General features: G+C 37.8%; 7 protein-coding genes across 12 annotated transcripts in view; 6 read left to right on the top strand and 1 right to left on the bottom strand.

Annotated features, from left to right (window-relative positions):
• Positions 1 to 3,383: 3,383 nt before the first annotated feature.
• On the top strand, positions 3,384 to 10,370 carry txnl4a (thioredoxin-like 4A). 3 transcript variants are annotated; one of them, XM_053489640.1, is made up of 4 exons: positions 3,384 to 3,495; positions 5,942 to 6,117; positions 7,118 to 7,221; positions 9,336 to 10,370. In XM_053489640.1, the coding sequence occupies exons 2-4, from the start codon at positions 5,965 to 5,967 to the stop codon at positions 9,505 to 9,507; spliced, it is 429 nt and encodes a 142-aa protein (XP_053345615.1). In that variant the 5' UTR covers positions 3,384 to 3,495; positions 5,942 to 5,964; the 3' UTR covers positions 9,508 to 10,370. The 3 variants fall into 3 exon arrangements, with proteins under 3 accessions (XP_053345615.1, XP_053345616.1, XP_053345614.1); XM_053489641.1 differs by lacking the exon at positions 3,384 to 3,495 and adding an exon at positions 4,511 to 4,576; XM_053489639.1 differs by lacking the exon at positions 3,384 to 3,495 and adding an exon at positions 4,637 to 4,724.
• Positions 10,371 to 13,205: 2,835 nt separating this feature from the next.
• atp6v1c1b (ATPase H+ transporting V1 subunit C1b) lies at positions 13,206 to 26,744 on the top strand. The gene is made up of 13 exons (XM_053490392.1): positions 13,206 to 13,338; positions 14,856 to 15,044; positions 15,141 to 15,208; positions 15,299 to 15,384; positions 16,787 to 16,881; positions 19,304 to 19,395; positions 20,434 to 20,532; positions 22,755 to 22,823; positions 24,476 to 24,568; positions 24,782 to 24,875; positions 25,934 to 26,031; positions 26,121 to 26,244; positions 26,331 to 26,744. The coding sequence occupies exons 2-13, from the start codon at positions 14,913 to 14,915 to the stop codon at positions 26,424 to 26,426; spliced, it is 1,146 nt and encodes a 381-aa protein (XP_053346367.1). The 5' UTR covers positions 13,206 to 13,338; positions 14,856 to 14,912; the 3' UTR covers positions 26,427 to 26,744.
• Positions 26,745 to 28,706: 1,962 nt separating this feature from the next.
• Positions 28,707 to 37,302, top strand: si:ch211-215i13.3 (brain and acute leukemia cytoplasmic protein). The gene is made up of 3 exons (XM_053490373.1): positions 28,707 to 29,051; positions 32,191 to 32,308; positions 37,216 to 37,302. The coding sequence occupies exons 1-3, from the start codon at positions 28,814 to 28,816 to the stop codon at positions 37,265 to 37,267; spliced, it is 408 nt and encodes a 135-aa protein (XP_053346348.1). The 5' UTR covers positions 28,707 to 28,813; the 3' UTR covers positions 37,268 to 37,302.
• A 4,529-nt stretch (positions 37,303 to 41,831) lies between these two features.
• Positions 41,832 to 82,163, top strand: spire1a (spire-type actin nucleation factor 1a). Of its 3 annotated transcripts, XM_053490491.1 has the most exons (18): positions 41,832 to 42,372; positions 46,624 to 46,655; positions 58,376 to 58,615; positions 60,614 to 60,739; positions 65,172 to 65,246; positions 65,426 to 65,590; positions 67,781 to 67,867; positions 68,866 to 68,995; positions 73,115 to 73,162; positions 73,579 to 73,742; positions 73,901 to 73,994; positions 74,320 to 74,456; positions 75,649 to 75,666; positions 76,193 to 76,330; positions 76,477 to 76,547; positions 78,336 to 78,363; positions 78,484 to 78,629; positions 80,268 to 82,163. In XM_053490491.1, exons 1-18 carry the CDS (start codon positions 42,048 to 42,050, stop codon positions 80,518 to 80,520), a joined length of 2,277 nt encoding a protein of 758 aa, XP_053346466.1. In that variant the 5' UTR covers positions 41,832 to 42,047; the 3' UTR covers positions 80,521 to 82,163. The 3 variants fall into 3 exon arrangements, with proteins under 3 accessions (XP_053346466.1, XP_053346468.1, XP_053346467.1); XM_053490493.1 differs by lacking the exon at positions 73,115 to 73,162; XM_053490492.1 differs by lacking the exon at positions 75,649 to 75,666.
• Positions 82,164 to 91,579: 9,416 nt separating this feature from the next.
• klhl38a (kelch-like family member 38a) lies at positions 91,580 to 95,829 on the bottom strand. The gene is made up of 4 exons (XM_053490203.1): positions 95,616 to 95,829; positions 93,109 to 94,465; positions 92,911 to 93,016; positions 91,580 to 92,836 (listed from the first exon to the last, which is right to left on the bottom strand). The coding sequence occupies exons 2-4, from the start codon at positions 94,462 to 94,464 to the stop codon at positions 92,547 to 92,549; spliced, it is 1,752 nt and encodes a 583-aa protein (XP_053346178.1). The 5' UTR covers position 94,465; positions 95,616 to 95,829; the 3' UTR covers positions 91,580 to 92,546.
• A 5,387-nt stretch (positions 95,830 to 101,216) lies between these two features.
• fam91a1 (family with sequence similarity 91 member A1) lies at positions 101,217 to 133,952 on the top strand. 2 transcript variants are annotated; one of them, XR_008356743.1, is made up of 25 exons: positions 101,217 to 101,463; positions 103,286 to 103,370; positions 103,490 to 103,641; positions 113,560 to 113,617; positions 114,910 to 114,977; positions 115,218 to 115,331; positions 117,676 to 117,766; positions 118,091 to 118,153; positions 118,681 to 118,787; positions 119,863 to 119,901; positions 120,938 to 121,050; positions 121,154 to 121,263; positions 123,761 to 123,870; positions 124,705 to 124,791; positions 125,117 to 125,246; positions 125,437 to 125,585; positions 126,830 to 126,964; positions 127,611 to 127,724; positions 127,866 to 127,938; positions 128,035 to 128,178; positions 128,442 to 128,549; positions 128,649 to 128,772; positions 130,793 to 130,862; positions 131,036 to 132,105; positions 132,171 to 133,952. XR_008356743.1 is itself a non-coding variant. In XM_053490379.1 (24 exons), the coding sequence occupies exons 1-24, from the start codon at positions 101,392 to 101,394 to the stop codon at positions 131,219 to 131,221; spliced, it is 2,502 nt and encodes an 833-aa protein (XP_053346354.1). In that variant the 5' UTR covers positions 101,217 to 101,391; the 3' UTR covers positions 131,222 to 133,952. The 2 variants fall into 2 exon arrangements, 1 of the variants encoding a protein (XP_053346354.1); XM_053490379.1 differs by having other exon boundaries at positions 131,036 to 133,952.
• Positions 133,953 to 138,702: 4,750 nt separating this feature from the next.
• The window catches only part of lratd2a (LRAT domain containing 2a), a 2,256-nt gene continuing 1,763 nt past the window's right edge, over positions 138,703 to 139,195 (top strand). Inside the window, exon 1 of the mRNA XM_053490122.1 lies at positions 138,703 to 139,195. This exon is cut by the window's right edge and continues 1,763 nt beyond it. Within this exon, the coding sequence (XP_053346097.1) occupies positions 139,087 to 139,195 (109 nt within the window). The 5' untranslated portion in view covers positions 138,703 to 139,086.

Here is a 139,195-nt window from a genome sequence, read left to right as displayed (position 1 = left end):
AAATTCTGGACTGATGTAGCAAAATAAGTATTAAATGCAAAAGCTATTTCACTAGGATCATTAATTAAAATTCCATTCATTTTCAGCTCATGTCCATTTCCATGATTTTGCTTATTGTCTTTCTTTGTTAGTTTATTTCTGTTGCTCCATATCAATTTCCTATTTCCTTTTCCCTCTTTAATAATGTCCATAAAAAACTTTGCTTTTGCTTTCCTTAGTTCATTGACTACTTTATTACGAAGGTTTGTAAAAATTTGTCTGTCAGTAATTAATTTAGACTTCAGTGCTACTTTCAAGGCAAATGCACGTTTTTTCATCAAGTCCAATAAGTGGTCATTAAACCATAGTAGGTTGCTCTTACGCCGTCGATTTTTAAAGGATTTTGTATATTTTTCTTTAATTCTGTTTATTGTGCCAATGAAGGACTCACAGGAGGCATCTATATCATCTGTGAGTAGAACATCTCTCCAATCTTGACTTAATTCTTCCTTGAATGCATTCATGTCATATTTCCTTATTCCATAGGAGTTTTTAATTATCTCTTGTTTATAAATAATCCTTTTTTTTGTTAATTTCTCTGCAATAAGAATCATATGATCTGACAAACCAGTGAGAAGATTAAAAGATTTTATAATTCTCTCAGGTTTGTTAATAAAAATGAGATCAGTTTGTGTTTTTGAGACGTTTGTTATTCGTGTGTGTCCATCTACAGTATTGAGTCAGTTCAAACTTGTCTGTAAGTGGTTTTAGCTTTTTTCTAGTTGCTTTTTCCGCAATTTAAATTAAAATCACTCAGAACTATACATTCTTTCTTTGTGTCCAATAATTTAAGCAGGTTCTTAAAATGTTCATAAAACGTGACATCATATGACGGTGGTCTATACACGCCAATCACATTAAATGACATCTGCTGAGAGAGGGTAATAGTGATGCCAACACATTCAAGTCTTGTTACCACTGTACAGGCTGGTGGTGGTGGTGTAATGGTGTGGGGAATGTTTTCTTGGCACACTTTAGGCCCCTTAGTGCCAATTGGGCATCGTTTAAATGCCACGGGCTACCTGAGCATTGTTTCTGACCATGTCCATCCGTTTATGACCACCACGTACCCATCCTCTGATGGCTACTTCCAGCAGAATAATGCACCAAGCTCGAATCATTTCAAATTGGTTTCTTAAACATGACAATGAGTTCACTGTACTAAAATGGCCCCACAGTCACCAGATTTCAACCCAATAGAGCCATTTTTGGGATGTGGTGGAACGGGAGCTTCGTGCCCTGGATGTGCATCCCACAAATCTCCATCAACTGCAAGATGCTTTCCTATCAATATGGGTCAACATTTCTAAAGAATGCTGTTAGCACCTTGTTGAATCAATGCCATGAATTAAGGCAGTTCTGAAGGTAAAAGGGGGTCAAACACCGTATTAGTATGGTGTTCCTAATAATCCTTTAGGTGAGTGTATATCTGTATTTATAACATTTGTTTCATGTGCTTTTTTTTTTTTGGTTAATATTCTGTCTCAGTCCTTTACCATAAACCTCTGATAAAAATTATAGACCCTTCATTTCTTTGTAAGTGGGCAAACTTAGAAAATCTGTAGGGAATCAAATACTTATTTCCCCCACTATATATATATATATATATATATATATATATATATATATATATATATATATATATATATATAGCCCAAAACTATACAGCCAAAAAATGTATTCACACTTCAGGAAAAGGAAAATTTGTAAAAGTATATTTATACTAAATATATTGCTATACACTTTATTCTGATATACACTATCGCTGCAAATGCACTTGACAATACTGTTCCTGCAAGAACTATTCCAGAAAGTCTGACCTCCATGTTGTTGTTACATAATTACCCAATTTCATACCAATTATTTAATTAGTTTTTAAATTACCAGTATTGTTGGAGAATGTAGGAAATAAATCCCTAAACAAAAACAAAGAAATTTGCAAGTGATCCCAAACGTTTAAACAGTAGTGTATTTGATATGATAATTTTGGAGGTATGGTGACTTGGTGGTTAGCACTGTCGCCTTGCACCTCCAGGTCCTGTGTTCGATTTCCAAGTCCAGTCTGTGTTCATGGAGTTTGCATGATTCTATTTGTCTTTTTCTGAAGTGTGTATACAATTTTTTGCTGACTCTGTATATAAGCTCATATATATATATATATATATATACACACACACACACAAACATACACACAATTCTGGTTTACCTGCAGTGCATGCAGATCCTGATACCTGCTTACTACTATTAACTGCAAATTGGGTGTGTGGTCAACTTGCTGCTATTCCTAACTATGGCTTTACATTTGTTGTGGGAGCGCCTTTGACATGTTCACAGTATGACATAATAGATAACGATGACACTGCCTGCTGTTACATATGGCGAGGAATCCATGTGACATGCCTAACACACTTACATTAGGACATAATCGTGTGTGTGTGAGTATGTATGTGTATATATATTTATATATATATCCCTTTGTAATTTAATTAGGGACTGTGGAGGCCAGTGGTGATGGCCATTGTATTTATTCACATTTACATTGCTAGGACCTCTGGTCATCATTCAGACATTACAGGCAATCTGGGAATGGCAATTAGCATAATCTGCATGTCTCTGGACTGTAGGAGGAAACCGGAGTACCTGAAGGGAACCCACCAAGCACGGGGAGAACTTGCAAACTCCACACACACAGACCTGAGGTGGGAATCAAACCAGATCCTGGAGGTGCGAGATGACAGTACTAACCACTAAGCTGCTCACATGGCAATTTGAGAACGACAATAAGCCTAGTCTGCATGTTTTTGGACAGTGGGAGGAAACTGGAGTACCCGGAGAAAACCCACCTGGCACAGGGAAAACTTGCAAACTCCACACACAGACCTGAGGTGGGAATCGAACCCTTTACCATAGATTCTGTAGCGTAGCTATGCAGATAAGTGATTGTTCCACTAGAGAACTAATGCGATAAGGCACCAATAGACAAGAAGGTTGTCCCGAAATTGTTCACTGGGTTAAGTTTAGGGTTCTGGGCGTGACTGCAGACTTGGCAAGCCATGCCTTGCCGTAAGCTTGGTGTGCATATACCTGTAGGGGAATTATGGTGCTGGGGCAGTTTTGGGCCTCTTTTTTAGGGAAAGAGAAACTGCAATGCATCAGCAAGTAAAAACAATCTAAACAAATGTGTGCTCCCAACGATTTGTGGGAGAAACAAATAATATATATTATAATAATAGTCTTGCTAACTATGCAAAGTCCCCCAGCTGCGCTTTCTCTCCTGCCTTTCCACCCCATACAGAAAGGCGGCGTCGTGCGCATGCGCCACGCTTTATTTAGGTTGCAGTGACGTCACTTTCTGGAAGCGCATCCGCAGGCTGAAGCGACTGAATGTGGTTGTGTTCGGCGGTACACAAAAGAAAGTGAAGTAAATAAACTGCTTTTATTTCGATTAAAGTAAAGGTAAGCTTCACTTACGTTTACTTATAAAATTAATTAGCGGGTCGTTTGTGTTTATTTATTGTAAAACGACCTCTTACCGTTATGTGGTACATTTTCCAGAAATTTCTAGAAGGTTGCTTACTAGGTTGAACAGGTCTTGGTGTGCGCGTGTAGACAAGGTTTTACGGTATCAATCTCACAGCAGTTTACACTAGAATCATGTATTTTACATATGTTTTTAGGAACAAAACCTACGTTTTGCTTGTTTGTAACAATAATCACTTTAATGTAAGTATAATGTGTAACCCAATAAACATTTATTTACAGTATTTGTGTAACAGCATGGGAACTAAGACTAGTTTACTCAATAAAACAAATAAAAAAATCTGTGACCTTTCTTGAATTTTAAGGTTGATTAAAAAGCATTTTTAGTAAGTAACTTGCATCCTTGCATACATTTAAAAAAAAATGTGGTTATAATAATTAAAGAATAATAATGTTTTTTAAAATAACTGCAATTTTGCAATAAACATAAAATTAGTCATAATTTTCAAGAGACTAGTTAAAATATATTACCATTTCTTGTCATGATAAAAAAAGACAAAGAAAAAAATAAATATGAGAATAAATTTTTAATTTTAGAACCAAAGTTGTAATTGTTTGGTGGGGGGTCTAAATATGAGAATAAACATTTAATTTTAACACAAGGGGTCATGTAATGATAATGATAATTTCAGATAATATACGAATCTAGTCATAGGACTAATATTTAGAGCAAAAATTAAGAAACAATATTTGTAAAGAAAATTTCGAGCAAAGAAGCACGATTGTGAGGTCCTTTTATTGAAAAACTAAATTTTAAAAATTTATCTGGTGCAAATGTAACAGTTAGATGTAACAGTAATATACAGGTAGTGAAAATCTAACCAAAACGCTCTCACTTTTGTTTTATGAAGATTTTTCTTTTTATAAATGCTTTAATATGCGATGGTTGTGTTCCCCTGCCTGTGTATTCATGTGTGTGCGCGCGACATGAGCGGTGACGTAATTACGTAGGCGTACGTGCGCGCTCCTTTCAAAGCCCTTTTCTACATAATCGCAGGTGAGGTACTTCTCAGAAAAGTTTGTGATAAAAACGCTAACAAAATAGGTTGGAAGTGCGGTTTAGCTGTGGAAAGAGCTATCTTTTCGCTCAGTGTGTAGTCTTTTAGAGCTTACATGGGATTTGTAGCGAGATCGTTTCGGTAATCGTGAGTATTTCTCATGTGTAGCTTTAAGCAAACTAGCATAACAGCCTATTAGCACGCTAGCGGTATAAAAAGAAAATTAGATTCTTAGATTCATAATCTAAGAATTATTATATCCGTTTTTTTTTACAGGTATGGAGAGGTTTTCCGTTTAAATACTGTTAAATTATTATAAATGAGATTTGTATTAATGTGACACTACTAAGTATTGTTTATATTAGGGATGCTCATATTGACCGTTTAACCGTCAACCGAAAGAATAAATTTTGACCGATGATTACTATCAGGTAAACGGTTTAAAATGTTTATATATATATATATATATATATATATATATATATATATATATAAAATATATATATATATTTTTTTTCTTAAGTGTGCCTAGGCGCACTTATTATTCTTTCCCCACAAATCCATTTATTATTCTGCCACCTAAATCTTTGCAGCGTTTCTCGTATGTTATATATATTTTTGATACAGTAACATACAGTGCCGGTCCCAAGCCTGGAAAAAATAGGAGGGTTGTGTCAGGAAGGGCACCCGGCGTAAAACATGTGCCAAGTTGTTGTGCGGACTGGATATTCTGCTGTGGCGACCCCTTGCCGGGAGCAGCCGAAAGACCACCACCACCAACAACATATATTTCATATGCATTTTATGTTTGCTTATATGAATCCATATGTGGATTTAGTTTGATATCAATTATATAATTTTAGTCATGTTAATTGAAAATTAATTTCTTTGTTTTAGTTAGTCACTTGACCAGATTGTGTTTTTACGTAAACTGAAAAACCTAAAAGCCTTTTTCTACGTGACCGGAGGGGTGCAGGCGCGTGAAAGACTCGACACGTACTACTCATAATTATATATGTTTGTTACCGCAATAAAGTGTCAGAGAATCAGTCCCATGTTCAACCTGTTCAATCTGTCACACAACACAACGCAGAGAGAGAACAGAACGGTATAACACACACGGGAGAGGAGTAGGTTAGAGACGGGCTACACAAATCCTGTGCATCAGTTCTCATCAGAAGCATTTCTCAAACTATGAGGAATTCATCTTTCATTTTAATATAGAGAGGTTTTTTTAGTGTTGAAACTTTATTTTATGTAAAATTACGACTTGCTATAATATCAGTTGTCCACCTCAAAATATTACTTTATTCCTGAATTGAACTTTAAACACTGTCTTTTTTTTTTTTTTTCTTCGTCTTTAGGTAAGCCACCCTCTTGAGTCAGGATGTCGTACATGCTCCCTCACCTCCATAATGGCTGGCAGGTGGACCAGGCCATTTTGTCCGAAGAGGACCGCGTGCTCGTTATCCGTTTCGGCCACGATTGGGACCCTACGTGCATGAAAATGGATGAAGTTTTGTACAGCATTGCTGAAAAGGTATTTGAATGCAATTTCTAATATGTGACTTCTCTGATTTTTAACCTGAGCGGTGTCAAATGTCAGTTTTCACCCGGGACGTCAGAAGCTCTGGTGTATTCAGGGAAAGAGCCGTATCTGAAATGCAGTATATTCGTGATGTAGTGAGTCTGTTGCTAATTTGTTGGTTGGTGCTAAATTTTTATTTATTTTTATTTATACCATCCAGGTTGGTCCAGGTCACACCAAAAATTATTTAGTTATTCACATAACCCAAGTAAGTTAAGTGAACTCCATATACCAACATGCAGCGCAGTTTGGGTTGATCAACACGATGGCGCTGATGTCTTTTTATTTGCATTCATTTTAATGTTTTGAAAGCTGATCTGATCTGAGCAGAGTGTACAGAGAGGGAGTGAGAGAAAAGGATGCACACAAGAGCTAAAGTGCTGCTGCCTCATTCTCATTACATACAGATGGATACATCAAGGGTTAAATTCACCTGGACCGCTATCAGCAGGTAGCCCAGAGGCATTGTGGGTAACATAAGAGGCCTTTACAAATTTTCACTGGAGCCAGGTGGTAAATACTAAGTTTAGTTCCTAATTTCTTTGCAGAAAATTTTTCTGATAAAAAAAAAAAAAAAAACACACACACATGAATTTTGTCCTTAAGGGAATAAGGTAAAATTTTACATATTATCCTGCCAAACAGGAAACTCCACTCTAATCAGATATCGGTGCTTTTGGAGCAGTAGTAATGTTGTTCTTAATGAATTAATCAAAAAGAAAATACATGCTAATGGAAATTTAGTGGATGATTCTGTTTTGTTTAACATGCAACAAGGCCAAAGAAATTCCCATTGTTGTGTTCTCGGTTAAATTATAGAATTTTACAAAAATATCAATGTTTGACACACATGTTGTCTTAATATGTAAATATTAAAAATGTATTTATTTGATTTAGCTATTTTCACTTTCATTTTAAGCTCATTTTGTTTTTGCCTTCTTTTAACCCACAGGTGAAGAATTTTGCTGTGATTTACTTGGTGGATATCACGGAAGTGCCAGATTTTAACAAGATGTACGAGTTGTACGACCCGTGCACGGTCATGTTCTTCTTCAGGTATGCTTAAGAGAATGACTCCATCACTCCTCCATCTGAGGTCACATTCTAATGGGATTTAACCTAAAAGCTTGTGTTAATAATAAAGAAGGAAAAAAAGGGGATACCTAAACCTGCACAGTTTATTTCTCAGTTTGACTTGAGAAAGTTTTCGTGACTAAGGACTTTGTGTTTTCGGAAAACATAAGTTTTTGGTTTATTAGGTCTAAGTAAAAGAGAGCAGAAATTAGCAAAAGACTGTTACAGGAGGTAACTTGTCTTTCATATTAAATTAAATAATGTATATTAGGGCTGTAGCTATCAAATATTTTAGTAATCGAGTATTCTACCAAAAATTTAATAGACTACTCAGATAAAATGTACTTTTGCATTGGAAAATGTACAAGAAAAACAAAGATTTATTGCTTTTCTTTTTCCAAAAATCAACTTTTATTTTTTAAATGCATATAGCATATAAAAAATAAACATTGTCATTATTCACAATACAAGAAATAGCTTAAAGTTGTTTGAGATGAATTAAGTGTATTACAGTGCCATACATTCTTATTTTTAAGCCTTTTCTCAGATGCAAAAACTAAAAAAAGGTATTTCTAAGGTAATGACTAAGTATCAAAAAAACTAAGGCATATTAAAATAAATAATTATACAAAAACACTAGGTTGTGAAACTTAACTTTTAGAACTTAATGTTTTAAAATTTACAGCTTAGGCATAACATAAGCTTTTACTGACAATTTCTGTCGTTTTCTCTTGCTGATTTCTTCTCTTGGCTCGCTGATATTTTTATCACTCCTTTCCATTTTGTAGACTGCAACAGAACGCTCCCTCAAATCAATACGCAGCTATCTGTTTGCGTCTCTTTCCGCTTTGTGGGTGATGTAAGCGCTTCTTCTTCGTCTGTGTTTACTGGCGTCGGGAAGCGTGCTGTGTCACGCCGAACAAATAATTGCACATAAACATAATCTTTTAAAATTAATTAAAAGAAGCTTCAAGGCAGAAGATTTTGCCTCAACCATTTTTTGTAATCGAATTACTTAAGTTACTCAAGGAATCGTTTCAGCCCTAATGTAGATTAAATGAAAGAAATGTTTTGCTGCGACAGGCTGCCATTAAAGATACCATTTAAAAGTCCTTTGTTTCTGTAACAACCTCAGCAGTGACCTCATTTCCCCTCTCGTCTGTTTCAACAATGATGCACTCAGCATTCAGCATCACCAGTATATTAATTACCAGTCTCATCATCTGTCATCATCTGCACCTGTTTCTCACAGCTTTATGCCTTAAATTACATGTTTATGCTTGAATGATTCACAGGACACTGTGTGGCTTAGCCAACAAAAAACATTCCTTTGGAGCTGCTCAGGGACTAAAGTGAAAATGAGAGACAAGAAAGTCATTAATGAATCCTGGAGAACTATTCCATAAGACTAGATTAAAAAATACAAGAACCAAAATATAAAGAAAATGAGGGCCGGGGCAAGACATTCGCATGGAACGGAATGGTCAAAAGTATGTGGACACCTCACCATATGTGACCTGTTTTTTAAAAGATGACAAAGTTACAAGTGCATGTCCTTGCTTGCTTTTTGCATTTCACATTTCCCCTTAACTGGGACTAACAGACCCACACCTGCTTCAGTATCACGGTGCACAAAGAAAGGTCTATGAGGACATGATTTATGATGGCCGTGATGTAGGAAAGCGCCAGTGTCCTGCACTCCAGACCTCGTCACTCAACACTATACCAGACTTTATTAATACTTATGTAGCTGAATGAACACAAATCCTCAGAGCTACACTCGGAAATCTCGCAGAATGCCTCCCTAAAGGAGTGGAGGATATTATAAGAGTAAAGGAGGGATGAATATGGAATAGGATGTAAAACAAACACGTGGACAGGTGAAGGTCTGTTTAGTACTGTTTGGCTGTATGCACTGAAGAGTAGAACAATTGTAGTATTTCACTCTGAGCCTGATATTGAATCATTATTAGAGTATTGGCATTCGCCCAGGTGGTAGATCTCTCCGAATAATGTGTTATGAACTTCATGACTAGCTACTAGAACTCTCGATGTTGTGATATGTTAAGTCTGATCATTCCTGTTGTTCTCTACAGGAACAAGCACATCATGATCGACTTGGGCACAGGTAACAACAACAAGATCAACTGGACAATGGAGGACAAACAGGAGATGATAGACATTATCGAGACCGTCTACAGGGGCGCACGGAAAGGACGGGGTCTCGTAGTGTCCCCCAAAGACTACTCGACCAAATACAGATACTAACTTTATCTACGCGTTCATACTGTCAACATATTGTGCAGTTTATACAGCGATCATCACCCTGCATGGACATCTCACTGGGACAGTTTTGTATTCATATGGACGCAGCAGAGACCTGCCCTTGTGTTAATACCTTTTGTGTTTTTTTTTTTGTTTTTTTTTTTTTTGTATTTAAAGACATTTTTCATCTATGATCTGGGAAATGTGACCTGTAGCTTTTTGTTTGTTTTTTTGTCAATAATGAAAATAAATCTTTTATAAAAACAGTTTGAGGTCATTTTCAGAAGCTTCTCTGTATGCATTGTGGGGGGAAAAAAAAGAAACTTGACTGTGCCTCATATTCATCCAGCATGTTTAGTGATTAAAATGTTTTGTTTTTTTATGTGACATTAAGTCAATTATATCTTGTTATATTTGAGTTAAATCTGACAACTGAACTGTCCATCACTTTAAGTGATTTTAAATATGTGAGTATTTTACACTGGAAGCCATTAATGCAATCAAATATAATTTATGCATGCTTATGACAGCAATTACAAATAATAATATAACATAATCTGCAGATTTTCGTACAGATCTATTAAGTTTTTCAGCAGTGTTTTCTCTGCTTTCCCCAGTTCATATTTGCATGTGGGTAAGCTTACTGTAAAAGAACTTGAATGTCCTATTAATACAGTAGCTTAAGAAATCTTATAGATGACATGAAGTTTTGTATATTGAGACATTTGTCATTTTTGGATCAAGTCTTATGATAATTTGGTCTAGCAACATATAAACACAGTCTTATGCAAACGTTTAGACACCCCTTGATAACCAGATTTTGGTGATTTAAAAAAAAAATTCCTTGAAAAGATGTTAATACCGTCTCTCTTGGAATTTGAAAAAAAAAAAAGGCACAATATTTTCATCAAACACTGATGCATAGTTACTTTTATGTCATGAATTGAAAAAAGATAAATAACATTATTGTTGTACTGTGCAAAAGTTTAGGCACCCTAAATAATCAGTACTTCGTAACATCATCTGGCAGATATCACAGCTTGCAAACGCTTTTTATAGCCAGATAAAGTCTTTCAATTCTTGTACTTGGGATTTTCTCTCATTCTTCCTTGCAAAAGCCTTCTAGTTCTGTAATATTCTTTGGTCGTCTTGCATGCACAGCTTCACCCACAAATTTCTATTGATGTGTAAATCAGGGGTCTCTGATGGTTATTCCAAAACCTTCAGCTTGCGTCTCTCGATGTATTCCATAGTGTATTTCGAGGTACGTTTGGTTGTAGAAGCCATCCTCTTTTCAAGCTTCAGCTTTTTTACAGATGTTGTGATGTTTGCTTCCAGAATTTGCTAGTATTTAGTAGAATCCATTCTTCCCTCCACCTGTGCAATGTTTCCTGTGTCACTGGCTCCAACAAAACCCCAAAGCATGGCAGATCCACCCCGGTGCTTAACAGTTGGCAAGGTGTTCTTTTCATAAAATGCTGCTTCTTTTTTTCCCTAAACGTGCCTTTGATGATTGTGGCCAAAGAGTTCTATTTTAACTTCATTAGTTAAAATAGCACTTGTTTCCAAAAGGCATCATGCTTCTGTAGATGTTCTGTTGCATACTTTTATGATTTTATGATGGGGATGCAGGTAAGGTTTTCTTTTGCCGACTTTTCTATGAAGATCTTGTGGAACGGTGCACCACCACTCCTGAGTCTGCTAAATCCTTCTGCAGATTTTTTGCAGGCAAATTGGGGTTTTGATTCGTCTTTCTGACCAGCATACGAGCAGTTTTCTCTGAGAGTGTTCTTGGTCTTCCAGATCTCATCTTGACCTCCACAGTTCCCCTGAACTGCCGTCTCTTAATTACACTTCTCACTGTGGAAACTGCAAGCTGACAATGCTTTGCTATCTTCTTGTAGCCTTCTCCTGTATTGTGGGCATCAATAACTTTCATTTTCAGAGTCAAATACTACAATTTTATCTTAATGGTTCTTATGCCTGCCGAAATAAAAATACAAATTTCAGTCACTACTGTATTGTCATTCCTGCTTCATGTCGAACTTCACTTCACCATTTTTTTTGTTATTATGAGCTATATTAAGCTATATTTTATGTATCATCTTATACTTTTTACCTATTCTTTTAATCCTCCTGTCTTAACAGCTAAAGGAAAGTCTGCATTATTTTAGTCTGTATTTTCTATTTGCTATACTGTATATATACACAGTATGTGTACACAGTATATATGTTTGTGGTATATATGCTTTATACTGTATATGTTTAAGGCATTAGACTGCAATATTTACTGTAAAGGAACCCATGGTTGTTGAGTGTCCACAAGTGTGTGCACAAGGTTTGAAAAGTCAAAGTATTAGTAAAGCTTTATATATATATATATAAAAAACTAGAAGATTATGTTAATTGGCATTCCCAAATTGACCGTTGTGTCTGAGTGTGTACCCTGTGATGGGTTGGCACCATGTCCAGGATGTACACAGGCTCGTACCCACATGACCCTGTACACAGGATAAACGGTATAGGAGATTAAAAAAAAATTATAATCTGTGTTAAAAAATGTCCCTCCATGACTGGAGTTAAAGATCCCTGCTTAAGAGGAAAGCATGTAAATTGTCACGGTGCAATGGTTCTTAATCCTGGTTCTGGAGAATCACCCACCATTATAGTGTTTTCCATGCTCTATCACACTAACAACTATTAATTAGTTTATTGGTTAAATCCAAGTGTTCTCAGTGCTGAGAAAACATGAAAATGTGGTTAGGGTTAAAAACCACTGGTTTGTGTGTGTGTGTGTGTGTGGTGTATCAGATATACAGTGTTTATTCATGCACAGCTAAAAACTTTTTTAGACCTTGATAATAATATTAAGATAATAATTAGACCTTAGAATAATAAAATAGTTTGTTTATCCAGTCTGTTTATTGATCTATAAAAAGAGCCATTTTCTCCAGACCGATAGGTGGCGCCATAGTTCAATCTGACCTAACGCTTAAATGTAACCAGAAAATTATTTCCCAAGCTTAAATACAAAGTGTTTATTAGGGCACAACACTAATAAACACTTTGTTTTATGTAAAATGTGTAAAGTATAATTTTATACTAAAGGTAATGCAGTTTAATTTACAATAAATTCAAAAGGACTTAGTCATGAATAGAATAGGTGTGTTCACTTTGATATATAGTTGCGCATGTTTGATATATATCCAAATATAAACGGATAATGGGTAAAAATAGTTTTTTACGACTCAGGGTAAATCTTAAACAGGTCATTAAAAAGTATTGCACTGTACGTTGTCTATCTTGCAAACAAACAAACAAACAAATAGAAATTATTCTGGTACACAATTTTAAAAATGATTGAATGGAGAAGGGTCCCTAAGAAAATATTTTTAAAAAGTAGGTAAAATTTGGGAACAGTCCAGATGGAATAATTAAAATAGAATAAACAGCTTAAACAATAATAAAAAAAAAAATCCCGAAAATTGAATGAGCTTTATCATCATCAACAACAACAACATAAAAAACAGCAACAACAATATAAAAAAAAAAAAAAATGGGAACAACAACTATATAAAAAAGAGCAACAACAAAACCATCAACCACAACCACCTTCACTATTATTATTATTATTATAATAGAGCTTAGTATTTCTGCGCAGCACACTGCGTGAGTGAACACGCCTCCAGAGATCAGCTGACTCTGAGTGTTGCTTTGAAGACAGAAGCTCTTCAGCCTTTTGAAGCGCCGGCGCTCTTTATTTAAATTATCAGACGTTATTGTAACAATGTATACATTTAGTTAACGTAACGCAGTATGGTTTATTAAGTGTCGGTAAGTACATTTAAACCACCTTTCTTCATCCGGATCTGTGCAGGTAAAGGCTGTTTAAAGGGTTTAAAGGTTTTGGTTTAGTATTACTGTTGGTCTGAGCTCCACATGAGTGTGTATTAGGTGTAACTGAATACACTGATGCACTGAATAGCTCCTGTTTGGGAATTGGGTTGAATTTCATTGTAAATGTGAACGAGGCTCCAGTGAGCACACATGCAGTCCTGGTGATAAGGAAACTCGTGACTGCTATTTAAGGAATGAAATGGGGAAATGTGAAATGCATGAAGTTTGTTAGAAGTCTTTTAAAATGTTACACAGCCTCTAATAAACCTGCAAATCCCCCAAATGGGAATAAAGTCATTACTGTTATTATTAAAGAAGAAGAAAAAGAAGATTTATTGATGCACTCTGTTTCCACCATAAATGGTGGGAACTTATGGGGTTGGACTGTAATGTCTCTAATATGTAAAAAAACAGACGGATGGTTTAGTGGTTAGCACTGTCGCCTCGCACCTCCAGGATCTGGGTTCGATTCCCACCTTGGGTCTGTGTGCATAGGTGCATGTTCTCCCCATGCTTGGTGCAGATTAGGTTAATTGTCATTTCCACATTGGCCATAGTGTGTGAATGAGCATGTGATTGTGTGTGTGTGTGTGTGTGCGCCCTGTGTTGGATTGGCAGCTTGCCCAGGATGTACTCTGCCTCGTGCCCCAAGTCTCCTGTGATAGGCTCCAGGCCCTCTGTGACCCTGTATACAGAATAAAGTGTTATAGACGACGAGTGAGTGTAATAAAACTGAATGTAAGAAAACAAAATGTGAAAAAAAAAATTAACTAAATAAGTGGTGTAAAGTTGATTATTTTCCAATAACGGCATGTTTTTTTTCCTTCTTACGATTCCAATTTTTCAGTAGTTCATTTTCCTTTCTAGTTACATTTATTGTAAATCTTTAAATTAGCCAAACTTACTGAACCGAGGAGAGGAAGAATCCATCTTCTTTCTATTTTATGTCAAGTAACATCACCTCTTTCTTAGGTTTCCTTGGGGAGTAGGTGACTGAGGGAGGGGGGAGGGGGGTTAAAACTTAGAAATTATGGTAATTTGAAGAATTGTGTAATATTGTATCATAATTGGCAACGTAGATAAATATGCAAATTAATAGTAAATAATAAATCAGGAAGGAGTGAATACTTCTTGTGTCAACTTTTGCAATTTAGATATTGGGCAACATTAAAGAAAGCTTTGACGTGTGTGTGAAGCTGTTGCAAACCATCCTCACAACTACTTACTAATGAATCCCTTTATAATTTATAAATACCTCACCAAATCATCTACCTGATAAAATACAGCATGTTTTAAATCCGTTTATTATTAGTTTTAGATGTTTCAGTCCCAGTAAATTAAATTTTAATAAATATAAAAACAATCCTGACTAATCAGATGCCTAATGTCAGCAGTGCTGTGATGTAATGTAGAACCAGATTCATTCTTGCATTCTGCTTTGTATTTATTTCCAGATATTTTTATGTGCATTTGACTGTGCCGTGGCTTGGAGTACTGTCTGAAGTGGAGTCATGGTGGAGTTCTGGTTGATATCCGCTCCTGGTGAGAAGACGTGTCAGCAGACATGGGAAAGGCTGAATGTAGCCACCAGTCACGCCAACCATCTGTCCACCAACAACAAGTTCGGTATTCCAGACCTCAAGGTGAAAGTTTGTTGAGTTTAAAATAGGTTAATGAATAGAGAGTGCGCATACTGATTTGTCAAGATAAAAAAAAAAAAATTGTGTTTTTCTGAGCAGGTGGGAACCCTGGATGTGCTTGTGGGTCTGTCAGATGATCTCGCCAAACTGGACTCGTTCGTGGAAAGGTTTGAGTTTTATTCCCAGCTACAGAGAAAAAGAATATGAATTGACAAAATCACTTTAATACAGTAGGATTGTCATTTTTATTGTGTTAGTGCGGTGAAGAAAGTAGCCCAGTACATGGCTGATGTGTTAGAGGGCAGCAAAGATAAAGTCTTGGAAAATCTTTTAGCCAACGGAGGTAAGTGCATGCATTCTCTTTAGGCCGCATCTTCATTTTTGTAAACCTTTTGAAAGGCCATAAATAATGGCGCTTTTTTAATGTAACATTATCTATTAAGCCATTAAACACCCCCCCCCCTTCAATTTGGGGGCTCAAAAATAATGGAACAAATTCATAACACGCAGTTACATTATATGGCCAATTGTGGCCATGTTCTCTCATAACCCCGTGAATATGGATCCGAGTGTTACATTTGCATTTGGATATTTTTAGGATGAAAAGAAAAAAGCAAAAGCAATGTGAGGGATAGCAAAAAAATTGGAGTGGCCAATACAACAGTTTGGAACATTGTTAAAAAGAAGGAAGTTTAGCAGGAGCAAAAGCCCTTGAAGATCACAGCAGACAATTCAAGTAGATGACCGATGTCCATGGTGAAGAAGCACCCTGTCACAACATCTAGCCAAGTCAGAATACTCTTAATGAGGTAGGCGTGTCCTTGTCAAATTCGGAAGGTCCCTGGTTCACACCCCAGCACCGAGTTGCCACTGTTGGGCCCTTGAGCAAGGCCTTTGAATAAGATAAAAATGTAAGTTGCTTTGGATCAGGGCGTCTGCCAAATCGCGGAATGTAAATACTATACAGGTTTATAGTCAAGAGACGGTAAAGTAAAAACACGTACTTCACAAAGTGCAAACCACTGGTAATGCTCAATAACAAGAAGGCCAGATTGGACTTTGGCAGAAATCTTTACTAGATTCTTTGGACTGATGAAACCAAAATTACCTTAAATCAAATTAGCAGAATGAATTCCTAAGTGTGTAAAGCTATACTCTGAATAATGACCCAAAACATGCAGTTAAAGCTACCCAAGGCAAAGAAATGGAATATTCTTCACTAGATAAGTCAGTCACCTACTTTTAAGACAAGAGAGCATGCTTTTAACCTACTGATGAAAAGACTGAAGGCAAAAAGACCCACAAACAGGCAGCTGCAGTAGGTAAGGTCTGGCAAAGAATCTCACGGCAGGAAACTCAGCATTGGTCATACCCATGAGTTACAGACTGGATTGCAATGAATTTTCATTCAAGTATTAATGGAAGTCCTCATGTTGGTAATTGTGTTAGTTCCTTCCATTATTTATGAGCACCCTAAAATAGTCGTGTACGTATGACAATGGCTGTAATTGCTGAATGGTTGGTGCCACACTTTTGTCAAACCCCTAGTTCCAAAATTTATGGACTTGACTGTGCATATAAATGTTTAAGGATGCCAGGTTTTTTTTGCGTAGACTATGAAAACACTACCAGACAACTTTTTATTCTTATATATATATATATATATATTAGCTAGTAGTACAACCCTTTATATATGCCATTTACACACTCTGTGTCAAAACTCACTAATTTCTATATGTATGTAGTTGATCTGGTAACGTACCTCACAAGGTTCCAGTGGGATATGGCCAAGTATCCAATCAAACAGTCCCTGAAGAATATCTCGGAAATCATCTCCAAGGTAAAGTCATAGGCCTACTTTTAAATATGGGATAATGGTATTTCATAATTGTGTGTAATGTATAACTGTGTGTATGCGTGTGTATGGGTTGGCACTACACACAGGGTTTTCTCTACATTGTGCCCTAAGCACTCTGCCTCCATAGTGACTCTTCATAGGATCAGTGGTATAAATGATAGATGGCTGTATGGATGGATTACTGGATAGTCCTACCTGTTTCTCCAGCCAGGCGAAAAAAATATTTATTAAAGTGTATTTTTGTCACTATTTACATATGCACTCCAGTAGTACACACACATTATCAAGCTGGGAATGAACATTTTTATTCATAAACTATTTTTTTTTTATACATAAGAAACGTTTATTTTAGCAGTGAAAATATGAACTAATCCCAGTAAAAATATTCAGTTTAACTTTTCTAATTATTATCTATTGGTGCAGGTGTTTGTTTACATTGAGCCAGTGGCTTATTAAAAACTTATTTTAAGGTAGAATATTAAATCCGACACATAACCGTTTATAACATGGCTTTTAGTCCACATTTGGATTATTTTTTCCATGTGCATGGTACAGGTTAAACTTCACGCAGACATCCAAGTACTGCAAAAGTTTCATTAAATTATGTCCAGCGGTCGGTTTGAGACACGCCCACAGTTTGATGCATACGTATTACGCTGCTAAAACTTGCGGTTCGTAATCTGGCATATAACTGCTCATGACTTCACTTCTACTAAACATTTGGTGCAGGTTTAACTTCAGACAAATACTGAAATCCTGACAAAGTTTCATTCAATTCCATCCAGTCAGTTTTAACATACAAGCATACAGACAGCCTGGTTTTGGGTCCTCCAATGTATGAAACCTAAAGATATCATTAAAAGAGCAAGTTTTGACAAATATACAAACAAAACCTTTCTTTTACTTGAATAAAGGAAAATAAAAAAACAAAACGAATAAACAAACATAAATTCATAAAGTAAGATGAATAAGGCTGGTCTTTTAATCAGATGGTGTAATAAGTCGGTTCTGTTAAACTTAATTTAATTTATTATAGTTAAGATATTTATTATATATATTTATTTATATTTATTTAATATATTTATTATAATAATTACAATAATAATAATAATAATAATAATAATTATTATTATTATTATTATTATTATTATTATTGTGATTATTATTATTGTGATTATGATTATTATTATTATTATTTTTATTATTATTATTATTTATGTTTTAATGCAATTAGTAAGTAACAGCTTTATTAGAGCCAGTACTCAGTAAGTGACCAATCTGGTATGTCTCAATGTGCCATCGTCAATCTTCCTATCAGACTTGCACAACTTCCTGCTTTTTTAAAGCACACACACTTATCTATGCCAGTGTATATACTGCGTATACATGTGACTCAAAATAATGTTCATTTCCAACTCTGAGAGGTTTTTTTTTTTTTTTTTTTTGCTGTTGTTTTTTCAATTCATCTTTGTGAGCTTTGTGTTTTATACAGTTTTGAAGATGTCACCATGAGTGATAATTAGCTGTGCTCTGCACAAGCCTGGTAATTTACAGGTGATTGTGATCCACCAACATGTTATTACAGTCAAAACTGAAATGTCTATTTAAGATGTATTGTGCTCAGCAGCGTCATCAGACTGTGCCTCGTACTGTGTAGTCGGATGAATGACGCTCATGCTAAGAAATGCACATGTGGTCGTGCTCCTGTTTTTTCCTTTTCTACCTTTTAGCTCATTGGACTGTTCGGGTTACATGTGACCTCTGTTTATTTTCGCGTAACCATACAGTATCCATACAACCGGGCTTGGTAAGGTTGATGTATAGTAGCCTAATAAGTGATGGTTATTAAAGAATACCTCCAACACCGGTCTTGTGGTGAGGTTTCTGCCCTTTTCCGGCACTGCTTTAACCAGGGACACGGACACAACAGTTAAAGTGCCATTCACGAACAATTCTACACGACTAAAAAAGGAAAGATGAATAAATCAACTCCAGTGTGTGTGTTAGATCTGGAAGAGATGGGCTTTTGGTTTATTATTATTAATATTATTATTATTATTATTACTATTTTATTTATTTATTATTATTATTATTATTATTTTTATTTATTTATTTATTATTTTTTTTTTTTTAAATTATTATTATTATTATTTTTTTTTTATGAATTTCTTTTATTTTTGTGAAGCTGCTTTGAGACAATGACCATTGTTAAAAGTGCTATATAAATAAAATTGAATTGAATTAAATTTATCTCCCCAACAGTCAATCAAGGTAGCAGAAACTCAATCAGCAAACGTTTTTTTATGTTAAAACCTACTGTAGTTTTTTTTATTTATTTATTTTCAAAATTATTATAAGATGGCAATTTTAACATCTTTCTTTATACTAATTTGTCCTTTTACAGCAAGTAACTCAAATCGATAATGATCTGAAAGCCAGAGCTTCAGCTTACAACAATATAAAAGGCAACCTACAAAACCTGGAGAGAAAGAATGCGTAAGTTATTTATTCATTTTTTTTTTTTTTTTTTTTTTACAATTTTAACACTGTTCTATTAGCCGAAATGTTGATTGCATGACATATATTGTATCTGAAAGCTTTTGGATGGTGCTACATTTTTATATATAATATAATATATAATAATATCGTGTCACTGGCAAGGACTACCGAACCATTCTGGAGGACCATGTCCACCCAGAGGTTCAAACATTGTATCCTAAAGCCAGTGACGTGGTTTGATAAACATAAGAGTGAAGTTGAACATCTCCCATGGCCTGCACAGTCACCAGAACTAAATATTTTTGTAACCCCTGTGTATGTAAAAAAAAATTGTGCAAATATTTTTATACTGAATGTATTGCTGTACATTGAGTTTAATGTATTCGGTTCATTCAGGATAACCTAGACCTGATCAATAGGAGCAACCTCTGATCATACCACTACCCCCCACAGTCTTATGTAGGAGACACTAGGCATGTTGGAGACTGGGTAGATCTGGACTTGTCAGTACCAATTACATTTTTTGTTTTGTTTTTAATACTTCACATTTTCTTAAGACTGCACAGCTATTTGTTCCCACTTCCTTGAATTTTCTTTGTATTGTAGTTAATCATGGTTTGAGCATTCAGTCATAAACATGACTATACCAGTGTTGGAGAAGTGGTGGCTCAAAGGGTTCATTAAGGCAGTGGGTTACTGATCGAAAGGTCAGGGGTTCAAGCCCCAGCTACTCCAAGTTGCTATAGTTGAGCCCTTGAGCAAGACCCTTAACCCTGTCTGCTCGGGGGTGCTGTATTCTCACTGACCCTGCACTCTGACCCCAGCTTATTTATTCAGATATGCAGAAAAATCATTTTACTGTGCTGTAAGGTACATGTGACAAATGATTGAATTTAATTTAAACTTTAATTTTAAAAAGTGATGAAGCATTGAAAGTGAAATGCAGCTATTGTTACCATAGAAACGTGATTAATTTGTTTTTGTTTTTTTTACAGTTTTAATGCTTTGAAATGATGAACATTTTGTATTCACTAGAGGGAGTCTTCTGACTAGGAGTTTGGCTGACCTTGTGAAGAAAGAGGATTTCGTGCTGGACTCAGAATATCTCACTACTCTGCTTGTAGTCGTTCCAAAGTAAGTTTTTCACGGCTTGTATTGATTATTCAGATTTTTGTTGATCAGTGGTTGACATCGTCACTGTGCAAAATGTTAGTGTTTAAAGGACGTTTAGCAGATATAGAGAAGATAGCATTCGGAACAGAGTACATAGATACAGTATCTAGTCAGCAGGAAAGCAAACATTATAAATAGTGAGTAATAATGCTGAGCTGAACCGAACAGATGGTGCAGGGAGATTCAAGACGCTTCCAGCAATTATGTTGCTGATGAATGTTGTGTACCCGATAACATTTGATGCTAATCTGACACATTAGTCAATATTTATTGATTAGCAGCCAATTCTTTAAGTTTAACATTTGTATGTTCAAAGTGCATCATAGGAATTTTACAATGTTTTTTAGCCACCAAAATGAAAGTTATTATAATTTTTGTTAATATTTATAATTTTTATAATTTATATGTATTTATTTTTTATTATAATTTATATTTTCTTATAATTTATTTATATTTATTTATATATTTTTAATTATAATTTATATTTATTTATATTATTATTTTTTATTTGAATTATTATTATTATTATTATTATGTTTTCTAGCCACCTAAATTAATAATAAATTTTTTATATTTATATTTTCTTATTTATATGTATTTATTTTCATTATAATTTATATTTGTGTATTTTTTATTTATATATATATATATATATTTTTCTCTTTCTTATAATTTATATGAATTTATTTTTTATATTTATAGTTTCTTATGATTTATATGAATTACATTTTTATTATAATTTTTTATTTATTTTGTATTTATTTATATGTATATAATTTTTTATTCAAATTATTATTATTATTATTATTATTATTATTAATGATAATAAGTTGATTTTCGCAAATGCATACTAGTTTCTTAAAATGACTGGATCAAAAGTGTTGAACGCTAAATTATGAAATACATTCATTTTTTCTTAACGAATATAAAATTAAAAGCTCATTTTTAATTGTGAGGACTTGTTGAGCCAAACAAAGTGTATTAAATATTCATGGGTACAAATGTGAATCTACTGCTGCAGTACATTTTTATACAACAATTAGTTTAGACTGCGCAATCTGACTGTAACAGCTCTGTTTTAATACCATCAATTACACTAACTGTTGGACTTTAGCATGGGTGTAAGTACTGTACTGTAGGTGTGCACAGTCCACAGTACTGAGGAGAGAGATGCTAACTGCCAAAACCCACATTTAAAACCAGTAATGGAAGCACTTTTAGCAAGAAAACTCAACAACAAACTGTTGTTTTAGCAACAACAAATAAACAAAAACACTTTGACTTTTTAATAATCGCTTGTAAGTCGTTCTGAAACGTAACGTCTCTGAACCATCCTTGTCCTTTTATTAACAGCTACAAAGCTAAGTTGCTTCTAATACAAGGATAAATTCCAAATCGCTCTCCAACCCCTAATCCTGGGCCATACTTGATGTGGAAGACACTCGACTGGACACCCTACATAGTGCACTAGCTTTTCATTTATTGCTATTTGGGATGTAACCCCAGGAGCCAGAAGTTAGCAGAGCTGATATTCTTAGCAGGATTTACACGACTGTTGCTGCACTCTCATGCATATGACCGCATCACAACCGTGCTGATATTCATCTCAACAGCACTCCCTCTCATATAATAATGTTAACCTAAAGGTACGAGCTGGCTGCTTTATGGACTGTTGCATGGGCTGTGAAGCCTGTAACTTTCCATAAAAGGTGGAATGAAAATCAGATAATTATAAGCAAAATTAAATTAGAGGTTGTTAAAATATGGTTAAATTGCAGCACCTGGCAAATCCTGTTGATTTTCGTCAGGCAGGAAATCGTCTTCCTTTACCGTCACATGCTTGCTACTTTTAATGCAAAATCATAAAGTAAGCAAGCTGTAAATTAAGCTGTGAAATAAGCAATAACATCGATTTAGGAATTTGGTGATGCACATCCAAGATTTTGAAGATCAATTATTGATTTTATAAATAAATATGTCTTTTATGAAATAGCACGGAAGGATATTAAATAATGCGCTTTTATTCTTGTTGCTTTTCAGTTGGAAAATAGTGTTTTTTTTCTGTTATGCATTAAGTCATTGTAGGTTGAGACAGTGTTTGTTTATTCCTAGCATACCTAGGTAAATGTGAGAAGGCCTGTGCAGTGGTTATGCCTGTTATAAAGTTGTAAATGTTCACACAGGACCGGTTATGCCGACTGGGAGAAATCGTATGAAACCCTGTCTGAAATGGTGGTTCCACGATCTTCGAAGTAAGTCACGTCCAGGGATGAATCTTCAGATTTATCCGTTAATACATGGATAAGGAGGTCTGTATGTTAAACTGATAAATGGAAGGTTTTAAAGCCTTTGATATTATATGTTAAAATATATGACACATGTTAATTGATCTTCACCAACTAATAATGTCACGCAATTTCCATAATTATTCAGCTTAATAATTAATTAGACAAGCACATCGCTTAGTTTAGTCTAAGGGATTATCACAAGCTCAAACAGGATAAGACGTTCAAAATTTTCTCTTTTCCTGCACTTTACTGTTTGTCACCTCAAAAGAAAAACCATTTGATTCCCATCACCATTCCCTCTGTAATATATTTCTAAAAAGCGTCTGTCCAGATTTTCTCATGTTTATCTATACGTAGTCCAATATTTTTTTCTGAAGTTCACCTTGACTTATCAGCACAACTCTCAGACTTCTCTCGAACTCATGCTCTTCCTATGGCCTGGGAAACTGTGCTCGAAATTAAAGGAGCTATCGGCCCCCGGATCCGTGTGTACTTTCCACATCCATCACCCCGTCTCTTAGAAACAGATAGGTTGACCTGGGCGTCTTTGGAAACCAATTAAACTCCTCCCTCTGTGTGGTCATGGTGACAAACACAGGAACAAGGACCTTAGCCCTACACATGAACACACACACACACACACGTTATCCATGTAGGGGTTTGGAAAAGCTGAAAAGAAAATGTCCGTCTTCAGAAACTACATTAGATATCTTATCTTATACTGTATTTGGTGCTAACTTCTTGTTGTTTGTCCTCATTGCACATGGTATTTTTTATAACTCACCACTATTATCTTGCCAAGAATTTTTTTACGCGAGATTTATTCCTTTTATAAATTTTCCGCCACCATTAGTGACTCTTGACCCTCATTTGCTGGACAATGGAGATGGAGGAAAAAAATGTATTCGGGGACATATCAAGATTCTTTTCATGTATCACCACACAGGCTCTAACACAGTTTTTTTTTTTAAATGATTATTATGAAATGTGAAAAATTATACAGTGACCTGAATTGGCTGCTTTTCTGCTCGGTCAGCCACGATCGATCAGCCTTCGATATAACCTGATCTGTGTCAGGGCACAAACTTTTGAGAGGTGCAACAGAAACGCATTTTTTCGCATTACGTTATCAAAAGTCACATGTTAAATAGCCTCCGGTCTGACTAACTTTTTGAGTTGAGTTTTGAGTCCTTGGAGGTGGTAATAGTTGCTGTTCCTTTATAACCGCATTGGTGGTACGCTCTAATCTATTTACACCCTGGCATCCTGTCTGGTAGAAGTGAATTTTTCCAGTGAATAAGTTTGTTTGAAAAAAATTATTATGGTGGATGACAATTATTTTGTTGAATTTAATTTTAGGTTAAGTGTTAAACTCTTGTATTTAAAGGTGTTTTGTATTGTTTAAAATGCTGCCTTTGGCTTTTAAATGAGAACTAAAGTTCAAATTGTAACGAAATCAAAATCAAAATATTTATGATATTAATTTTTTTTTTTTTATATATCAAATCGAGATATTTATAAAACCATGTTACTTACAGAATCTTAATCGTACAGTATGTGATTATCGTATTATCCGGTGGTGATTCCCAAGTTTTAACCCGTTCCGTCTATCACAGACTGCTTTTTGAAGACCAGGACAGCGGGCTCTTCAGCGTCACCCTCTTTCAAAAAGCAATAGATGACTTCAGACACAAGGCCAGGGAAAATAAGTGAGTATCTCATGAGCTATCTTACTTCTGAGTGTCGGTTACAATACGATGATTTATACAGATGATCAAGCCTGGGTTCCATCATGTTCAGTTTGTGTATAAAACCTAAAAGTTTGTAATACATTTAGACCGGCTCCAGTGGAATTATTGTCATGATCTAAAAGCCAGACATGTAAAGGATAAAAGATGATCTGCCGTTCGTTTCTATGTCAGGTTCATTGTGCGTGACTTCCAGTACAACGAAGACGAGCTGAAGGCCGACAAAGAGGAGATGACTCGGCTCTCTACAGACAAGAAGAAACAGTTTGTATGCATGATGCTCTACTAATCCTACTTACCCAACGTGTCTGTATGATGATGTCTTTAATAAGCTGCATGTTTCTGGATCTATTCTGGACATTCTTCCAAAATATTTTTTTGATCATGATACGCGCTGCGTAAATCGTAATCGCATGGGTGTTTGTTTAGGTTTGGATCTGTTAACTGAAGACCGTAGCATGTGACTTGGTTCATTTTCATCTTTATTTAAACTATTTAGTTTGTATTGATTTGCTGTGACACTTTTTTTTTAATGATTGATTATATAAAAGTTTTTTCAATCAGCTTAGCTCTCTGTTTCTGGATTGTTCTATATCCTTATTCTGGACTTTGGAAAACCCAGTATTTAGATGCACTGGTTTGACTTTTAATCACGTGTTCATAAAAATCATTAGTTTCTAATATGTTCTTTAATTTCTTTCTTTTTTTTTTTTAATTTGTAACATACACCACCATACACATGATGATGTGCAGTGAAATGCTTATACGACTGTCTATGACCTCAAATGGAAACACGAGATTTCACTACAATAAAAGCTAAATTGTACTAAAAGAATACAATTAAACTAAACATAGGATTTCCAATAAAAAGTCCAATTAGAATAAAAATGTTAAATTTGGTTTGGGAAAAATACAAAACTACAAATTTACAGATTTACAAAAGTTACAATTAAATATAATTAAAATAGAAATATCAATTACACAGAATGTGCAAACTGTAATTAAATACTAAAGTATATACTGTATAAAAATAACTTTAATAGGTTAATTATATGGTGTGTGGGTATGACGGGAGCAGTATGAGTAAAACATGTATGGAATGAAATGATGTGTGTGTAAGCAGTAGTGTTATTGCACATACTCTAAAGTGCAAGTTAATCAGTAAAAAAAAAAAAAAACTAGAAATGTGTAGCATATGAGCCATGTGCAAATGTCCAATGTGGTATTGAGTATTATGCTCCATCAACCAGGTGTGAAGGAAACTAAAGTGATTTATTTTATTTCCCACCCCCATAAGTATATAAACCTGCCCTTGTATTTCCACAGGGCCCACTGGTGCGCTGGCTGAAGGTGAATTTTAGTGAAGCATTCATCGCCTGGATCCACATCAAGGCTCTCCGGGTTTTCACCGAATCGGTTTTGAGGTATAACGATGACACTTAATTGTCTCGATTAATAATGCAGAATGTTTTGGTGTATATAACATTCAATATTAGTTCCTCTTGTCTTATAGATATGGATTGCCCGTCAACTTCCAGACCATGCTACTGCAGCCCAATAAGAAAAACATGAAAAAGCTGCGTGAGGTCCTCCATGAGCTTTATAAACATCTGGACAGCAGTGCAGCAATTATTGATGTGAGTCAACATGAACTGAACTTTGCACTCTGTTGATGAAATTTTTTCTTTTTTTCTTTTTTTGGACTAACATTTCTCTCCCTTAGGCCTCCATGGACATCCCGGGTCTGAACCTGAGCCAGCAGGAGTATTACCCCTATGTTTATTACAAGATTGACTGCAATCTTCTTGATTTTAAATAAATCCCACACTATCATTGTTTAAGTCACAAAACTGGGAATTTCATGCTCAATGGAATGATTAGAAGTTTTTGAGCTGAGTGTGATTTTGGTACACATTTCTACACTGGAATCAAATTTCAGCATTAAAATAAAGTATAATTTGTCTATACAGAATTTCAAAGTTCTATATAAAGGTGCTGTTTTGGTCAGGCTATGACCATTTGTGATTCCTGCTTTATTTACACACAAATACATGTTTATAAATGAGTATTTGTAGCTGTGTTTTAGCTTGTTGTTGAGTTTTTTTTCTGAATAAAAAAAAATTGATTATGAAAATGGGCTTTCATGAAATACCAATAAATGTGTAAAAACATTTTTTATTATTATTATTATTTTTTTTACAGAAGATATGTTAAAAAAAATCATGTCATGGAACTTGACAACATTTTTTCATTAGCCAGAATATGCTTTTTACAAACTCACAGTTATGAATGACATTGTCATATGAGACCTACACCTCATTTAATTATTAATTATAAAATACAGGCATAAAGAAACCTCTGATACAAAATAGGTACTACCTGTCATTGTGAGTATCAGTGGAAATTATTACACTTAATTACACTTTGTGTTTATAAGGAATTTGGCTGCATAGTTTTGCTGACATCATGCATTACCAGCCACAATCCTTTTTTTAATTTTTTAATTTTTTTTTTTTAATAATATGCTGCTTTCTTTTTTGGCCTACAGATACTTTTCTGGAAAAACAAAGTTTGCACAAAAAAACAAAAACAAATTCACAGTGTTCCTAAAACGTTTGCACAGTACTGTATATTTGTACATAAAGACTAGATCTTTAAATCTGCATGGTGTTCAAGTCAAACCGGGACTTTTAACTAAACATTTGTGCCGAATAACAGAACACATTTTTGAGAGTGTAAACTCTTTTTATTCCTCTATATAATCCCCTGCTACACTAATGCACTTATCCCAGTGTTCACTAGTGCTTGGGTACCATCAAGGTCAAATGTTTTCTCAGTATGATTGGACTGCCTGCTTCACGTCATTACTGCTGCGACACTGACCTCCCAGGAACTCCTTTAATGGCCCAAACATATGGGAATGGCTTGGAGCGAGGTCAGGACTGTACAAGGATGTGGCGATAACTCCCAGTCAAGTTCCTGTAACTTGCAAGTGGTGCAGTGGGCGGTATGAGCTTGTGTATTGTCCTGCAACAACAGAACCCATTTTGTGATCTAAGAAGGCTATTTTTTACCTTAAAGGAAAATGTCTAAATTCAATTCAATTAATTTGTATAGCACTTTTAACAATTGTCATTGTCACAAAGCAGCTTTACACAATCAAAAGAATTATTTAAGTTTGTATGAACAAGGAAAAACTCCCTGAGATGGTAATAGAAGGAACCTTAAGAGGAACCAGACTCAACAGGGAACCCATCCTCATCTGGGTGAAACAGAGAGCAGGAATTGATCTGCATAATACAGTGTGTTAGGTGGCAGCCAGTTTAGCTATAACAGTTGATGTTAATATGGAGTCCAGATGTGAGAAAACGTTCTACCTTAATGGTATCCTAGCATTAATGAAACACAGGGGTAAGTGCATTAGTGTAGCAGGGGATTATATAGAGAAATAAAGAAAATTTTTATTTTTTTTTAAACATGCATAACTTAATTAATGTATTTTAAAAAGTACTATATTAATTATTTTCATTTATTTTTATTTATTTATTTTTTTTTTACATTTTTGATTATTTATTTTGTAAATATATATAGATTTAATCAGTGTTAAAGCACTGGGGTTTGGGTTTAAAATGATTATAGGTTTATTGGGATTGTTTGAGGTGAACATCCTCAGTTAGTCCATCCATCATTTGATTCATACACATTCACATTCCATACATACTAAAATAATTATTTTGATTGTGTAAAGCTGCTTTGCGACAATGACAATTGTTAAAAGCGCTATACAAATAAAATTGAATAGAATTGAATAGTATGTCTGAAAGATAGATAGATAGATAGAGAGAGAGAGAGAGAGAGAGAGAGAGATCCTTGCATCAGTCTATGTTCCTATCCTCAGACATAAGCATTCTATTTGTTTCAGCTTTCTCGCGTTCCTGTATGTGAGGGGAAACCCAGCAGCAGGGGAGATGATCGTGCTGGTGGTGATGATGATGATGATGCGCATCTTTCCCGCCCTCCATGACGTCACCTAAGGTACATAAACTCAAGTTTGATCAAGCCCAGCTCTGCACGGAGCCTGTGTCCGAGAGGTTTCTCTTCTAGGATGGATTCAACGTGCTCGGGTCCTTCGCGAGATTGAACGCACGCGACACGCCAGCTCTGACAGCGTGACAGGCTTTAGAACAGACCTGATGCTCTGATCTGATGCGCGCGCAGGGACACAGCGCAGCATCAGCACCAGCGTCAGCAGCTCGTGCGCACGACTGGACCCGCTCACTTTCTTTTATCTGTTTTTATTTAATTATCCTTATTGTCTCTTCCATGGGTTGTGGTGGAAGCAGGAGCGATGCAATCGAGCCCAGACGCCATGAGAGCTGGACCAGAGAGACCGAGTCGACATGGCTCACCAGCACCGACGCCGACTGTCCTAACAACAGCATCAGTAAGCATCGCATCATTTACTTCATCCATAGGCGACGTGATGACGTCAGAACACCTTGCGTTCCATGCAGCATGATAGGGAACATCTGTGCACACCTGCACTGCACGTTCATGCAATCAGCCAATCACGCTGCAGCAGCACAAATGCATTATATCATACAGATGCAGGTCAGTTCATGTTCAGCTTCATAATTAGTCAGAAAGTGTTGGTTATAATCTTACTGGACACATTTCCTCTTGAGAGTTTACACAGAATGCATGCTCATTCACTTATCATCCATACCGCTTTATCCTGTAGACAGGGTCACGGGATGGGCTGGAGCCTATTCTAGGGAACTTATGGCATGAGGCGGGGTACACCCTGGACACACACTCATTCACACACTTTTGGAGCACCAGTTAGTCTAAGCTGTTTGAGGAAACCAGGAAAAAAACCCACCAAGCACAGGGAGGACATACATGCAGACAAAGCCCGAGGCGGGATTCGAACCCGGACCCTGGAGGTGCAAGGTGACGGTCTTAATCACTAAGCCAATGTGACATCTCATTAATTAATGCTCATACCAAAACAAGAGCTTCATAATTTCAGCTAGTCAGAAACTGTTGCTAATGATCTCACTGGATTTTCACACATATTCCTTTGTCAGGTTTACACAACATGGTTCGGAACAACAAAAACAACAACAACAACATAAAAATGTTAATATGGAGATGATTCTGTGCCAGTGTTCTGCCAATCCATGCTACCTATCTTTTTTCTCCCATACTTAAGGGCTCTGTGCATGCAAAGACCAACAAGCTTGGTAACTGTTTCATTAATTTTCATTGATTATGTACTGGGAGCATTATTTAATGGGTATAATTGATGTATCAATTTTTCCAATAAATATATGCTGTAATAAAGTACCAAAAACATTTAGAGACAACATAATGCACCATCATTTGGCAGAATGCGGGATTAAAATGCAGTCAAACAAGAGGAGGAAAAACTGCCGCTCTTCATTAGTGACTTGTACAAATTGTACCACAGTGAAAAGCATGTTGTTTTACCCACCCTTTTACTTTTTCATTTTCCTATCATTCTTGCAAGAACAGTATTGTCAAGTGCTTTTGCAAAAACCCATCAAGCACTATGATAAAACTGGCTCTCATGAAGACCGCATCTACAGGAAGGCAAGACCAAAATGTACCTTTGCTGCAGGAAAGAAGTTTATTAAGAGTTACCAGTCTCAGAAATCACCAATTAACAAACAGCACCACAGATTAAGGCGTTATGAAGGATAGGATTTACAAATGATAAGTAGCAGATACATCTCAATATCAACTGTTCAAAGGTTTTTTTTAGATTATTAGATTATTGCATATTTTGGATTTTACAATGTAGAAAGAAAAAAATCAGAAAGAACTATGGAATTAGAAGGTGTGTCTAAACTTTTGACTGGTACTATATTTTTGATCATAAAACTATGGGGGTTTGTTTAATCACAGCCATAAGCCATACCAGAGTTCGTGGTTGTAATCAAAGAAAATAATGGCCTAAATACATAATAATAACTTATTAATAGGACTCAAAACCCTTCCAGATCACCAGATAAAAATTTATTGGGTCAAGAGGGAAAAATGTAGAAGGGAGCTCTCCAAGCAGCAATCATCACATTATCGCCTATGTACTGTATTAGATAGGTTTGTCAGGCCTTGGGGGCCCCCTACTGGTGGGGGCTTTAAGCTGTTAGTTGCCTTGCCTGTTGAAAAGTTATTCTCTGTGATGATGTACAGTACCAGTCAAAAGTCTGGAAACACCTTCTAACTCCATAGTCGTTCCTGATTTTTATTCCTTTCTAGATGGTAAAACAAAGCTGAAGGCGTCCAACATATGCAATAATCTCCTTTAAACAGTTGATGTTGAGATGTATCTGCTACGTATTCTCTGTAAAGCCTTTATAACGCCTATATAAGTTCTGGTCTTGCTTTTTTGGTAGGGTCTTCATGAGATCCAGTTTCATCATGGTGCTCGATGGGTTTTGCAAATGCACTGGACACAATACTGTTCCTGCAAGAACTATTCCAAAAACTGCTGACCTTCATGTCTTAAAATAACAACTGTTAATGTTGTTACTTAATAACCTAATGGTATGTGTGTTATTTCATAGTTTTGAAAAATCCTGCATTGATTTAAAATATAGAAAATTTATTTAAAATAAAAAACATTCAATTAGAAGGTGTTTTCAAACTTTTGACTGGTACTGTATCTTCAGGCAGCAAAATACGAGGTATTCATTTATGTTATTAAAGTATATGCTATAATAATAATAATAATAATAATAATAATAATAATAATAAAAATGAAACTCTTTCACATAATACCTGCCGAGTAATATTTCCACCTGCTGGATACCTCAGGTAAGTGCTCTATATCAATCACATTCAAGATACAGTATTACTTGACCCTTTCTATTCCTTCTTGACATGTACATCAATCCCGCAAATCCGCATTGCACAGTGTGATCAGCTGTAAGAGAAAGCAATTGGAGAAACTCATTACCAGAACTTCTAGGTCATGCTGTGAGCTGAAAGTAAAGCCTTCACTTAACACACAATCTTAGCTTATAATTGCATCAAATATAATTAAAACACTGTAAACAATCTCTAGGGCAAAGTGGTTTCATTCGAAATGAACCATTTAGGAAATCTTTTAATTTGGATTGTTTTTTAGGTTAGCATGGTCTTTAAAAAATAAAAAAATAAAATACAAAGCCTTAATCAATTTTACTGCGACGACATCAGTATTTCCATAATATTAAAGGGTTTGATTTTAACAAAGTTCTTAACGTGCCTTTCATGCCTTTCATGACCATCAGCTTTTAAAAATATTTTTAATGGGGACCTAAAATGGACTATCTAATCTATGAAAAGATTTTTTTTTCATATAACTTTAGCTTCTCCAAACACTTACAGTGTTTTATAATTTTCTGTATACAATATGTCCAATACTATACAGTATTAATACTAATTTCTAATGCTTTGCTTTGTTAATCTCTAATATTAAAACTTGCTGTGTAAATGCATCTTTATTTCTATGCTCATTTATCATTGCAGAAAGTCACAATAGTTAATTTCTGCATGTTTTCTTGCTTTCCTAGGTAAAGGTGTGGAAGTACGATCTTCTGTCTCGTCTAAGGACAAAAGAATGGTTAACACAGGCATACAGTGTGGAAAAGCACCCTTAACCTCTAGCACATGTACAAATCAACAGAGAAGGTCTGGTCTTTTCTTTTATAAAGTCATTGTTTCTTTGTTTTGCTTATATATATATATATATATATATATATATATATATATATATATATATATATATATATATATATATAAAATAAATATGAAAGGCATTGAAGTCAAACCGGTTAGTGTAGCAGAGGATTATATAGAAAATTAAAAGGAGGTTTTACTCTCATAGCTGTGTTTTGCCCAATCAGAAGTCCTGGTTTGACTTGAACGCCCCTTATATATACAATGACAGAATGACTTTGAAGTTGTACAAATGGGTCAATATATAATTGTGGGAGATTTTGAGTTTGAATAATTCTGGGAAAAAAAATATTTATTTACAAAATATTATTGTCTTCCATGATAAATCATCCCTGAAATATTTTGTTTTTAGTCATTGCCAAGCTCAGGCAAAATTGATTTCAGATATTTAGTTTTAAAAACAAGAAGTTTACTCATTATTTGGTCAACTATGTTACGGACAAAACCTATAAGTTTTAACTTTAAGTAAATGTCAGACATTTTAAAAAATCATTACTCTTGGAACAATATGTGTCTATTTACCTACCTTTTCAATTAAAATACCCAATTAATTAAGAAAATACACATTTTGTTCAATTGAAACCCCAAATTTCAAGTACTGAAGTAACCGGTCTGTATATTTTGTTTCCAAACTGCTTGATTCATGATAATTTTCTTGATGAAATTATGCTGAGGTATATATTTGACAGCTACTCAGTTTCTAAATATTTACTTGGAGATTAGGGAACCATTGAAATACATATATATTTTTTAAAAAACATAATGGTAACTTAATTGACAGCCCAGTATCATAGTTGACAAAAGTAACATAGTTGACTGGACATGACAAAGTAGGGTGATGTATTTAACAAAAACAATCCTAAACTATATCAATTATTATATGTTAGCTAATCTTTTACTGCATTTAATCAAGACCTGTTGAATATTTCATGAGATAAAGGAGAAATACAGACACACATCAGTTTACAAGGATCAATCACAACTTTATTAACAAGCACATATATCATAAGCAAGAGATCCTAACATAGAAAACAACAACAACAAAAGTATCAAAAACAGCACTTACACAAAAATTCCACCATGTAAACATTTTGAAAATCTTGTTTGTGGAATGAAATACAGTAGTGCATTGTATTGAACAAAAAATTATAGTGCACTGCAATAAGTAACAATAACCAATAAGTGTTTTATTCTGTTGGTTAACAGAATAAGTGTGCTGCATTGGATCAAAATTTTAATTGTGCAAACTGTTGTATCTCAAAAACATTCATATGTTAGAACCCAAGTAAAACATTGGCATACCCTCCAACTTCCAGGCACCCATGAAACCGGTGGAGACAGAACACACTCGCCATTTTCTGTTCTATTAGTGCTGTCAAAATTAGTGCGTTAACGCATGCGAATAATTTGAAATATTTAACGCATTAAAAAAAATTAACGCAATTAACGCGGTTGCAGTTTTTTTTATTTTCTGTTGTGGCCGACGTGTGTTCAACGTGCAAAGTAGTATGGATAAGACCAAGGAAGGACTTTTAGACGGAAAGTTTCAGTATAAAACTCTGCCGGATGGTCCTGTGGATAAAACAAAAGTAATCTGTACATTTTGCAAAGCCAAATTTAAATACCAGAGAAGCAATTCGTCTTTGACATATCACTTAAAAGCAAAACACCCCACCGAAACAATCTCTACAGGGCCTCACCAATGTAAATTGCATTGATTGTTTTGAAATTCAAATGACACAAATGGCACATACCTGTGTTTTTATTTCTGTAATAAATATGGCTTTCAAGCCAACAGTTAATTTGGAGAATATTGATGGTTTATTGCAGGTATGTTGTTTACATGAGAAAATCTGTGTTACAAGTTAAACAAAAATTCCAATAAACAATCATATTTGAATTTAAATAGTTTCATTGTCTTGAGTTTACATTATTTATTTACATATCCAAAAAGTTTCAGTCTTTTAATTGTGATTAATTGCAAAAAATTGTGCGATTAATTAGTTAATTTTTTTTAATCGATTGACAGCACTAATATATATATATATATTATAGTACTGTTTGAGGTTCTTTCTACATAACCTTCTAACCTTCCTGGTTGTGGAACTGGTTGTTCCTCACTGTCAGGACTCAGTGGTGGGGTAACAATAGCAGAAGCCTGTTTCTTTCTGCGTCTGCTCTGTTCCTGGGCTCTTCTCCAGGCCTTTCTCTTTGCACGTTTTTCCCTCTCACTCTGTTCAGATATGGGCTTATAGTATGCACCTTGCTTCCTCTTTTCTCTCCATTTCTGCCGGCCTTTTGCCAAGTATGCCTCCCTTTTTGCAGGATCAGCATCTCGCCGTGCACGGTAACGGCGCTGCTTTTCTGCAGCAGATAATCGCGGCATTTGCCTGAAAACAAGTTTACTTTTATAATATTTATTGCAAAGTATTTTATAGTTACTGTACAATTGGTATATTAAATGAACTCCTGAAAACTATAAGAACATGTCATGAATGTCAACTATGTTACTCTTAGTCAACTAAGTTACCTTTGCAGAGTAACATAGGTGACTGGTAACCTAGTTGACATTTTTGCTGTTTTTAGGGATAAAATCAAAATGGTTGCCTAGCACCAGACACCATATGGCATTTTACAGAGAGGTTCTTCTAAATATTATATGTACAACTGAGTAAAATTGAAATTCAAAGTTATTTATGAATTCATTGTAGTAACATTGTTGACATATGATAAGTACACATTTGCCCCAAGCACTACTTTAGGTGAAATAACTGAAAATGTGGAGGGAGAACATACCTTGGAGTCTTGCTAGTTTTCTCTTCAGGAGGAAATGATATCATGTGGAGCAGGTCATGTGATTTGGAAAACACACTCTTCCTTTAGGGGTGTATTTGCTATGGGTAACTTAGATGACAGCGACTTCTCGGACATATATTCAATTTGTCAATTTCTATTGAAAATGTGACATATTGCCCAAAAAGACACATTGTTCAAAATTACCTCAACTTAATGTAAATAATATAATTAAAACTGTTTTTGAATAAGTTTTTAAAATGTTTTTTTAGGTAATGAGATTGTGGTTGCAATTCATTTCGGACGGTTATTTAGTTGACATTTTAGGGATATCTAGTAAATTTTTATAAATAAATGATTATTTCCATAATAATTAACTATGGAATTTGTAAAGACAAGATCATGAAGAACACTGAAGACTTTTAAAATTTTATTTTAATAAGCATGTTTGCGAGATAAATCTCATGGACATGAAATCTCCCTCAATTATATATTGACCCAAATGATTGTGGTGTGGTCGTCTCAGACAATAAACGGTTGTTGCTGTGGTTAAAGTGATGAATGGTTAAAAATTATTTAAAAAAAATCTGTCTATAGCATAGTCCTTTAATTTTAAGGATCAACAAATACATTATATTTCACCAAAGTTTACATTTAATGTTAATTGATTAAACATCTTTAGTCAGTAGTTTTCAATAGTAGAAAATGCCACTTTTTTTCCAGTATCAAATGTCAAAGTCTTTCCAGTATCAACCAACACTGATATATTCACTTCCTCGCTTAAGAAAAAGTCGCACACTCTAATACTTTGTGTTTATAATGATAATCGGATTGCCTTTAGCTTTGATTATGGCACATGTTTACATTGCTTCGACAACCCTATTCAACACTACAACGTTTTTTTTTATCCAGAGTTCTTGTATTGGTGACAGAAGAGTTAAACCACTCTGTAAGGTCTTCTCCAGAACGTCCCAATGACTTTCAGTGGTTAATGTTGGGAGTCTGTGGTGGCCGTTTCTTATGGATTCTAAAGCTTTCTCATGCTCCTGAAACCACTCTTTCATCAAGGAAGAAAAAAAATCATAGATGTGATAACCTGGTAATTCAGTAGATTTAAGTCATCAGCTGACTTTATTTTATTGCCGGATAACGAAACTGAGTCTAGACCTGACCAGCTGAAGCAACCTCAGATCATAACAGTGCCTCCAGAGCCTTCTACACAGGACATTATGCATGATGGGTGCATCGCTTAACACACTTCTTTTCTTACTTTGACACGCCCATCACTCTGGAACTCATCAGACCACATGCCCTTTTTCCATCGATCCAAAATCCAAACTTTATGCTTTCTTGCAAATTTAAGATTTTTACTGATTAGTCTCACTAACAAATGGTTTTCTTATGGACACACAGCTGTTTAGTCCCAGTTCTCTAAGTTCTCAATACAGTTCAATATTATTCTTCTAGGTTTTTAATTAATGCGTTGAACAGTTTTTAACACAATTCCAATAATGTTTTATTTGCTTGATGCAGGTAAAATTATTTGACCCTTCCGAAACACTGTAACATCTTTTTTCGACAGGCGTAGGATAAGTCCTCTGACTTGGCTGTTTAAGAAATGAGACACTACTCATGGAATCAGTTTAACAACTTAAACAACTGTTTCCAGGTGAAACGTATTAACTGCGGCAGTATTTATTCAATCGAAGGCTCTTACGTATGATTATTTCAACACAAATGATAACTTTTTGTTTTTGCCATGCAGTGTGTAATACAATTGTCTCTCACTGTGTGATATATGTAACAATACACCGAGCGACGATAACATTAAAGAGCCCACAGGCGTAAACGAGCCTTGGGTGCCCATGAACCTGTCACTAATTTACTGATATATAATTGATAAATCAGTGCTATTCAATTCACCCAGCAGTGATGTTAGCGTTATGGCTGATCGATGTACTGTATGTAACATGTCATGAATGTGTTATGTGAACACACACAAGCAGCTTTAATTAATAGAAGCAGATGTGTGCAGTGGTTTTAATGACGTTTTGTTTTTCTTACAGCCAGCAGATGAAACTGGAGAGCGTCCAAGAAAGCGACCGTTCCCTCAAATGATGCCTGGTGAAGTGGTGACGCAGCCTGAAACCCAGTAAAGCAGAAGGGGGGTGGGGTGGTGGTGGTGGTGGTGGTGGGGTGATGAAAAAGGAAGAGAATGCGACACCGATGCGAGAGAAAGGACACAGATTAATATCCCCCAGCATGCACTCTGACACAAATGGCTTTGTTGTACCTTAATGGCACCGTCATAAGGTTAAGAAAGGCATGGAAGGAAACGATAGAACGGATTGTAAAAAGCTGGTGGCTTATAACATTTAGCAAAAAAAGTGTAGCTGTTTAATGAATTTCTTCACATTTTGGGCTGACCTTTTTGCACATACTGTATAAGGACTCAGACTGAATGCACTGTGAGTTTCTCAGTGAAGGGCTTTTGCAGTTTGCGCTGTGTGTTTGTGTGTGTGTTTTTGTCTCGTGTGAAAGAAACAACATGGTTATTTAATGTTAATTTTTGAACAATCGTAAATCACAATGATAATATTGAATGAAATATCGTGATTATTGTGTTATTATCAAATTATTTCCAGGCACATTTGAATTTTCAGCAGATTCGTGGTATCAGGTTCATAGAGAAAACGTATAACAACAACAACAACATAAGCAATTATTATGATTAGTATTTTTTGCGAATGAACAAAATATAGTGCAAAATTATCAGTATACAGTAAGTATTTCAGACTAATAGTGTACCCCAAATATAATTGTAAATGAATTAAGTATCCTAAATATTTCCTAATTATCTCATAATTTTTATTCATCGATTCTTTTTTTTTTTTTTTCATTTTTATTATAGGCCTTGTGTATTTTAAATTTGCAGACTATACATTACTGAATCATAAATCTGTGACATTTCTCATTTGCCACCACATGAAATTTTTTTCTAAGTTCAAAAATAAGTCAAAATATAACATTGCTTGATTGGTAAAAACTAAGCACTGACTGGTCCTGCTTATAATGAATATATTCATATTAATATAAATATATAATTTCAAATGACACATGCTTTGCGCTTTTGTGTGACGTGTGAATTATGGTGTTTAAAAATAAAGGGCAAGATTGTGAGGTTGTGAAGTTTGGTGTGATTTCGTGACTCGTATGCCACGTCCACTAGGCGGTGCTGACAGAATGTGACAAAACATCCATTTCAAACTGCACTTACATTTACATTTAGTCATTTGGCAGACGCTCTTATCCAGAGCGACTTACATTTTTATCTCATTACACATCTGAGCAGTTGAGGGTTAAGGACCTTGCTCAAGGGCCCAACAGTGGCAACTTGGTGGTTGTGGGGTTTGAACCTGGGATCTTCTGAACCATAGTCCCCCGGCACTTAATCTAGAAGTTTCTTAAAGTGATCAGCCTCGATGTTAACCTACCTCTAATACTAATATATTATCATATTGCCAATTGAGAAATGGTCAGAGACAGCACTGAAGAATTTAATTTAATTTGTTCTCCCTGTGCTTGGTGAGTTTCCTCCGGGTACTCCGGTTTCCTCCCACGGTCCAAAGACATGCACATGGTGTTCCCAAGTTGCCCATAGCGTGTAAATGGGCATGTGAGTGTGGCACCCTGTCCTTGCTGTATTCCGGGGATAGGCCTCAGACCCATGTCCATGTATGGACCATGTATCCAGAATAAAGTGGTATAGATGATGAGTCAGTGAGTGTTTAAGTTTTAGACAGTTGGAGTCCAAAGTTGCGTTACCCTTAACTGTAGGTCTCATTCTCACTCCTCTTCCTCATTGGCCTGTTTAAGCCAATTTTCCAGTCCAGCCTTCCCTTTAAAAAAAGTTAATTGCTTCTTTCCCTGATCTTGTCCTATCTTTTATCCGGCACTTCCACACACTTTATCTCCTCTATATATGTGTTCTCTTTTAGTACCGCTTAGCAGCTTTGGTTAGAATCCTGTTTAAGTTTTAAACTTAAGTTTAAGTTTTAGATTTCACTCTCCTTAAAGAAAAAAAAAGTCCATTAGTTGAACTTAGGGCTTACTGTGACTCGGCATAAAAGTAATCACCAGTTCATCGTCGATTACAATCAAATAAGTGTTACAGTCAATTTTTTTTCATGGAATAGTTTTTAACCCACGTATAAGGACATTATATAATCCTACAGTATGCCTGAACATTCCTCCATTTCTTATTATAACAGTGCTTGCAGGTTATAACAGTGCTTGCAGAATTTAGTTTAAAAACTTCAATAAAAAAAATCTTACAGTGGATGCTTTTAAACTCTTCATAGCAATGAAAACAGTAAATCTTTTTTATGTAATTTTGCTCAGAGAGGTAGTTGGTGGCTAGCTTGTATCTTCGTTTCAGAAACTGCCTAATTTACTGAACTGTAGTTGCTGGAATTACAAACCTCCTGTGAAAACGCACAATGTTCCTTTCACATTGACTATGTGCAAAGTATACCAACCCTCTCCCTTCTGACCAGTTAAACCAACCTTACAGAAAAATCATGCGCATATTTTACAGGCCTTAATGTACACCTAAAAATGTCCCTCGTCATCCATTTTACAAGATGACCCAAATGCTAGAATGGATGGAGTATCTTCTATCAACTGGGCCCTTGTGTGCTTCAATCAACAACAGGGTGTTCTAGTCCAGCCATCCATGAAGATGCATTATTGTCATCCTAAATGTGATTATTTTCCAATAACAGCAGAGGCACAAGCATCGTTTGTTTTATACACAACGTTTTGACAATACCAGCCATTTACTAAAGTGATGAAAATGATCCATCATACATTTTATCTATTTATTTGTTAAGTTTAGTTTTGTGGAACATCCTCATATTCTTTATTAGTTCCTCTTATCACTTATATTATAAAGGATATAAACAGTCCTACCATATTAATACCTACATGTTTATGTAGAGTTGCTATAAACAAATTATGCATTAATATAAACCTGTAATTTGCCTTGCAGCCAGCAATCCAGTCCAAAGCTCTGATTAAGAAAATGAATCAAAATCTAACCAGAACAGATCTTAAAAAAATGACATCTTTCTCTTTAGTGTGTGGGTAACTTAAAAGCATGCATGCACTTTTGTTAAGAAATTTGAGTGGATTTGCGGGGAACAAAATAGTTTAATGCATGGCCATGAGATACTATGTCGTGGCCATGACCTAAGAACGTATAGTAATGAGATCATTCATGTCCCAGATGTGACAGGATTATTGTTGATTTGGAGTTATGAGTTATTTCAATAAGTAAATTCAAATAATCATCCATCCATACTAAAAAGAAGTTATGAAATAAATCAAATCATTGATTACAAGAGCCTAAATGCTGTGAGGTTATTAAGTTTTGGCCATGCATTATACTATTCCTTACCTCACAACACTGTATCTCATTTCCACACCTAGCAAGTTTTGGCCACAATGTTCAATATTGGTTGATGTGCCATGGCCCCCATGGTCTCCTTATGTTATCATGTGATTTCTTCCTATGGGGATACCTGAAGATCCGTGTACACTCACAAATTGAGTAATTTCAATAAATTTAAGGGTGCCATCAGACAAGGAGTGCTCACGATTGATCATTATCTGTTGGCCCAAGTGATGGACAATTTCAAGCAAAGGATTGAAAGCTGGATTTAAGAGCATGGTGACAACATTTAAATTGCATAGTTTTTTATAACTGAATAAGTAACTCAAATGGCAAGTAAGTCATGGCCACAAATAGTATCTCATTCCCACTCCTTAGTAAGTCGCAGACACAAGATAGTATCTTGTTCCGAGTAAGTCGCAGCCACAACATAGTATCTTGTTCCCATGCTTTACTAAGTCATGGACACATCACAGTTTCTCGTTCCCACTACTTAGTAAGTCACGACCACAACATAGGATCCTGTTTCGACTACTTAGTAAGTCGCGGACACAACATAGGATCTCGTTCCCGCCACTTAGTAAGTCGCGGACACAACATAGGATCTCGTTCCCACTTCTTGGTAGATCACGGACACAACATAGTATCTTGTTCCCATGCCTTACTAAGTCATGGCCAGAACATAGTATCTTGTACCGACTCCTTAGTAAGTCGCGGACACATCACAGTTTCTCGTTCCCACTACTTAATAAGTCACGACCACAACTTAGGATCCTGTTCCGACTACTTAGTAAGTCATGGCCACAACATAGTATCTCATTCTCACACCTTAGTAAGTCATGGCCACAACACAGTATCATGTCACACGCCCAGTAAGTCGTGGCCACAACATCCCCTTGCCTCGTTCCCACGCCTTAGTAAGGCGTTGCCACAGAACATTTTTCCCCAATGTCACCAGAGGGGCTTTGTAAAAAATGGCTTTTCCATGATCTTTTTGTTTTTTTTTAAGGCTAAGAAGCCTTATATGTGTTTCATTTAATGAAAGAACTGTAATATATTTAGATCTAATTTAGACTTCAATCTCTTTGTCATTCCATCAGGAGCTACAAACCTGTTAAGGACAAAAACGCGTCTCCGTGACGTCATAATGCCCCACCTTGGCGCGTGAAAGTGACTGTTTTTAGGACCGCGCGGAAAACACAAGTCATATGACGTGTTGGAAATGAACGCACGGGCACAGCGCGAGGCAGGAGAGGATCGCGCGGGCGCGAACACATACACACACATACACACACACTAACTGCCTGGGAGCTGAATGGACAGTGTGTGTGAGTGTGTGAGCAGTGTGGATATATGGAGTGGAGGATGCGTGCTTCTCTAAATTAAAAATATATTATAACACTAGCAATAATAATAATCATTAATTAGTTAATTAGTTAATTAATAATGGCCAAACAGCATGGGAATGAAGACGGATCGGTAGTGGTAATCTCGTCCGCGGATCTCAGTGAAGGAGACACCGATGTGGACTCTGGGGAAGGAGAGGACCTGAGTCTGGAGGAGATTTTATCCTTATACGCTCAGCCCATTAATGAGGAGCAAGCCTGGGCTGTGTGTTATCAGTGCTGTCGGTTCCTCAACCAGTTCAAACCCAAGAGACGGAATTCCCTTAACCAGTCCGGTGCGGATGAAGCCAGGAGGATCGAAGGACCAGGAGATGTGCGGATCTGTAAAGACGGGACTGTTAAAGTCACCAAAAGGAAGAGCTCAGGTAATCACGTAATAATAAAAACAATAATAATAACAATAATATGAAAATAATATAAACGACTCTCAATTACGCATGCGCAGTACGTCGTGCGGCTTTGTTACCTAGTTTGTTTGTGTTTCCCAGACACTTTGTATCGATAATCTCTTCCACTTTCACCAACATGAATCAAAAATCTAAATATCAGGGTTTGATCTCAAATGAGATATCGGAGTGCGCTTCCTAGGGGTGGAAGATATTGTTCTGTACCCCATCTAGTGCACTTATCTAGGGGTAAAGAAGTGGGTTTGGGATTAAACCAAGGTGTCGGCTATATACAGTATATAAATAAATAGGGATCATGACTGCAAATGCAGGCTGTGTATTTTGTACATGCAGTATATATATTTTATTTTTGTATTATTATTTTGTTGTATATTCTCCATTCAAGGATTAAAAAGAAAAGGGATTAAAAAATGTGTTTTCCATATTGAGTGTAAACAATAGGATTGTGCATTCAGTGCTGAGTGACAGAATGGAAGCAAAATTCTCATTCTCCTGCTTACGCTTTATAATAGGTAAAAAAAAAAAAAAAAAAAAAGAGAAAAATGACAGGATGTGTTTTTGCAAAAGAAGTGCATTAGTGGCTCAGTGGTAGGTTTCTCGCCTGATATGCTGAAGGTCAAGGTTTGATTCCCACCCAATGTCCAAACCCCAGCCATTGGATGCAGTGCCGGTCCCAAGCCCGGATAAAATGGGAGGGTTGCATCAGGAAGGGCATCTGGTGTAAAACCTGTGCCACGTTGATGTGCGGATCGGATTGTCCGCTGTGGCGATGGGGGCAGCCGAAAGACTAACAACGACGCCGTTGCTAGAGGAATGCACAAATATTTCCACTAAGACTTCATATGTTAACTTCAGTTTTATTTACTATATAGCGCCTTTAACAATGGTCATTGTCGTAAAGCAGCTTTACAGAATAAATTAAATGTTTACGGTAATATTTATGAAACATATTTATAAAATTGTACCTGATGAGCATGCCGAGGGCGAAAACTCTCTTTTATGTATTATGTAGTTCACTTTCATTATTGGAGGCTCAGGTACAAAGGTCTTGAACTATTAAACAAATGCAGTCAGAGGCCATTAGAGAACAGCTGTCTGCATCAGCCGTGTCCAAGACCGTCTCATATATATATTGATTTTCATAACAGTGTGAACACCGTAAATCACATTTTGGATTTGAGCCAATTCCATAGTACAGCATGTGCTTTCAGTCTCAGCACCTCTGATTAAATTTTTTCATTCAATTTGATCCCAGTCAAAATGGTAAAATTTCAATTAGTCCGACTTTTTCTTTATAATTTAAACCTCTAATAAATATGAATGAATGTGAAGGGGATTTTGGTGATGGTGGTGTAGTGGATCGAGGTTTCGATTTGTGCCTCTGTCTGAGTTTTTGTGGGTGGATTTCATCCCAATTGACGTTTCTGTAGTGCGTGAGTGTGTGTGCCCTGAGACGGATTGGCACACTGTCCAGGGTGTACACTGCCTAGTGCCACGGGTTCCCTGAGATATGCTGCAGGCCTCACGCCACCCTGTACCTGATAACGTTTATAGGTAATGAGTACATTTTGAGGACCTCATAATCATTTTGATTTCTGTAGAAGGGAGATTAGGAGGCTTGTATAGCTTTGCAACATTTGTGTTTCAAAAAAGAAATGGCTGAACAAAGCATTAGGCGAATCTGAAGTACTGAAGTAAAGCTAAAGGTTTAAAAGCAAAATGTAAAGACATGGACTAAATGAGAGGCTGAAAAGCTGAAAAGCTTGCAAAAAAAACCTTTTTTTGCGCGTGATTGTTGAGTTTAGGAGAATGTTTCAGACTAACAGCTGATATAGATCATATTGATCCACATATTTTCCCATAATAGTGAAATAATATTAGTATTAGTAAGATAGTATAATGTTTTTGAAAAAATATTTAATGTATTACATTTTTTAGACAAGTACTCCTTTTGGCAAGAAAATGCTCTCATTCATGTATACACCGTGTATAGAAAGCCAGGTTTCACTCTCTATTTAGAAGTGAATGCTGTCTCAAGTTTCCCCAAGTCGCCCCAGGGTTCTGGTTTCACTCTAGTGTTTATAATTGTGTCTTTCTGCTGTTTCGGTCATTTTTTTCTCCTTCCTACGAATCAATAAGCACTGGTGAGCTCGATCGTTTTCTCTTTTAAAAAGCATCTCCTAATAATATTCTTTAAAAAAAAAAAAATTCTTTTCTAATGTAACCATTCCATCCTTAACTCAAAATTTTCATATTATCCTATACATCCTGTCTGTCTTTATTAAAGTATAGTTTTTAATTTGAACTAAAATTTGACTGTGATAAATTTTCTGTAGTCATTTGTTTATGTAAGAACTATATCATGGGGATACAGTAGGCGTAGAAAAACAATCGGATCAGAATTCCTGTTCCTCCCCTCAATTAGTTTTTCAATACCGGCATATCCTGAAGCGTTTCATTCTGTTTGTGTCATTTTATAAAAATAAAGAAAGCTAAAATATTTTAGTAGTTGAATTTTTCCTCCCTTGCCATACTGTATATCTGTTAAATAAGACTCCTAACGAAAATGCATTATGAATTTGATAATCATATAAGATTGCTCAAGCCAATTGAACATTCATGCGACTTTCAGGATGAAGCAACTGACCTGAGCTCTTTTCATGATGATTTACTCTAGTTGTAAGTGATCCAGCCATTAAAGAGATTCCCAGTGTGGAAATCTATTGAGTGAGAGTTAAGGAAATGAGTCTCTTGCTGCCTTGTCTCAAGGACCCCTTTATTTATGAATTTCATATATACAAGGAGTGTTCAATTTAAAGCAGGACTTGTGATGAAACTTCCTGTAAGTGGAGGTGTAAAACTGATTGATGTTTACAGTAGACTTTAAGCACAGTACAGTGATGAGCGTCAGCAAAACATTTTAATCATTTTAAAGAAGATTGTACCTCCAGGTGGCTTGGAGCTGACTGCAGTCGTTCTCGTGAACTTTCAGCTTGAGTTGAACACCTGATTCTTGAAAATCGATGGATAACTTGCAAAGTGGTGCAGCGGTGTGTGTAAACTGTACACACAATCATTCACCAGCACCACTTGCACATTACAGGAACTCGGGTGGGAGTTATTGCCATATCCCTCGTTCAGTCCTGACCTCAGTCCAAGCCATTTCCACATGTTTGGGATATTAAAGGAGTTCCTGGGAGGCCAGCGTTTCAAAAGTGAATCAGATCATGGCTCTGGCGTCCTCGGAAAACTTTCTATCTTGATGGGATCCAAGCACTAGTGAAACACTGGGATAAGTGCATTAATGTAGCAGGGGATTATATAGAAAAAATAAAGGCAGTTTTTACTCTTATAACTGTTTTTTGTTATTCTGCACAATCAAAAGTCTTGAACGCCTGTTGTAGTGTAGTGTTTACTCAGATATATACTGGTCCTCCTGGAGTACAGCTTTAAACTTACTTGTGATTTAGGTTTAATTGAGTGACTCATGATGTATTGTGTATTTTCCCCGACACAAACACAGGAGCTGCATTGTTCCTCGCTCCGGCAGTGTCCTCGGAATAGCTCGCATCATCATAAATAATCAAGCTTCTCATTATGTCTTCAAATCTTAAATGTGTCTTGTAGTTGATGGTTCTTAATTTATCTCTAAACACTCTTTAATTAAGTGATCGTTTTCATGCTCGTTCTCTGAGACGATGAGCGTTGTTCAGAGCGATGGGGAATTGGAGCGGCTTGTTAAATGCTGGGGATATTGTCTGAAAAGTAACATTACCAGTTTTCAGGCTGATTACTGGATACTGGTGGTTTTGTGCTAAGAATTTTGCCGCTGTACCCTTTTCTCGTTTGAGTCTCAGAGGGGGGCAGGTGACCGTTGGAGTGACACTAGGTTTATTCATTAGAGGCAGAAAGAAACTCAGGCAGTCGGCCAGACGTACCCAAACATTATGTCACAAGTGCTATTAAATGGAGGACTGAAATGTGAGTGTGTGTGTATGTGTACCCGTTAGACCAGACTGTACTTTGTAGTTTTTAGAATTTACACAATTACACCACTTCACTTTTATCCCCACTTTCCCATGCATTTCTTTATTATGTGAAAGGAATCTCTTATGCAAGAGTCTATACAATGTAAACTCCTTTATTTCAATCTGTAACAGTTAAAAATACACACTTTTCTCAAAACTCTTGTTTTTTTTCCTTTTGCAGATAAATACACGCAGCACAATTCCTCCACAGAGGTGAGTCATTTATTTCCAAAAGCTTTTTTTTATTTATTTTTTTTTAAGTGAAACTTTTGAGTCATGCTGGAAATTTTTTCCTTGAAACAGGCTTCTTGAATGGAATTTTCAGCTATCCTTTAGAGAGAGGATGTTTAGTGTGTAACACTAGAGGCAAAGAATACGCTATATCACGTTTGTTCAGCGTCTATGGCGACCTAATTGCTTTACTTTACCTTTCACTGGCCGCCTTTAGTAACCAGTTGTTCCAGGTTGGCATGACAGCTAGAACGCAATGCACCCCGGCGTGTGTGGATTTCTGCTCTTAAAGAATTTCTGCTTCTTTGTTAACACTTCGGTTTAGTAAGAAAACTCCTTTTGAATTACGAAACTATAGCTCAAAACGGGACACTTCAAGTGTCTGGGTAGTAAATAGAACAAAGATGGAAAGGAGTGGTTAAAAGGAAACTTTATACAGGGGGATTACATGCGCAAAATGCTGCTCTTTTGTCAGCAGATCAAACATGATGTTTTTTACCTAATTACTACGTTGTATATTAGTCCCTAAAGATGGGGGCAAAAAATTGATTCAGTTACCGCAGCATGATTCGTTTGTGTGGTAATCCATGTATCTACATTAGCATGGTGCTGTAATGGTTAGCACTGTCGCCTTGTACCTCCAGGGTCCAGGGGTGCATGTTCTTGTGGTTGGTGGGTTTCCTCCCACAGTCCAAAGACTGCAAATTAGGTTAATTGGCACTCTCCCTAGACACGCACACCACAAGGCAATTAGGGAACGCCAATTAACCTAGTTTGCATGTCTTTGGACTGTGGGAAAATTCATGTGCCTGATCTGCTGGCTGATTTTTTTTTTTTATATACTTTTTTAAAATATACAGTAAGTCCCCTACGTACGAACATTTGAGTTACGAACTTTCGAAGATATGAACATGCATTCGCAATCACAGATGGTACATCACGTATCTGGAGTACATTGTCACGTGCGTGCGGCATGCATTAGCATGATCAAAATCAGCGACGTTGAAGCTGGTACTCCTTTTGGTTCTTTTAAGAAGCACCAAACAAAAGAGACAAAAGTGAAAATAATTGAGAAAAAAAGAGCGAGGTAAAAAGTTGACAGACACTGCTTGATTAATTTTTTTTTTTAACATAAATCGTTAAACCGTTAGCATGATTCTAATGAACACTGCACTGTAATATATTGTATATAGCCAATTGTGTTAGTATCCTAATACCTAAACAGTGTTTGCAAAGTAATTTGACTTACGAACTCGTTCGTATGTAGGGGACTTGCTGTATATATTTGCATTTGTGGTGGTAAATGTTGCCGTTCCTCTATAATCCTGTAGTTGGTGTGCTCTAAACTATTTCCTTTCCACATTGGCAGGCAGCAGAGCATCCTATGTGGTACGAATCAGGACATTTATATAATTGTGATACTACAGTTTTGACCTGTTTGGTTTAGCTGGCACATGAATTTCTGATTTTCCCCTTCTGATTTTGCATCTGATTTTAGCCTGAAAAATGTATGGCCCATTCAGCAATTGTAAGCCCAGTTGGCTAAATCGAATATGTGCGATTTGGGAAGCATCCAGAATGAACAGATGGGACAAAGCAGCACTCGTACACAAAATCACCCACACACAAGCGCATATGGTCTTTATTACAGCAAATCTAACAGCATGATAAAAAAAAAGTAAAAGTATGTTTTATGAATGTCTTTAGTGTGTTATCACCTATCGACTTGGCATGCAGGAAGATGAAGAAATGTTTCATCACGTGATACTGTTTGCCAATTGCTCTGATGTTAAACAAACACTCAGTCATGATCTGTCTCTTTGCTGCAGTTATACAGTGCTCAATCAAGCATTCTGCCATATCAGCATGCATTGACATGTGAGAACTGGCAGTCAGTAAATGTTTGTCTAAAACAGTCATGCATACAAATAGGTGGCAGTGAAATATTTGCTCTGAATGATGTCTGTGAAAAACCCAGTCATCCATCTTCTCACCCAGGCCTGTGTGTATGTATAGGGTACAGTAATGCTGTCCAGTCTTGCTCCTTGAGACACTCTGTCTTCTTTCTCTCTTTCTTGGCTTATGCTTTAAGGACGTAAATTCTTTTCATTCGGACTGGGATAGATGTCACGTGGTCATATGCTCACTCTTCATTCACCTGCTGGATTATAGAAGAGGCTTATTTCAGGTTGATGAGTTCCCAGATTAATTTAAAAATGCAGAGATCATGAAAGGCACACATTTTTCATTTTGTAAAAGTGTTTGTTTTCTAAGGGTGGGTCACTGGTATGTGTGATGTATAAGAATAATTTTGTCACAAACAGTTTAATGTCTTTTAATTCATTATGAGGTGGCATCTTAACAGAAAATCACATAGATGCGTATCTGGTCTTCAAGAATCAATCGACTACTGAGATTAGTGGAAACAATAGGGCGGTTGGTTAATGTTGGAAAATAAACACTAACATGGTATCCCTGGATCGTCCAGGAATCCCATGGCCTGGCTCACCTATCCCAGATGACGCCATCCAAATAGGGCTTTTAATCACGTTTGTCACCTTCATATGAGGGTTAATTGTGTTTATTTTAGTATTGGGTGGTGTCCTGAGTTACCCAATACTATCCAACATACCTTGCTTACTTCACTAAGCTACAAAGTGGCTAATATCTATTCTGGAACAAGGGGCAACCTTGGGTTCTGGCGACAGAACAAGTTTCAAAGTGTGCAGTTCCTTGAATGACCACTAGGGCTCCAAAATAGAGTCAATCCCCATAGAGCACCATCCTAAAATATCCAACTTTACCACAGAAACAAACAGATTTTCTTCTCCAAAGCTAGATTTTCCATTTATGATAACTGTTATGTTATGTTAGTCATCAGTTAAAATTATATTAAGCTATAAAATAATCCATAAATGGGGGTTTAGCTAGTTAGAAAGCTAGCTTTATTGCAGGTGTCAAACCGTTAGCTGTCTGCTATTGTTACTTTAGCTAAGTTTAATTGATTCAGCTAAGTGGCATTGTTGTGGTGACAAAAAATGTGGAAATTGGCACAAAATGATGTGTAGGGTGGGTATCATGGAGTTCATTCAAATCCAAAGTAACATTTTAATATAAATTAACAGTAATCACCTTAGCATTTTAGCTAAGTTAAAGCTAAGCTAGCAATCTTGTGGTGACTGAGGTAGGTATGTGTGTTCTAACCAACAGCTAGGCTCTGATCGTTTTGCCCATTTGCTCATTTATGGATTAACCGGGATTTCGACAAAGTCAGCTCCTGCCAAGATGGTGATAAACAGAACTCCCACAGTTGAGGTCTTGTACTGTCTTCAGTTTGCAGACTAATGTTAGGTTACAAAGCTAATGTGTAAATCACTTCCTGCAAAGGGCAAGTGTTCTCCCTCCTCGTCTTGTGCTGCAAATAGCCACCTGTGTGATACAGATTCTTGCATATCATTTACAAGAAGGAAATATAATTGGAATACATGGCTGGTGTGATTCATCCTTTCCTCGTACCATCTTGTCTTTTTTTTTTTTTTTGTAAGACTGTCTTCATCATGCAAGGAGTTGACCTACTTTTGCCATTAACTTAGCTGAAACCCAAGCGTCTCACAAACAGATGAATGGCCAGTCACACTGGGTTGTTGGCCTCATCTCAATAGCTTTCAATCTGAACAGACTCAAAAGCCAAAATGTGTGAGTGCTCTGGAGTCTTTCTTCTTTTAGACGGCACTTACGCAACAGGCAGCCTCCTGCTGATCGCAGACTCTGCTTGTCCCATGATAACACCAGCCGTTACTCTCTAGAGAGAAAAGACTCTGATCAGAAATCAGTGTCCATCTGGCGGGAGCGAGTCGATTAAGCAATAAGAGACCATTACTATGGTGCTTAGACAAAGAGGATCAAGTTTCTTGTTTGTAGAGTTGAGGATTATCAGACGTGTTGTTATAACCGGAATAAATTAAAGGGTTTAATGCATACTGTTGGTTAGAGTTTTTTTTCTTATAATTATACAATCCTTCATTGCCGTACGAAGGTACTACAGTCTGGAATACGTGCTGGAACAAACATCCTATACAGTTTGGTGTGTTTCCAAATTTTTCTGAAGTTTGGTGCTGAACCTTAAATGGGTGTGATGATCAGGTGTTCTTATACTTTTGGCCATGGGTATATGAGTAAATCTTTTTAAACTATGATCTGTAATGGTTGTGCACCACAGGATGTCTGGTTCTCTCCTGTATTCAGGTTACTGTCCAGAGTCTTGATGTTCTCACATGCAAAAGTTCTCCAGGTCTCTCCTTCCTTCCCAAAAACATGCTGGTAGTTCAGCTGGGTATTTTAAATTGCCTTAACATGTGAATATGTTTGCCATTTTATGACTGCTGTCCCATCCACAGTGTATTCCCACCTAGTACTTAGTTTTCCCAGGATAGACTCCAGATTCTTCTCCACCCTTATTATGGAAAAGCCTTTTAAACAGATCCTCAAGTAAAACGCGGAATTCAATTATACAGTACGAGAGGTTGCTTCGTCATTGGCTCCTCTAAAATTGCACAAAGCCTAGTCCTTTCACTTCAGATTTTAATGCCTTCTCATCTGACCGTGTGTATGACTTTGTGAGTAAGTATGATGCAGGGTCATGCACACTGCTGTGATGCACGTTGTCTGAATTGAAAGTAACCACAGAGAGTACATTGTGTGCTTATGACCCCAAGAAAGCAATATGGTCCAAAATAATATCAAAGAAATAATGCAGTAGTCTTTTTGTGGATGATGGCAGACAGTCGGGCTTTGAGGTGAGAGACGGCAGAGTGGCTGTGATGTGAGGCAGTGGTGTGTGAAGGCCAAGCCTGAACCCTTCATTTTTCACCGAGCCTGATTTTTAGATTTTTTTTTTCCGCAGTAATGAGCACATACAGTATAACACAAAGCCCTGACTTCATAACTTTCATCTCATAAACAGTTGTTTGATTCAGGGGACACAGGTCAGCTAATGCTATTGCTATGCATAATAGCACAGGTAGTAACTAGTATTAGAATTAGATTTTTTTTCCTAAAATAACCTATAAGCTATAAGGATTGTTTGATATGATGATTACCAAAATCATACACTGCTACTATATCCAAAGACATTTTATTTGATTACATAATATGATATTGTATAGTATTATATATTATATTACTAGACCTGTTTTTTTTATGCAATTTAACATCAGAATATGAGTTTTTACAAAAGGGGCAGTCCATTTTCTCATCAATAAAATGGAAAATGAGCCTAATTGACACAAATCTGGGATCATTTTGCATAGGCCTTCTGAATTCTCTGATAAATATGTGACGGCACCAGAAAGCCCCACCCCTTTTTCCTTTGTCAAATGCTATCGACTGGGGTGTCCTTACTGTCTGACAAGCTAAATAGAGAATATTTTGTATTCATTAATATAAAATAGGGTGGCATGCTGGCATAGTGGTTAGCACTACGGCCTCACATAGCATCTTTGCATGTTTTCCCGCCCCAATGGACTGGTACACTGTCTGTAGTCTCTTGGGAGACCCAAAGTCTCTTGGGATAGGCTCCAGGCCCATGACCCTATACAGGATAAGAGGTATAGAAAATGAATGAATGATTGATATGAAATAAAATCTGTCAATGAACATTAGGTTTGAGTTACATAACAGCTTACATTAGACAAGCATTTACTGTATACCTAACATCTGGTGATTATATTTATTAGAAATGTACCTGAAAAAAATATTTTGTTGCAGAAAGCAAAAATGAAAACAGAAAGAAAAAAATGAAAAAGATTTTGATCTAGGAGATAACATAAGAGCCTGACAAATGACAAACTCTTTATAAAAACTTTTTACAAGTACAGTAATATTAATGGTCACTATTAATAATTAGATAGTAATTTACTATGCTCTTTTTCCCTCTTTAAATCATTTAGTACTCAAACGTGCTTGAATGCTTTCAGTAGTCGTATGAACATAAAAAAAAAATTTTGTACAACTAATATATAAAAAATGTACTGTTACATGGTTTTTTTTTTTTGGTCCTGTTCATTTTTCTTGCACATTACTTATAGTATTATGGGCACTGCCAGCAATAAGTTCCTGATTGCCCAGCTTGAACTGCTCAAGCTGGTACACTCTTTTCCCAAGTGGGTGAAGGCTGATCGATGGAAACCCTTTATGAATTAACATCACCAGGTTGTTCTTCAGAAAATAAAAGTAATGTGGTTAAAATCTTCAGACCGCGCATAAGGAAGCTTTAAAATACCTAACAGCTTATCAGCTGCCTAAGATGGTCCACCAGCTGGACCTGTTTTCATTTTTTTGTAGCTGAGCTGACCTGTTCTCCTTTTTTTTAACCAGGGTAGTCATTCATTGTTGAGTATAGTAGGAATGCATCTAAGCTTCATGCACCAATGTTTTTTTCCTGCTTAAATAATTTCTATCAAAATAGATGTTCCAGGGGTGGTCATCACATCGCCTTATTATGGAACTAAGGTGCATTTCAATTGAGTGGATTGTGGAGATTTGTGAAGGTTTGGCCAGGAGTCAATCTTATAAAGCCATCACATTCTTTCCCATGGGACTTCCAGAGCCAGCGCCAGTGGAGTGAGACGAATAGGTTTAGGTTGCAGATGCCAAACCTCACCTCCCCCTCTGAGAGGATGTAGCATGTTTTTAATCGAGCGCTTCATTCTTCCCCTTGGTTTTAGGAATGATTTAAAGTTGCAGATCCACATTTAATCTTTATGCCATTATGAAATTATATCTAGAGCTTGAGCAGGGAGAGATGAACAGATTTTGACTGATGTTTTGGCTGGAGAGGTGCAAAGAAATATTTGTTGCAACAAAGAGTAAATGTGTAACATAGAGATTGTGTTAGGAATGAAATCCCTTGTGGCGTTCAGGTTGAGAAAAATCCTGGTTTAAAATTTGTCGGTATTATTTCTAATATACTTGGCACAGTGAGTCATCCTTGAGGGGATCAAACATCCACTTTACGGTTACATAATGCCATCCAAGGAGCTCATTTGCGTGTGGGTCTGTGCCACGCTTTCAAAATCTCTCCTCTTGGCTTAGTTTGATTTTTGGCTCATTATAACTGCTGTAGATTTGCTCCCTTTAGGGCCTTTGAGACATATTTCTAATGCGGTATGTGTCTTTTAGCATTTGCTTAAATGGTGGACGGTTTTTTCCTTTGGTACTATAAATATTTTTTGCACGTTAATAGTGTTATAACTTGAATTTTAAGAAGGTGATTAGGCCTGTGTGGCTAATACAAAATTTGTTTGCTCTCTTCGCGAGCACATAGAATGCTACTTTTGCTGCATGTTTAAAGTTTGAGTAGCACTTTGTAGTTTTCTACTACTGTAATATCAACAATATTTTTGTATATACTGTACTGTATAGGCAAGTTTGGATTCAAAATGCGGTAAAACAACAACAGTGGACAACTGGGTGTGGCTTAGCAAGAAGCTACTGTAGCTTGAGCACAATATCAACTAGCTTAGCGATAGGCTAGCTGGCTCACATTAGCGATGATTATATTCTGAAAACAGTTAGTACTGAGCATGTGTGTATTAACTGATCCCAATCAAAGATAGTGTGCGTATTTAATCCATTCCGGAGGCGAGTTCTTAAGGTAAGAATTCGTATTGCGAAACTCATTTTCCCATAAGAAATACTGTAAATGCAAATAATCCGTTCCAGCTAGCCAAACATATTACCAATATTACTAATTTGCATATAAAAACATTTAGAAACGACTAATTTAATGTAAATTAAGTAAAAGGTGAAATAAATAGACATTAAACCTCACTTAACCTTTATGATTCCTCTTGGCTTTAAAAACGAAACTGAAAGCGGCTCTCTTTTCTTCTTGCTACCGTCCTTGCTAACATTCTTGGGACCCATGATGTTTTATGTCTTCACTAAATCTTGCACAAAATGCAAAAACAATAACACACAATAAAATATGTAAACTCGCTTCGCTTGGCTTTCCACTTGCGCAAGTTTCAAGTTTTAAGTTTAGAGCCATGAATATAGCATAACCCTTATTATTGAGCCACTGAGGGTTCTGGGTACGGAGCTTTGTGTGCATGGTGGGAATGGAGGTGGGTCAAATTCTATTCAGTTCTACATCTTTAACTGTGTTAGTACTGATAGAGTTTTGTTAACATCTTTTTATATTCCCCCTAGATGGTGTTAAACCTCCCAGTCTTCGCTTATTGGTTCCTCCTTTTTCTACTTATCTCTAATATGGTATTACTTCCTGTGGTTATACAACTTTATCTCTTTGTTTCTCCAGATTTCACTAGAAGGTGTTAAACGGCTTTTTGTCTTTGATATAATGAATGTTCATGATACAGGGTGTTTGGCGCAGTAGTTAAAAACCTCCTCCTATCTGAAACTGGAGAATATTTGATACTCCCATCATGTGTGTGTGTGTGTGTGTGTGTGTGTGTGTGCCTTACAGTCAGACTTTGACAAATCTTGCCTAAGTGCTACAAGATCCCAGCTTTCTTAGCTGACTCGGTGTAAAGGCTCAAGTATACTAACTTAATAGTAGATGTGTTGTTGTGTGTATGCGTGTGTGTGTATGATTTGGGGTTATATTTTACTTTCCTGATAGAGATTAGAGCAACTCTGGTACAGTGACTGTATGAAGCAGTGCACTCTGTGAAGCCTTAGTGCTGAGATGTAAAGTGGTCGCTTATTCCCATGACTGGGAAAATGCGAAAGATTAACTGGAAACAGTGTCAGGTGATTATGTTGAAAAGCACATTGTTCGAGCCGAGCGGCCGGATGATGCGGGGAGGCGGTGGAAGAACCCGAGTTTGACTCTGAGCAATGATGTCATGTGAACATATCTCAGCCAGGCCTCTTGTGTGTGTCTTTGAATACAGGAAAACTGCAGCTTCGTGATTAGTTTACGAATTATGAAAATTGCACCGACCGCCATACAAGCGTGAAAGAAAAAGCCGCAATACTCTTACAAAACCTGAGTATTTGCAGAAGATGGAAGTGTTTTGTATTTGTAGACATTTGCAAGTTTACCTAAATTTAGTTATGAATTAAAATTTCATAATCAATTAAATCTGACAGCTCTACTACAGCTCTACAAGGGGCGTTCAAGTCAAACTGGGACTTGTAATGCAATTCCTTCAAAGTTTCATTTTAACTTTATTCTGTATAAGATTTTTTTTTTTTCGAACTGGAAATAACTACTTGTTGCGAATATTTCTGGCATTTGTTTATGACTGAGTATGGACCGCATTACTAATAATCGACTGTCCTAATTCACTTGACTATAAACATTATGAAACATCAGAATAAAGAGAGCTTGCTACACAATGTAAAAAACATACAAGGCATTCTTTCTAAAGATAACACAGGGCACTACTTGGTATTTTTGTGCTTGGCTTGACTCTTGGACTTCTCGTTAGTACGTAATTGTCGGACAGCATTCATCTCATCTCGTCACGGTCTTCCCTTAATCGACGTCGCTCATCTTTTGTTGTTCTTTCTTTTTTTATTTTCTGTTCAGTAAGTCCCAAGGCCCTGAAGGTTCAGCTGGTTTCTGTCTCGACCAGACCAGACCTGGGCACATGAATTAACTTGTGGCAAAATGTATTCCCCCCCACCTATGACACTGAGCTAAAAATACTGCACATCTGGAGAGAGTGAAGAAGTCCTTTGCCATTAAAAAAAAAAAAAAGAATAAAAATCCACCAGCCAGACATGAATAATACAGATGACTTACCACTCTAGGACCGAACACTTAATCTCATATCTGAAACATTAGCTATTAGTCGATAGCACAGACATGAGAACACCGTCCCAAACCTTGTTACAAAAGGATAAGGTTCATATTTCATTCCCTAAGTCTGTATTAATGCACTTGTGGCTGGCGAGATAACTCTGTGACCATATGTTCGTCCTTCCTACATTACATTGTGCCTGGTCTGTTTGATTCATCCATCCCTGATTCATCCCAGATCCAACTTCTTATCAAGCCTCGAGCTCCCGGCGCAGAATCTGTGTACTTGGTTTTATTTCACTTGCTGATTACATCTGGAGTCTTTGACTTGCAAAGTGAAATAAGGAAGTTTAATATTTGCTTAGTCACATCTGTTGGGAGATTGATTCTGGTTAATTATTGGTACAGTTCTCTAATAAAAGTGATACTGTATAATGAAGTTGCTGGAAATAGTGGAGACGAAACGGATCAGGCGCTTCGTTTCGTTCATGAGAAAGTGTTATTGGTGTAGTCGTGGTCTCAATACCATTTATTTACAGTGAGATTTTTGCCTGAGTCTAAGATTTTTTTAGTAATAAAATTGTAATAAAGTTACATGCCATGTTAGTGCCTTTGATTAAAATTTTCCTAGGCAACCCACAAGGCCGAATGTTTCGCCCATTTTGCTTTTTCTAAACAGTGCGATCCAGCATTCACCTGATCCATGGGCCCAAAAAGTTCCAATCACCCTCATCATCAAGTACTGGTGCATTGTATTCTGGATCTTTGATTCCAGCATTTGCTGTCTTAGTAGCTTGGATGTTGGAACTCTTGGCTGTATGAGCTGTGACATGACCGTTTTACTTATTACATCATCTATTTCTTTATGTGTTTTACTGGTGGAGCTTTAATTTAATAGCTAGGATTAGGTACATAAGAGCTGTCTGTGAATTGTGCAAACACCACACAGGCATTTCTGCTTCTCTAACCAGGAGTGAGAGCTTGAGAGCTGTGCCGGTCTTCATCAGATCCACATACAATGATAAAAAAAAAAAAATATCAATTTAAAAGCCGAGAACATGAACACAGACGGATGTTATGGCTGGCAGTTCAGCTGTTACTTTAGCCGGATTAGATTACGCAACGGCATGGTAGTTATTTTGGTTCGGCGGGAGATTAATGTGTGTGTGTGTGTGTGTGTGTAAGGCATTGCTTCAAATGATTCCTAGGAAACTTAACGTACCATGTGCCGCACATTTGTTTTTGTTCGGAGTGTGTTTCTCACAGTAGGCATACACCCTGTTCGGCGACTCCCTTTAAAAACAAAACCAAAAAAAAAAAAAAAACACACACAACCTGCCAGGCTTTTGTTTATGAGCAGTGATAACACGCTATGGCCTGGGCTGGAACGTGATCTTAGTGCAATCGGTATTTCAGCACCTTTGTGTACCAGGATTACATTAGCAGGTCGGCTTTGGAAACTTTGGAAACCCTTACATTCTGTAATAAACGCGCACCTGGTTCGGATGTCGCAGATGAGATTTTCAAGAAAAGCACTCGGCCGAGCAAAACCCGGCCTGCTTCACTCCTTCGCCTTCGAGTTGGATGTGATCACCCTCGCTTCACCTTACATGCCCTCTTCTCACAGCACAATTTCATTACCCAGAGCTGATTGCTGTTTGTTAGGGAATGCCACACCACTTTTCTTCCCTTCTTCTGTGTGCGCCAACTTGGGTTTTATGTTTACCAAAAATAGGCTCACCCAAGCTGATATAATTGATTGTGAGCATGCAAGTCATGCTAGATGATAACAAAGGACATCTTTGTGTCCGATGATGTGTGATGAAGTGGGCATCCTGCTTCCATCACCATAAAAAAAAAAAAAAAAATCAGATTATTTAACTAACTACCAAATTTAACTGGTCTCATATTCTGCTTGTTTGTTTTGCAGGTGATCGAGTCTCTGGGCATTATGATTTACAAAGCTCTGGACTACGGGCTCAAAGAGAACGAAGAGCGGGAGCTCAGTCCTCCGCTCGAGAAGCTGATCGACCTCATGACCAACATGGCCAACACCACGGAGGTAGACGCCTGCCCGGACGAGGGCTACGAAGCCACCGAGGAGGAAGACGAAGGAGAGGAGGAGCAGACGGAGGTCTCGAGCATACGCGGCTACCGAGACATCATCACGGTAAAGGATGAATCGCTGAACTGAGAGGAAATGAGACAACACGGTTAGGATGTAGCCCTTTTTTAAAAAAATAAACGTATAAAGGGATCAGGATTGATTCCTAAAAAAAAAAAAAAAAGGGCGAAAAAATAGCACAAATCATGTGATCAGGTGTAGGTACGAAGCCACAGTCTCAAACTGTTCATTCTGCTCACTCAAGCTCGATTAAAGTCTCGGTAAATTAATATTTTTTTTAACCTGTTTACTAACCAACTCGTACAGCGATGTGGGACAAAGTGTGTTTTATGTACACACGGTTGTGTATACTGTTCTTTTTCAGCTCTGCATACACATCTGAGTTCCAAGAAATGATTACCTTATTTTGATTTACAATAAAAATAATAGTGAACCCTATAGTGCGAAATTATACACATTTAATTATACAGGGAGATTTGTGCAGGGTGTGACTGGAATTTATTTTCACCAACGTGTATGTATGATGTTAAAAAAAAAAAAAAAGGTGGAGCACTGAGTCACCTGTGAACTATAAAGATCTGTGGGATTCTGTGTGAATAAAGGAAGAAGAATTTATCTGTAGTTAAAGTCATTTCATAATTTTCTCATCTTGTCCAAATGTTGCCAACATGTTTTAAAGCGATATAAAATAGGGTTTAAAGATCGCTTTCGAATCGCTTTAACCTCACTGTTTTTTTTAGAAGTATGGATCCCTGATACTCGAGCTTTTGTGGAAAGAGATGTCGCACATTCCAGGACGAGGTGGAGCTTGGGGTTAGGTGTGCACAAAAATGTAATTTGGCCAGTTAGAGGTATTTATGGTGAAGTGTTGTTTTTTTTTTTTTTTTTTTTGGGCTTTGTGTTGGTTTTCATGAGAATCGGTTAAGAAAAATAACAATCTGTAGGAATAGACAATAGTTATAAAACACTTGTATATATAGTGCATAGACAGTAGCTTTCAGTTGACAATGATTTTTCACAGGAAGATAATTCTTTGTTTTATTTCACTTTGTCCTAAGCAGACTGTTTTTTTTTGTCTTTAAAAAAATAGTCGATAGAACCAAAAAAAAAAAAAAAGCACTTTCTGGCCACTTCATTAGGTATAACTGCTTGTGCCAATGCCAATCACATGGCAGCAACTCAATGCATTTACAGTAGGCATGTAGAAGTTCAAGATTTAAGTGACTTTGAGTGTGGCGTGGTTGCTGGGCGGAGTATTCCCAAAACGGTTAATCTACTGAGATTTTTATGCTCGACCATCTCTAGGGTGTAAAAAAAAAAAAAAAAATTCAGTGAATAACAGTTATCTAGGCAAAAGAGCCTTGTTGATGCCAGAGGTAACTGGAGGATGCCCAGACTGGTTTGAGCTGATTGAAAGACAACAGTAACTTAAATTCAAATTTAATTTTATTTGTATAGCGCTTTTAACAATTGTCATTGTCAAAACGTAAAAACAAAATTATAGAGGTTCGATCCGATCGTCAGAATGATCAGATCGTCCCTGATGAGGGAGCCATGGGCGACGAGGAAAAACTCTCTGAGATGGCGATAGGAAGAAACCTTGAGAGGAACCAGACTCAACTGGGAACTCTTCTCACTTGGGTGTGTTAGGAGGCTGGAAGTTCAATATAACAGTTGATGTCTTTACGTTAATATGGAGTCTAGTTTGTTATTGGCGGCTCAGGTAGACTGTAGGAAATTCCAGTCCTGAACTATGCTGAGGAGCATCTCTGAAAGCTCAACACACATCGAGCTACATTAACAGTAGACCAAACTGGGTGTTGCTCCTCTCAGCTAAGAACAGGAGGTGCATGTGATCATCACAATTGGACAATGTTGGGAATATGTTACCTGGTCTGATGAGTCTCGATTTCTGAACATTTGGATGGGTCATGATCAATGAGAGCATGGATCCATCCTGCCTTGTATCAACCGTTCAGACTCCTGCTGGTGGTAATAATATTAAAGGAATTTATGTCCTAATAGAACATTTTCCTTCTTCAGCTCTGCACGTCCCACCTCCCGCGTTCATCAGACGCTCCCAACCACTACCAGGCCGTGTGCCGAGCGCTGTACGCCGAGACTAAGGAGCTCCGGACCTTCCTGGAAAAGATCAAGAATGCCAAAGAGGTGAGACTTCGTTACTGTCCTGTTAGCACACTGCCACATTTCCTGATGTATACCCTTGGAAATTACTCTCATCTGGCGTTTGGACTTTACCCATTACATGTTAGAAAGTTTTTGTGTCTAAAAATGACACATTTATAGGTCACATTTTGATACAAGTTAAAATCATATGAAATATTCTAGACTTCTGTATTCCACCACTATAAAAAAATCTTTAAGATCTGTTTGATTTCTTCTTTGTTGTCCCCCTAAATAAATATCATACATTTTCTTTCTTGAGAAAGTGTCCTGGAAATAGGAAAGTAATCCAGGATAACGCGTTACACCTACAATCCTAATATGCATTCTCATCCTAAAATAGCATCTTCTGGATTGTTTTATTCTTTTTAGATTGCATTTTTTTTTTTTAATAAAGATTAATCTGTGGAATGTCCAAAAGACAAGATTGTTCCTGATGGTACTTACTATAAATAGATTAGTGTTTTACTATAAATAGTCATCAGCCTCTTTTTCCTCGTTCTTGAATATAATGGGATAAAAAAAAAACACTTATATTAATAAAAAATGCCATCCGTTGACACTAGACCATAAAAATAAACCTCTAATTGAAGATAGCTTTGCAGTATCTATTATTATTATTATTATTATTATTTGATTACCAGTCTCATCCGGGCTTCAGTGGCGGAGTGATTTTGTATAGGCACAGAGGTCTCACCCCAAGGCACAACAATAGCAGCCTGTCCGTGGTGATGTTGGGACTCGAACCCGTGACCCTCCCATCAGCAACCCATAGACTCAACCCTCTGACTCTCCAATGACTTCAACTTGTGTTATGAAGTCTACAGTAGATGGCTGCAATAAAGCTGTACGAGTTGTTACTATAGAAACGATGATGCATTAAATTGAGCACAATGATATAATGTTAAATTCCAGCTTTTATAGAAAAAGTAGGCCACTTCCTTCGATTTTGATCGTCATTAGTCCCACTCCTTTGAAACTCTGTAGTTAAGAAGTGAAGCAGCATGTTTCACATTTGAGTCAGACTAACGTAACGTTTGCCTCTCTGATCAACCTGCGGTTAAAATTCTTCACCCTGATATAGCATGGGGGTTTTATGTTTCTCGCCAGCACCACTCCATCAGCTGTTTGCTGAGGGTTTGGCTCGTTATGCGTTTTCGTGACTACTCCTAAGTACAGGCACCAAGGAGGCTCTGGTTCACGCTCACGTCATGGGTGTGTCCCCTCTGGCTATTTTAAAGCTATCCAGCAGCTCTGCCTGTTGCCTATCAGAGTTCTCCTGACTTCAGTGAGTAACCGAGAAATGACTCAGTAATGCACAGAACATCATGTACAGGGATTGGGCAAACGCAAGAAAGTTCTCAGGCTACATTTAAATAAAAACAAACCAAAAAAAACAAGCAAAAACACATGATGATGATCACGAGTTAGTAGCACATAACTCTTAATAACGTCCATCGTAGTGCCTTTATTATTATTATTATTATTATTATTATTAATAATAATATTCTTTAAATAATTTTCCGATATTTAATGAATAGAATTATAAATAAGAATAAGCATTTAACGATTCCAAAAAGTATTCGCTCTTAAAAAAAAAAAAAAAAAAAAACACCCAGCACTTTTTAAATATTAACTACCAACTACGAGATATTAACAATGCTTGCAATGGATTCTTATTTATTTATTTATTTATTTAAATATTTTTTTAATAATGAATCATTTACTTTCAATTTATAATTCGACCTTATCACTCAGTATCGCATCGTCTCTAAAAGACAAAAAGACGGACAGAACGCTTCTTTCCATTTTCAAGGAGGATTCATTCATGAAATTTAACTGATGCAATGTCCTGTTGAACATGCGACCCGAGGAATATTCATGCATATTTAATACAGGTGAAACGTGAGTAAATGAAACTGTGAAAAACAACTTCTGTAATGGTTTACACATAAAAAGTCATCGCTCAAGCCTGAGATGGAAAAAATATCAGACAAAAAAATATGATCCAAGACATGATGATAGGTGATGTGCATCATGATATACAGTATAGGCTTCCTTAGAATGTTTAATATTTCTAAAATAACAAAACAAAGAAACCCATATTATAGTCAATTTGTAATTATAAAAAAGAAAATGAACATCAAGATTACAGTATTCATAATATTGTAATAACACCCAGCTTTAATCGCCTTAACATTGATGCAATGATGATGATAAAGATATTTTAATGATGTCATATTAGTGTAAATTGTAGTTTAGGTGATCTGGGCCAAATAAACATGTTGTATTGTAGCCAAGGATATATACTGTACATATATATATATATATATATTTAAATGTAATTATACCACATTGACTTTTCTTACATAACATCAGCCATAAAATGAAAACATAAGAGGTTTTATAATCAGCGTGTAAAGAGATGAGTGCATGACTACACTGTGTTTATTTAGTGCTCACAGTACAGAATGTGCCCATTTATTCCTTGCACCCACCATGTGACTCAAACCCTGACGTTCAACCGAATATCACGCCTGCATTAGCTGAACCCGAAAACCTGATCTCGGTTACAAAAGCTTCAGAGGAAGACGAAAAGACACGCTGCAGAGATGCTAAATATGGATGGAAGAGCTGTGAAGCCGGTGAATTGGCAGTCTCGGTCTCTCAGGATTTCCTTGTGAGCGGAGGCGGAGTATAAGAATAAGTCATGATTCACAGAGAAATCCCAGAATTCCCTTCTGTGGGAGTGATATGCATCATTCTGATTATGAATGGTGAAAGTTTGTGTATCCTATATTGTAATGATTTATTGTGTGTGTCAGGGGTAGCTCAGTGGTTAAGACATTGGACTACGGGTCGGAAGATCCCAGGTTCAAATCCCACAACCACTAAGTTGTCCCTGTTGGGCCCTTGAGCAAGGCCCTTAACCCTCAACTGCTCAGATGTATAATGAGATTAAAATGTAAGTTGCTCTGGATAAGAGCGTCTGCCAAATGCAAAATGTAAATGTGTGCTTGAGCGCTTTTAGGTAAGATTAAGATGTTTAAAGTCTTTTTGATCTTCTTTAAAAAGTAGCTCTCTTTTCTAGGTGTGTTAGAAGTTTATCTTCAGGATTTCAGGTGGTCTGTATAATGTCTATAAAATGACTGATCCCAAACAAGCATTTCTAACAATCCCAAGCATTCCAGACTGGAAGTGTGTAAGGGACTTACATTTTATGTCATTATACATTTGAGCAGTTGAGGGTTAAGGGCCTTGCTCAAGGGCCCCAACAGGGACAACTTGGTGGTCGTGGGATTTGAACCTGAAACCCTCCGAATCGTAGTCAAATGCATTAACCACTGAGATACCCCTGACTCCCTAGAATCTTTTGCTAAGGCCATGCCTTAACACATGTTTACATCTTTCATAGGTTATTTCTGCAAGCATTAATGAAACAATAAAACCATCTAGGCCTAAATGCAAACCGTCTTGTGCCTCCAGGGTGCCTTTGGCCCTTTGGTACTTGACTATACAGGGTGTACTGTGGTGTTTGGCCTCCTTGAATCAGACTTGTTTGATTCCATAGTTGGGATCTTTGGAGTTTGGGGCCCGGGTGGTGGTCTTGGGCTCATTGATGTGGAAGGCAGGCTGTAGTGCACTAATTGTTCTGGTGCCTTTCTATCAAGGCCAACATTGAGTTTTTTTCAGCAATTTGTGCTGCATTGGCTTTTATGTGGGATCGGACTGGACAGACTGGCCTTGGCTCCCCACAGGCATAAATGATCATTGGGTGCCCATGAGCCTGTAACCAGTGTACTGGTATATAATTGATAATCAATGTTATTCAATTCACCTGATGTTATGACTGATCGGTGTTCATGAAGATAAACGAATAGCAAAACTTCTCTTATTTCAATTCATAACCAGTGAGTGAATTGTTTTGCCATGATGCTCTCCATCACCATATTGATGCCTCAAACTAGATCAGGTGTTTTGAGAATAAACACACTTCTCACTTTTGTTTTGGTTCAGTCCAGTCCAGTCTGACGTCTTTTCAGATACATGGGTTAAATAAATGCCTCAAGCAGAGATCTTCTACAGACGTTTTAAAAACATGAACTCACTGAACTACTGTGTTCAGCTTTGCACTAAACTCTGCATTCGATGATCATGATCGAGAAGAAAGTCCATCTATATTTTAGCACTCATGACTACATAGTAGACTGATGTGGTGAATATTTGAAGTTGATTGACAGTTGCACTTGTCTTTTTTTCGAACAAACACTCGTATCTCTCTCCGGTTACAAAAAGCTTTTTACAGTGGTCTATTCGTCTATTCTCCCACGATAATACTTAGTTTTTAGAAATCCCACAATGCATTCTAAATGAACGCTGACCTCATTCTGCCTTTTCATTCCTTATTTCCACTCAGAATTTGCGGCGCATGGAGGGAGAGACTCCCGATGAACCTGTCCGAGATCTGAACGAGCTGCAGAACGACGACTGGGTAAAAACCTTATATGTAACTTACAGTAAATATAGAATTTAGTCATGGATTCATTGACGCCGACAGTATGAGTGTTTTGTGTTTTTTTTAGGATTAGAATAATATTGAGTCATAGCTCTTGTAGCGTACGTCTTGTGCATGCACGTCAAACTCGAGGTGTGCATTCTTGTGCCGTGCAGGCTCGATGCTGGGTGCAAGTGATGAGGGACCTGAGGACCGGTGTGAAGCTGAAGAAGGTGCAAGAGCGGCAGTACAACCCGCTACCCATCGAGTACCAGCTCACTCCGTACGAGATGCTCATGGATGACATCCGTTCAAAGCGCTACAAGCTCCGTAAAGTCATGGTGCGTGTGTACCGTATGTGCGTCTGTTGTTCCGATGAGATTTAAGGTCAAAGTCATGCTACAGTAAGAACTCGATCGTGAGACAAAAGATTTGACATACAGCATATAATGATATTAATGAGGAATTCCTCGGGTTTTTTCATTCACACGGGCGGGTCTTATTTTCATCGCTACGCAACAACAACTTTAGAAATGACTATGCATTTCGGTCATCTCGTTCCGCACACACCTCGCATTCCGACAGAGGCAATTAAACGCGTACTGTAAATGACATGCATATAAAACAGTGTCCAGTGAATGTGTTTTGTATTTTTCTAATGAGTCATTTATTGCAATATAAAACACAAGTTTACATTTATGTAATGAAGAAAATGGTAACAACAACATACAACTTTTTTTTTTGCATACAATAAAAAAAAAAATGTATGGACATTCATGTTCAAAAGTTTGTGCACCCTCTTTTAATTGTGTAAAAACAGTATAAATATCATCTGACCGTAGCGAGTCTCAGCATAACCTCAGATGAACAAAACAACTTTTTTTTTTTAACCGTGCCATTATTTGACAAAAATAAAGCAAAAAGGAAAAAAAAAAAAAATCATGTGGGCAAAACTAAGTACCCATTTATGATTCAATAGCTTGTAGATCCACCCTTATCCTACCCTCTTAAATCCTGTGGAAGCAGTAATATTTATTTTAAACTTATTCTTATTGCCCAGGTTTTTTCTTTATGACCTTATTTTTGTTAAATAAAAAAAAATGAGGTTATGTTTGCCTAATCCTATGTTTGCTATGATCAAATGGTTTTTATGATGTTTTTACACAATTTAAAAGAGGGGGCACTAACTTTTGAACATGAATGTCTATACATTTAAAAAATTCCAAGTTTTGTTCTTTTACTTGAACAAAAATATTGTTTCCCCTCATCCTAGGCCTTTTCCCACGTCGAAAAATTAAATTCCAAACTTCCGACACTGGAGACTCCTTCCAAAAAATGTGAAATATGTATGTATTATGAGCACGAGTATTAAAATCTCTTAATATAATGTAGCACTATTAAAACAATTGCATTAATATAAACCATAAACTTTCCAATCCATGCTCTTGTATGAAAACCACAATCAAATCCGTTGCATTGTCATTACATTTGGTTCTTAATAGCGTGGTAGAACCCGAGGAGCTCTTGAACGACGCGCATTCTGTCCCAAGTACGCACCTGTGTATCCTCTCATCTGAAGCGACATCTGCGCCGCCGCCGCTCTGTGAGCATCATTTACAGTATTATGCGCCTTATGCATAATAAATCTGTTTCGAGAAATGTCTTCTGTCTTGTGCTGAGAAGATGAATTTTAATCAGCACACTCCTCACTCCCACATTTTGCCCAAACCATTTCTGCGGGGTCCAGTTGTACATTTCTGTGTGCCCTCATGTCTATGACGTATGGAAGCAAATAAAGAATTGGCATCCAATATGCATATTTTCAATTCGATAATATTCGGCTTGCAAATGTGTTAGTATTGTCACGTTAACGTTCTAAGAATATAACGCCATACGGACGGATTTTCAGGTTAAACAAGGTAAGCCACTTGTTCTGTTTGTTTGTTTTTTTCCTTCCCTGCATGACTAGCTGAGGTGGAGTCCCTTATACAGTACAGTACATTCACTTTTATTTCAGTGCACGTGTACAGTCCATCCAGAATAGGCTATCCGAAGATGATCGCTGGACATTTTGTAGGTCGGCTATAAATCTACAAAATTAAATATGAATTAAGTAGAAATGGGAAAGGTGCAATACCCTGAAGAGATGAATTAAATAAATTAACTAAATTACGTTTATGCCATTTGGTTGACGCACCATCCGAACAGGTGAGGAACAGGTTGAAGGGCCGTGCTCCAGCTTGGTGGTGCTGGGGTTTGAACCTGGGACCTTCCGAGCTACCTCAAATTGATTGTGTATAATGCTTTTGTTTATGGAAATGATTTTAGTTTTGGCTTTCCATAAACGCACAACACAATCCTCAAGACTCCGTAGTAGACAAACTCGTCAGGTGACAGGTCTACATGATGCGTCATTTCTTTTTCTGTTCAACATCTTCATAATGAACCTGTCCATCTTTAAGGCCTCACTGATGACAATCCTATATATAGGTCTGAACTGTGACTTATTTTCCTGTTTCATTGTGTTTCAGGTGAACGGTGACATTCCTCCAAGGTTAAAGAAGAGCGCTCATGAGGTCATATTGGAGTTTATACGTTCCAGACCTCCTCTGAATCCAGTTAGTCTACAAACACACACACACACACACACACACACATACAGTGTTGAAAATGCGAAGTGGTGAAAAGGTTGCAATGTTTTCAGACCTGTGATGATCATATAATTAGCTTTTGTCCCAAATTGCATTTTCTTATATGTGTAACTTGACATAAGTTTAAGAGATGGACATGATTCTGACATATTTTGCCATATTATGAAAGCCAAACTACTACATTGTCAAAAATTTGATATTTACACATATAACAAGAGCCACGACTCCTTGTAGTTATTACGGAATAATTAAAATGATCTATCTCAAGTTCATAATAAACATTAAGAGTGATGGATACTATCATAAAGATACAAGGCATCATATCTAACATCATTGCATTCTGAGATGCTAGAAGGGCACACACACACATATATACACTCATTTATCATTTCACTACGGGCAAGTTAGCCTACTCTCAGTTTTTTGGACTGTGGGATGAAACCGGAGAACCCGGAGGAAACCCACCATGCAAACTTCATGCACACAGAGACGGGAATCGAACCCGGAGCTTGGATATTCAAGCCAACAGTGCTAACCACTATGCCGCCCTTGTCACCTGTTTACATTCTGAGTAAATTCTAGAGATGAGTGCGTGGATGTAATGTTTTCTCAATCCAGCCCATGGTGCAACAAAATTCATCTGCATGATTTTATGCACTGTACTGCTGCCACGTGATTGGTCGATTGAATAAATGAGCAAATAAAAAAAGTGAAGGCTTTGAGCTTTAAAAGAATAACAAAATTGGTACCGAATAACGTTATTGTGGAAATTTTGGAACTTGCATCAATCCTTACTAAACCTTAGAAGTAACATGTAATAAATAAAGGAAACTTTATAGTTCATCTCACAGCACTCCAAAAATCTAAAAAGGGTAACCTATGTATAATGATATGTATACTGTAATGATAGGTTTCTTTGTTTTTTTCTTATCTAACCTGCGATTCCAATGCTTACCTCTGTTAAGGTGGCCGCCCGGAAGCTCAAGCCTCATCCTCCAACACCTCCGAGCCTCCACGAGCGCATCCTAGAGGAAATCAGATCCGAGAGGAAGCTGAAGCCTGTTTCCCCTGACATGATACGCAGAAACCGACTCGGTAAAAAAAAAAAAAAAATTTTTACTCCAAATAAATCGAGTTTGTGCTTATTCCTAAATTTAAAGTACAAGAGTGTTCAAGTCAAACCGGGACTTTCGATTGTGCAGAATAACAGAACATTACGAGAATGAAATCTCCCTTTATTTCTCTATATAATCCTCAGCTACACTAATGCACTTATCCCAGCGTTTCACTAGTGCTTGAAGAAAGTTTACTCAGTACATTTGTCTGCTTCACGTCTGAAATTCTGGCCTCCCAGGAACTCCTTTAATAGACCAAACATTTGGAAATGGCTTGAAGCATGGTCAGGACTGTATGGGGGAACTCCCAGACGAGTTTCCAGTCAAGTCTTGCAGCCAAGCTGTTTTTTTTGCAACGTCTGCAGGGGGCTCCAAGCTGCGATCTTCATTCACGGCCGGATGGCCTTCTTTAAACATTTGCACCACTCAGATAGTTTACTGCAGCTAAGAGTCTCATCACTGTACTGAACTGTACTGCTTTATTCTTTCATACACAAGAAATTTCATCACAAGTCCCAGTTTGACTCGAACGCCCCATGCATATTAAAATTCTAGAGAATATATCCTAGAGAACCGCGTGAAACGCGCTCATTACAGTGGGAACGCACAATGCAGTGATCACATGACAGTCCTTATTAAATTAAAAGTATCCAGATGTGCCGGAATATAAAGAAAAGCCTTGATTATGGTGTTTCTTCTTTGATCTACAACAATCTAAGACAACATGCCTACACCAACAGAGCTTTAAACAAGGAGGGATACAATTTGATCTCTCACACACACACAACCCAAACCATGATCTCTGATTAGGTGCTCAAACACACCCTCAATTTATTGTGTGTTTCAAATGTCAAATGTAAAAAAAGTAAGGTGTGCGTTGCCTTTCTTGTTTTTCCGCTGTAATGTTTGCGTATCAACCTCACACTTATTTATTTTAAATCAAAAGCCGTGAAAATGTCATGCTGCTTATTAAGACATGAGTATAGAAAGGAAACGCAGAAACTGTGTGTGATTATGTGTGCTATTGCTTATGCATGCCTGCCCCTGCTGCAGCCTCGCAACCCATTCAGATTTGGAGGATTTTCATTTAGACATGGCTTACACTCACCCACTCCCGTGTGAATGCGCCATGCTTCCGTCGCTGCTTCCTACTTCTCACAAGAAACATCTGGTTTCTCTTTGCTTCCTCAGTTTGAAAATTCCTGTTATTATAAATGTCGGTCATTTTATTCACATTCATGATGATTTTGCTGATTTACAGTAGAGGATGGTTTATATAATGCTTCTAACTAAAAGTTTTTTTTTTGTGCATATTATATGGCACATATTATTAATAGAGTGCATCTAAACCATTTGACCAATCTGCTCTACGAAGCAAGCTTTATAGATTAATCTGAAGTAATTTAATCCTCTCGATTGTTTAAGACATAATGCAAACGTTGTTTTTAGTGTTTCGGCTGCTCCCGTCCAGGGGTGGCCACAGAGGACCGTCCCATCCGCGCACACACCTTGGCACGGGTTCTTACGCCAGATGCCCTTACTGATGCGACCCTCCCATTTTACCCGGGCTTAGGACAGGCACCGCATCCACTGGCTTGGGTTTGTGCATTGGGTAGAAATTGGACCAAGGCATATATAAAATAATAGCAACACTCTGGGTGGTACGCTTCTTTGGGGCTTCTCCATACCGTAACTCTTCCAGATGTGGAAAAGACAGTGAAGGTGGACTCATCAAAGAACAACACATGTCTCATATTGTCCACAGGCCAAGATTTTCGCTGCTGGCACCATTGAAACCGACGTTCAGCATTGGCACGAGTGACCAAATGTTTGGCTATAGCAGCCCGGCCATGTACATTGACCCTGTGGAGCTCCCGACGAACAGTTTAGGTGGAAACAATTGAGAGTTGAGGTGCACATTTAATTCTGCAGTGGGTTGGGCAGTTGTGGGTTTATGTGCTTTTCACATGGTCTCGAGCAGTTTTTTTCTCTACATTCATCCTAGCGTGTGATAAAGCAGCAGCAAAAGTTTGCTAAACAACATTTATGCAACTTAGTTATGTTTGTACAGCAACAAATCCAAGCCACTGGCGCAAAGGATTTCTGAGACCATTCATATTGCATGTGTGGTCCGATGTTCCTTCAGTTCACCACTCACAAAACTGGACATGCGTTCCTGTGCAGTTACATACCTTTAAACCATGATTTAAATTTAGTGTTTCTTAACCAAAAGGAACGGTGACTTTTTTTGTTTGAAGTATGAACATAGGATTAGTGTGCAGTTCTGGAAAAAAAAAAAGCTGGAAAGGTTTTTTTTTTTCTTTTCATTGGCAGCACGGTGGCATAGTGGTTAACACCGTCGCCTTGTACCTCCAGGGTCTGGGTTCGAGTCCCGCCTTGGGGACTGTTTGCATGGAGTTTGCATGTTCTTCCCGTGCTTGGTGGGTTTCCTCCGGGTACTCCGGTTTCCTCTCACAGTCCAGAGACATGCAGATTAGTGTGTGAATGTTGCCCGGAGTTCTTATCACGGTATAGTGGAATAAACACTTTGGTCACCATTGGCGTCCACGGTCCCTAGTTGGACTACAGAGGTTCCTAAATGAACGGATGAGATTCAAAATTACTCTAAACCCATTCTGACTGTTTATAGGATTGCTGTTAGAGTTCGAAAGTTTGCTGTTTATATAAATGTAGGAGTCTAATGTTGCATTGCGTTCTTTATAAAGCATTTCTAAATCTTTACACTTATCTTTTTTGTTTTCTTCTGAATGTCAAATTGCTGTATAGAATGCCTTCCCAAATGCGTTTAAATCCGCTCTCAAGATTACTTTTTTTTGTCCTTTCCTCGCCGTCCTGTAACGCTGGCCTGATCGCTCAGCAATGCGACCGCTTAGCATGTCCGTGAGTTTCGACTTATCAGGTAAAGGCTCTGAGTGAGCTTCTTAACCACAGTTTTACCCCCTGAGACTTTAATCAAACCTGCTGGTTTACTAGTTTTGCTTTGTCCCAGGCTTTTCTTCTGAAGAGAAAAGGAGTTAAGATGAGGAAGAGGTCAATGCAGCACATATTGTAACATTATATAAATATTACATTTACATTAAGTACAGTGATACCTCGGCACACCAATGCCTCGCCTTAAGAATTTTCGCAAGGAATTTGTTGCATTTTGTGCAAGATTTACTGAAGACATACTGTTGCACCATGGGTCCGAAGAAAGTCCGAAGTAGTCACTTCCAGCTTTCAGTTTTGTTTTCTAAAGCAGAGAGAAATCATAATTTAAGGTTACTGTTAGTGAGGTTTAATGTCTATTTATTTTATAATTTACTGCATATACATGTCTTTTCTAAATTTTTGGAACGGATTATCTGCATTTACATTATTTCCTATGAGAAAATGCGTTTCACAATACGAACTCGCCTCTGGGAAGGGATTAAATTCCTATGCCGAGGTTCCACTGTATTGTAATTATATTACAATCATCAGGATTAGTCTAATAATGCATGATCACTGTCTCGCAGTAACTCAAGGAAGCAGGACTTTTATCCTTTGTGAACACACGACTCTGAATCTATGACCAGGGCTGGAAATAATTCGGCTCCCTTTATGATTTTTTCTTCTTCTTATGGTTTCTCGTAGTTTTGTTTCCATAATATTAACACTTTGAACTATTTATAACTAGGATATACTGTAAGACGATAGTCATGGATAGCAATTTATTCCCTTGTATAAGTAAGGCTGCTTGTCCTGACTCCTTTCCTCCAGCTCCTCTTCTCTTAGTAATCAAAATAATTGGCTTACCGTTCCCACTTTGCACCATCTTTTTTTTTTGTGTGTGTGCCCTTACTGGCCTGCGTTTGCACTTTTCACTGTATGTGCTTGCTCAGTGAGTCACGTTGCCCATACCATGGCGGAATGGCTTAAATCCTTCCTTGTGTGTGTGTGTAGCGCTTTTTTGCTTGAACCCCCCCAACCTCCCCAGCGCGTGTGAACGTGGCTGATTCGTCAGGAATCAGTTCACAGCCTCATAAAGCAAATCCGAAAGAGAACATGCTTGCTGGTGTTGTTTTGAGATCATATTGAAGAATATGTTCCTTTCTAGGCGCGGGTAAAAGCATCAGCACTCCCCAGGACTTGTTCCTATGCTCAGGTAAAAGATCACAAACACACGCACGATGGTTGAACCGTTGATCCTCGGCACACGTTCGGGATGTGTGAGTGGCGTGACCTTTCTTATGAACAAGTCGATCTAAAAAAAAAAAAATCTAAAAGAGTTTGAATGAATTGTTTCCGAATTAAAAGACATTAGTTTGAATGAATTGTTGCTGTGAAGAAAATGCTCATCACACAAATATGGAAATATAAATAGATCATTTCAGAAATTGTTAGCATGTTTACCGGTTGTGTATCATGCATTATAGTGTTGGTGGGTTAAGTTTGCGTATCTAGCTAATCTAAAAATTTAACGAGACTGTACTAAAAGTTAATATCTTATGGCATTGTAAATTGATACAACTGTGTTGACTGTGTCCTACGTTTTTTAATTATGTCCCATGTCTCATACAGGCAGCCAGGGTACACCCAGGAAGAAGATTGCTGTCAGCACACTGGCGTTGGCTGATGACACTCCACCTTCTCCGAACCCTGCCAGCGGAGAGCAGCCACTCTTACAAAAGAAGAAATTGCTCAAGGCACCGACGCTGGCCGAGCTCGACAGCTCCGACTCTGACGTGAGTGTTCGAGGGCTCTGTTTGTGATGTGTAGTGATACTGGGGTAGGCTCCAGGTCCCCGCGACCCTGAATACAGGATAAAGCGGTATAGAAGATGAGTAAGTGAGAAGTAAAGCATGTCCCTCTGATTCATTAATCCATGTTTTTGTTATAAAAGGATGACTCGAGCACACAGAGAACAACCAGCAGCTCCAGCCTATCCACTTCTGTGGTGGACGGCACGTCTCCGGATTCCGTCAGGGGCAAAAGGAGTAAGCTCTCATATTCAGTCCAGTCCCTGTACCTGAGCTGTATCAGAGGAATGTTTTTTGTTTGTTGCACCACATGGTGACCTATGATTAGTATACTGGTGATGGTGAATGCTGAGTGGGAGGTGAATAGACGAGAGGGGAATGGGGTTGTTACAGAAACAATGTCTTTAGACATTTTCCAGCCTGTCATAGTAAAAACACTTGTTCCTTCTTTTAATCTAATCTACATCCTTTGATAAAATTTAATGCAAAGGAATGAGGGGTGGCTCAAGACCTTTGCACAAAACTGTTATTACTCACACTCACTCTTTCTATTTCTCTTCAGTCCCTCCTCGGCTCGTCCCCCTATCGTTCACACCTCAACCTGACCGCCACATGGCATCACAGCGGAGGCACTCCAGCGATAAGGAGACCACGGCCGGATTTCGGATACCTCCCCCTCGACAGACCTCCAGATCTCTGGTATGTTGATCTGCATTGTGATTCAGACGTCATTTACTTGATTCTTGCGAAATAGAGCAATAATATACATTTTTATTTCAATATATTTACTCATAATAGCAATACCTGTATCCGTTCTTATTCATGCGATTATATCCGGTCAGCCAATCAGGGGGAGTGGTAGTTTATGCGGCTAAGGCTCTAGGGCTGTAGGTTGTTGGTTGGGGGATCTGAGGATATACGGGTTCGAGTTGCGCCATTGCCACACCCCTTACTATGCAGCCAGTGCATCCGGTGCCAGTCCCAAACCCAGTTAAAATTGTGTCAGGAAGGGAATCCGGCATAACATCCGTGTCAGGTTGTAAGCAACCCCTTGACAAAAGCAGCTGAAAGGTATTTTTTTTTTTCGAGATTTTCTCCATTATTTAGTCATGTCTAATTCCTCCCCGTCACTAGGGGGCTCCCACATTCAGCTACTACTACAGTACCACTCAGTCAGGAGGGCCAAAGACCATCAACTGTTTCCTCCGAACCACGTGACGCCAACCCACCGCATCTTTTCAAACTGTTTGGTCACGCATCGTTGGGGGCGGCGTAACACACTCGGAGGACAGCGCTGTCCGCTCCTTCTGCTTGCGTGAGCTCACAGACGCCCCTGATTGGCTGTAGAGCCGTGATTAATGTGGGAGGACTAAGTACCTCGCCTCTGAGAGAGCTCGGCTAGCTAGATCAGCTCTTTCTAGACCTCCAGCTGCAAGAGGTTACAGCATCTCCTTGGAATGGAACTCGCGATCTCCAGATGATGGGGGGATCGCTTTATCACTGCGCCACTTGGAGGCCCAGCAGCTGAAAGATTAACAACATATTCAGTCAGCCAATCATGTGGCAGTAGAGCAGATACAGATCAAGACCGTAAGTTGAAATTCAGATACAAACTCGAGTTAGCTGAACTTTGGAACACATTTATGCACGGAACGAGGGTTGTGGAATTTGGCCACGATTACTTACAAACTTCACAATCGGTGTGCAGAAAACCGTATAATGACCCAGACTTACCTACTATAACATACTTATTTACCTCTATTTTGAATTACAACATACCCAACAAAAACTGAACCTTTTAATGTGATTCCTGCTGATTTTTATAGCCATGCCAAATATATACGAGATTTAATGAAAATAATTTTTCCTCACTTTCTGCACTGTGTTGTAGCTGCCATTGGAAAAGAAGGTAAATGCAGCCTCTTTTCCCTTTACTAACACTCATACCTTGGTATAATTGCCTCATTGCACTTATTATCATCTGTGTTTCATGTCTCGAAGTCGTTGAAAAACATTATAACATATCAAGGCTATAACTGGCTAAAGGTGGAAAAAGAGCAATGGGGCAAATATACTGTAGCATTACAGTGTTATAAAGAAATGTCCAGAGTATAAACACTTCTGTAGTTTGACCCTAACACGTGGTTCGGTGTGGTATGTGGGGGTAAATAAAGGATCGTGGAAGCTACTCAATACTCTCCAGTTTTATGTTCATGTATTAATGACATTGCAACGCACATAACAGCATAGTCGACAGCAGGTCACACCCTAGTATGCTGGTATGTCTTTGCATCACATCCATTTGTGTTTTTGGTCATGAACTGTGTGTCCCGTGCTTTGGTAATCTGGTTTGAGGTGTTCACATGTTGTTGCGTGTGTCGCCGTGCTGAGATGTCTATCTTCAGGTATGCTTAGACTGATGTGTGTGTGTTTAGGAGGAATTCTGCTACCCTGTGGAGTGTCTGACTTTGACCGTAGACGAAGTGATGCACATCAGACGGGTCCTGGTCAAAGCCGAGCTTGAGCGGTATCAGCAGAGCAAAGACCTCTACAATGCCCTGAAGAAAGGAAAGGTGAGTCGCTTGTTGAAAGCACTACATAATAATTCCTGACTTGAGGGCATCGAGGATGCCTTTGATGCATTTTAAATGTTTATAATGCTTTAGGAATATGACTGTACAGTTTTATGTTTTTTTTTTGTTTGTTTGTTTGTTCTCAGCTTTGCTTTTGTTGTCGGACAAAGAAGTTCTCACTTTTCACCTGGTCCAACACGTGTCAGTTCTGCAAGCGGTGAGCCAAGCCTTTATTCCCTATTTTCTTTTATTTAAGAAATGTATTTATACTGGTGGCACAGTGGATTAGTCGTAAGGGCTGTCACATTGCCCTGCCAGGGTTAGGGTTCGATTCTCGCCGCGGGTTTTGGGGAGTTTGCATGTTCTACAGTACCTGTGCTTAATACGTTTCCTCCAGGTTCTTTGGGTTCCAGTCCAAGGACAAGCAGATTAGGTTAATTGGCGTTCACAAATTGTCCATAGTGTGTGTGTGTGTGTGTGTGTGTGTGTGTGTGTGTGTGTAGGTTTGTGTATGTATATACCCCACTGTCCAGGGTGTTTCCGTCTCACGCCCAAAGTCTCCTGGGATGAGCTCTAGGGCCCGTATTCCCAAACCTTCTTAAGCCTAAAAGTTGCTCCAAGTGTTAAAAAAAATTCTAAGAATTACAACATTTTGTTAGAAATTCCCCTTAAATTCAGAACTTAATCCTAGTAAAGATATAAATGATTCACAAAACGTCTTAGCTCTAAAAACAGCTCCTAAGGTTAAAATTGTTAAGAATTTTAAGAGGCTAAAGAGTTTCTATAGTAGAGGACAAAATGGCAGAAAGAAGAAATATTCTTCAAACACTGAACATAAAGCTAAAAGTAAACACTCTCTTCTGTCCAATTTGGTTTCCTTGTTGTTTTACTTCCTTTTAATCCCTTTTGGGTTGTTGACTACATACCATCCAAAAGTTCAACCTAAACAGTCCTGCAACCGTGTAAATTGGTAAAAGCTGAGCTGTTTTGCTCCCATCAATCTGAAATGGATCACAAGTAATAAAATCAGTACGGTAAATAAATACAGTAACCTACTGCATGGAAACTGGTTGCTTTAAAAGTAGACACATTTTCAACATGTGGTTGTTTTAATTAACTTTAAGATATTTAGCCTATAACAGAAACTTTGCATAAGGTAGCCTGTAGTCATGATCATACAATTTCTTTATATACAAACATTATGATTTCACTGTCTGTTCTATTATCATATGATATATTTTCACAAAGTGCGCATTTTTCAAGACTTTTACAAATTTTTTTTTATCAACCAATCACAGTCCTTGAATTGCTGAGTCATCCCTAGCAACGGGGTCGACCACACCTCCTCACTAAGATACTTTCTTTACTCAGAGTTGCTCTAAGAAGTTTCCTGAATCACTTTTAGTCTAGGACTCCCAGCTAGGACTTTTTAGGCTAAGATAGGAGATCTCTGAGAGAATTTTAAGAAGCTTTGTGAATACAGGCCCAGGCTGCCTCCGTGACCCTGAACACAGGATAAGTAAGCAGGGTAGAAAATAAATAAGCCGTATATGGTTGTGTATATGACAAATAAAATTTGAACGCATACATTTTTTTAAAACAATATTGGAAAATAGATTGAATTTTTCTTCCACATCAGATTCTTGACATACAATTCCAAATTTATTTCCGTTCCAGACTACAGACTATGGAAAGTTTCAAGGGTGTGAATATTTATTCACGGATCTAAGAAAAGCCTGACTATAATAACTGTTTTTTGTGCTGCAGTAATTACTATAATTATATGTTAGAAATAATAATAAGTGTTAAAAGGTTACAAGAACAGCGTGCCGGTTTTTTATTTATTTATTTTTTTTCCTTTTATGAAATGTGTTTTTGGAAATTACTGTGTTGTAAGAAAAATACACCACTTCAGGACATGCCGTTACTGGAATATCATCAGCCGCACTTTTGTTTGAGTAATAGTGTAGGCTTTACTAACGAACCTCTGCTTTATTTGTTACAGAGCGGTGTGTTCACAGTGTTGTGAGAAGGTATGTACAGTATGACTCCCGGCTCTTCATGTTACACGTACGCCTGCTAATTCAGGCGTCTTTATTATGATACTGCAATGTGAATAGATGCAAATTAATTACCGAATCTCATTCTTTAAGATGAAGCTGCCCTCCAAGCCGTATGCCAACCTGCCCGTTTACTCTCTCGGCCCCACTAGCCTGTCTAAGAAGGATGCTGGAGTCACAGCCCAAGCGGAGAAACCTTCGTCCAACCAGCGCAACAGCCTGAAACCCTCCACATCCAGGTTGGATTTTTTTAGACAGAGTTTTTTTTTCTTTTGTAGATCAGAATAATGTATTTTACTAAATTCTTCCATCCAATACAAGAAGCTTCTTCCCGTATTTAATTTTTTTTCCATTTTTGTGCAATATTACCTGGAGGAATTGTTAATATTAGATTAATAATGCTAAGATTGGTGGCACGGTGTTGTAGTGGTTAGAACTGTCGCCTTCAGGATCCGGGTTCGATTCCCGCCTCGGGGTCTGAGTTTGCATGTACTCATCGTGCTTGTTGGGTTTCCTCCAGTGCTCTGGTTTCCTCCCAAAGACATGCAGATTAGACTAAGTGGTGTTCCTAAATCGCCTGTAGTGTGTTGACCGGAGGTCCAACCATAATATTGGGCACAATGGTCGCCACTGGCCTCCACAATCCCTAGTTGGACTACACAGATTCCTAGATGGACGGATGGACATGGAATTTAAAAATTTTCAGAACCATCTGGTATAAATGACATATAGGGGTAAAAATCTTCTTCAGATTCCAAACACATATTATTTGCTTTAAACAAGTGTCACGGAACTGAATTTATTTTCGTCATGTTCACATTACAAGCCACATTTGTAAATTGTACATTTTTATTTTTTTTGGTCGAACTGAATTTTCATGTCATGATGGTTCACATTTATAATGTACAAATGACTTTTATCTGGCTCTAATGTGAACGCATCTTTCCTTTGAAACTGCATGCGCGCAAACATATATACATGCATATATATGTGTATGTATATATATATATATATATAGATAGATAGATAGATAGATATGTGTGTATTTATATATGTATGTATGTATATGTATATATGTATATATGTATATATAGTATATATGTATATATTAGGGCCGGGATTTGATTTAAAAAAATAATCAAATTAGAGGCTTCTTAATTAATTAATCGAAATTAATCGCATTTAAATATTTGACCTGAGAACAGTGAGAAGTAAGTTTTTTCATATGGATTTTTAGTATACCATTGAATAATGACTCTTCAACCCTATATGTTTAGCATTGAGGTGATACTTGAGGCTCGATGTGCTGCGGTGATATGCGAATTCCCTGTTGCATAGCTTGCACACAACCATGCTCTTATCGACGCTTCCATCCATTCATTTTTTATAACAAAATTTCCCATCCACAGGGCCAACCAAAGCGGTCTCATCAGCTTCTTTGTCCATGTTCACTGTGGTTTGTTTTTGTCTGAACGCTAGTTGGTGCTCCAGTATAATCGGTCTTCCGAAACTCATCCAGTGAGAAACGTTCCACGGTGCAAAAATAAGTGCGATTAAAATGTGTTAAAAAAATTTAACACGTTATTTTTGTGTAATTAATTAATCTAAATTAACGCGTTAAAGTATATATATATATATATATATATATATATATATATTTTTTTTTTTTTTAACAATAGATACGATTTTAGTAAAAAAAAATAATAATAAAAAGCCCATGTTACGGTCTTTATCAATGAATACAAAACATTTCACATGTCCCCATCTTCTATTTGCTGTACATTCCCACTAGTGCATGCACATCTCATGATGAGGAGCTCCTTAACAATGGGCCAAATACATTATTATTTGGTTAATACTTGTCTCCCTATTCACAGACCGTCCAAGCATGGGGAGGGCAGCACATCCAGAGATGAACTGGACTTCCCAAAGGAGCTGACGGAGGACTGGAGCACCATGGAGGTGTGCGTGGGCTGCAAGACGTTCATCAACGACATCATCTCCAGCAGCAAACGCAGCCTAGTGGCTAGCACTCGATCACGGCAAAAGCGCAAAACCCAGTCCTTATACTTGTCTCCTTCCAGATCTCGCAATTTCCGTCCCACGGAGCAGACCATCAAGGAAGCCTAGGCAGGAGCAGCTCCGGTGCGGTCGTTTATTCATCCTGTTTAGTCTTGGAGAATGTGTTTTATGAATGTCAGTCCAAGATGTTGACCAGGTGTGTCAAGATGAGTATGTCGTGTATGACGACGGTCCAAAAAAATATATCATGTACGAGTCATATCTGTAATTTCTCTGGAAGAATCCTGTCCTTTCCTGCTGTTATATGACCGTCTATTGCTCTAGGGATCATTTTCCCGCCTCTGGGAGCGAACGTCTTAACAAAGGGTCGGCATTTCTAATGGTTTGGTCCGGCTATCCAGTTCATCCCGTCTGTTTAGTCTGACTTCAGCATGAAGAATGTCTTCCACTTCGAGTATGAAGACTAGATGGCGTGTTGGCTGCCGTATCACCAAATCAAAAGGAAGATTTATTGTTGCATAGTTTCTGTTTTTCCAGAGGTGGCCTAAAGAAGAATGTATTTCTGTCCTTCCTCAACTGTACCAGCCCTGTCCCCCAGTCTCAGGAAATAGGAAAATGTGATGTTAAACTATAGAAATGTAGTTTACCAAAGGCTTCATAGCCCACCCTTTTTTTAAAACCAGCTTTTTTCATATATTTCATATTCCAGATGTGCATGTAACACTGGGAGAAAAATGTATCGAATGCGACCTGAATGTATATTTTTATTAGAGTGAGAACCATACAGTTGTATGTAAATAGTACGCTGAAGGATCAGCCCCAGACCTGTAAATAATGTTTACTCAGGAATAAATGAAGTAGACAGACAGACAGACAGACAGCCCGGGGACTCGGCAGTCTGCTCTTTTTCGCCCAGTTACTGACCAAATGCTTTTCTCCTCATTTGGTGTTTGTTTAAACTGCTGCTTTGTTAGACAAACCGTTTGATAATTGCAAAAAAAAAAAAAAAATTAAGATATATATTTTTTACTTTGGTTTAACTATGGTGTTTATGACTTTAGTAAAAAAAAAAAAAAAAAAGTAAGCTCATTTCATTTCCCAACCTCAGCTTCTTAACATTTTCTAGGAATTTGGATGAAGTGCTTACTTGTGCCAAAATAACTCTCTACAATCTCAATGCTTTGTTTTGTTGGACCTGCTGTACATAATAAATATCATGCAATAGGAGATACATTTACAGTAGCAACATGATCTAAAATATTATCGTGTATTCTCTGTTAGTGTTTATATAGTTTTAAAATAATATAATTATTGTAATTATTTTCACGGTCGTGTAATTTTTTTGCTATGTTTTCACATAATGCACTTTCACATGACAGCAACTGCTGAATTTGTTTTTATGTATTCATGTCATTTTTTTTTTTTTTTTTTTTTTTTTTTTTTTTTAAACCTGTTGTGAAGCTGTGCGGTCAGGTGTGAGCAGCTGAAACAGTAGGCCTTAAGGTATTTTCCGATCCCTTTTCATCTATTAAAAATGCAAGCGGAACAAAAACTGCACCAGTCACGGGTTCTTTTGGCCGAATGTATTGCAGACGATCCAATCAGACTGTCGGTTCACTTACTGTATCGCCTCTCTGTAAAAGATGAACAATGTGCATGTAAAAGCTATGGTCCTTTTATTTTATTATTATTATTATTATTATTATTATTATGATTGAACAAATCAGTTTATAATAAACATATTTCATGCAGAGCAATTTTGAGATTATTATAATTATTTATTTTTACATTTCTGTGTAAGAGGGTATACTACTGCCAGACATTAAGAGCATAAAAATGCAGTCATTTATTAGAACAAATTTAAAATAAAGTATGCTTAATGTTTTTTTTTTTTCTCTCTCTTTGTTGTAGAATGTATTTGTTTCATAATATACTGTATATACAGAGTCAGGCAAAAAAGAATTATAATACACACTTCAGGAAAATAAAAATTGTAACATGAAAATTTTAACACTAAAAATATTGATATATGTATGATATTATGATATGACAATATTATTACGATATTAATATAATGTACATTACAAATATATAATGTACAGCTATTTCCTGAATTGCGTATACATTTTTTTTGGGGCAGATTTGTATATGTATGTATATATACAGTACAATGTGTGTGTGTGTAGCCAAAAAAAATGGACACACACACATATATATATATATATATATATATGTATATGTGTGTGTGTGTGTGTATATATATATATATATATATATATATATATATATATACAGTGGTGTGAAAAACTATTTGCCCCCTTCCTGATTTCTTATTCTTTTGCATGTTTGTCACACAAAATGTTTCTGATCATCAAACACATTTAACTATTAGTCAAAGATAACACAAGTAAACACAAAATGCAGTTTTTAAATGATGGTTTTTATTATTTATGGAGAAAAAAAAAATCCAAACCTACATGGCCCTGTGTGAAAAAGTAATTGCCCCCTGAACCTCATAACTGGTTGGGCCACCCTTAGCAGCAATAACTGCAATCAAGCGTTTGCGATAACTTGCAACGAGTCTTTTACAGCGCTCTGGAGGAATTTTGGCCCACTCATCTTTGCAGAATTGTTGTAATTCAGCTTTATTTGAGGGTTTTCTAGCATGAACCGCCTTTTTAAGGTCATGCCACAACATCTCAATAGGATTCAGGTCAGGACTTTTACTAGGCCACTCCAAAGTCTTCATTTTGTTTTTCTTCAGCCATTCAGAGGTGGATTTGCTGGTGTGTTTTGGGTCATTGTCCTGCTGCAGCACCCAAGATCGCTTCAGCTTGAGTTGACGAACAGATGGCCGGACATTCTCCTTCAGGATTTTTTGGTAGACAGTAGAATTCATGGTTCCATCTATCACAGCAAGCCTTCCAGGTCCTGAAGCAGCAAAACAACCCCAGACCATCACACTACCACCACCATATTTTACTGTTAGTATGATGTTCTTTTTCTGAAATGCTGTGTTACTTTTACGCCAGATGTAACGGGACACGCACCTTCCAAAAAGTTCAACTTTTGTCTTGTCGGTCCACATTGTATTTTTCCAAAAGTCTTGGCAATCATTGAGATGTTTTTTAGCAAAATTGAGACGAGCCTTAATGTTCTTTTTGCTTAAAAGTGGTTTGCGCCTTGGAAATCTGCCATGCAGGCCGTTTTTGCCCAGTGTCTTTCTTATGGTGGAGTCGTGATCACTGACCTTAATTGAGGCAAGTGAGGCCTGCAGTTCTTTAGATGTTGTCCTGGGGTCTTTTGTGGTCTCGGATGAGTTGTCTCTGCGCTCTTGGGGTAATTTTGGTCGGCCGGCCACTCCTGGGAAGGTTCACCACTGTTCCATGTTTTTGCCATTTGTGGATAATGGCTCTCACTGTGGTTTGCTGGAGTCCCAAAGCTTTAGAAATGGCTTTATAACCTTTACCAGACTGATAGATCTCAATTACTTTTGTTCTCATTTTTTTCTGAATTTCTTTGGATCTTGGCATGATGTCTAGCTTTTGAGGTGCTTTTGGTCTGCTTCTCTGTGTCAGGTAGCTCCTATTTAAGTGATTTCTTGATTGAAACAGGTGTGGCAGTAATCAGGCCTGGGGGTGACTACAGAAATTGAACTCAGGTGTGATAAACCACAGTTAAGTTATTTTTTTAACAAGGGGGGCAATTACTTTTTCACACAGGGCCATGTAGATTTGGAGTTTTTTTTTCTCCCTTAAAAACGTAACCTTCATTTAAAAACTGCATTTTGTGTTCAATTATGTTATCTTTGACTAATAGTTAAAGGTTTTTGATGAGCAGAAACTTTTAAGTGTGACAAACATGCAAAAGAATAAGAAATCAGGAAGGGGGCAAATATTTTTTCACACCAGTGTGTATATATATATATATATATATATATATATATATATATATATATATATATATACACACACACACACACTACCGTTCAAAAGTTTGGGGCCACTTGCAAATTTCTTTGATATTGTTTAGTGTTTTATTTTCTACATTCTACAACAATACTGGGGATTTCAAAACTATAAAATAACACATGGAATTGGGTAATTACGTAAAAACATTAAACAGTTAGTTGTTATTTTAAGACACAGAGGTCGGCCTTTCTGTAATAGTTCTTGCAAGAACAGTATCATCAAGTGCATTTGCAAAATCCGTCAAGCACCATAATGAAACTGGCTCTCATGAAGGCCGTCCCAGGAGGGCGAGACCAAAACCTACCTCTACCTCAGACGAGAAGTTCATTTAGAGTTATCAGCCTGAAAAATGACCAATTAACAGCAGCTCAGATTAGAGGCGTTATGAAGCCTTTACAGAGCAGAAATAGCAGAAACATCTCAATATCAACTGTTCAAAGGAGATTAATGCATTTTTTGGACGCCTTTAGCATTCCTTTACAATGTAGAAAGAAATAAAAATCAGGAACGATCATGGAGTTAGAAAGTGTTCTAAAACTTTTGAACGGTAGTGTATATATATAGATAGATATGCATATGTGTGTGTGTGTATATGAAGTAATTCTTTAGTGTGATTATGTGTGCCACCAGTGCGACATCACTTCTTATTCCTTCCCTGTTAGTGGAGTCTCCAGTTGTGCTGTGCATTTTGGCTGTGATAAAGCGCCATCTAGTGTTGGATTGTGGCCTACTCAAAAATGTAAAATTTAAAATCCTAAAGATAAGCAATGATTTCAATTATCAGTGGTGCAGAACACCTGTCACCTTGTATTTATGTGTTAAGTGAGTTGATTTACTGCTTCAGAACCTCAACCTCGCTCTAAGCCATTTCCACATATAAAGGAATTCCTGGGAGGCCAGCATTTCTGACATGAAGCAGGCAGTCCTATCATGTGTAGCAGGGGTTTATAAAGACAAATAAAGAGACTCCTTATTTGTTCAAAATTGTTCTGCATAATCAAAAGTCCTGGTTTGACCTAAACATCCCACGAAAGATCCTAAAGACAAGCAATCTTTCTGCATTTTAACCATGAGTGGTGCAGAACACCTGTCACTTGCACAGTGTTTATGCATTAAGCAGATTGATTTGGTGCTTCTGGAGCTATTATAATTTAAGCCATCTTTCTTTTTTCTTTTTGCTTTTCCCCTTCTTTTACATATCAGACCTAAATATGAAACTATGCACTTAGTAGACTAGGTTTAGAGCTAAAGGAGGTCAGTTGTTCAAGTCAGTGGATTTGCGCAACAGTTATTACTATCTGCCCATCAGCACACAACATGTATACGAATGAATAGCCTGGCGTATAGGAATCCTACCCTTTAAACTCTTCCAGTTTTTAAGATATATGCCTTATCTCCAGAAAAATGTGAGTACTACTATATTTGGACTATAGGTGTCCTATGTGCCCCAAAGCATTTGAGACATGTCCAGTCTACTTGCATACACTTTGTGAACTGGGCACTACCTAAGAAACTACCTAACACCTAGGTTGTCTACACAATTAATTGTCTGGACCCTTGATCATCTGAGAATTCTAGCCAGTCCATGTTAACGTATGGTATATAAGACGCTTTATCTGTCCGATCCAGTGAATCAGTCATGTGTAGTAACGGCTTGTCCAGAGGATTCCAGGACAGCCAATTGTAGATGCAATGGTATTCTCTGGTGTCATGCTAAAAAGCACATTACAGTACCAATCCCATCGGACTTAGGGCACGAGGTGGGCTCCAACCTGGACCGGGTGCCAAACCACTGTATGGCACACAATCACACACTATAGTGATTTGGGAATGTCAGTTATGCATGTCTTTATACTGTCGGAGGAAACCCACCAAGCATACAGATAACATGTAAGCTATATGCGCCACATCCTCCGTACAGTCCTCCGTGCGCACCGGAATCGAACCCAGACCCTCGAGGTGCAAGGCGACCGTGTTAACCACTAAGCCACCATGCCACCCACTAAAATACCATTTCATACAAAATACAATTATTTCAAATGGCATCATATCAGTGTAAACTAAAATTGCAGTTCGGGGCTCTCTTGTTTTCTTATGATCTAAATCCAGACTCCATAATCCTGCACAGTTTAAGGTTGGCCTGATCTGGCACAACTGACTCATAACGTCATTATTAATTTGTACTTTACTTATTAAATGATTACAAAGATACTATAGTTTGGGCTCAACAGTGGCAGCTTGGCAATGCTGGGGTTCGAACCCCTGACCTCCCTATCAGTAACCCAGTAACCCACAGCCTTAACCGACTGAGCCACCACTGCGTTTACAGTTTACTTATTCCTATTCCTATTATTGAATTATAAAAAAAAAACACTGCAATATACTATGGCATGTAGAAAATTATTATAGCAAATACTATGTGGTATGCAGAAATTACTAGAATAAATACTACAGTTCCCTATGGTGCGTAGTTAATTTCTACAGTAAATACTACAGTTTGCAACAGCATGTTTTAAGTATTAGAATTAAAAACTACAATGTACCACAGTGTGTAATAAATTAGTATAGTAAATACTGCAGTTGACTATGGTGTACTGTAGTATTTACTATAGTAAACTATAGTATTTGTCCTATCAGTATTTATGTCTGATTTTATTTCAGTGCCTGAAAAAAAAAAAAAAAAATAAATATATATATATATATATATATATATATATATATATATATAAAGTATATTTGTATATAAGTATAAAAAGTATATGTTATTTTATATGTTATTTTATATAATTTTATATAATACTAATAATACGGTGTATGAAATACACCATCACAATACAGGATGTACAGTATTAGTGCACTGGATCTCTTGAAGCTACGACAAAACACAAGAAGAGGACATTAATCCTAAAATCCTAAAAGTAGCCATATAGCCTTTACATTAAATTTAGCTCATGAAAACATTGAATACGGTTTTTCACCCAGATTCAGCAGTTCTATAATGGTGCTTTTTAGTGCAGTGTGTGTGTGTGTGTGTGTGAGAGAGAGAGAGAGAGAGAGAGATCTGCACTTTTCCAACTTTATGAAACATTTCAACAAGTACATTATTTGTCTTGTTAGCAGGCCAAAAGGTTTGAATGTAATTTGTGGAGTAATTTGAAGCATCCCGCACTGTGTCATTTCACCTGAGCATTAGGAATAACCATTTGTCCATTAGGTGACTCCTGATGATTGCTCTTAGCCTTAACAAGCCTCAGGAAATTATCTGCTCTGGGGTGAAATAAGCAGATGCATGAAAATCAGTTATACTGTACAGTTTATCTCAGGAAAGTTGAACGAGGTCAATAAAGTAGTGAGACTGGATCTGCTAAGAGGGGCGCATGTATACCAGAGGAGTGCTAATAAGAAAAAGCTGGAGCATCTTTACACCCCGGCTGAACATAAAGTCATAAAATCTGGATTGAGATCTATATCTTCACTGCCTTTTATAGTTGCCGGGGTGGTATCATCAAACATTTACATTTTGTAGCTTTAGAATGAACCGTATTTTAACTAGAAGTGTGTATATGATGAAGCTTTACCATGAAAGTGAATTATGTTCCGAAATGTTTTAAAAGGTGCACTATATCTACATTTCCAGCATATAAAGAGTATAAAACAAGAACATGTACAGTTTAGTTCCTTTTCATCATATATTAAAAGGATGTTTTAAATGCTACAGTTAACTACGATGTGTAAAGAATTACTAGAATAAATGCTACACTTTACTATAATGTACTGTATGGTAAATTGCTATGGTAGGCATTACAGTTTCCTATGGCATGTAGTTACTTATTATAGCAAATCAAAAAAGAAGTTTAATTCAGCATGTTGTAATTACTAGAATAAATACCACAGTTCACTATAGGGTATAGTAAATTATATAAATAATACAGTTTACATGTAGTAATAACGAGAATAAATATTACAGTCCACTACAGCGTATAGTAAATTATGGTAGTAATTACTAGAATTAATACTACAGTTTTTTATGACAGGTAGTAAATTATTAAAGTAAATACTACAGTTTTCTACAGTGTATAGTAATTACTAGAATAAATACTACAGTTTAATATGGCATTTAGAAAATTATTATAGTAAATACTACAGTTTACTTCTGTGTTTAATAATTACTAGAATAAATACTACTGTTTACTATAGTGTATAGTAAATTATATAAATAATACAGTTTACATGTAGTAATAACGAGAATAAATATTACAGTCCACTACAGCTTGTAGTAAATTATAAGAGTAAATTATGGAAGTAATTACTAGAATTAATACTAAAGTTTTTTTTATGACAGGTAGTAAATTATTAAAGTAAATACTACAGTTTTCTACAGTGTATAGTAATTACTAGAATAAATACTACAGTTTAATATGGCATTTAGAAAATTATTATAGTAAATACTACAGTTTACTTCTGTGTTTAATAATTACTAGAATAAATACTGCAGTTTAATATGGCATGTGGAAAATTACTATAGTAAATACTACAGTTTACTTCGGTATATAGTATTTACTAGAATAAATTCTGCAGTTTAATATGGCAGGTAGAAAATTACTATAGTAAATACTACAGTTTACTTCGGTATATAGTATTTACTAGAATAAATTCTGCAGTTTAATATGGCAGGTAGAAAATTACTAGAATAAATACCACAGTTCACTATAGGGTATAGTAAATTATATAAATAATACAGTTTACATGTAGTAATAACGAGAATAAATATTACAGTCCACTACAGCGTGTAGTAAATTATGGTAGTAATTACTAGAATTAATACTACAGTTTTTTATGACAGGTAGTAAATTATTAAAGTAAATACTACAGTTTTCTACAGTGTATAGTAATTACTAGAATAAATACTACAGTTTAATATGGCATTTAGAAAATTATTATAGTAAATACTACAGTTTTCTACAGTGTATAGTAATTACTAGAATAAATACTACAGTTTAATATGGCATTTAGAAAATTATTATAGTAAATACTACAGTTTACTTCTGTGTTTAATAATTACTAGAATAAATACTGCAGTTTAATATGGCATGTGGAAAATTACTATAGTAAATACTACAGTTTACTTCGGTATATAGTATTTACTAGAATAAATTCTGCAGTTTAATATGGCAGGTAGAAAATTACTATAGTAAATACTACAGTTTACTTCGGTATATAGTATTTACTAGAATAAATTCTGCAGTTTAATATGGCAGGTAGAAAATTACTAGAATAAATACCACAGTTCACTATAGGGTATAGTAAATTATATAAATAATACAGTTTACATGTAGTAATAACGAGAATAAATATTACAGTCCACTACAGCGTGTAGTAAATTATGGTAGTAATTACTAGAATTAATACTACAGTTTTTTATGACAGGTAGTAAATTATTAAAGTAAATACTACAGTTTTCTACAGTGTATAGTAATTACTAGAATAAATACTACAGTTTAATATGGCATTTAGAAAATTATTATAGTAAATACTACAGTATACTTCTGTGTTTAATAATTACTAGAACAAATACTGCAGTTTAATATGGCATGTAAAGAAATACTATAGTAAATACTACAGTTTACTTCTGTGTTTAATAATTACTAGAATAAATATTACAGTCCACTACAGCTTGTAATAAATTATAAGAGTAAATTATGGAAGTAATTACTAGAATTAATACTAAAGTTTTTTTTTATGACAGGTAGTAAATTATTAAAGTAAATACTACAGTTTTCTACAGTGTATAGTAATTACTAGAATAAATACTAGTTTAATATGGCATTTAGAAAATTATTATAGTAAATACTACAGTTTACTTCTGTGTTTAATAATTACTAGAATAAATACTGCAGTTTAATATGGCATGTGGAAAATTACTATAGTAAATACTACAGTTTACTTCGGTATATAGTATTTACTAGAATAAATTCTGCAGTTTAATATGGCAGGTAGAAAATTACTAAAGTAAATACTACAGTTTACTTCGGTATATAGTATTTACTAGAATAAATTCTACAATTTAATATGGCAGGTGGAAAATTACTATAGTAAATACTACCATTTACTTCGGTACATCTGTATATAGTAATTTCTGGAATTAATACTACAGTTTAATATGGCATGTAAAAAATACTATAGTAAATACTACAGTTTACTTCTGTGTTTATTAATGAGTAAAATAAATTCTACAATTTAATATGTCAGGTAGAAAATTACTATAGTAAATACTACAGTTTACTTCGGTATATAGTATTAACTAGAATAAATTCTACAATTTAATATAGCAGGTAGAAAATTACTATAGTAAATACTACAGTTTACTTCAGTACATCTGTGTATAGTAATTTCTGGAATTAATACTACAGTTTAATATGGCATGTAAAAAAATACTATAGTAAATACTACAGTTTACTACAGTGTGTAGTAAATTCCTATAGTGAGCACAGGTACTTTGGCATGTAGTAATGTAGTACAGTGTGTAGAAATTATGAGATTTAATAGTACAGCTTATTGCAAAATTTAGATGTTACTATAGTAAATATTACAGTTTAATTCAGTATGTAGCAAATTACTATAGTGTAGTCAGTTACTAGAATTTCACAGTTCACTTTGCCGTGTAGTAAAGTAATGTACTAAATACTAGGGTTTACTGTGGCGTGTAGTAATTACTAGAGTCGGTCTGAGGTATATGACTATAGTATATACAACAGTTTACTATGGTCTGTAAACACTACAGTTTAATTTGTCATGTAGTAAATACAAGAATAAACACTAAAGTTCCCTAAAGTGCATGGTCTTTGATGTATTTCTATAATAAATTCTACAGTTAACTACAGCATGCAGTAAATTACTGTAATAAACACTACAGTTTACTATAGTATACTATAATATTTGTCCTGTGAGTATTCATGTCTGATTCCATTTCAGCCAGCACATTAAATGTAGTATAAAAAAAACAAAATCACATGTAAGACAGCATATGTTACTGACATTAACACTTATTAAAATTTCATGACAGTGAATACTAACGTCTGCACATATTTATATCATTCACAGCTCTTCTTCTTTAAAGAAAAAATGTAAAATGATCATGTACGTCAGGAGTGACCGTCATGGCAGTGTAAGCAGGCACAACAGTTGTGTTCCGTGGATCTGAATCTGCAACAAATTTGCAATGCAAAACACTAGCATAAGAGTTTGCATGACCACAATAGGCCTGCAAGCACTATCGCAGTGTATAAGAAACATATCATATATCATCAGGTTCTGCTTGACAGCAGCTGTGTAGTTTCTCTATTTCGTCTCATTTAGCTGGCAATATGCTAATCCAGAATTCCATAGAGACAAAGAAAAGATAGTTATGTTAAATAAAAAGCCAGAGACCCACTACATATAATAAAACATAATAAATACCTGTATACCTAATCGCCACACTATAGATGTGTGTGCTCACAGCTTCCCATGCGGTAAACATTTCTCATCAAAAGCAGCACTAAAGAAAGAATTCAAGTCATATCAATAAATCTTTTCACAGGACCACGGTCTAGTGCTTTTCGTGACCTTTTTTGCAGCAACTTTAAATTTAAAAGATAAGGCCTTCATTGCAGGTAAACAAAGAGTCGACCAAAGCAAGTGCAGCACATCAGCAGTTTCTCTTTGTCGAACAGAGGGCGAGATAACAAATAATAGTCGTCGAGCTGCGCATGGTTTTCGCATTACCTCTGAAGGAATGTGTCTTCATAAAGTGACTTTAAATGTGATACTCTTACAGTATATTACAGTATACTGAGAAAATTGTTTTCCACATGTAGTGGAATACATCCTGTGTTTTGGGTTTCAAGGATATTCATCTTGAGTATAATAATGATTATGCACAGACAGCTGCTGGTGTGATCCTGAGAAGCTCCCACAGCTCCACTATATAAACGTCCACTTATCTGATTAGAGATTCCATGACGGAAGATGCTGCAAACCATCAAAGCCACAAGCAATGCATATTCTGCAATGCATATAAAGCGTACGCTTTTTCATTTGGTCTAGAGTCTCAGTTGTGGTCTTGGCTCATATTTCTTGGCCAAGGAGCCAATCAGATGTACAATTATTGGCCACTTTCCCCAGTCAGGGCGGATTTGGACGGTTAGAGACGCAGATCAAGGCCAGAGATCCATGGTCAAACAGTTTGTACGGTAAAGACCCTTTAGAAGTCCAGACGTCGGTTTTTGGGTCATAACACTCAAAGCAGTCGGAGTCCTCGATGACGTCGTGGCTGTTAAGGAAGCGGCCTCCTGTCACATAGAGCTTATTGTTGATCACGGTAGCGGCATGGTGCATCCTCCTTTCCCTCATGTTCTCACATTTAACAAATTTGTTGGCTTTGGTGTCGTAAGCAATCATCCTTCTTGTGTACCCTTAATTGGACAAAAAAGAAATCTGTCAAACGACTTGTTTATAATTGTGCTATAGAAGTTTGTATTGCTCTCACCTCCAATGATATAAATCTTGTCTTCTATGAGAGCAGCTGGTGCACAGACATTCTTTACTGTCCTGGTCTCCATTCTTAACCACTGGTTGCGTGAAATGTGATAAACCTTAAGAAGATAAACAGTATTCGACTTGTTAAAAGGAATCAGACCATGATTTAAGGTATATACCATACAGTAAGTAAACCCTGCCTAATTACCTGTATCAGTCTCACTGGATTCTGCATGGAGTCCTCCCCTCCGAACACATAGATTCTTTGGTCATTGGCAGCCACTGCAGGATGGAGTACTGCTGTAGGCATTGGGGCCATAGGTTCCCACACGTTAAACATGCTGTTGTAGCGCTCCACTCTGTTCGAGATCTGTTTGTCGGCCCCTATGCCTCCGAGAACGAAGATGAAGTGCAAGTAAGACACGCTCTGATGGGCATAACGCGGTTCAAGCATGGGTTCGGCCGTCCTCCACTGGTTTGTCTTAAGTGACAGGGTATAGACCGTGGCACTAACTGTGCTGTCTCCTGATGCCATGCTGAGGCTAAGACCTCCAACAACATACAGAATACTATGTATGCATACATAAGCAGCTTTGTACAAACGCAAGGGCAACTTGGCCAGCCACTGCCAGCGCTGCGTACGCTCATCATAGAGCAACGCCTCCCGAGATGTCTGCTCATTGTTCTTGCGACCGCCCACGACTACCAAAGTCTCTTGGCAGGTGTAACGACGAGGCGTAGTCCAGAGAGGTTTCAGCTCACGCGTGCATTTGGTGCTAACGGAAAACATCAGCCGGCGCATTGACTCAATGATCTCTGTGCAAAGGGTGGACGACTGGACGAGTGGATCATTGGCTATGAACTGGAAAAGGTACGTAGGATGGATGTACCTCAAGCGCACCTTCTTAAAGAGATCATGGATAGCACCACGCCGAGAAAAAGGATCGTGATGGATCCAGGCCAAGAGTGTTTCAAACACCTGCTCTTCCTCAGCACAAAGCCTGTCATCCTCCAGGTAGCACATTAATTCAGGCAGTGAGAGCTCACAAAAGTCCTCCGAGGCAGCCACGTCCGAGAAACAGCGCACAGCCAACTCCTTCGCTCGCTCTCTTAAACTGTCACAGTGCAGGATTTCCGAAAGTCGGATCATGCTCAAGCAATTGTCTGGGTTCAGCTGCTCCTGCAAGAAGGCTGAGCAGGCCTCAAAAAGCCTCGTGTACTGCAGCATGGATGCAGCTTGCATTAGAGGCAGCACTATTTCCATGCTTATAGTAATGCTTCCGGTGTAAATATAGTCCACGATACCGCTCAAGATCTCCGAGCTGATCCCTTTTAGATCCACTCTCGTCTGGCCGCTCTCACGGAAGTTGCTGCAGAACATGGCACGGAAGTAAGGGCTGCTGGATACTAGAACGTTCCTGTGGCATGGGATCTCCAAATCTTCGGTGCAGAGAAGCACGTCGGTGAAGATCCGCTCATGCCTGAGGCAGTTGAGATGGCACAGCATTTGGGATGGAAGTTCCTGATCTTTAAATGGAAGATGCTCGAGGGATGAATAGGCCATTCTAAATAAGTAAGAGACATCACATGTATTGTTAGTCATTGGAAGATACCTTAATGTGAAGTAACTCACACTCAAAGCTTGTTTGACAGTGTTGGACAAATATGTTCTAACCTCATAACTTACTGTTTCTTAGCCCATTACACCCTGTACCACTAAGACTTTGTATCATGGAACTTGTGAACCAGATATAGCTTTTTTGTTCGCCGGCGTTACATTTCTTGTTGGGTATTATTTCCTCCTTTAAACCATCAGCATTCATGTAATGCTTGTCGGCCACTGTTTCCTAATAATCCAAACTGATTTTAACAAGGCGGATATGTCACATTCCAGCTGTGTCCAAGCCCTCACCGGGTTTGCCCTTGACAGTCTCGCTGTCTGTACGAGGGCATTTACTGAAGCTATTATTGGCATTGAGTGTGCATTTGCCCCAGAGACAGCTACCGATTTTAAACCCCGCTATATCATACACAGGCCATGCTGGCTGTTATTTTAAGAGGTTAATCATTATTGGGTATTATTAACAGCTATTACCAAGAGTGTGACAACAGAGAATGACCAATGGCATTCCCCCGCGCTGTCATATAAAAAAGAATCAAGTGACAATTACTATTAAAAAACACACACAATGAGTTCTTAAAAGAGTTAAAAGGTGTAAAACATATGAATTGTAATGAGCTACTTTAAAAAAAAAACTTAAATAGATAAAATCGTAGAAAGAACTGAGTTAACGCGTGCAGTGTTTTATCAACAACTAGAATGTGTAAATGAGCACTGTGAGTATTAAATTAACACTGGGGACTTAGCACTTCATCAGCAAACCTCTCAGATCTCATCAGTGAATGAAGGTAGGGTTTAATCATTTTATGTTACATTAAATATCGTAGAATGTAAGCAATTAATGCAATGCGTCTAACACATGGATAAAAACTGGAGATGTTCCTTAAGGGAGTAACTCCCATTCTAAACAATTAAACCATTAACATCCTTATAAATAAATGTAAGATGTATAGATGAATTTAATATAATTTGGACCTTATACATAAATTAACATGAGCAATGTTACAATAAAAAACGAATTTACAATAAAGCTTATGATAAATAAATAATAATCCACTGTCTAATAGACCCATGTGCAATGTGCGCTTGCTTACCTTCCAATATCTAGTCAAAATCAACTACAGTTCAGCAAACAATTACGTCCTAAAACAGGTCTTGTGTAAAGATAATGGCAGGCTGAGACAAATGTAGAGAAAGCTTCATTGAGCGCGCAGGTTAAGAGCTTGCCATGAGGTTGCTGCGTACATTCCAGGTTCCCAGAATAGTTCTAAGGACTGCACTTGCCCGTGCCTTTGATCCTCTCCTTGCTTGTTCCCACACTGGTTAGCCATAGACCATGTGCTCTGTATGTTTACTATTACAGGGACCAAGGGCTTAGCTTAGACTTGGGACGGTTAACAAGGTTCAGGGGTTTGTTAACGCCCCTCACTGTTCTTGTGTAACCCAGGAAGCTGGTAAATATAGAGATGTGCTGATGGCTGGGCTGAGTAAGGGGAACAGCTGAGTATATGGGAATGGTTACTTTTGGTTTGCCCCAGACTGGGGAGGTGAGAAGGACCATTCACCTACCACACATTACTATGGGGACAGGAATAAAAAGTCATGTTTGCCATAATGTGAGTTTTATATTAATGGTTAACTTTGATTTGAACGAGGAACAAAAAAGGGCTATCTCTTCTGCTGAAGCTCCTTACCCACCCTGCGATCCAACACTTTACTCAATGATACATAATCAATGAGTTTTAGGCAGATGCAAAAGGTAATATACAGTAATGTATGTCATTTAGCCCGTGTGTATTAAAAAAATGTGTGTATATGTGTTTTTCCATTTCAGGCACCAATATTTTATTTTATAGCCATTTTATTTCACTCTACATGCATAAAATGGGTAATAAGGGTGTACCTTCAAAATGACCTCACTATTTAATAGCATATCACTAAATGTTAAAGGGGGTGGTGCACGGTGGCTTGCTGGTTAGTCCTGTGCACCTCCAGGATCAAGAGGTTGATTTCCACTGTAGGTCTGTGTGCAAGGAGTTTGCATGTTCTCCCCATGCTTGCTGGGTTTCCTTCGGGTACTCCGGTTTCCTCCCACAGTCCAAAGACATGCAGATTGGGGTACCTGCCGCTTCCAAATTGCCAAAATTGTGCGTGAATGCGCATTTGTATTGTGTTGACTAGAGGTCCTCCATGGTTGTAAAATGGGAATAAATACAGTGGTAATGACCATTGGCCTCCATGGGCCCCTAGTTGGACTACAGAGGTTCCTAGATGGATGGATGGATGGATGGATGGATGGAAATCGTCTGTAGTGTGTAAATGAGTGAGTGAACCTGGATTGGCAGCCCATCAAAGGTGTACCTGGCCTCGTGCCCAAAGTCTCCTGGGATAGGCTCCAGGCTTCCTGTGGCAATGTACAGGATATGCAGTACTGTATAGAAAATTGAATTACTTTAAGATAAAATTGAATTTACTGATTTTTGACATTGTTTTTCACTGGCCAGGGCTTAAACAAATTCTACTAAATTAAATTCTCAAAGTTGGACTAGCACACACAGATAATGCGGTTGATGGATCGAGCCACTCCGGTGTATAATGTACAGTATAACAGACATTTGCCCATGCTCCACAGTTCCTGCCCTGGACTTCGTCTTGGAAGTCAAACAAAATGAATAACAGTTAGTGAATTCCCTAACAATCCAGTGATGTTGGTCTGCCTTAAGATAACATCATAACCTTGAGAGACAGTGTAGATCTTGTTTGTACGGAAGGTAATGTGTACGGAATGCTAGCGTCAACCAGGAATACAATGAGAACAAACTGAAAGAGGGCATATCCCCCCCAAACATTGCATACTTTAATCAATAAATCAATTCCCCTGCCATGCTTGCATACAGAGACAAAGACAGATTTCACCTAAATGCTCTAGTTGAGCTGTAACCATACAGTATCTCAGTTGATCTATGCAGGTAAACATACTGATTGAAACAGCACATTTGGAAGAGGAGCTGAGGCATAAAAAAACCACATTTTCGGTGGTGTATTTCAGCTGGAGCGTTAACAGAGCACTTTAGGAGACCTAAAAGGGGTGCTCTGAGGCCTGTGTTAACTTGTTAAAAAATGTTAAAGGGACTTTTCTTACTTAACTTTGTTCTTCCTGTGATTTGTTCGGTAAATCACCCTCCTGTGAAACATTAGCCTTGTGGAATACACCGATCAGCCAACCTGGATTATAATGAGTAGCTCCCTCTCCCTTTTGCCACCATATCAATGATTTACTGTGTGTTCTGACACATTTCTATCACAACCAGCGTTAACATTTTGATCAATTTGATCTACAGTACACTATCCATTCATGAGTCGGACTTTGTCCATGACCCTTTCGCCAGTTTACCAGATCTCCACTTTCTTAGCTCACTTTTGGTATGTCATGATCACTACAGACCAGGGCTACATCCCACAAGAACTGCACTTTTAGACTTGCTTTGACCCAGTCCTCTAGCCATCACAATTTCGCCCTTATTGAAGTCACTCAAAACCTCCCGTCCACTTCCAGCCACCATTGTAACAAGATATTGAAAATGTACCTACTGTGAGAAGGGCCAGACTGTAATGGCTAGACAACTTCAAATCTGTAGACCTTATGGGATGTTCCCAAGCTGCAATGGTCAGGTCACACCAAAAGAAAACTGACGCACAAGGGAAGAGAAGGCTGGCCAGTGTAGTCCGATCCAATAGAAACGCTACTGTAGCTCAAATTGATGAAAAGATTAATGCTGAGTATGATAGCAAGGTGTCAGAATACACAGTGCATCACTGTTTTGGTGGCAAACGGGGGACCTACTCAATATTAGGCAGATGGTCAAAATGTTATGGCTGATCTGTGTACTGTATAAAGATTGTCATGATAGATGAATCATGGAAATGGTGTATTTTACATTATTTGTCTGAACAAATGAACCTTTGTTAAAGTAAAGGACGCTCTACTATACAGTGTAAGTTTAAAATGACTTAATCTTTATTTTACGTACACACTTGTAACTTCAACACCACTGAGACACAAATGACACCTCATTCGTGGAATCGCCCTCCGTACGCTGAGATTCTGTGATATCAATTAAGTAAGTGTTATCTGATTATGAGAAGCAGCTGAGACTTTGGCTTGTTACTCCTATCATCAGTTACACCGAGGGAGATGATATGTTAATGTCATGTTGATTTTGCTGTAGAGGGATACCCAAACATATATATGCACGTAGACAGATTGAATATCATTAGGCTAGAAGTGCGTGTAAGATAATCATCTGAAGGAATGCTCTACCCCTTTTACATTCGCACAAGTAAGCCTGCGCAGGCCAGGAGAAATTCACCCTGAATGACTTACATATTGTAAGCCTTGTAATTCCTGACCCCAGTGAACTTGGAATTCCGACTCTTGTAACTTGGGATGGCATCCTCAGCTGTGAGTTCATACTAGTGGTGACAAATCAACATGGCTGCACACGGCATTGGTAAAAAAAATTATTTCGAATATAAAAGTCACGTTTTGTTGCATAGATGCAAAGGTTGTAAAAATTCCAAGATTTCCACCATAAGATAAGTTAAATCAAGCATTAGTACTTTATTCATACGTACATCAAATACAAGAGTTTAACTTGTATTTAACTTCAAATTAAATTATACAAAAAGCTACATTTTTATCGAGTCATTTGCAATAATTCACTCGTGCAACATGCCAATGTGGGAATAATTTTGAATGTACCACCTGTACACCTGATTAAACAGAAACTGTGACGTTTAACCACCTCAAATACCTTCACATGCAGCCTGGCGTCTAACGAGCGTGTTTCGAGACGATTTACCACACGTGGTGTTTCGAGACTACTACAGTATAAGCGTTTGTAGCGAGAGGGTACCATAAAGATGCTTTTCAGTCAGAGCTCATGCATTCAGCACAGAATCCAACGTAATCAATCAAGGTGGATCAAGTTGAAAAACCAGCTGATTGACCAGTGCATCTCTATTATAGATAGAAAGTTAATAAATAATTTAAAAAATTGATTTTGGCGATACATGAATCGGCAGTTCATAAACAAATCTATTTTTCTCCCTCTCTACAATCCAGTGAAGTCTGACAAACATTTCCCAAAACTTCAAACAACTCAATTATGTTATACAGCTGCATTGCAACTTTAAGTCAAATTTTTCTCATTAATGTGACGTTGATTAAAAATGGAGTGGGGAAAAAAATATTATTCTTATTTTAAAAAAAAATTTTTTTAGGAGCTATAGGAAAATCTGACCATTGTTTTTTGTCATTGAAATTTTTTACTTCTATCATCACATGAATTGGTTCTGATGTAATTGTTCAGCTTTTATGTTATACAGTGGTCATGTCACAGGTCATTATCAGCTTTAATTTCATAAATGTCACAGTCGATTATGAGATTTTATGATATGCTGTCATAAATGACATATAACATACTGTACTGACACATCCCTAAGAAAATCAGTATTAACCTGATCATAGATTAGAGCTCTTATATTGGATCAGCATTCACTCTCCACATTAAGCAGTAAGCCATGGCCGCCCATGACCCTTTTCCCAGGTCACCACTTTTGGTACGTCCCTGACCACTGCAGACCAGGAACATCCCAAAAGAGCTGCAGTTTTGGAGCAGTCTGAGTCTCTAGCCACCACAATCTGTCCATTGTCAAAGTCAATCAAATTCTTATGCTTGCCCATTTTTTCTGATTCCAACACATCAATTACAGGGACAAAATGTTCACCAGCTGTCTAATATATCCCGCCACTTCCCGCCACCATTGGCATGAGACATTGTATCTGTAGCTACTGTGAGAGCGGCCAAAAGTTTGATTGATAGATGACGGGGTCAGAGCAGCTCCAGAACTGAAGCTCTAATGGGAAGTTCCCAGGCTGCAGTGATCAGGATGTGCCAAAAGTGATCCAAAGAAGAAAACCAACTGGTGACAGGGTCATGGGTGGGCATGGCTCATTGATGCACATCGGGAGAGAAGGCTGGCCCGTAAGGTCCGATCGAATAGAAGCACTACTGTAGATCAAACTGATGAAAAAGTTGTGATAGAAAGGTGAACCTGCAAAAGGTGAACCTGCTCAATATTAAGCAGGTGGTCACACTGATAAATGTATGATAAGATAATGCCTCCATTATATATTTAAAAAACCCATTTATAAACTTATATCATACATTATGTTCTTTCTTATCACAGCATAAATATAGTGTATAATATGAGTTGTGTTTTTTGACTGCTTGGGGACATTTGTGATGTTTACTAATCAGGGGAAACCGAGGGTTTCTAGGGCTCGATCCTAAATGACGCTTCACTTCCTGTACACGCGCACTACTCACACTGCATGAAAAGAGGTGTATCTGTACTAGGAAAGCGTATACATCAAATTCCTCAACATTGATTTGTTGTTTAAAAAAAAAAAACACTTCCAAAACTCTGACATGTACTGGGAAATTACGTTTTATTTAGCCTCATAACTTAGTGACTTGACTGGCGCCCTATGTAGGGGACTAGATTAGTAAAAAGGAACCGTTTTGCGATGCGGCGTGTTGTTCCCTAGCAATTCGTCACGCGCGCGCTGAGCGGAAGTGACGACGGTAGGTGGACGCGTGACGTAAAGTGGGCGGGGGGAGTTGCTTAGAAATACGACAAGGAAGTGGACGTTAATGGACGTCGGTTTAAATGATATAGAGCTTAGTGTCAGTTGTTAATATATTTCTCGTTTTATCGTTTTGACGGTTGGGTGTTAAGTGTCGGGAGGGTACACGAGAGTACCCGGAAAACCCGCTGCTGGACGTTTTAATCTGCAGAGCAGCGATGAACACAGACGTGGAATTTCACATCAGGCAAAATTATCCGTGGAACAAACTGCCAGCCAATGTCAAGCAGGTAAACATCTGGAGTGTTATTTAAAATCAAGAGAATAAACATACATGCAATGACTTTGAATAAATCAGCTTTCTTCATGTCACTGGTTATGACACTGAGAATTAATGACTCTGCCATCATCATCATCATCAGTGTGCTTCTGTCTCCTTGTCATTCATCTGTGCGGATCGCAATGACAAACCCTACAGCGTGCTGGCGTCCTCGTCCGGGGAGTGTGTCCACGGTCCGAGTCAGGGTCTAGGGTTTAGATCTGAGTCAGATGATTAATCGAGTTCAGATTAGAGATCATTTCATTAATTCCTCTTTAGTAAACTCGTCATCCTGTGTGTTCTGCATGTTTTTATGAAGCAGGAAGAAACCGGAGAACCCCGAGGACACCTGCGAGATCATGGCGAGAGCTCAGGAACAGCGACTTTATCCAGTTTGAAAATCAACCTTAGCTGAGTTTTATATGTATATAGTAATATCCAAATCAATTATTGTAGAGAACATTTAATTAATTCATTTAGTCCTGAAACACGGTATCCTTTCACACTTAAGTTCACCAACATGCACGTTTCTATGAAGCAGGAGGAAACCATGGTGAGAACGTGGGGAAATCCTACACACACACTCGCACGGGAACTTGAGCGCAGGATCAGCAACTCTATCCAGTTTTAAAAAAAAAAAGGTTACAGCCTGGAAATCAGCCGTAGCTACGTTTCGAATACTCGTCGTGCACTTTAATAGCCACATATTAATCTGTGCGGCCACGCACCTCCTTGGTCGGGGTTCGATTCCCACCTCTGGTCTGCGCACATAAAATCTTTTGCATTTGCATGTTCTCCCCGTGCTTGGTAGGTTTCATCTGGGTACTCCGGTTTCCTCCTACAGTACGAAGTCATCAAGATTAGGTTAGAATGTGTTCTCAATTCTGCGATGGATTGGAATCCCGTCCAGGGTGTACCGCTCCTTGTGACGCAAGTCTCCTGGGATAACGATATAGAAAATGAATGAATGAATGAATGGATAATCAATTCATGCATTGTTTTTGGTCAGGATTATGATGTACAGTACTGTGCAAAAATCTTAGGTACAAGCAAATAAATGATGGATGCTAAATGAAAAAATGCTACAAAGCTCAGTATATAGTAATTAACGAATCAAAGTGAGCTATTAAGCTGCAGAACCAGCCATAGTTCTTCCGAGGAATTTGACTGTTGCTCCTGCTTGCCTGCTTTGCATGCAAATGCCAAGAACTTGCATTTTTCTTTGCTAAAAAGTGGTTGCTTATATAATATTATAGTAATTAAAACAGTATATTTAAATTTTGTTTAATTTAGTTGGTTACTATGCTATAAACTTCTTTCCTTCCTGGCATACAAATATCTTTGTCATTTTAATTTTGTGTTGAAATACAGATGTTTTGAAAATCCATAAATGTTTTTGTACAAAGTATAAAAAACAAATTCATAGGAAAGTTTGTATTAAAAGCCTAAGAGGTTTTTGCACAGTACTGTATAACAACCCTGTCCATAGGATGCTAGTCAACCTTACTATGCACACACAAACACGTGGTCACACCTAGTAGCAATTCAGAGTCACCCACTCACTATGATTTTGGAGACTGGAGGAAACCAGCCAAACTGGAATGATGCACGCACACACACACACAGTCACGCCTAGTACCGTTTTAGAGTCACGAACCCAGCATGGTTTTAAGAGGCTGCAGGAAACCCGAGAAAACTCATGCAGAAACAAGAAGGACCAAGTCAATCTCACGATCTGACCGATGTTGAATGTATTGAATTGATCCTCATCTATTTTTCTTGTCTATTTGTAGAGTCTTGGAAACTCACAGAGGGAGTATGACAAGCAGGTCTTGCTGTACAGCATACGAAACCAGCTGCGGTTCCGCAACAATCTGGGTAAGACCGCAACGCTCTCGCGCGTAATGAACACGGATTCTGTTTATTTGCACTAAAGGTGATTTGCGCCACTTTTAATTGTCACTCTGTCGCACGGCGTGTTTCCCTGTGACCAACAGTCAGGCACGTGAAGAAGGACGAGCGGAACTATTACGAGGAGCTGCTGAAGTACAGCCGGGAACACCTGATGCTGTACCCGTACCATCTATCCGACATCATGGTCAAAGGGTTGCGGGTCACGCCCTTCTCCTACTACATCAGCATCATGGAGGTGCGCTGTGCCTGTATAACATCTGTTTTTTTTTGTAGGAACGAGAATCATAGAAATGGAATCAAAATACGTGTTGTTATGTTATGAATATGGTGCAGGTGTTTTGGAATGAGTCTCCAGTTTCAGCACTTTGTATTGTAACAACTCGTCTTATTTATTTAAGGAAAGAAAGAACTTATTGTTCATTATTACATTTTAAAATTGTTATAATTAACAGGCGACCCAATCGGTTAAGATTCTGGGTTACTGATCAGAAGGTCATAGGTTCAAGTCCCAGCACAACCTATCTGCCACTGCGCGAGCCCTTGAGCCAGGCCCTGGACCCTATCTGCACCTGGCTGACCCTGCGCTTCGTAAATAGATATCTGGAAAAAAAATATCATTTGCTGTAAGGTACCTGTGACAAATAATTAAATCTTAATCTCTTATCTTAAGGGTTAGTACATATCCAGGATAAGGGTTCAAGTCAAGTACTCAAGTAGGCATTTTTATTGTCATTTCAACCATAGACAGTGACAGCGTTCCTCCAGGACCAACGTGCTACATATATACAACATAAATGAACAACGTAAATTAGCAAGAACTAACTAATAAATGTGCTATAAAAACAAATAATTGTCTGACTAGCTGAGACAAAACAGATAAAGCCATAAGTTTACACAAAAAGACGAAAACACAACAAATATGACACAATCCAACACAGAGGAATGAGTGGAGGTAGTGAGATGAGAACAGTAAACTTTTCTTGTAATTAGCAGCGAAGATATAAAAAACAACAACAAAAAAACAGTCCTTGTGGAAATGATGTGCATTAGTTGTTGATCAGTGTGTTTACACGCATGTGTTTATCAATTTGTTTTAAATATTTGATTTATTCAATTTCATTATTTGAGTTTTGTGTTTGTGTGTGTGTATCAGTCCAGTCCCTTTTTATTTACTAGACGGATGTCTTGTGAAAAGAAGCTGTAGCACGGTTCGATTCCCGACTCGGGTCTCTGTGTGTGCGCATGTTTGCTTTCCACGTTCCAAAGACATGCAGATTTGTTTAATTGTTGTTCCCACTTCCTGAGATTCAGGCTTCAGGCCTCCTGGTATAGAGAACGAGTGCGAGGACGAACAAGTGTCAAGGAGATAATCAGCTTCAGCATGGTCACCTTCACCTTCAGAGCACCTTGTCAGATTTTACTTGTATACGTAAATATCTTCTTTTCAGTAAGAAATGACTTTCCCTGAATAGAACCGTGCCATTTCGTGCGTGAGATTGGTTACGGTCCCTTTTCGCATTTAAACCAGGATGAGAAAGTGCTACAGTGACAACGCAAAGTGACTCATGCTTTATAGATTCGATTCTAATTGTTCTTTGTGTTCCATTATGTTCAGCAAAATCCTTGGTCACGTTGCAGATCATGGCAGAAGTATTTAGTGTCTGATTGCTGTCTATTCACCATATGGTTGATAAAAATCACAAGGCAGCCATTAAGATAAATACTTAAGCTCGTTCCTGTCTAGTTGGATGACAATGATGCGGTGCAGTTCAGTGTACAGCCCCGCTTTTGGTGCAGTATGGTCCGAATAATCGTTGTTTTTAAATTGTAGAACACTTTAAACAATATATGTTCACACGACGAAGCAAACAAGTCGAGAATTTCCCTCGGAGCAAAGTGAAATATTTATATTTCTTGAGAAAAGGGTGTCTACAGTCTTTTTACATCTCCTTATTAGGAATGAAAGTGGTTCTGTGTAACCTTAAGCGGCTAATCTGTAGAGGATCACTCACTAGGTGGGTTTATATGAAACCTAATATTCCATTATAATGGGAAGAATGACTCAATTGAAATGAAAATGCATCATGTCAGCTCCTCAGTGGGAACAGTCTAACCCGATCCGACCTGATCGGAAAATTAAATGAATTAGAATGAGCGATGTGGTGTGTAAAACTTTTGTCAGTCTGTTTTAGTATTAGCTGTGTAAACACTCGATCTGATCGTTGGAATAAATATATTATTTCTACACAGGTTCGCCCCATTTAGGGGTTATATGAGGTGACCTAATAAGTTTTTAGAAAGGAAGTTTTGCTTCCTTTTCCGACCATGAGAATCACTCTTACATCTCTTGGTCTCTAAGCATCGATTGCTTTACATTTCACATGTAGTAAAGCATCTAACCAGTCATAGATAAAGCTGAATTCTTGTAACCAATCATAATGCAGAAGCCGGGATTTATCGGAAAAAGAAGGGAAGCATAATCTAACCTCAAACCTACAGGATACTACTACTTCTTTTTTTTTTTTTTTAGATTAAACATTTCACAGCAAACATGTCAAAAACATTACATTCTATGCAAATGCATTAATCATGTAAACACACATCTTATTAGATCAGCATCCGTATAAACAGTATAAATTTAATTATTGATTAAACAGCAATAATTGTTATATTTAATTATAAGTATATTAATTATGGTTATTTTATTATTGGTGTTAAATTAGTAAAGTTTAGGTTAGGTAGTATGTAAATTAGTTAATAGTTGGCAAATATATTGTTTATTTAAAAAAATCAAAATAATAATATAATAAAAAGACATTTTTTGTGGTTCTTTTATTTTAAGTATCGGTTCAGGCTGTGTTTAGACAGCGGTACAGTTTTAAAAGTATCGATTTGAAAAACCCAAACGATACACAACCCTATTCGCAGTACGAGTAAAAGTAGGTAACTAGCTTCCAACACAAAGACTGAATTCCAAATTCCTCTACAACCCCTGATTAAGGGCACTACATGGTGTGTGACAATGGATTGTACACCCTAGCGCACTCGCGTTCCATTTAACACTTTGTCGGATTCGAACCCGGAGGTTAACGTAGCTGATATTCTAAAGTACAATAAGTGGAAATCTAATAAGAAACTTGGGAGATTTACAGGACTGTCCACCACCTCCATGGTTTATTGTTTCTCACTTACCGGCTACATAGTACCGCTAAGAATTCAGTACTACGTTCACTCCTGCTAATTACACTTGCGTGTCGATCGCCAGCTCCTCCAGGCACGGGATAATATGGAGCAAAAATAATTGATTAAATACTCCTAAAGAAACAAATCATAATATGTTGATAAGGAGTGGTGTTAGTGGAACTGTTGTATAAAGGCAATATCACACCTGAGGTTGTGCTGTTGTACTGGAATATCAGCACAGCTGTGATTTGGTCATAAACTCGAGGGCGCAACTTTGAAATTGCTTAACTGAAGAGTTGGTAAAATGAGTTCTGAGATGAGCACAGAACAATATTTACGATTACAGCCGTGTTTTTGTTGTTTTTTTTCCTCCCCGAAGGCACACATTTCTTGAGTGTTTCTTCAACTTGCTGTTGAATCACACAGTCAGGTTACATGTTCATTAGTGTCAGGTGTGTCGAACATTGTTATTGTTCAGTGATGAACAATACTAAGCACTGAAAGTACAGTAGAAATGGGACAAGGCCCAACATTATGAGTGGTTGTGGTTTGCTGTGTAGGTTTATTTAAGAAACCATAATGGGTGCCATCAATGATATTTGGCCCTCCTGTGAGAAATAAAGGTCTTCGTGAAATGGTGTAATTTTTGTAGGAATTTGTAAGTCTTTTTAAAAGCTGCTAGGTGAGAAAATGTTATGAAACTTGGAAATACAGTTGTTTATTGATCCTGTAAGTCAGGATATGCTTCAAGCGGACTGTTTTGTCAGATCAGATCCCTGAACCAGTCGATAAAAACAGTAATATGGAAGGTCATGAGGAAGCAAAAACAGAGATGGTTTGGGGATTTATGAGAATCATATCGTCAAGAAAAATGTCAGAAGTGTCAAGAGTATATATGTATGTAATTATTCATTTAGGAAACATCTACGAAGGGCGTTCAAATCAAACTGGGGCTTGTGATAAATTTCTCATGAATGAAGGTGTAAAAACGAATGACATTTACAGAAGACTTCAAGCACAGTATGTTGGTTAGACTCTTAGCATCTGAACAGTACAAACGTTATAAAGAAGGCCGTACATCCGTGAATGATGCAATCCTGGCCGAGGTGGCTCAGAGCGCAATGCAGTCGTTCCCGTAAACATTCAGCGTGTGGAACGCCTGATCCTTGAAGAAAAGACGGATCTGTCTGTGGGACCTGTACGCACAATTATTCACCAACACCACTTGCACATTAAAGAAACTCTGCTGTGTTATTGCCTCATTCTCTCCACAGCCTTGACCTCGCTTCAAGCCATTTCCACATATTTGGGCCATTAAAAGCGTTCCTGGGAGGCCTGGGTTTCAGACGTGAAGCAGGCAGTCCGGCCTGACTATCACACCCATACCTGGTTCTTTTTTTACAGTTGTCTTAATTGTCTTTGTATGCTGTAGCATTACAATTTCTCTTCACTGGACCTTTGAGGCTTGAACATGTTTCATGGTGATACCCCTGTGTAACAATGTTCAGTAAGTCTATATAAGTATAATGGTCAGGTGTCCACAAACGTGGACACCTTGGATATATAGTTGTTAGTTACTGTCATTTTATTATTGTGTCTCATCTGCATGATGTATGCTAGAAGGCTGTAATTTAACATCATCGGCAAGGATAGACAAATCAAAAATTCATTAACGATCCCACAGGGCTTGGAAAAGCACTAATGTGCTCAAACATCCAGCCCTTTTGATTAAACCTGATAGATCATATAATAAAGTGTGACAGCTGTCTGGTTAATGCATTAATGTAGACATAATATTTATATAGATTCTTGTGTAGGAAAATGTTTGGATGAGTACAATAAAGCTTTGTGTTTTTGGTCTCGAAAGAAGTGCAGCAAGAGTTTGACCAAGGTTTGAGCTTTGGGGTTTACTCTTGATGTTAAAATATATTAATCAAATCACCTTTTTTTTTACTACTGTCCATAGTGCAGTGTCCTGAGGGATGTGCTCTCTAAGCGTAGTGAGGGATGACATAACCTCACTCTCACATCAATCATAGCGACACTAGGCAATCATGGAAATCTGTGAGGTCGTTCAAATGGAAAGGTTCGGATAGTGCTTTTTTTCGAGTGAGTAATGGTGACTCTGACGTTGCGTTGGTCTGGAGTAACATGTCTTAGAGGAAGCATGTGATAGTTGTTGCCCTAACAAAGAGACCATTGGGAATTACAGTTAGTCCCCGACTTACGAAAGAGTTTAGTTCTGGGAGCAGTTTGTAAGTTGGATTCGTTCTCAAGTCTGACAGAGGGAGTTCCATACGCCTTTGACACGAATATACAGTACAGTGTAAAGCATACCAATCCACTTGACTCAATCTGTCCCCTTTCCAGTGGCCAAAAGCCGTAACAGTGCCTAAGAAAATTTATCTCACAGTGAAATGTAACAGTGTGGTCTCTGCGCCATTAAATCGCTTAGAGCTGTTTTCCACTGTATTGGACTGTCTTGTTGAGGATTTTCCGAAATAAGGATTATTTATCATCATTCTCCTGGACTGATTCATTGAAACCCGAATCATGAGACATTTCTCCCGCACCCCCACACACGTGCGCACACAATATACAAGACTTTAGACATTTTATACATTTATTTGAGTTACACATGTCGTTCCTGAGCTGCCAGTTATCCAGACTTCCTTTGCCCTCTGGACCTGTCTGACCCATCCTGGTTCCTCGCTTCTGGTTGGAGATCTCGTCACATAGATGCCCCATGTGTCTCTTTGGGATGTGCTGGTGTCTGGGGATGGTTCACTCTACCATAAAGACGGTTCTGGCCTTGACTGGTGTTGACGGCTCTTTCTCTGAGAACTTGACTTGGCTGTGATTGCTCGATAGTTCAAGACTGCAATTGTCTCCAATAACTACCTGGACTCCATATTAACATCAATTAACATCAACTGTTGTAGCTGAACTGGCTGCCACCTAATACACTGTATAAATGCAGATCAATTCCTGCTTTTTGTTTCACCCAGATGAGGATGGGTTCCCTGTTGAGTCTGGGTACTCTCAAGGTTTCTTCCTACTACCATCTCAGGGAGTTTTTTTCTTGCCACTGTTGCTCGCGGCTTGCTCACCAGGGACAATCTGCTCATTTTGATTCATACACATTCACATTCCATACAGACTTAAATAATTCTTTTGATTGTTGTTAAAAGCGCTATACAAATAAAATTGAATTGAATTTACAGACTGCAAATATTGTATATAATTGTAATTATTGGTATCTGATGCACTGCAGTGTCTATTTTTTGCACGATATACGTGAGCTACTCCCATGTTCGAACCAGAAGTAGAACAGCGGTCCGCTGAAATTCTTAACTTGTATGTTCGTAAGTCGGGGACTGCCTGTATTTACGACTAAACTTCATACCTAAATTAATGCATGAAACAAATGGTGAGAACTAATCATTTTTTGATGGAAAAATGAGAGGACTACGCTACAGAAATCGGCCAAGTCGATAAGCACTGCGGATCAACACAGTCAACAATGTGGCATAAGATAAACCAACAGATCTGGGCTGAGCTCCTGAGTTTGAAATGCAGCGATAGTGTTTTTATTAAAGTTGTCACTGAATTCACACACTGCAAAGCAAACAAAACAACTTCTCCCACAACAAATGTGAGCTGACAATCTGTCACTACACATGGTGGCTTCGAGCTGCTCATCAGGTTCTTAGTAAGTGCTCTGTAAGCCTGCTAGAATGAAAAAGTCCTCAAGCTGTCCTGGTATAGTGGAATGAAAATGTCACATGATCATATAGATTTTCAGCAGAACTTCTTTGCAACATAGTTAAAAGAGTAAAAAATCTACAAGACCATTCGTGATCCAATTCGCAGCTTCCTGACTTTAAGGCCAGTGTTCTATTTTATATATGACCTGCTCTGCTGCTGAGATGGTGTAAGCGGATACTGTGATACACATATCATGGGTATGAATTTTTTATGCCATTCCACAGCTTGTACAAATCCAGTGCACTTCCAGAACAGATCAGTGCCTTACCACCGTGCTGTGCTTCATTAAATTAACTAGCGCACAGTGTAGATTTAACCAGATAACTGCAATGCTAAGGGGTAGACTTTAATCTCAAGGCAAGATCATTACAGTAGGAGTGGATCTGAGGATTGAAGAAATATCTTGAGCTTTAAGGAATTATGCTCAATCTAAATTAAAAGTGTTCACAATACTGTCCATGTCATACATGACAATCTTCACTGCAAGGGCCTAAAAATGTCACTGTAGGAAAAACACTTGTAAATAGTGCGTATCAGACAAAGCCATCAGTTTACAAGCCAGCACGAAAGAAGTCCATGTGGTCTGATGAGTCCAGATTTACTTTGTTTCAGATTGACGGAAAGAGCAAATTAAAGTGGGACCATTACAGTGTAAAATAGAATTTTTAATTACTGCTAAAATCAGCTCATCTCTGTGTCAATGGATCTCCGACTTCCTGACTGGCAGACCACAGGCAGTAAGGATAGGCGGACATGTCTCAGTCTCCCTCACTTTCAGCACTGTCCCCCAGGGTTGTGTTCTGAGCCCTCTGCTGTACTTTTTGTACAAGTTCAACTGCCTGGCCACTACCAATTCCACCATCGTCATCAAGTTTGCTGATGACACCGTAGTGGAGGGCCTGATCATGAACAACGATGAGACAACCGAGAAAATCTGGAGAAATGGTGCCAGAGGAACAACAGTTTCCTCCTGAACGTCAGCAAGACAAAGGAGCCAATAGTGGATTTTGGTACTAAGCAGGAGAGGAACTACCAGACCCCCGTCATCAACAGGAGCCCAGTGGAGAGAGTGGACAGCTTCAGATACCTCTGTGTTCACATCAAGCAGGACCTGTCATGGTCCTGTCGCATCAACATGCTTGGGAGGCTTCAGTCTGCCCTCCAGGGTGCTCAGGAATTTGTACTCCTGCACCATGGAGAGCATCCTGACGGGAACCATCACAATCTGGTTCGGAAACAGCACCATGCAGGACATACGTGCTCTACAGAGGGTGGTGCGATTAGCTGAGTGCATCATCCGCACGGAGCTCCCTGACCCACACTTAATGTACGGCAAGTGGTGCTGGACCAAGGCCAGGAAGATCGTGAAGAGCCTCAGCCACCCCTGCAATGGACTCTTCTCTCTGTTGCGGTCTAAAAAGCGATCCCGCTTCCTGTAAGCCAACACAGAGAGACTGAGGAGAACACCACACAGAACTATCATTTTTTAAACATCCACAATTATGACATTGTCTCTTTGCACCCATCCTGCACATTCATGCACACCTACATATGTATATTTAATTTTGGATCATTGCACACAAGTAACTTTAATATGATCACCTGCAGTTTAATTCTATGTACAAGTATTTACAAAGATGGTAATATTTTCAGGAGCCGGCAATGCCAAAAAAAAAAAAAAAACCCCACTAACTAGAGCCACGAAAGTCTACCTAACCTAACAACAAAAGTCAGTAAGTTAGGGTCTTCCCTAACTTACTGACTAGCATAACCAGGAGAAAAGGGGGGGAAAAGAAAAAGGGCTTCCACTTCCAACTTACCACTATGTAGAGGATGATATTTACAAAGTATACAAATTTATGTACAAAGGGGCAATAACAAAATCAAGGTTGAAAAGGGCAGCAAAATGTCGATACACAATAGGTCAAATATACACAAGCAAAACACCATAACAAGCCGCGCAGGTGTCTCACGAGCAGCAGGCAGGATGGTGTTTAAATACAGCTGCACAAAATGGCAACACAGAAGGCGGGAGTAAGACGCACAGGTTCAGGGGAGCTTGTCCAATGGCGACGCAGGAGGCGGGAGTAAAGCAAACGGGTTCAGGAAGTGCTTGTCCAATGGAGCCTGGACACAGGAGGCACACATCACTGATTGATTCTCCAATCAGCACCTCTTTCCACGATAGAGGCCAATTAAACCTGCTTTACAAACAGAGAGAAACACACCCAAGAGAGCAGGCAACACAAAGAATAATATAAAAAATATTTATAAAATACGTCAGGGACGTAATACTTTATTCCAACATTGCACATTTACAATACAGCCATCAACCCCAGATCCAGGAGCACGTTCGTAAGTCGGATTTGTTCATAAGTCTGACAAAGTAAATCTTGTACACCTTTAAAACAAATATACAATGTAAAGCATAAAAAAACCCCACACAGGTTTGATATTTTGGTTCTGCATTATCCTCTCGCGAGTCTGTGCATTTCAAAATCGTGAGCGGAATCCTGGTGACGTGGTGTAAAAGGAGCCCGAGAAGACGTCTGGGGAGAACAACGCTACATAGTGTTTACCCTGCACTTGACGCAGTTTGTCTCAGAGTTGTATTGGACTTTGAACTGTCTCGTTAAGGATCTTTACCGAAATTAGGACCATCATGACAGGGAAGCCATTTTCTATCTAATTCATAGACTTACTGTACTGTACAAGTACATTTAAGTATTTGAAATCATGATTGATTATGGAGGTTAATTGATTGATAGCAGTATATATATAGCCCCATATCATCATGCCTCATAACTTAGCAGCTAAATATTGAGTTTTATTTTAAGGTTTTATTTGTGTTCAGTCTTCTTCTAATTGTGCCGTCATGGACTTTACCATTTAACATGCTCAGTGAGACTTGTGCGGTCTGAGATGTAACTCTTGTGTTTTTTTTTTTTTGGTTTGTAGTTCTTCAATGTAACAGTGATTCTACATTGACTCAGCTTTTTATTTATACCACATCTTTTTTACTGTAGTGCTGTAAGTGAAATCAGGCTAATGTTTAATGATGTGCCATAAATATGGTACTGTTATGACTTTTTAAGGTCTATTTTCAGGTCCTTGTCTGATAAATGAACGAATGAATGAAGGCCGTATTTGTCCTGCAGGCCAGCAGACATTCTGACACACTGTCTTTACCTTCTGTTTACAGGACATTATGAACAGTGAGAAGAGCTACGACTCTCTGCCCAACTTCACTGCTGCTGACTGTAAGTCCTCTCGTCGTTTTGCTCCCTTTCCAGTTCCCAGTGAGCCTCTGAAGGTGAAGTATAATCAATGACCTTCACAAGCGCATTAAACTTGGGCACTAGCCAGAAGATCTAACCAGTGTATACACAGTGACTAAAAAGCCTTGCTTTCTAATGTGTCTTAGGTCATATTGTTTAACAGATACAATTTCATACGGTTTGAGATAATTTACTTATAAGTACTGTTTTTTTTTTTTTTTTTTTTACGTTTTTTCACAAAATAATTATCTTAACATTTTAAAATGTATCTTTGCATCTGATGTTTTCAGCTAATTATATATATTTAAATGAAATTTTACTCATGCACACACACATGAATCACTGGCATATACATATATGAAACAGTCACACACACACACACACACACACATACAGTACTATTAACAGCTTAAACTACTACATATGAAATGTGCGCCCGTAATCCAGGAAACACTACCGCTTGCGCTAAAATGAATAAACACAGCGGATTGTGACGAAAATGAAGAGACGTGTTTTATTTGTTTTTTATTTCTTAAACCACATTTTAGTCTCGTCTTTTTTCGTCAACAATATTGCATGCTAATTTCGTCACTATTCACTGATATTGGTGACGTCTCGTCATCGTCTCGTCTCAGTCCCAGGAAAAAATGTCTACGGAGTCGTGTTAATTTCGTCAACGAAAATAATGACGTAATATCCGTTGAGGAAATGAACACTACTCTGTGGATACACTAGAAGCAGTATCAGTATGTCTGTTCCATGTGACACGGTCGTGAGCAGTGACGGGTCGTCCGTATTGATGTAACGCAAGTGTGTTCCTCTTCAGTAAGTGCTTTGTCTCACTCAGGTTTATGGTGGACTTGGAGTGTATCGTAGGAGCACTAGATGGGACATACACACTCGTCATTCGCACTCTTATTCACAGACTTAATGACATTTAGTAGCACTTGACAGTCGAGTCTGCAGGGATTGAACCCAGGATGGTGGAGCTGTGAGGCAGCAGAGCTATAAAATATTCATGCGTGTTATTTATTTATATAAAACTAAAAGACTTCTTGCTGAGAATCTGTTGAATGGCAGGTTTTTCAAATTTTTTATGTTTTTTACACTAATACATGAGAAACTTGCATCTGTGGACATGCATTGATGCTGTGGCACAGAAAGAAGATTAAAACTATAGAAGAGACTTTGTATACGTTAATTTTTATATCAATATAAATATTTTTTGTGCAAATATTTAACTCCGGATATTGATCAGACTCTCTCCCTTTCAGGTCTGAGGCTTCTCGGTATCGGGCGTAACCAGTACATCGATTTAATGAACCAGTGCAGGTCATCGAAAGTAAGAAAACAAGAATCTTTGATGCACCTCAATCTGTCCCGGTCCTTTCATGTTTGTGCTGCTATGTTAATGAAGTGTGCGCAAAGCTCTCTTAGGATTTTCAGCATGAAAATCATCAGATGGTCTTTAAATCTGGCTGTGTTGGAAGAGCAGCGTAGCCGCTCCTCAGAGATTCATGCCTTGTAGATGTAATGAAACGCACGTGCTCTTGCCTAAGCAAAGCATCTGTCCCCCGACCAGAAATTCTTCCGAAGAAAATCGGCAAGGGATCTTCTGCCAGCCAAACCAGTGGAGATCTCGGTGGAGCCGTGGTGGGTAGCGCAAACCGGATACATCACAGAGGACGACATAAGGGTATGTAATTAGACAACATCTTTTCGAGTGCTGGATTAAATGATGCTTGCTAAAAGAAAAGAAAAAAAACATGAAAGATGATGTAGAAGAATATTGGTATACTAATATGGCAAGATGTTTTTTTGACACAAATAAATCAAGGAAATGCAAAAGAAATATATCAACATTTATTGATTACATAAATATTCATCCCCTGGTTAAATGAACCACCCCTTATCACACATGTTGCTACAAGTCTTCTGGGATATCTCTGTATTTATCAGGTTTGCACATCTGGGTTCTACATTTTTGCCCATTCTTCTTACCAAAATTGCTCAAACTCTGTCAGATCAAATGGATCTCAAGCAAATTTGGTCTCGTCCTCCTGGGATGGCCTTCATGAGAGCCAGTTTCATTATGGTTTTTGACGGATTTTGCAAAGGCACTTGAAAAAACTGTTCTTGCAAGAACTATTACAGAAAGGCTGACCTCTGTGTCTTAAAATAACAACTAACTGTTTGATGTTTTTACGTAATTACCCAATTCCATGTGTTATTTTATAGTTTTGAAATCCCCAGTATTGTTGTAGAATGTAGAAAATAAATCACTAAACAAAAAAAAAAGAAATTTGCAAGTGTTCTAAAACTTTTGAACTGTAGTGTATTATGATTCAAGTAGCACGATTTTATAAAAATCCCAATTCAATTAATTTTTTTTCCCTGATTTTTCTCCAACAGGATGATGTGCTTCCTGCCAGTTTGTTAACAGTTTATAATGCACCAGAATAGTGTTATAAGGGAACGGACACATTTTACCCCCGAAATGCAAACTTGTATACAATAAAAGTGGGAGGAAAAAATTTAGTTGTGCTACATGATTTGCTATAGAAAAGAATGGTGATATGTCACTAAATATATTTTTCCCTAAATCCCTAAAGGTTTCTTGCAGGATAGCACAGGTTTTAGGGTTGCCAGTTTTCCACTATTTATTACTACATGGTGCCACCGCCACCATGCTTCACTGTATTTTGTAGTGTTGGGTTTCTGCCAAATGTCCAGGACTGCTTGAAAAATTTTTTTTTTTACTGTTTTCAACCCAGCATTGATACTGATGTGTTGAATGAGCTAATTAATTTTGTTTTACTGGTTACGCTCCTACCTGCATCATACAACTCCATATCAGTGTCACTGCAGTGCTGAAAACAATCCTATCATGGTAACCTTAGTGGCTGATACAGATTATGTATAGGTATAAAGTGTGCCTATACCTGATAAATGGGTGCATAGTAAGTTTATATAGACCTTTTGGACCTGCCATCACAATGTCTGCCCGCTATGGTTCCACCCACTTCTGGAGATGGATGTTACTTACCGGATGCCAGTGCCAAAACCCAAATTCAGAACCAGTCACAGAAGCACTTTTTGTCTTTTTGACGTTTTGTCATTTTAAACAACGATGATCGCTTCTAGTCGGTCTGAATTGCCTTTGAACCATTCGTGTTGTGTTTCATGGCTTAAGCAAGCGACAAAGCAACTGTAGGTAGCTTTTAACACAAGGCTTAATCACAAATCCCTCTCTAATCCGTGATCAAGGGCACTACATGGTGGGTGGAACAAAGGATTCTACACCCTAAATAGCACACAAACTTTCTATTTTATGCTATTTAGGATTCCACAGTAATGATTGACATCTTGGTGGTCATGTGACTACATCTACTTAGATGAAACAAATGCATTTTTTTTTTATTAACTAACTTACCATGTATTATAGTTCTCCCTGTGATGTCATCTATTTGGCTAAAGAGTTGTACTACTGAAATTGTAAAAGTAATACTATGGTAATGTGAAAACTGTAGTTACGGCTTGGGTTAAGTCCAGATGTAAACCCAATGGAAACTTGTTGGACATTGGTGAAGAAGGCGGCAGCAGCAGCAGTCAAGCAATAGTCTTCTGTACCTGATATTTAGGAAGCAATCAAGCAGGCAGAGATTGAGTGAGTGACCCCAGAGTGCTGCAGACGTCTTTTTGACTTTTCTGCCCAGCTGGATGCAGCAGGTTTTTAGGAACAAAGGATGTCATACTATAAATACTGGTTGTTGTAAAGACATTTAATTGCATAAAAAAAAACCACAATTATTCTTCAATTGTCTTTATTTAAAAATCAAAAAATGTCTGAAAAACATTGAATTTCACTTTGTCCCAATACTTTTGTTCACCTGTTGAAGGCTAGTATTTGTACTTAAAATTTGTTCATTTATTTATTAATTTATATTTTGGTCAGTATGGTGTCCTAAAACTTGTCCTTTCTAATTGCTCATCAGTAGTGGTCTTATTATTCTGAGTGCCATTGTGTTGGATGATTACAGATCTGTTCTTCAGCGGAGAAGAGGGCCATTGATAAGATGATTGATTCCGGACCCCAGCTGGCTGGATCAATGGAGTACAATGTGGTTCTCAGTGAGTGTCATTCATATCCGAGAGGCTCGGGCTGACAGGAATGCAGCGAAATGAAAAACCGTTAAAAATAATGAGACGCGTTATGATGGAGTGCAGCAGTTAGAGCTGTTCATCACGCAGGCTGAATAAATAGATTATAATAGATTAAAAGGCGAAGATGAGCGTTCAGAGTATGTATGGAGCTTTATTTATTTATTTAATGAAGTAAAATTACGGGGGGAGGTGCTGAATGATAATTTAGGTATTTGTACTTCAAGTGACGTTATCCTGTGACATCACATCTCACGCTTGTTTTTTTTTATTTTTTATTATTCTCTCTTATAGGTTTGTATAACAGAGGATTTATTTACCTTGATGTGCCCATATCTGATGACAGCTGTATATCAGGTATGCACTTAATCAGTTTTAAAGCGTCGGTTATTCCTGAATAGTGCTAAAGAAAGTTTGGTGAGGGGGAAAAAAAGGGTGTCTAGGAATGACACACAGAATTGTGAGCTCTCGTATGTGTTTTTATTTTTCTGTCACGGTTTAAAAAAAGACACAGTGGTGACGACTCAAATGAAACATATTAGCCCTTATCTTTCCTTTAGGAGAGAACTGTCTAGTGATCAGGAATTTGCAACAACCAGATTGGGAGAAAATGGTTTTATTTTTACTTCAGTAATAATATATATATATATTTTTTTTCCTCCCAGACATCTGGACTGAACATATGTCGTAGGCATAACCACGTGTAGGTTTAAAAAGGTTTTAGCGCATCCTCGCCTGGTAACAGTTTTCATAAGAGCCGTTATGTGTAATGGTGCCTGAGAGGAGCATTAGTCCATAGCGTAAAATGAGTAATCTTACCTCCATTTGGAACGATTCCAGAGAAAACATTTGCGCTGATGCTTTTGGTTCTGGTCCGTTCGCAGTGCCGCCTCTGGAGGGCTTCGTCATGAACAGGGTGCAGGGTGATTACTTCGAGACGCTGTTGTACAAAATCTTTGTGTCCATTGATGAGCAGACCAATGTCTCTGAGGTATATATTGGTATATATTAGTCTATCTATCTACTGATGAAAAAAATGTCATGTCTTCTATTTCACCTCACTGTATAGAAAATATACTGAACCTTGACTTTGCATACACACCCTGGCCAAAAAAGACAGTTGGACTGCATCAAGGAAAGAAAACAACTAAGGAGATTTGAAATGACTGGAACTGGGTTTAAAACCCTTCAACACATTATCAAAACCTGGAAGGATAGTGCTGAACTGTCAACTTTGTTTAAAAAAAAAAAATGAATGGAGATCACTTATACACTTGAAGTTAAAAAACAAAACAAAACAAAAAATCGTTAAAAACCATAGCTACATGTTTAATAGTGAAAGTATGAGCATTTGTATAGACACGCACACAATGTGATGAGAGCTTACAGGATCGGGACTGGAAAAAAAAGAAAACCAGTTAGCCAGGTAAATGTAATTACCATAGTAAAGGCTCTGTGGTGAAATAACAACATAGTGATTAATATAGTGCTGAACTGTCACCTTCATGGCGGTTGAAAATTATAATGAATAAAGATGACTTAAACGCGAAGAGAAGTTGCATTGTAAAAAAACAACAAAAAAAACGGCTGTCGAAATCACAGCCATGTTTAATAGTAAAAGTAAGAGCGTTTATACAGGTACAGTGTGACAGGATAATGACTGAACAGCTGTATGGTCGTGAGAAAACTAGGATAATAAGGACAAAAAAGCTTAAATTTTATAGGAGCATAAAGATTGAACTTTGGAGCAATGGGAAAAGGATTAGGTGATCTGTCTGCCAAATGTCTAAACGTAAATGTTATGTGGCAATAAAATGAAGTCAGCTGACGACCTGAATGTTCTGAATGACCAGGGTATCACTCGGGTATAAATTGAGTTTTTCTTTCCGAATGCCACGGTTTTGGGAGCATAAGGAATCACTTCCACACACAAACTGACCACTACATTGTGTACCGTAATCAAATCTTAGCATGTTGGCCAGACAGTGTATTTTTTTATTTCCTTTCGTAATTACACCTTTTCTGAACCGCTATGCTTTTTCTTTTTCTATTTTGCACCATTACAGCTGGCAAACGTACTGCAGATTGACTTGGGCCTGGTGAAGGTATGTATTTAATTCCAAGCTTTCCTTCTATGTCAGACACGCTGTCAAGATCTACACGCACTGTTGCTTCAACATTGTATTTTAACATGGTGCACTATTACCAAACGCAGGTGATTTTAGCTGTGCAGCTTCACTGTCCTCACTCTGAATAGGGCAAGAAATGAAACAAATAGTTCTTCCGCACCATATTCAATCATCAGACACAGTGGAAAACAAGGTTGTTTTTGTTACATCGTAATAATAGCCTAATTCATTCTTGTAATTAAAGAGCTCGTTCAGAGACCTGATCTTTACGAATGCTTTTTCTTTTTTTTTAAACTCGAGGCTGCCAATATTCATTTTCTTTCAATCTTGATATTTTCTTAAGATGAGCAGACTGTAAGCATTCATTCCCTGCAGTCAACTAATCCCATTAGTTTGAATCCATTTATTCTGTTCAGTTGATAATAAGGGATATGAATAAATGTCACAGTGTAAATTAGTTTCAGGGAAAAAAACAAAACAAAACAAAACGACACACCCCATTTGAGTACAGAGCCACCTTTAAAAGCGACACTTCGGACACATTAGGTGCAGTCTACACATGTAAACCATATGCAAATTAAACAACAGGCTTTCTCTTATTCACCGTTTCCAACCGCGCGACCGCAAACTGAGAAAACGGTCTCCAGCCGAATTGCCGTCTGACCTACTTTTCTTCGCAGCATTTTTACATGTTTGAAGAGGGTTTTATCTCTGTGTGAATATTCTTGAGTTTTTCTTTTCTTTTTTACATGATGTCATTTCTGAATGCTGTTCTGTTATATATACTGTATATATATATATATATATATAAAATCAAAATGGTATTGCACTTGTCACTTTGTCTCAGGAGGTATTTAACACTGTTTGTTTTATTTGTGTTATTAATATTTAAATTATTCACATTCATTATAAATAAAATCGATTATCTCCTTAGAAATAAGGAATGATGATTGGAAAATGACAGTTATCGAAGGAAAAAAAAAACCCAAAACACACTGTGTCTTGAATGCAGAATGCCGTGTCCATGTACTGCCGACTTGGTTTCGCCATCAAGAAAGGTCAGGTGATCAGCCCCGAGCAGCTGCACCCGTCATGGAAAAGCGCCCCATCTGTTAACAAACTAAAGTATGCCATCTGATTGTGTTTCTGCATGACTTTCACTTACTTTTATAAGGTAAAAGTTGAACATATTTTGAAGTTTGTGTGTGTCTGTGTGTGTGTGTGTTAGGGGCACTATGGACCCTCAGAAGATGCTGCTGTCCTGGGAAGGGAGCAGTCCAGTAATGGAGGCTGGTTCCTCCGCTACAGATACAGACACCACTAGTTTGGAGGATCAAGGTGAGACAGTGTTGGGAAATGTATATACATCAATCTTAAAAGTAGAAACAAGACATTATATCATCGACTGTGTTGATTATGTGGAGTAATTTTTTTTTTTATTCTCTAAGTACATGACCTGAAAGTAATAAGCTAAAGTGTTTAAAAGGACTTGTAACCATAAAACAAGGTCATATTATCCCATGCACCTGCTACCAGGCAAACAGGAATTGTACAGGGATAAAACATGACACTGCATGCTGTTACAGGAAAATAATCAGTGCAGCGTTAGTGTGATGCAGCCTGACCTGATGTGTACTTTACAGTTACTAGAATAAAGTTATTTTTCAACTAATTAAGAAGCATTTGCTTCAGTTTGTACCGCAAACACTAACACATTTTCATTTAAGTTTAAATTTGAGAATTAACTCACTATAGTGTTCATCATGTAAAACATATTTTATTCGACTGTAATTGTTTTACTCCTGTGGGAAATTTTTCATTCTGTTGACACTTATGAAAACAAGTAAATCCACATTTAGTTTTAAAGTTCTTAAAAAAATGATTCAAAACTAAATCTTATCTACTGTAGTTTTAATATTAAATAACAAAAACTGATTCTCGCCATGAATATTGTCGTAGAAGCTGGCATGAGGTTAGGGAAAAAAGAAAGAAAGTTTAATGCTGTGGATTGTCATCCAAGTTCCAGTTATCTCTGGGCTTATAGCAGCTACTGTCTCAAAGTCTAAACACGCTCTCAAACTGACACTGGCAACTCCTTACGTCGGACGACAATATTGCAATCGGTCTTCCCACACGGTCTGAATCAGCGACCTCAACTCAATTTAATTTTATTTGTATAGCGCTTTTAACAAGTGTCATTGTCGCAAAGCAGCTGTACACAAAATCAAAAGAATTATTTAAGTTTGTATGGAATGTGTATGAATCAAAATGGATAGTCCCTGGTGAGCAAGCCGAGGACGACAGTGGCAAGGAAAAACTCCCTGAGATGGAAGTAGGAAGAAACCTTAAGAGGAACCAGACTCAACAGGGAACCCATCCTCATCTGGGTGAAACAGAGAGCAGAAATTAATCTTCATCATACTGTGTGTTAGGTGGCAGGCAGTTGAGCTATAACAGTTGATGTTAGTTGATATTAATATGGAGTCCAGGTAGTTATTTGAGGCTCAGGTAGACTTGTAGGAAATTCCAGTCCTGAACTATCGAGCAACTGCAGCCAAGTCAAGTCCTTAGAGAAACAGCTGGCGAGGCCAGAGCCGTCATCATGGTAGAGTAAAACCATCCCCAGACACCAGACGCATCCCAAAGACACACTCGGGGCATCCATGTGACAAGATCTCCAACCAGAAGTGGGGCACCAGGATGGGTCAGACAGGTCCAGAGGGCAAAAGACCTCACTAATCACACTGTATGAGCGGGCAATTACTTACATAATGCGTTTAAACAGAACCTCTCAACGTGTTTTGTTTGTTCGTTAATCAGTTCCAATTAAGTTTTATTCAGAAAGGATTTTACTTTGTATAGAAAAAAAAAACATAACCACTTTCAGACGCGCACAAGCATTGCTGTCGGTTGCTTTTGAGATGACGTGGGAAGAAAGGTCATGTGTTTCGCAGACAGATTTAGATGAACTGTATTTGTGTATGGTCATTGACATGGCTTTATACCAAATTGGACCGGCTCCAAATGCGAGACAGCTGACCAAAATTTCTGACATGGCAGAAATCCATCTGATCATCCAGGAGAAAGATTGATGGTCGTTCAGGTGATTAATTTTATAATCATGATGCCCATTTATCAGAGAAACTGATTCAGGGCCAAAATCTGGTAGTATTTGTGGAGTGTTTGCTCTTCCTCATCCTTCCTCATCCAAAATGTAAAATAATGTTAACTGAATTAAACACTCCCTGTGCAAGTTGTTACTACAAAAAATTAAATAATATGCACCAGATCAGAATGAATTCCTTCCGACCAGTCAGAATAAATTATTCAACAACCTTGCAGTATAATTGCAAATATATCCTGATTGGCATGTCTGATATAAATATGAATCTAGTCGTTCAAGTCGAACCGGGACTTGTGATAAAATTAAATATAAAATAAGATAAAATAAAAACACCACTTGCACATTACAGAAACTGAGCCGGGAGTTTTTGACACATCATATCCCTTGTATAGTCCTGACCTCGCTTCAAGCCATTTCCACATTAAAGGAGTTCTTGGAAGGCCAGCATTTTAGACGTGAATCAGACAAGCAGTTCGATCATGGCTCTGGTGGGCCGAGAAAACGTTCTGATGGTATCCAAGCACTAGTGAAATGCTGATATAAGTGCATTAGTGTAGCTGGGGATTATATAGAGAAATAAAAAGAGTTTTTACTCTGATAACTATGTTCTGTTATTGTGTCCCTTTAAAAATCCTGTTTTACTTGACTTCTCCATCGTAGCTGTTTGTTCTGACCACATACTGTATGTCACATTGTCTTTGTCTCTTTCAGACGCTGTGAGTGTGAGTAGTTTAAGTATTCCTGCGGCCCCCACGAAGAGAATCGCCTTCCTGTTTGATTCCACCCTCACGGCCTTCCTCATGATGGGCAACCTTTCCCCCGTGAGTTTACTGTAATTCTGTTGTACTGCGCAATTTTTTTCACTCTTTTTTTTATATATGAAATTTATTTGGATTTTTATAATGAACAAGTTGCATGTCAAGTGCAAGAAAAACGTTTGAGTCTGTTTTGCTATGTGAATAAACATGGAAACACAGATGTTACATATCAAAATGTGCATGCAGCCGTAATGACCATCACCCTGACCTGAATTCTGTCAATAATAATTGTTCATAAAGGCTAATATATAGGCTAAATAAAAGGGGAAATTGTCACCAGTTACAAACAGAAGTTTTTATTTATTTATTTTTTTTTTATGTTTTTTTCATAATGCTGTTAATCTAATTAGACATGGTTTAATGATGGCATGTGCACACGTTCGGATTAAAGAAACTTTCGAGAGCCCAAGAAGTACTTAGGTTCTTTGAAACTAATAAAAAAAATTCTGTTTCTGCTTCGGGATTTGATGTGTTGTACAGTATGAGATGCTTTTCTGCTCGGCACGGGTGTAAAGAGTTGTTATTTGAGCACCTCTTTCTTGTCAGCTCAATCCAATCTGTCCATTCTTCCGTCACTGCTGCTGTCCATGGCATATTTCCAATATTTGAAATATTAAATCTTGCTCCTCTGGCAAAAACAACTGTTACCTCGATCACAATTTGTTTCTTCGTTCTTATATTTGATGTGAAACCGAACTGAAACTCTAATACATCAGCATTACTTTTGTTACATAATTGACAACATGAAAGGGCATGCGTCCAGATGTTCCCTTTGAAATGGTTGCTGAATTTAGTTTTTTATTTCTGTTTTTTTTTTTGTGTGTGTGTGTGTCTCAGAACTTAAAGAGCCATGCGGTGACCATGTTTGAGGTGGGGAAGCTGTCGGATGAGACCCTGGACAGTTTTTTGATGGAACTGGAGAAGGTAAAGACCTCATTAGACTGCACCATGGGAACTGAGCCTCTTAACGGGAGACAAACAGGCTCATCCTGTGAGTCGGTTGTGAAGAGATGCCGCTGTCAGGAAAGCCTGCTGACTTATTATACAGAGCACACACACACACACATATATACACACACACGTCTATTTCTCCTGAAGCTTGTTTCTTTTTCACTTGGAGAGTATATATGTTCACTGACATACACAAACACACACACACACACGCACACTGTATATATGATCAGGCTGATTATAATAAATGAATATGTATATGATGTGGTCGTGTATATGTATTTGTGTGTGCGTAAAGGTGGAGAGCACTGCCGAAGGAGAAGCTCAGAGGTATTTCGATCATGCGCTTACCCTCAGGAACACGATACTCTTTCTGCGCTACAACAAAGAGCTGACTCCTGATCAGGGCCCCGACGTACCAAACATAGGTGACTAAATCCATTTCCGATTTCTCTTCATCGTCAAATTAAGCGTACAATTAATCCGAAGGAATAGCAACGATTTAGTTGCTCATATAAATACCGCTGTGGTTACACAATGTACCAGACCGTACATTCAGTTTCTTGGTTTCGTGTGTGTTTTGTGTGTGTGTGTGTTTGTGTGTTTTTTCCCCCTCAGGCCTGCCTCTGGACCTCCTCCGATGTGAGAGTCTGCTGGGATTAGATCCTGCCACCTGCAGCCGGGTGCTCAACAAGAACTACAAGCTGCTGGTTTCCATGGCGCCGCTAAGCAACGAGATCCGGCCAATCAGCAGCTGTACGCCCCAGGTAACCCCGCCCCCCCTCCCGAGACCGTATCGAGAGGCATCCGTAGACAGACAGCTCGGATTCACAGGGCCGTGTGAGCTAGATCAGTGATGCCCCCCTTTTTATTTTAATGTCCAAAAAAAAATAAAAATTATAATTTTATTTAAAATTGGAACAGTCATAAAAAGCACTTTTGCTAAACAAGCTTTCCTAAATGAATAATTTTGCTCCGTTTCCTTCACAAGGTACAATAAAAGTGGCTGCGATAATTTTATCCCCCCGTCACATGACCTCCATCTATTAGTTAGACCCACCACTAACATCAATAGGATTCCTGCGCAGAGGAACCGCTTTCGTACGTCTGTTCCTATTAACGCTGTGTATTGCTAATGATCGACATGATTGAGTCAGTGGGGGATCTGAACAAAACTGAACAGAAAATAAGTTTAATTGAAAAACCGAGCAGACTGCAAGTTATTTTTGTTCCTGTCTTATATAACGTCTAAGACAGCGAGCGATCCTGCAGCGCGCAGCTTTTCTACTCTTACGCCACTTGATCAATGAGTCTTGATTAGCCGCTGACTCGGATCACAAGTGTTGGCAACGTTTCAATACCACGTATTCTGGCAGCATTATACTGGACAGGCGTCTGTGATGGAGAAAATAATATAGATGAAAAAAATAACCATGAAGTTGTAGCTGATGTTGGATTATTCTTTTATGGATGTCTGCAGCTTTTATTTATTTTACTACTGTTACACAGACATTATTTCCTAATACTTTCAGCACCTATGCATATCTTGTATACTACCAGTCAAAAGTTTGCACGCCTCTTCAGCAATAATCTCCTTTAACCAGTTGATATTGAGATGTATCTGCTACTTAAGTCTTCATAACGGCTCTAATCTGAGGTGCTGTTTGTTAGTTGGTGATTTCTGGGGTCTCTAAATGAACGTCTTCTCTGCAGCAGAGGTACATTTTGGTCTTGCTTTCCTGGGAAGGTCTTCATGAGAGACAGTTTCATTATGGTGCTTGATGGGGTTTGCAAATGCACTGGACACAATACTGTTCCTGCAAGAACTATTCCAGAACTGCTGACTTTCGTGTCCTACAAGAACAACCGGCTGTTATTGTTGTTGTTACTTAATTACATAATTTCATAGCTTTGGAAAATCAAGTATTCCAAAAAAAAAAAAAACATTGCATTATCTTTTGAGTGGTACTGTATACTTTATATATAATCTGGTTGTTTTCTTGTCCTCCAGCACATTGGGCCAGCAATCCCCGAGGTCAGCTCCATTTGGTTTAAGCTCTATTTGTACCATGTGACCGGCCAGGGTCCTCCTTCGCTGTTGCTGTCCAAGGGCTCTAGACTACGCAAACTTCCAGAAATCTTCCAGGTAGGTAGTATACAGGTGTAACATCATTGATAAGAGAAATCTTTATTAATCCAGGTGGAAATTGCAGGGCTTACTACTGCCGTACAACCAGAAGTGGATTATTTCCCAATAACACTCCTTTTTGTATTCAAGCAATTCGTTAATATAATTTTTTTTTTTGTCCATTTATGGTTATATTAAATTGCAGCGTCGTGCAATTTCCACCAAGCAAGTTAAACAACAGTTTTTGCACCAGCCTCCTCACACTGGACACTCCTTCCACAAACAGTAAACAAGCGTCTCCTTACTGAATGCTTCACCAGATCGTTGATTATGCCTTTTCTTTCTTAAATAACACATTTTAAAAATCTGTTTACAATTCCTAGATTGTATGATGTGTCTACTTTACAAGTGCGTTAATAGAAACCTTGCAGCGGGAACTACAGTCAGAGATGCTGTTACAGAAAATTAATCAGCACCAATCAGATTCGATCGAGAAATACACGCAGCAACAGGGCTGCGTGTATTTAATTTTTCATTTGTTTATTTTTTTTCTGCGCTGTTCTATTTCACAGTCTAGTTTAAATATAATTGATAACATTTTCAGTAATCAGAAATTTGTTATTAATATTATAACTCATGGTTTTTTTTCCTTTTTCTTTCTCAGACCTATGACCGGCTCCTCATCACGTCCTGGGGTCACGACCCTGGCGTGGTGCCCACGTCAAACGTCCTGACCATGCTGAACGATGCCTTGACTCATTCTGCTGTTCTCATCCAGGTAACGAAAACCTAATTAAGACTTGAAGACACTTGACACACACACACACGCGCACACACACACACACACACACACACACACACACACAAACAGCAGACAGAGTTCATTTGACATGACCCCATTCTGTGTTCGTGCCTACAGGGTCATGGCATGCACGGTCATGGGGAAACAGTTCACGTCCCGTTCCCTTTTGATGAAGAGGACCTCAAAGGAGGTAATTCACTTCTATGAGAGCATCCTTATGTGTGCTTTATCTTCTAAAGTGCATCTCTTTTTTATTTTCTTCTTTTTTTTTTTTTCCTTTTGTCAGAGTTCTCCTATTCCAACATGTGTGCACACAAGGCGCTGAAGGTGCTGCGGGAAAAAGTGGATCTGGCGCACCAGTGCGGCTACATCACAATGTTAAACTACAACAACAGGAACCGCCGCAGGCCCAGTGACACCGACGCAGCCGGTACGAGCCAGCGCCGGTCGTTAAGCCGTTTATTTTGTCCATATTCGGACAGTCTGATTAGGAAAAGACCTTTAAGACAATCATTAGCCCGGACTATCAGCAAGGCCACCAATAACATTAGAATAAGGAAAAACGTTTTAATAGGACTGCTTTTTATCTCTAACTCGGTTAGCCTTTTAATTGCTCTTCATGCTTGATTGAATCTGGCTTCAATATGCATACGGGGCAGGCCGCTTAAGTACATCGTGTCTTCTCTGTCTTAGGAGACACCGAACTCGGTACAGGCTTCGACGGCAACGGGAGCAGCGAGTCTTTCGAGCTGGTTACCGAAGAGAACAATGGGGACAGCGGGAAGAAGCAGGGAACAGAGGGTACGTGAGGCATAATGAGACCAGCTCACTGAAGATGTAAATTACAGACAAATTACAGTTAAGAGTCTTGTTTTTTTGTTGTTGTTTTTTTTAATGTAGGGTCTTCCAGTGAGGACGAGTGGGTACCTCTGGAGCTGTGCTTCGGAATGCCGCTCTTCAGCTCGGAGCTAAACCGCAAAGTGTGCCAGAGGATCGTCTCACACAAACTCTGCAGCAAAGACAGGTAACTCAGAGCTGCATGGCTGTGGCACATGATCTGATTTTCCCCCTAACTGTAGTTATGAAAACTTAAAAAAAAAATTATATACAGTACTGTGCAAAAGTCTTAGGCATCAAATCACATGCTGTACCAATTTTGTTATATATGTTTATCATGTCTGCATAATTATGTACAAAATCATTCAGTATTTCAAAATATAACTTAAAAATTTATAAATAAATAACATTACAGGAGAATATATGCATGGCTGTAAAGAAAAAATATATATAGTACAAGACAGACCAGTTTTCAGATAGAAACAAAAAACCTAATGTACGCTCCTGGGATTTACATAAAGATATAAAGGAGCGAGCGTGACAAAGTTACCAGAAGAACTCATATTCTCCAGCAAGCTCAGTAAAACCTAACAGCTGTTTTCTCATAAAACTGCACAAATCTGTGTCTAAAACTCCTGATTTTAAACAATGAGTTTTCACTCCAAATATTGATTGTTTATTTTATTCCTCTTTATTGCTTTTTACAGAAGAATTTTATGCAGAAATGTTTTCAAAAGCATCTTTTGCTTATGCCATATTTTTGTATGTGCCCAAATCTTTTGCACTGTATATAACTATAAGTAAAACAGCTGTTAGGTTTTACTGAGCTTGCTGGAGAATATGACTTCTGGTAACTTTGTCACATTCGCTAGGTTTTTTTGTTTCCATCTGAAAACTGGTCTGTCTTGTACTATATATTTTTTTCCTTTACAGCCATGCATATATTCTTCTGTAATGTTATTTATTTATTATTTTTTTAAGTTATATGTGGAAATACTGAATGATTGTGTACATAATTATGCAGACATGATAAACATGTATAACAAAATTTGTACAACACGTCATATGGTGGCCTAAGACATTTGCTCAGTGTTGTATATTTCTAAACATTATACTGAGAAAATTGCATTTTAGGATTTCATTCCAATTCCAGGGAAGGACAGTGAGAGCGTCTTATTCTCTACATTGATCATCCCAACTACAGTTCTTAAGGAAAAACGATATAATTTCAAATAATTCTAAGTTTTGACTGATTATCAGCATCACTCTGTCTGAGCTAAAACCAGCCTCATCATCCTCTCGTCTCACACTAACATTACTACAGAAATACTCATTCAGACCCATCTGTTTCGCAACATCTCTTGTGATTAATGTCTTCTTTTTTTTTACACACTTTCTCTGCTCTCATTTGTACAGAATGCCAAACCTTTCTTCTCTAGACAATATATATCTGATTGCAAAATCGGTTCATTAGGATATTACCTATTCACTATAACATAACATACTCATCCCAAACCTTGCTTAAGGTGTAATAGTAATTAACCTTAAAGAAATAAAGAAATGTTTTTGGACATCTTTTGGTAGACTGGCAGCTTTTAGCACTGCTTTTATAGTAAGTATAAAACGTGTTCAAGTCAAGCTTGGACTTTTAATTGTGCAGAATAATAGATTATATAATAGTAGAATAAAAATCTATTTCTCTTATTTCTCTATATAATCCCCTGCTACACTACTGCACTTTTCCCAGCGCTTCACTAGTGCTTGAATACCATCAAAGGTAACAGGTTTAATCAGTACGTCAGAGCCATCATCAAATTGCCTGATTCACGTCTAAAACTCCTCTAATGGCACAAACATGTGGAAACGGCTTGGAGCGATAAGAGACTGTACAGTGGATGTTGTAATAACCGAGTTCTTGTAATGTGCAAGTGGTGCTGGTAAATGATTGTGTGTACAGTTCTCACAGAGGACAACTTTCCCCATGATTTTTTAAAGATGTTTGCATCGTTCACATGTTTTACTGCATATGTTTCAGAGTCTCATCACTGTACCGTGCTTGAAGTCTTCTGTAAATGTCAGTCGGTTTTGCACCTCCATTCACGAGATATTTCATCACAAGTCCCAGTTGTCCCACAAGTCCCACAACCTTCATATTAAAACATAGCAAGGACTTAAAATATATTTAAATGATCTATTTCTCTCTCCAGCCTTCAGGAGCTACTACATTCCAGTCGGAAGCTGTCCTTGAAAGTTTTGAGTTTTGTGCAATCATTCCAAGTAAGCCTCAATCGAAAGCATATTTGTCATTTTTTCGTTGGATAATGTTTTTTCGCACCCTGATTGTATTCTTTAACTGTAAGACAATCACATTCACAGTCTCTAACATTCCTGATAATTAACGTTTAAAGATGTATAATATTACAACATATAGCTGTATATTTCTCTTACAGGACTCCAGCCATTCCGGTGACCCAGACAGCGGGATATCGGCGCCTCTTTGCCAGCCACCCGCTGAGACTGGCGTCCCCCTCCCTGCTATAAACCTCCTCTTTAAGGACGGGCAGCTGAAGGAGTGGAGCGGGCGAGCCCCGCCTTCTCTCCACCTCTCCACCGTACAGAAAGACCAGCCCACATAAAACCACACCCTAAAACAAATATATATAGATATATAGATATATATATAATAAAAAAAAAATCTCCACACCAGTCACCATCCTACCCGGTCCCCATCATCCTGATTGATTCCTGAGCTAGCAGTGTTACTATCTGGGCTCTGTTTGGTTACAGCCGAGCATAACGCTCTGTGCTAATTCGGTGATCTGGACATGATCGCATTAACCCCAGCCCCCTCCGTCATCAGCTGTCCATTTCTCTGTGTTCGGTTTATTCAGTATCAAAACACAAAATAATCTGACATAAGTGTTTTGGGGAAAAAAAAAGAATAGGACAAGCCCTGTGGATGGATGAAGTCACCCGGGTCTCTTATAAAATGCCTCTTTGTACTGTCATGTCGTGTGACCTGATGCATGATGTCATTGCACAAAATCTCACAAGAGCAACTTGACAAAAAATGGTTTTGCGATGGTGGCCATGAAAATGGGGTTTTTACTTTTGCACAAGGTCTGTAGAATTTCCTTGACATGTGCTTTTTTTGTTTTTAAATCGTTAATCCTTGCCTGTTAGTAGAGAGAGATTAAGATTTCATCATAACTGTTTGTTTTGTCCCCTCTGTCATGTTTTTGGGAAACCAGAGTATAATACTGGATGCTTTCGACTTCATTCTTTGCTGTTGTATCACCAAAGATTATTATTTTTGAATTTTTTTATTATTCAATTTCGACAGTAATTTTAGTGTTATTTTGCAGCATTATACAGGAATTGTTCGCTTCCCAAGAGACTGAAATGAACTCTGTGCTTGTGTACTCAATGGTACCCTGTTTAAGGAATTCATCATTTGGATTGAGTTTACAGCTGAGTCCAGAGTCGAGTCCACCATTCCAAACCTTAAAGATCATGCTCGGTAATATTCCTCCTAATCTCTGAGGTTATAACGATGTAGCATCGCTACCGTGTTAAATCCTGTAGCCAATCAGGCTCCATTTCCCTTTTCTGTCTCTCTCTATGGACAAGGTTATTAATGGTTGACATGAGATCTTGGTGCAGCATGATGAGTGTTTAGAAACCATTGTGTGTATTGTGCATCATTCTTGCACCTTCTTTCGCTGAATTTCTATTTGCACCCCCCCACAGGAACTTCCGCTCTGGAGACTCTCGTGAACCCTTCGTCATTTCTCTGTTCATGATCCATCTTAGTGTTAGAGAAAAAAAAATTGTTAGTTTTATAATCAGCATTTTAGGAACTCTTTGTTGTAAGGTGTTTGATGGGACTTTAAATAATTTTCTTGTAATTACCTGGGTCGAAACGTGACATTCCCTTTCACCCCACCCCACCCAAAAATATATGGCATACCAATATGTACAAAGTATATAATAAATCTAAATAAATAAATATGGTGCAACAATGTTCCCCATAAAACCCATTTAGACACGTAATGCTTGTCTGGTGCTGTAATTGCGACGGAAGCACAAACGCAGAGTGCCGGCAGTGGGTCAGCAGGTGATGACGCATAAAAATGCAACAGTCTGAGCAAAGGTCTGAGTATGAATGAGAATGGGACTGAATGTTTTTTTTTTCCCCCACTTTCTGTCTCATCATCTTATGCCTGAGTGTTTTTCATTCACTGTATTCAAATGTAACTTTTATAGCTTTCAGGTGGTGAGATTTTTCAACGATATACAAACTTAAAAAACGAAAAACTACAGGTTTTCCTGAAATATGTTTTTCTTTTGGGTGTACAGTATGTCAAGTAAGGCTACTGCATTTAAAATCAGTTTACTCCCAAAAGGGAAAAGGAAGGATATTTGTCACACATACAAGGGGCGTTCAAGTCAAACCAGGAATTATAAATGTGCAGAGTAACACAGTCATAAGAGTAAAAACTCCCTTTATTTCTCTATATAATCCCCTGCTACTCTAATGCACTTATCCCAGCGTTTCACTAGAGCGTGGACACCATAATCATACAACATTTTCTCAGTACATCTGCTTCACATGTTGAAGTCTCCTGTAGTGGCCCAAACATGTGGAAATTGCTTGGTGCGAGGTCAGGACTGTAGGGGTATTATGTAGTTGTTTTTTTTGTTTGTTTGTTTTTCGCTTCTTGCTTCTGCATTGGGGATGTAAGGAAAAATTATTTTAGATTTTAGTCATGTCTGAAACACTGGCCTCCGTGGACCTCCTTTAATGGCCCTGACATATGGAAATGGCTTGGAGTAAGGTCAGGACTATGTGGGGGATGTGGCAATAACTCCTACCTGAGTTCCTGTAATGTGCACGTGGTGTTGGTAAATGATCCACACGATCATTGATCATGAATTACATTTCCCACAGACAGATGCGTCTCTCCTGCAAGTTGCCTAAAAGTTATCCGTCGATTTTTACGGATCATGCGTTCCACTGGCTGAATGTCCACCATTCAAATGTTTTATTGCGGCTAATAGTCTGATCACCGTACTGTTCTTGACATCTTCATCGCCCAAGTTTGACTTGAACGCCCCTTATATATTACATCATGGTAACAGCCATGCTCGAGGGTCACAGTGAAGTAACATTGTGATGCTGGGGCCTGAACCGACAACGTTCTGATCAGGTACCCAGAGTGTTAAGCATTGATTTGCATCAAAGAAATTTTTGACAGCAAGAATCTTATTGCAAATGTGTTTGAAGTCTTTTGTCTGATTTACTACATCACAAAACTATCTAACAAAGTACTGTTCTCAAATTATGATCACACAAAGATATAAAACATTTTTTATACCTACCTGTCAAGGCTAAAGTGAGTAGTTTTTACAGTTAAAGAAAGCCTGTGTATAGACATTTATGCATTGTTTATGGATGTGGCACCCCAGGCAGCAGAGCCACCTCACAGCTCCACAGTCCCAGGTTTGATCCCAAGCTGTCTGTGTGGAGTTTAGTCCTTCTCTATTATCCTGTATTGTTTTTTTTGGTTTCTTTCATCCACAGTGTAATTCTGCCTCACACTCACAGTTTATGAATCCATTGTGATCCTGACCAGGATGACGCAGTGACTATACTGTAGGTGGTTGAATGGATTTCTATTGTTTATCAAAGTTTTCTTACTGTATACAGTATGTAGGAACAAAAATGGCCAAATATTTCTTTGGCTTTCCTGAATTCTGGTTTGGCAACTTCTGAGTCCCCCAGCTCATCATATGCATTTCCCAAACATCTGCCTGGACAATTGGTCATTCACATTGTCAGTTATAATGTGAGTCCTTGGTTATGAACCGCATACCACAAGAGATTAGTGGAAACAATGTGCAGCTGTGTGTCATGCAACGGACACACCCAGTTTATGAAGCGCATAGTCATCTTAGTGTGGTCCTTGTGCAGAGCAGCAAAAACAAAATAGTAGTATTTTCTGTCGCATTTGAGCTTTGGCTAAGTCCGTTTCCGCATACAATCAATCCAACGCCAATAATCGTTTATCTTTATATGTTTATTTATTGTTATACAACAGCATCTGGCACCAATCTCAACTTTTCATTTGATCACTGAATGACACTTTCAACAGCTTAGATTTACATTGAAATGTCCAGTAGACAAGCTAGTTCCTTTGATCACTTTGCCATAAACATTGTCATTCCCTAACCATTCTCTAAACGGTTCACTTTATTTAAATTAATAAATACACACGGTAAAATACTGTTTACCGAAAAAACATGACGAGTCGTGAAGACTTTCCTGTGGTGGAAAAATTTTTGTTACAAAGCACTGACTTTGAAGATTCCTCTCATAAATACTTTAGAAATCTTCAAAGTCTAAACAGTATACATAAAAAAAAAATACTGTCTAGTAATAGACTGTTAGATAACACAATGAGCATATTAATCAACAGCTTTTTTTCTAACAGTGCAAATCTTACTAGTGGTTACACATTGGTTACACAGAATTATATGTGGGATGTTCGAGTCAAACCGGGACTTTTGCTTGTTCAGAATATCAGAACACAGTTATGAGAGTAAAAACTCACTTTATTTCTCTATATAATCTCCTGCTACACTAATGCACTTATCCCAGTGTTTCACTAATGCTTAGATACCATCAAGGTAGAAAGTTTACTCAGTATACTGGAGCCGTGATCAGACTGCCTGCTTCACATCTAAAACCCTGGCCTCCCAGGAACTCCTTGAACATGTGAAAATAGCTTGGTGCGAGGTCAGGGCTGTACTATGCTTAAAGTCTTTTACACCTTCATTCACAAGTCCCTGTTTGACTTGAACGACCTTTCTATCGGCTAAGACTTGCTTGCTGTCTCACTACAGAGGCACAAATTATAGTCAACTGCTGTATCATTAAAGCTGAGCTTCCATGAGCAGCTTCCCCTTTCATTATACTAAGTGAAGGGTGTATGACCATAGTTCAACTGACAGTTAATACGCAGTTGAAATGTTACTATGAATTGTTTTTTTCTTTCTTTCTTTTTTATTAAGCCCGAGTAGGCTTAAACATGGTGTGAAGTACCATTTAACCAATTCATTCTTAAAAGGTCCTCATGTAAATGTCATTTTCCAAGCTTAGTCTGTGCTTAAGTGAACTCTTTGTAAAGCCTTTTAATGATACCGAGAACCGAGAGAAATCACAGTGGCCTATTTAGAATCCAAAGTTAGTGGAGCATAAAACCGTAGGCTAAACACCCCCACTATGCCCTCGCTGGTGGGACTTACAGGAGAGGGACACGATTTTAATTAAGTGCCTCCGCTCGCCAGAAGCGATTCTATTAAATAAAACTGTGAATACATTTAAATGTTAAAGGAAAACTCTATCCTGAAACACACAAATACATTCATATTGCCATTCCTGTGTTTTTGTACAGAAGTAGTATGATGAGAGGTGAAGACGGTACTTTTAAAACCATCACTTTGATTTTAATCTGTCATTATTGCCACCTTGCTTAAAACTTTCTAGCATCAAAAGCACCTGGTTCTACAGTACTTCCCTTCAACTTAGATAAATGCAGGAAAAAAATGCATGACACTGTATGATGACAAAACTACATAGACTATATACAGTGTGGCTCAAAATCTTGGGTCTGTAGGCAAAAATGTATTTAAAAGTGTAAATTAGAGTGCATGCTTCATAGCAATTGTGTCTACAGTACATGGATGTATGGATCCAGTTACAATACTGTTAAACATGTTAATTGGAAATCCAAATAAAAGTAGTGGAGAAAGCAGGCGTTAGACTTTAGACTTAGAACTTCCTCACTTTTTTTGCCTAAACTGTGGTCTACATATAGTAGTGTGCAAAGTCTTGAGCCATTTCTTCATTTTAATTAAGATAGAATAAAGTAAAGAAATGGGAACTAATGTTTTACTCTGCAAAGTGCCTAAAATAAAATAAAAAAATGGGTTGTTTATGCAACAACCTCGACAGCAAACTCATTTCCCCTCTCGTCTTTTCCAACTACTCAACATTCAGCATCACAATTATACTGATTATCTGCCTGATCATCTGTTTCTCACTGGTTTACGCTGGTTTAAGTTAGATGTTTTTTGTAATTGAATAATTCACAGGTCACTGTGTGGCTCAACACACAACACATTCCTCTGAAACTAGGCAGGTACAGGGACTGGACTGAAACTGAAACTATATGAGTTCTTCAAGTCTGGAGAGCTATCCCTCAAGACTACATTAAAAATACAAGAAAGTCCGGCTCGTGGAACCGAAATATGAAGAAATGAGGGGTGGCTCCAGACTTTTGCACAGAACTGTATGTTTGTAATGAAGAAGTGAGAGAGCTGGATAACACTGTCCTGCTACTGTACATCACACTGTTTATCTCAGTCATGACGCTATTAACCGAAGTGAAAATGGACTAACGTCAATACTTAGACGGCAGCTAAATCTTGCACACTGATGAATATAACATTACAGTGGAACCTCGGCATGCGAATGCCCCCCTTTTGAATTTTGGCCCTTAAGATTTTACTTTTTGAAAATAATTTGCATCAGCATCAAAGCTTTTTTGGCAAACCACCAAAAAAGCCAAAGTGTACACTGGCTAAGTTGCGCGTACGTATGGGAGCCGTTCAAAACTTGTTTGCATCAGTGGAAAGCCAAGCAAATGGATTTTACATTTTTAGTTTGTTTGTTTTTTGAATTTGTGCAAGATTTAGTAAAGACATAGCATCATGGGTCCCAAGAAAGTTAGCAAGGATGGAAGCAAGAAGAAAATGTAGCCACATTCAGTGGAAATTAAGAAAGATATCATAGCTAAAAAAGCAGCTGGTACCAAGAGGATTCATCAATTAAGATTGAGGTTAAATGTCTATTTATTTAAAATTTACATCATCTTTTCAAAACTGGTAATGGGTTGAATTAATTATCTGCATTTATGCTATTTCTTATGGGAAAATGAATATCGCAGTACGCATTTTAACTTTAATGCATTCTAGAGGCGAGTTTCTAAAGTCGCACGTCGAGGTTCTGCTGTATTTGCGGCACAGTGATAAAATGTTCAGGATGATTTTTTCCCTACAGGCTTAGTTTAGCCAGGAGTAAGGCTGGGATGGTGACTTACTGACTAACACTGTTGCCTTGCAGCTTTTGGATTGGGGTTTAATTTTGTCTGAGTAGAGTCTCCCTGTGTTTAGTAAGTTTCCTCCAAGTTTTTCTCATGATCCAAACATATGCATTGTAGTCTGATTTGTGTTGACACCAATCTGCCTAGTGTACTGACCTCCCTTGAGATGGGCTTCAGGCCTTTTTGACCACACACAAAGTACAGCAAGTGGTATGAAAAAATGTAAAGTACGACAGATGTGATTTGCCTTATAGGGCCCAAGCACTATATATGACATCGGCACTATGACATCATAGCTCTTATTGTGCTGATGCTGATAGTCAGTGATGGGCCAGGGCCTTCACACGAGATTTTGCCGCATAGCTCATAATCACTCGCACATATACAGTACATGTAAACCTGGTACACATTTAGATCTCATTGAGCTGAAAAACTAAACTTCGTTATGCATGTCATGAGCTTTATTTAACAGTTATTTTGGATTGTTTGCAAAATGCACCAAGTGGAATTTGATATACTTCTCCTAGGCTATTTATACGATCGCCACCAAAATGGGCCAATATAATCTCAAAACATTAATGATGCAAAATCATGAAGACAAACTTATGCTAATAACTTTGTCAGTGGCATCATATTGAATGACATCATAGTGTGATGTTTTTTTTTCAATATCTGGGCCTTTTTGGAGGTTTTAACAACTGTTCAAAAAGGTGCTTGGGCCAGATCATCCTTGCTTTGCAGGTATATTTTTTATTGTATTTAGCTTGACCTCATGTTTCATCTTTAGCTTGTGTGGTCAACAGGTTGTTACCATTTTCTTGTCACACAAATAGTGCACTGTGTCTTTAAGCGAAACGCTCTGTGTGTGTGTGTGTGTGCGTTTGTTGTTACATCTAGTTATTTTGCCAGAGCGCGCTCTCTCTCTCACACACACACACGCACACACACACAAACCAGGCAGGTTTGTATCATCCTGGTGCTCCTGGAAGTAAATATTTGTGCACCCCTTCACTCTTATAGGAGTTGTACGACTTGTATTTATTCGTGTAACTTTTTTTTTGCACGACTGGATGATTTATTTTATTTATGTAAAAATCAAACAAATCTTTAAGTGATGATGAACGAGCACGGGTTCTGTTATGTATTCAAACGGCGGAAAAGTTGTTTCTGCTGCGTTCGCGCGCGCGTGTCCGGAATGAAATGCGGCTCGCGCGTGTCGGTGTTCGGGCGCGCGGGTAACAGGTGCAGCGCGCGCTCCTAGTAGTACATCACTTTTTCCTCTCCGGACATTTTATTTATTTTTTTATTTTTTTATTTTTTGGGGGGAAGTGCCGATGGGTAACCAGGTCGATAAACTCGCGCATCTCAGTTACGCCGAGGTGCCGACCGAAGAGGACGACGGCGCGCGCATCGGCGTGTCCTACATCTTCTCCGCGGACGACG

Source organism: Clarias gariepinus, chromosome 28, assembly GCF_024256425.1.
Source record: "Clarias gariepinus isolate MV-2021 ecotype Netherlands chromosome 28, CGAR_prim_01v2, whole genome shotgun sequence".
Classification (NCBI taxonomy): domain Eukaryota; kingdom Metazoa; phylum Chordata; class Actinopteri; order Siluriformes; family Clariidae; genus Clarias; species Clarias gariepinus.
The sequence above is the reverse complement of the archived record's forward strand: the minus strand, read 5'-3'. Positions and strand labels throughout refer to the sequence as shown.

Coding starts and splice junctions, on each gene's coding strand:
- txnl4a (XM_053489640.1), top strand. CDS start 5,965: ATGTCGTACATGCTCCCTCACCTCCATAATGGCTGGCAGGTGGACCAG. Junction 6,118..7,117: donor TGTACAGCATTGCTGAAAAG/GTATTTGAATGC, acceptor TTTAACCCACAG/GTGAAGAATTTTGCTGTGAT. Junction 7,222..9,335: donor ACGGTCATGTTCTTCTTCAG/GTATGCTTAAGA, acceptor TGTTCTCTACAG/GAACAAGCACATCATGATCG.
- atp6v1c1b (XM_053490392.1), top strand. CDS start 14,913: ATGGTGGAGTTCTGGTTGATATCCGCTCCTGGTGAGAAGACGTGTCAG. Junction 16,882..19,303: donor TCTCGGAAATCATCTCCAAG/GTAAAGTCATAG, acceptor GTCCTTTTACAG/CAAGTAACTCAAATCGATAA. Junction 22,824..24,475: donor GTGGTTCCACGATCTTCGAA/GTAAGTCACGTC, acceptor CGTCTATCACAG/ACTGCTTTTTGAAGACCAGG.
- si:ch211-215i13.3 (XM_053490373.1), top strand. CDS start 28,814: ATGCGCGCGCAGGGACACAGCGCAGCATCAGCACCAGCGTCAGCAGCT. Junction 29,052..32,190: donor CTGTCCTAACAACAGCATCA/GTAAGCATCGCA, acceptor TTGCTTTCCTAG/GTAAAGGTGTGGAAGTACGA. Junction 32,309..37,215: donor TGTACAAATCAACAGAGAAG/GTCTGGTCTTTT, acceptor TTTTTCTTACAG/CCAGCAGATGAAACTGGAGA.
- spire1a (XM_053490491.1), top strand. CDS start 42,048: ATGGCCAAACAGCATGGGAATGAAGACGGATCGGTAGTGGTAATCTCG. Junction 46,656..58,375: donor AGCACAATTCCTCCACAGAG/GTGAGTCATTTA, acceptor TTTGTTTTGCAG/GTGATCGAGTCTCTGGGCAT. Junction 73,995..74,319: donor TTCCGTCAGGGGCAAAAGGA/GTAAGCTCTCAT, acceptor ATTTCTCTTCAG/TCCCTCCTCGGCTCGTCCCC.
- klhl38a (XM_053490203.1), bottom strand. CDS start 94,464: ATGGCCTATTCATCCCTCGAGCATCTTCCATTTAAAGATCAGGAACTT. Junction 93,017..93,108: donor ATCCAGTGAGACTGATACAG/GTAATTAGGCAG, acceptor TATCTTCTTAAG/GTTTATCACATTTCACGCAA. Junction 92,837..92,910: donor CAAGATTTATATCATTGGAG/GTGAGAGCAATA, acceptor TGTCCAATTAAG/GGTACACAAGAAGGATGATT.
- fam91a1 (XM_053490379.1), top strand. CDS start 101,392: ATGAACACAGACGTGGAATTTCACATCAGGCAAAATTATCCGTGGAAC. Junction 117,767..118,090: donor GGAGTACAATGTGGTTCTCA/GTGAGTGTCATT, acceptor TCTCTCTTATAG/GTTTGTATAACAGAGGATTT. Junction 118,154..118,680: donor TGATGACAGCTGTATATCAG/GTATGCACTTAA, acceptor GTCCGTTCGCAG/TGCCGCCTCTGGAGGGCTTC.